The 144,179-nt window shown below is 37.2% G+C and overlaps 1 protein-coding gene and 1 pseudogene across 1 annotated transcript; one reads left to right on the forward strand and one right to left on the reverse strand.

Moving 5' to 3' along the window:
• Positions 1-2,239: 2,239 nt before the first annotated feature.
• Positions 2,240-78,478, reverse strand: TACR3 (tachykinin receptor 3). The gene is made up of 5 exons (XM_043438618.1): positions 77,365-78,478; positions 46,069-46,257; positions 43,958-44,108; positions 8,003-8,199; positions 2,240-6,384 (listed from the first exon to the last, which is right to left on the reverse strand). Exons 1-5 carry the CDS (start codon positions 77,907-77,909, stop codon positions 6,072-6,074), a joined length of 1,395 nt encoding a protein of 464 aa, XP_043294553.1. The 5' UTR covers positions 77,910-78,478; the 3' UTR covers positions 2,240-6,071.
• Positions 47,319-52,774, forward strand: LOC122422259 (annotated as a pseudogene).
• Positions 78,479-144,179: the final 65,701 nt, after the last annotated feature.

Consider the following 144,179-nt stretch of genomic DNA (forward strand, 5'->3'; position numbering starts at 1 on the left):
GTGGAAAACATACTGGACAAAAGAATATTCTGAGTAGAAAGCAGGAGCAGATCAACTGGAACATAGACTCAAAAGCCAGTTCCAGAGTCCTGTGGTTGTAGCATGCTTGACATATTCTAGGAAAGAAGTTGATGTAGCTGGCTCTGTGGATCCCATGGAATATGGGAGGGTAAAGCAGAAAAACTAAGAAGGGTCATATCATGAAGGGCCTTCTAGGCTATTGTAAGGATTTTGGCTTTTATTATGAGTGGAATGGGAAGACATGAGAGGATTTTAAGCAGAGATGTGAGATGATGTGATGCAGTTTTAAAAGAATCACTCTGGTCGCTTTCTTGAGAATAAACTTTAAGGAGAGCATGGGATGGAGACTTGCGATAATCCTGACAGGAGGTAATGGCGACATGGATCAGGTTTGTAGTGGTTGATGTAGTGTGAATCTGTAGAACACTGGATATCTTTTAAGAGCTTAGAAGATTTCCTGATGCTTTGGATATGTGGTGGCTGGTGAAGATATCTTGCTTTTTTCTCTCCTTCCCTCTTCATGATAAGTTGTTGGGAGAGGTAGCAATTGCTTGTATCTAAGTGAGGTTGAGAGACTGGATCAAATAAGATGTCCTTGCAGCTGGTGGAAATGGAGAGTCAGTGTGGGTCATTGCTGCCCCCTGAGCTGAAATTGTCCCAAAGCACTTTTCCTTGGAGCAGTCAGTAATGCTGCCAAGGAAACTGGAAAAGAAAAATTTCTGCTTTTCCTCCCTCATCTCTTACCTTCTGAAGTTTAACATTTTTATTATTCAACCTAAAAGGGTTGCGCCATTGCTAAGAAGTGAGTTTAGTTCCATGTGTCCAAAGCTACTCCTACTAATTGGCCATTTCTAACCCTTCACCTGTATAGCTTTCCATACTCAGGGCCCACAGTCAGATGGCTAATTTCCAGAACACTCAGGTAATCTCTGAATTTTGTGCAGACTCTGGAAACAGCCCAGAGCTAAGAGATAGGAAGCTATAGGCTACTTACCCCCCTCCAAGGATCTTTGGATAAGGGCAGAATGATACAGGCAACAAGGGTTTCTTTAATCCCCCCTTAAACACAATGACACCAATGATGTTTTTGAACATTTATTTAATGTTTGACTCTGCCTTATTCATGCACTAGCTCATTCAACCCTCACATTTGCACTTTGAAGAAATTACTATTTTCTTTTTTCACTGATGAGTTAAGTGAGGCTCAGAACAATCACTTGCCCCAGGTCCCCTCGCTAGCAGATGGTGGGGCTTAGGTATAAACTCGAGTCTGTCACTTGTTATGGCTCTGATGCCGTGGCTCTAAGACGCTGTGCTCCATACTCAGCTACATGCATTTGTTTTATTGGAGAATAATTGCTTTACAACGTTGGGTTAGCTTCTGCCGTACAACATCATGAATCACCCTTATGTATGCATATATCCCCTCCCTCCTGAGCTCTCCTACCCCCACCCTCGCATCGCACCCCAGAGGTCATCACAGAGCACCAGGCTGAGCCCCCTGTGCAGTGTAACAGCTTCCCACTAGCTATCTGCTTTACACACGGTGGTGTATTTATGTCAATGCTCTCTCTCAGGTCGTGCCCCCTCTCTTTCCCCACTGTGTCTACAAGTCCATTGTCTATCCCCGCCCTTTAGCTATATGCGCTTTTGAGTCTATGTTCCAGTTAATCTGCTCCTGCTTTCTACTCAGAATATTATTCTACAGTTTAATATCTTTGCTCCCCACAGACGCTTTTTCTGAACCAAAGTGATTTAGGAAAACTAGACCTTTATGGGGTTTCCTAACTGGCACTAGTGGTAAAGAACTTGCCTGCCAATGCAGGAGACACAGGAGACGTGGGTTCAGTCCCTGGGTTGGGAAGATCCCCTGAAGGAGGAAATGGCAACCCACTTCAGTATTCTTGCCTAAAAAATTCCATGGACAAAGGAACCTGGTGGCCTACAGTCCATGTGCTCACACAGAATCAGACATGAGTGAAGCAACTTAGCAATAGCACTAGACATTTTATGAGGAAAAATAAGGGAGGAAGCACAAGATAGTGTTGAGGGATGGTTAGGTATGTTTAGATAAGACAGAACTTTCTATAACATATGTTTTGCTAACCAGTAGGAAAATATTGACTGCTTTTATTTTTAATATTATTTTTAATGATTTTAAAGGAAAATAAAAATAAATTAAATCTGTTACATATACCACACATACAAAGGATAATGAATGTATTAAATCTATTAATGCTCAGTATAATTATCACAACTTGAAAATACTTTATTCACTAGCTACAAACCTTATATACATTTATTTCTTATGTACACAGAATTTTTGCCAAGCTATTTACAACACACAGTTACTATTGGACATTATTCTCCATTCATGCTTGGCCTGAAGTGTCAGCAATAAGTGGTATCTCAGATTGTTACTGGTAAAAGTGTGAGAAATCGCTATAATTCTCCTGCCTTTATATTTGATGGAATAATTTGCCAGACACTAATCAGAAGTTTTCTGATGGAATTCTGCATTGACAAAAATCAAATTCAAATTCTGAGCTAGCTAGCATTGATTTTTCACATGTATTTTGTGCTTCTGAGGTTTGATACAAGCTTCTTGGCATTCTTCTGTGTGCTTTGTAAGGATGGAGCTCACTTTGAAGTACCTAGGATCTCTGTTTAAAAGAGATTGGCCAGATCTGGAAAAGAATATGAATTTGGCTGCTGGGTCAGAAATGTCATCATCATGAATTTGGAAGACAGAATAATGCAGCGGCATACTGAGCCTGCTAAAAAAATGAAAGCTGTTAGCTTGTATTCTGTAGTAATTGCATTTGCTTTAATTTTTTTCCCATGCAGGTAATTTAAAAAACATTTTGTCCAGATGCAAAATAATGAAAATACAATGTTAGTTATTTTTTGTCTTTAAGAAGAATATTTTAATTGAATCTTTTTTTGATAAATTTTAGAGTGCTCTCAAAATAGTTTGTATTCTGCTGCTGCTGATCTAGGTACAAAAAAATCTGGACTGTTTTGACCATCTGCTGGTATTTCCAGTCAGTGTTTGCCTACAAACAATCAAAAAGATTCACAGTGAACTTGAACATCGGAGAGTAGCGTGAATGTTGGAGGCTAATTCTTCCAAACCCTGACAAATATGAAAATACTGGCACAGCTTTACTTAAAATGACACCTACTAAAGCGGGTTTCCATGTGTTATTCTACAGTTCTCAGCGTGAAGATTCAGACAAAAGGACTAAAATCTTATCTCTTTCATTCTTTCATATTGTACTCATTTATTTTGTTATTATTACTTTTTAAATTTTTGAACTTAAAATATTCTGCTTTATAAGGTCTCGGTTTAAGAGTCATGACCATTGAGTTAATGATGTCAGTTTTCTGTAAAAAGTATTAAGGATACGGTCTGGACCTCAGGTATTTCCACCATGCCAAAAGGATGATCCTTGGCAAGCAAAGCGAAGCAACAACAACAAGAAAACATACAGAACAGCTGATTGGAGCAATATTTTCCCTTAGATGTCCTACGAAATTACATTGAGTTTCTGTAATGCATGAAGGCAGGATTTATGTTTTTCAGATGTATTCATGTGCTTTGGTAATGGCTGATTACATTGAATTTAAGGGCCAAATTTCACATTCTAATCTATAGCTGAATATGGTCCCACGCATGTAGAACATTCATTAATGCTGGTCTCACAATCATTCATAAGTTTAAGAAGAAGAAATGTCTGCTTCAAAATGTTAGGCATTTTCTTGATATTTTCACGTTGTATGATAAGCATTTACATGTTTTGGAATGAACACTTAAACACTATATTCAATGACTAGGGACTAAATAATAATACATAATAATACATTTGCTTACAAGCTTACATGCACACAAGCTTCACATACTTTATTGAGCTGTTTGTGGCAACTCTGTAAGGGCCACTTACTATTTCAGCATTCAATTTTGAATTTAATTCTTTGAAGTTTTTGCATACATTAAACCTATTGTATGTGTCTGCACACTTGCATGTTTATGTATATATGTGTATCTGTTTGTTTATTAGTGTAATTAAAATAAATTTAGCTTAAACACTTATGATAGGAGTGTTTAGACATTTAACACTTTGTAACAATTAGATACTTCTTATGCTGGATCCAAAACAGGGGAGGAAGATTGGAAAATTTAATGTTTTGGCAGTAAACACCATGTATTCTCTTGAAATAATTGCTTTTTATCTTGTTCTTAAGAAAAATGGTCCTATATTGATGGAGGCATAACAATCCAGTCAAGTGTCACAGGTAATTATAGTTGGATAGCTTTAAAAATCTATCTGAATATTTGGAAGGAGAAGTTTGTACTACACAGCCACATTCTCAGAAGGTTACTGCTTTCTTGAGCTAGATTGATGGTATCTCTAATTCAAGAAAAGATGACTTTTGAGCACTGAGGTCTGGAAGATAAATTCCACACTTAATGGTGTACCTTGATTTGTTATAGCTCTCAGAAATGTGTCAGTATATTTTTTTCTTATAGTAAAACAGATTCTTCTTTAGGACCATTAGCTCATTTCTTTCTGGGGGAATTTCTGAGTTATCTAAGCAGATAAAGGAAGGCTCTTTCTGTAGAAATATGTACATTATACTCCTGTTGCCCGGTATTAGTTCATGTGTATCCACATTTTGTCCAGCTTTTTATTCTAACAGTTGATTCCGTTTTCTACATCTTACTTGATTTACCTATAGGTATACTAGTATATTCCATGGAGGAGGGCATGGCAACCCACTCCAATATTCTTGCCTGAAGGATCCCATGGACAGAGAGAGGGGCATGACAGGCTACAGTCCTTAGGATCGCAAAGGTTCGGACATGACTGAAACAACTTAGCATGCACTCAAACAAGCACATATAAGTAGTACATAAACTTTTGTCCTAAGGCTTTGCATTTAAATATATTTTCTGATACCTTCTCCTAGTCCTTACTCTTTTTTTTCTCCCCCCCCCCCGTGGGGGAAAGGGAGAGAATAAGGCACTATACAGTTGTTAATACTCACCTTAAGCTTTTTCCTTGGGTTATAGAGGAAAAATACATTTTCCTTTGGAGCTAATAGATGCTCTTGTCTGCTATAATAACTATGAATTAGTATCTTTAATTCTTGCCTAAAAATTGGTAGTCAGTTTCAGAGATAAATGAGATTCTTCCCTTCTTCATTAGAAAGCCTCTCTACTATTATGTAATCTATTTTTTTCTTAAACCTACAAATATTTTTGAAAAATAAAATAAGGAGGATCATAGGGATTTGCTTTGTCATTTTAAAGTTCTATCTTTGACTGTTTCTTAGTTTGGCTCTTTAAAATATATAATAGTCAAAAACTAAATGATTATGTTTTTCTTTTGAAGCCATTTTCCCAGAAAAATAAAGAGAAAAATGTGTGCAGCTGCCTAATAATTTGATCAGGTTTCTTTTTCAATTATATTTCATGGTGAATATCTTTAAATCTCAAAAAATTTTTATCCTACAAAGTTAATTCTCTTTAGCAAAGATTTTCATTAATTTTTACTCTTAGAGGTAAATTTCCCATAATTTTAGTCATAAAATAAGTCATATAACTTTTTTTCTTTAATAGCTATAGATGAAAATTTTCATTTTCTATAGATTTTATTTTTATTCACTCACATCATTATATTTTTATGGTTCTTTAATCTTTTGGGGAAATCATATGTTACTTTGGTGTCACAAATATATATTGCAATTTTTCAGTGAGAAAAATGAAACTCTCTATAAATACTTTTCAGAAATATTTTTCTGTTACATACAATTATTAAATTTTTCAAAGAATAAATTTAAAGCCTATTTTATTTTTGAGGGGGCAAATACCTTAATAGTGTCTTTGTTGAACTCAAATGCTACCTTTCTCAGTTGAAACACAGTTGCCTAAAAATTGCCCTTCTTTTTTACAGAGACTATGTAGGACAGGGCTGACAATCAGGAGAGTGTGGACGCTATGGTGTCCATGATGGCCTCACTCTACTCTTTCTGCTCAGGAAATGGATTTAAGAGTATTCATCCACAGAAGTATAGGGTGGGCTTATGAAACTTGAAGTGGTGGAGCCAGATTTGGAATTCTGGCGGGAGCAACCATTGAAGCTTGGGTCTCCTGGAGGCACTCTCTTCTTCCGGCTGGGTTTGGTGTTATCTGCATCACTAGGGTCAAACACCACCGTCATGGATTCCATCCTGGTCACGGTGTACAGGCTGCTTTGCCGAGTCGGGTGAAACCTGGTAGTCTTGAGCTCCAGCTCATCATAGCTAGAAACTTCAATGAAAGGACACCAGCGGAATGCTCTCTTGAAGCCTGCTCGAAATCTGAGGAGAAGCAGGCCACAAGAAGAAAAGGTCATATTTTCAAGTGGAAATTTCCTTCAACTTCTACAGAAAGCTCTGCTTAATGCAATTAAGCCAACTCATTTTTTGAATTTAATTTTCTAGTCTAACTTTTAGAATTTATGCCACAGTATTGGTACTAGTTTTCTAAGTCCTTTTTGTTTGAATTTAATCTTAATTTCCCATTGATCAAAAGCAAGTCGTCAAAGAGTAAAAGTGCAATATAAGTAATCAATATGTCAAAGAAGCAGTGTAGGTTTCTTCAATGATTTTATACATTTGCATAAGTGAATTAAGCTTTCTGGGTATGGCTCTGAAAAATGACATATTTTGAAATAGATTCTTACAGTAATAATTACACATTTATAAATTAATCTCATTTAATATTAAAATTAATTGCTCAGCTGGATGTTTTTATCTAATTGTATATGAAAGTATAAAATCCTTGGCTTTGTAAGCCATTAAATGAAGTTGATTAAAAACATATGTTCTGCTTTTGGGGTTATTTGAATTGATATATGGCTTGTGCAATTACTGAAAAAAAGTAAGAATTAAATAATACTTTTAAGAAACTTAAGGAATGATGTGGTAGATGTCTAACTGAAAATAGAGCTGAGAATTTAGGTTGAGTAGCTACCTACACGAAGTCCCGTTTCTATTTGGCTACCTTATTGGTTTATTAAGGAAATTATTCACCTTATGAAATTTAACGCTACCCCCTCCATGTGCTGACCTTACAACTAAGGTGTTTTTAATCTGGAAACCATGGTTTACCTTTTTTTCCCAGTCTTAAATTTAATTGTGAATATTTCTCCTTCTCTTTCCAACTTCACTTTAAAACTAGCTTCCCCTCTTCCAGAGGTGGCACCCTGTCTTACTCACTGACCTCATCATACTGGAGGGAGGTTTGGGATTCTTCTCCTTAGTGTTGCTTCTGTTACTCTTATGACACCTTCTATTTTGAAGTATATTTACAAAACATCCTTCTTAAAAGATCACATATGCCGTCATCTCTCCATCTGTGCATTTTTACAAAGTGTCTTCATTTCTTTGAGGACTTGAGCACACCACCTCACCTCCTTTAATAATAGGACATTTCTTTTTCTTTGACAAGTAAAATTCTGAAGGATTTGGAGAGAGAATTTGGCCTATATAGAAACCAGCTGTTTAGAACCCCCAAGAGCATTGTTTTGAGGGGGTAACTGTTAAGGTGAGATAATTTGTTAAATAGGAAGGAGTTGGGTTTCCTTGGTGTCTCCGCTGGTAAAGAATCCACCAGCAATGCAGGAGACCTGGGTTCGATCCCTGGGTTGGGAAGATCCCCTGGAGAAGGGAATGGCTACCCACTCCAGTATTCTGACCTGGAGAATTCCATGGACTGTATAGTCCATGGGGTCGCAAAGAGTCAGATACGATTGAGTGATTTCCACTTTCACTTTTTTACTAGAAAAATACCTAGCTCTGTGTTCCTCTCAGTGAATTTTTCAATTTTCCATTCCTTTTGAATTTTAACTGTGTACCAAGAAGCTTAAACAATATTATATGCTTTCAGTGAAGCCAGAAGTGACAAAGAACTTGCATTTGGTAATCTTATTTTTACCTCTTATTCAGACAGCAGTAGATGATGGGGTTGTACATGGTTGAGCTCATTGCCAGCCAAAAGCTAGCCAGATAGACCTGCTGAATATACTTCCACCTGTTTAGTTGTTGATAGATTGCAGTGAGGATGAAATAAATATGGTAAGGCAGCCAGCAGATGGCAAATGTCACCACAACAATAATCATCATTTTTACAACCTGGAAAGAAAGAAAGAGGTCACTTTTAGCAAATATGGAAGTCATTATATTAGTTCTAATAGCTTACCACAAATCATATTTTGCTGCCTATACAGTTAAATATATGGCTTGCCTAAGAAATAGTCAAAAAGTTAAAAAATGGCAAGGTAATATCAGGATAGTTACCTAAGTTTCAAGAAAGCATTCTTGTGTCACCTAGTGAATGGGTGGCACTCACTCAGATAGTAATGTATTTTAATTGACTTGAAGAAAATAAGTGTTTATAAAACAACAAAGAGCCTGGGAGCAGAAAGGAGAAAGAGCTAGGATTTGGCTGTGCTAGCCCGCACTCTAAGAGAGTGAAGACATCATGTCTAGAGAAACTGGCTGTTGAGGGACAGTGCGGGTATATCAGACTGTAGGGGTTGAGCAAGTTCCTCAGTATTTATTATTGCCTGAGTATAGCTCATGACTATTCAGATTTCTTTACTCTAATACCATGCTCAGTGGGAAACCTTCAGAATGTTAATTTGGTTTCTTTTGTAATCTGATATTGGGAAAGGTTTCTCTTGACAGTGATACAGGATATTCACATTAGTCTGAGAAAATATCACTAACTTTAAATTTGTAAGTAGGCAGTTGGCTTATACACCTGGTCTATATATCGACTTCTGTGATTTTTTCAAGCATGGATTATTTCCTCTCTTTCCACACTTAACGACAATAAGTTTGAAAGCTCCTGTCAAAGTAGAATGCAATCTCTCCTCCACTAGTCTTTAAATTCCTAAAAGGCATAGAGAATGTCTTAATTATCTTAATATCCCCAGCATCTAGCACGGTGTCTAGTATATGGCTAGAGATAGATAATTAGATATAAGATGAATGAATAAGGAATGACTGTACAATTTGTAATAGGAAGTTGAGTGAGAGGATGTTTTGTATGTCTCTAAATAGGATAAAATAGGATAAAATTTGCTAGACTCAAAGTAATCAACACAGTGATTACTGTGATCACAGTGATCAATACAGTGATTAAAGTGCATAGAAAGCCAAGTGGCTTGGCTTGGCTTTCTAAGTGAAAGGGAAAAATTAGTAACAACATTCTAGAATAACCTCATTTAATATTCCTCATTTACTCAACCAATTTGTTGAGTAAATTTGTTCATACTTCTTTTGGGAATTTGTAAAAAGTTTAAAATAATGCATATTAAACAAAATAATTTTGAGGTTTACCCATAGTCATATTAGAACACAAATCAGAGAAATTCCTGATGTAATGACCTGATGTAATGACCTATGTAGCATCTTGAAACTATGAAAATACATTATTTAAGTACTGGGTTCATCATTTGATTGCAAGTGGGGATTCAGATGAAAGTTGGCAAGGTTAAAAATCATGAGAGACATGATTCTAGAAATAGACAAAGCATGAAATGGATCAGTGTGGAAGGCAAAGCTTTCCCAAGAGTCTAATCATGGTAACATCCAGGTATCTGGTATTAGGTGATAAAAATTGGCCATCAGAGCTGAAAATCCAGATCAGTAGCTCATAAAATGTCATCATTGGCCACATCATGGAAAATGTTTTGATTTTTTCCCATGTTTTTTCAATTGCATTTTTTTTTCTGAATAACTGTGTTCAGAATTCTGCATTTTATTTCTCTTATTTTTATTTATATATTTGTAGAATACAAGTAAGGGGAATATTTAAACATAATTTATATTTATACAATGCTTCACACATCTAGCAACTTACTAATTGATTTTCAGTTGGACTTTAGGAAGTTAAGGCAAAGACCAAGAGACTTGACCACTGTGATTCATGAAATCTAAGTTAGATTTTTTGAAACCCAGACTCTTAAGTCTGTTTTTTTAAATGCTTACAGTTAATAACACTTACTGAATGCCTATTGGCTCTAAAAAAACATAATAGAGAAAGATAATGGGTAGAGAACCAATTCCTTATCCTGAAGAAGATTATGATATAATGAAAAATATTGAAATGTAAATTAAAGTACATAGAAATCTGAATATAAACACGTGTAAATAAAGTAAAAAATAATATTTATGAGACTTTGAAAGTGAAAGTCACTCAGTCGTGTCGGACTCTTTGCAACCCCATGAACTATACAGTCCATGGAATTCTTCAGACCAAAATACTGGAGTGGGTAGCCTTTCTCTTCTCCAGGTGATATTCAATCCAGGGATTGAACCCAGGTCTCCCATATTGCAGGCAGATTCTTTATCAGCTGAGCCACAAGGGAAGCCCAAGAATATTGCAGTGGGTAGCCTATCCCTTCTTCAGCAGATCTTCCTGACCCAGGAATTGAACTGGGGTCTCCTGCATTGCAAGCAGATTCTTTACGAACTGAGCTATCAGGAAAGCCCATTTACTAGTTTATTATAAGCAGGAATGACTCAATGCATGTTACCTGTAGATCAGGGAAGATTAGGCTGAATAACATGGGTTTGGTTGATTTTTTTTCATTCTTGAGTATGTGAACATCATACTGTTCCTCCAACATGGTACACAGAAGTTCGTGTCCAAGATTATTCTCCCTAGCTCCTCCCTTCCCTCTTGCCCAAGTTATTCTCACTGACTAACAACCTCTTCTCCCACAAACTTTTGCACAATTATCACTTTTTCTATGACCAGCCTATTCAAAATTGCAATCTGTCCTTCCAGCACTCTCTAAACCCCTTAGCCTGTTCTTTATTTTCAGTTTATGTGTCACGTGTATTCTTTACTTTGTGTCTCCTTATGCTACAATACTAAAACAAAAAAAAGCAAGAATTTTCTGCTTGTCTTATTTACTTACATATTTCAGTCATGTAGACTAGATTTCACACAAAATTGGTGTTCAGAGTTTTGAAAAATAAGTTAATTAAACTGAATAAAAAAAGAAAGAAACTAAAAGACAAGTAGTTGGTTAGGTGATGCTCATGATTTTACTCCATCATGAATTACTCGTATCATTTATCCTCCAACTTTAAGCATATATAATATACAATGAGTTATTTCCTTTTCTAGGCAAACAAATTCAAGTAATGTGTATGACTGCAAAGCAATATTATCAATATATTATTTTGGATGCATTGCATTTCATTCTGAATAAATGTTAAGAGCAATAAAAAACATTATTGACAGTGTGAACATGGTTCAAGCTACTATGTTGAATACAGTATCAGCAGATATACATAACATTGCTTTTATACAGTCTAACGGAAAACTCCCTTTGCATGAAATTGTTTTCCAACAATAGCGGAAGAGCTACAAAGGCTATCAGAATCTTTTAACGTAATTCCCAACCATCAATGTGGAAGAAGTACAGAAAGAAGGAAAATTAAAGTGCATGTGTAGAAACAGTATCAGATAAATTATAATTCACACACACATGGCCTTAAGGATTCTGTTGCAAGACATTCAGAAGCTTCTTCGAAGATTTTTCAGTTCAGTTCAGTTCAGTCACTCAAGTCGTGTCTGACTCTTTGCGACCCCATGAATCGCAGCATGCCAGGCCTCCCTGTCCATCACCAATTCCTGGAGTTTACTCAAACTCAAGTTCATCAAGTTGGTGATGCCATCCAACCATTTCATCCTCTGTCATCCCCTTCTTCTGCCCCCAGTCCCTCCCAGCGTCAGGGTCTTTTCCAACGAGTCAACTCTTCACATGAGGTGGCCAAAGTATTGGAGTTTCAGCTTCAGTATCAGCCCTTCCAATGAACACCCAGGACTGATCTCCTTCAGGATGGACTGGTTGATTTCCTTGCAGTCCAAGGGACTCTCAAGAGTCTTCTCCAACACCACAGTTCAAAAGCATCAATTCTTTGGCGCTCAGCTTTCTTCACAGTCCAACTCTCACATCCATACATGACCACTGGAAAAACCATAGCCCTGACCAGACGGACCTTTGTTGGCAAAATAATGTCTCTGCTTTTTAATATGCTATCTAGGTTGGTCATAACTTTCCTTTTAAGGAGTAAGCGTCTTTTAATTTCATGGCTGCAGTCACCATCTGCAGTGATTTTGGAGCCCAAAATAATAAAGTCTGACACTCTTTCCCCATCTATTCCCCATGAAGTGATGGGACCAAATGCCATGATCTTAGTTTTCTGAATGTTGAGCTTTAAGCCAACTTTTTCACTCTCCTCTTTTACTTTCATCAAGAGGCTCTTTAGTTCCTCTTCAATTTCTGCCATAAGGGTGGTGTCATCTGCATATCTGAGGTTATTGATATTTTCTCTGGCAATCTGATTCCAGCTTGTGCTTCATACCAGTCCTTCGTTTTCATGATTACTCTGCATAATGTTAAAGGCAGGTACAACATAACAGCCTTGACATGCTTCCCTTTTTCTGATTTGAACCAGTCTGTTGTTCCATGTCTAGTTCTAATCTTGCTTCCTGCACTGCAATATAGTTCTCAAAGGGCAGTCAGGTGGTCGGTATTTCCCATCTCTTTCAGATTTTTCACAGTTTTATTTGTGATACAATACAGTCAAAGGCTTTGGCATAGTCAATAAAGCAGAAATATAATGTTTTTCTGGAACTCTCTTGTTTTTGTAATGATCCAGCGGATGTTTGGCAATTTGATCTCTGGTTCCTCTGCTTCTAAACCAGCCTGACTGGCAAGTTCTGGTTCTGTTTGCTAAAGCCCTGCTGAGAATTGAGCATTATTTTACTAGCGTTGAGATGGTGCAATTGTGGGTGGTAGTTTGAGCATTCTTTGGCATTGCCTTTCTTTGGGATTGGAATGAAAACTGACCTTTTCCAGTCCTGTGGCCACTGCTGAGTTTCCCAAATTTGCTAGCATATTGAGTGCAACACTTTGACAGCATCATCTTTCAGAATTTGAAATAGCTCAACTGGAATTCCATCATCTCCACTAGGTTTGTTCGTAGTGATGATTTCTAAGGCCCACTTGACTTCACATTCCAGGATGTCTGGCTCTAGGTGAGTGATCACACCATGGTGATTATCTGGGTCCTGAAGATCTTTTTTGTACAGTTCTTCTGTGTATTCTTGCTACTTCCTAATATATTCTGCTTCTGTCAGGTCCATACCAGTTCTTTCCTTTATTGAACCCATCTTTGCATGAAATGTTCCCTTGGTATCTCTAATTTTCTTGAAGAGATCTCTAGTCTTTCCCACTCTGTTGTTTCCCTCTATTTCTTTGCATTGATCTCTGAGGAAGGCTTTCTTATCTCTCCTTGCTATTCTTTGGAACTCTGCATTTAAATAGGAATATATTTCCTTTTCTCCTTTGCTTTTCACTTCTCGTCTTTTCACAGCTATTTGTAAGCCCTCCTCAGACAACCAATTTGCCTTTTTGCATTTCTTTTCCATGGGGATGGTCTTGATCCCTGTCTCCTATACAGTGTCATGAACCTCCATCCATAGTTCATCAGGTTCTCTGTCTATCAGATCTAGTCCCTTAAATCTATTTCTCACTTTCACTGTATAATCATAAGGGATTTGATTTAGGTCATACCTGAACGGTCTAGTGGTTTTCCCTACTTTCTTCAATTTAAATCTGAATTTGGCAATAAAGAGTTCACAATCTGAACAACAATCAGCTCCTGGTCTTGTTTTTGCTGACTGTATAGAGCTTCTCCAATCTTTCGCTGCAAAGAATATAATCAATCTGATTTCGGTGTTGACCATCTGGTGATGTCCATGTGTAGAGTCTTCTCTTGTGTTGTTGGAAAAGGGTGTTTGCTATGAGCAGTGCGTTCTCTTGGCAAAACTCTATGTCTTTGTCCTGCTTCATTCTGTACTCCAAGGCCAAATTTCCCTGTTACTCCAGGTTTTTCTTGACTTTCTACTTTTACATTCCAGTCCCCTATAATGAAAAGGACATCTTTTTTGGGTGTTAGTTCTAAAAGGTCTTGTGGGTCTTCATAGAACCGTTCAACTTCAGCTTCTTCAGTGTTACTGGTTGGGGCATAGGCTTGGATTACCGTGATATTGAATGGTTTGCCTTGGAAACAAACGGAGATCATTCTGTCGTTTTTGAGATTGCATCTAAGTACTGCATTTTGGACTCTTTTGTTGACCATGATGGCTACTCCATTTCTTCTAAGGGATTCCTGCCCACAGTAGTAGATATAATGGTCATCTGAGTTAAATTCACCCATTCCAGTCCATTTTAGTTTGCTGATTCCTGGAATGTCAACATTCACTAATTTTTAGGAAAAATCTAAAAGAATCCAAGAGAATGGATCTTTTTCAGTGAAACAACTGCTGTATTTTATTTACTGCTATACAATGTTTTAATCATTACCATGGGTCTCTGCTCATAAAATTTTGTGAAATTATTTCAGATATCAAACTTTCAGGCTCCCAGGTTTGATATAAATGCAAAAGTAGTCTCTCTGGTGGACAGAATTATTTTGCTTTATGAAATACTGAAAATATGAAATTGTAACCATCCTCCTCATAAAAAGGTGAGGGAAAGAGCACTTTGAAGCACAAACCTTGAGCAATGATAGATGTGTAATTGCTCAGATCCCCCCATGTCTCATGGCTGGATAATGGCACTAGCTCAGATAGGCTCTAAATGCTATTCAGGAAAGTTGGTAGACTTGGTATGTTTTAGGCAAGATAAGAGACTGGGATGGAGATTATTCAAATCTCTCACCATGTCTTAACAAATTTTATTGTGACTTGAATCAAAGATGGATTGGTGTTGGATATTTCTTGAAGCTGAAAGACACATCCAGCTTCTGAGGCAATGCGATTTATTTTCCATGGCAACATGGACACTTGCGGCCACCCTGTCCTTGGTACAGGCACTTACTAGCAGAAGAAGAAGGGAGGTGGGACAAGTGAAGTAGCTCTTGTAACAACACTGCCCCTCTTTAATAGTTTAGAATCCACTTTACTCACATAGGCAGGATTGAATGCATATCAAAAGTTAGTGAGAATAAGCTTTGGGCACCTTTTATTCATGTATCTAAGGGAAAAATATTCTTTGATTTTCATATCTTTTGCAGGCTAGAGTGGAATGCCTGCAGCTGTTCTTATCTATCATATTAAATTAATGCAGGATGGTTGAGGTTTTTAGTTGTAAAAGAAAAATGGATCAGTCTAGGAGATTAAATGAAATATTGCCAACCTCAAAAAAATCTGGGAATTATACTCTTCAAGGAAGAATTTATTCTTTGTAAATGTCTGCATTGGAAATGGTCAACTTGTAGTGAGAAGAAACATCCTGTTTTGATTAAAGTCTCAGGGCATGTTTTAAAGAACCATCCCATGGACTATACCCTACTAGTTCTCTGTAACTTTTGTCTGCACAAATGTCCTTAAATGACAAATATATCTCTTTAGGTCAAAATTATACACTTGCTTATTCTAGCTTCATATTAGCAAATTAAAATAATATTCTCAAGAATAATATATGGAAAAAATTAATCATAAACATCAAAATATAAAGTACTGTGTCTTGGATTATTTAGGTGGGCTTTTTTGTTGCTTCAGTTTCAAAGAACACATTTAAAAATGTCAGTACCAAGTGAGAAAATAAAACTAAGTAGTAACACTTGTGAAAAAAGTTGAGGGTATTTTCAACTCAAAAAGTTGAGTTGAATTTTCCCAATAATTTCAGAATTAAATGAGAATATTGTGTTAGTGTCATCCAAGAAATTTGACACTGTTGCCAAATCCAGGTAATGTGACTATCCAGTTAACATTAGCTTAGAGCAATGCCTATATGGAATTATGTTGGGGCCAAACAAACAGAAAACCATATATATATATGCATGCAAATGTGTAGAATGCTTCTGTGTGTGTGTGTGTATGTTTGTGTGTATGTGTGGTATTGTGTTTAGATTCCACTTCTTTACATTTCATTGGTTGTTTCACTTTTAATGTAATTTTACTTTTCCAAGAGAAACAGCCTTTTACAGTATTATTAATTTCAGGTTTATGATGATCTGAAGCCAAAACAAAAGGGATGTCACATAAAGGAAGGCAAGAAGACATTGGAAAAGAAAGTACATTAAGGCAAGAGGAATAAAGACTGATGTTATGGGATCATGGCTAGAGATAAAAGTTATAGAGGCTACTATGGACTGAATTATGTTCCCACCCCCACATTTTTAAAGTTTACTTATCCTTTAATTTATTAAAATTTTTTCTAGATTTATTGAGATATAATTATGCTCATAATTAGGCTCATAACATTATGCAAGTTAAAGTGTACAGCATGATGCTTTGATACATGTACATATTGTGAGATGATTATTAAAACCATCATCACCTCACACAGTTACTTGTGTGTGTGTGTGTATATGCGTGCTTGTTGAGAACATTTAATATCTACTCTGGTATAACACCTATGAGGCATCCCCAGTGGCTTGTGAACTGGCTTCCTGATGGGATCCATGATGGGTTAGTAGGATCTGAATCCCTTTGACATGTTCAGTTTGGAGCCCTGCCTACTGCTCTCCCAGCTTTCTGCATCCCCTAGTTGTGCAGATCTCCACAGTCCTCTGGATAGAGGGAGACAGAGATGGGCTCTTTGGCAGGGCTCCCCACACATCTGAGGAAGCTGGGAACTCATCCCTTTTGTCACCACCACCCCATCCCTGAGGGAGAACTCACAGCTGAGAAGACCCTCTTGGTACCAAGTTGTACCACCATGGGGAGGACGTGATGTGTACGAAGTCAGTTTGTTCCTCTCACTCTTTCCAGGGCATCCAATCTCAGATTTTTTTTTTTTTTTTTGTACTGCAACTTCTCTATTGGAATCCTGGACTTCCACAAAGGTTCTCTGATCCATGGGTGACCATCTAAATCAGTTTTTTCAAGGGACTCCAGGTTCACAGCTAAGGGCCACTCCAGGGTTCAAGGTCTGTATGTTTATTATCTGACTCCAGCGGGCAAGACTCTTCCCAGGTATGGTGCTGGTGACACAACCAAAGCCAGATGGGGATGTGGCCAAGTCCTCTGAGGTGTGGACTTGTTTCTGCATCCATAGCTGAGACCATGGTAGGTAAGCCATCCTCCAGGGTGCAGGTCTATCTTAAAGTGATTCTCCTCATTTTTCCACTGCACTGTGGTTTGTCTCCTACCTGGATTCTCCAGATACCAGAAAGGCACTATTGTTTATGGATAGATTTCAAATTGTTGTTGTTGAGGTGGGTATGATGAGGGACATCTTATTTGGCCATCTTGCGGATGTCATTCCCCTGAATTCATTTGTTGAAGTCCTAATCCTCAGTACCTCAGCGTGTGACTGTAGGTGGAGACAGGTCTTTAAAGAGGTAATTAAGGTAAAATAAGGTCATGAGGGTGGGACCTAAACCAATATAACTCGTGTTCTAAAAGGAAAAGGCAATTAGAATACAGACACACAGAAGGAAGACCTCTGTGAAGACAGAAGGTTACAGCCATCTGCAAGCATGGCTGACACCTCTTAGAAAAACCACTCTTGATGATACTTGAACTTATACTTCTAGCCCCCTGAATTGTGAGAAAATGTTTCTGTTGTTTAAAATAGCAGTCTATGTTATTTTGTATGGCAACCTGAGCAGATGAATACCACGTTTGAAATGCCGAGGACAGTTTAATATGTATGGCTTCATTCCAGCAAAGTAGGAGGCAAAATACTATACATTTTCCCAGTGAAAATAGAGATTTCCAGAGAGATTCTGATTGCCTGAGAATTGCTTTCAGGGAAGTAAAGGACAGACTAGGATCTTCATTTCCATCAGCTGAGCCTCTCTTAGGTTATATATGGCCTTCCTCACAAGGGCTGTTTTCCATGATAAATCCTTTGCAACAGAAATGACAAGCACACAGAAGACTTACTTGCTGGGCAGGTGATAGATTCTTCGTGGTTGTTATATAAATCAAAAATCCAACTGAATCTATCACTTGAGCTTAGACTGAAGAGTGGTTCCTTTGTTTAAGGCAAAAGGCTTCTTTGTTATTATACTTAGATATTCTCTTCTGAAGGAGCAGATCTGGCTTGTTAGTATTTAGAGGAAAATAATTAAAATAGAAAATAGCCATAAAAAATTCTGTGGTTTATGAAACAATAGAAGTAGATCTATTTGCCAATATTTTAGCTATTCAATTAAACAAGACCAATTTCAACAGGGATTAACAAAAAACAAGTTGTCACATATTATGAATATTGTGGCCAAGTCATATTTTTGAGGTTTCTTTTATGGTAGAATAGGGAAGAATGTTAAAATATGGTTTAAAATGTGGTTTACTTTAAAGGCATACATCTAGAAAATAACACAAAAATGTAATGAAATTAAAAGTGTGTGCGTGCTCGGTCGTGTCCAACTCTTTGAGGTCCCATGGACTGTAGACTGCCGTGCTTTTTCTGTCCATAGAATTTCCCAGGCAAGAATACTGCAGAGGGTTGCCATTTCCAGTTCCAGTTAAGGTTTAGGATCTTTTGACATACAGAAGGGGAGAGAGTCAAGAAAATTTCTGCCTCAATTACCCTTCTATGGAAGAGGGTTTAAGAGAGGAAAGAGCTGAAATCAACTGCCAGGTCACCTCATCTTTCTGTGTTGTAGAAGTTGCAAGGAGAGATCTGTTTTCTTGAGAATGGGCCTGGCCAGAAAAAGGACTAGGCTGACATCATTTGCCAAAATAACAGATTTCATGTCTTATTATGTGTTGACATAGCTTGGGGGGGGTGTTAAAAAATATTATTAATATGTTATTATTAGTATATTGTGGTCCAAAATGTTGAGCCAGCCAGTGTCTTTTGCAGTTGGCTTTTTATCTTGAAGGTGTGCATACTTTGCTTTTTTTTGAAACAGTGTAAATCTGGAATATTTGAGATTACTCTTTTCTATATTTCTGTAGAAAATAAGATCAGTCATCGAAAATTAATGTTTTCTCTACAGTATGACCCACTAAAAAGCATGATTTGTAAACGATGCTGTCCTTGTTTGTAGTTACCTTGAAATAAATCTGCATGATTTGCATATGCTTACCCCTGGAAAGTCCCAATCCAGTTTCTTTCCCTGTAAAAATTTCTACCGAACCTTTGGGAGAGTACCTCAAGCTCACTCTTGGAGTAGCTCCCCTCATATTTCTTCATGCAGGTAGGGTTTAGATACTTCCTAATTAGACCTAGTGGGCTTCCGAGGTGGCACTAGTGGTACAAAACCCATCTGCCAATGCAGGAGGTGTAAGAGAGGCAGGTTCGATCCCTGGGTCAGGAAGATCCCTTGAGGAGGACGTGGCAACCCACTCCAATATTCTTATCTGGAGAATCCCATGGACAGAGGAGCCTGGTGGGCTACAGTCCATAGGGTTGCAAAGAGTTGGACATGACTGAAGTGACTTAGCACCCATACACGCAGTTAATCCTAGCATATTATATCTTATAACACAGATACATATTATAGTCAAGCCTGTTTCTACTTCCTTCTCTCTGGATATGGGCATGTGCATTATTAATCTTTGTGTCTCCAAAACTTAACATAGTTCTTGGCATTCAATAAATACCTATTGATTGAGGATATCTTAACTTTATTGTCCATGTTATGAAAATTTTGATTGCAAGAAATATCATTTATCTTTTTCTTACCAGTGTTTTGCCCTATCATGCACATAATAAGAATTCAAAAATAATATTTAAGTAAACAAAAGCAAAAATTATTCCAAATGTTTTAAACCTAATTAAAATCATTATTATTGCCCTTGGTCTTTATATTTAGCTGGATGTTTGGAAAGAACAGTTATATGAACCATGTAAAGGTATAACCTTAAGAAAGAAGTTCAGTTATCTTTGTTTACTTAATCAATTATATCCTCAAATTACAATTGTTCTACAATAATGCCACTTTTCTAGAGAAACCAAGGCCCTAGCTCTAGAGATACAGTGCTAAATTAAAAAGAAAATATATTTTATGTTTTCACAACACTTACATTACACTAAAGAGGTAGTCATTAAATAATAAATAGACAAATATGTATAAAACTACAAATTATGATGAATTCTATAGAGAAAAAGAATGTCTAGGTTATAGAATACAATGGAAACTCTATTTGAGGAAGTAATATGTCAGCTGGAATCCAGATGTACAGAGAGAAGAATCAAAGACACGTCAGTCTATGTCCTGATAACAGTGTGAATGGAGACTGAGATATGGAGGAAAGGGCAGCTGAAAGCAAGCATCGTTGGAACATAGTATGGGAATAGTTCAGTTGCATAGAATTAGGATGACAATAAATGTTCATCGTAGCACTGTTTATAATAGCCAGGACATGGAAGCAACCTAGATGCCCATCAGCAGATGAATGGATAAGGAAGCTGTGGTACATATACACCATGGAATATTACTCAGCCATTAAAAAGAATTCATTTGAATCAGTCCTAATGAGATGGATGAAACTGGAGCCCCTTATACAGAGTGAAGTAAGCCAGAAAGATAAAGAACATTACAGCATACTAACACATATATATGGAATTTAGAAAGATGGTAACGATAACCCTATATGCAAAACAGAAAAAGAGACACAGAAATACAGAACAGACTTTTGAACTCTGTGGGAGAAGGTGAGGGTGGGATGTTTCAAAAGAACAGCATGTACACTATCTATGGTGAAACAGATCACCAGCCCAGGTGGGATGCATGAGACAAGTGCTCGGGCCTGGTACACTGGGAAGACCCAGAGGAATCGGGTGGAGAGGGAGGTGGGAGGGGGGATCAGGATGGGGAATGCGTGTAACTCTGTGGCTGATTCATATCAATGTATGACAAAACCCACTGAAATGTTGTGAAGTAATTAGCCTCCAACTAATAAAAAAAAAAAATGGTAAGATTTGCAAAATTTTGCAGGACCCCTTAGAGTTCGCAATTTTGGAGTTTGCAATTTTTAAAATCTATTTTCTTAAATATATTGGAGAACCACTATAAAGCTAAGCAGATTGCAAGGGTTAATTTAGAATGAAAAAACATCATTTTTTTACAGCATGATGACTAGTGTTAATAATACTGTATTGTATATTTAAAAGTTGCTAGGAGAGCAGGATCTTTGAGGTTCCCATAATAAGAAAAAATTATATGTACCAATGGACTTATTGTGGTATCATATAGTAATATATACAAATATCAAATCTTTATGTTGTATGCCTGAAACTAATATAATGTTATATTATGAATTAGATCTCAATAAAAATTCTTGGATGCTGAATAGAGAATAAATCTGAAGAGAACAGGTGTAGATCTGGGGAAATGAGTTGGAGAGGCTGTTGTAGTGGACCTAGTGGCTTTGTAGTGATAGTATCTTGGAGAGTTATTTCAGTGGAAGTAGAGAGAAGCACAGAGATGGGAGATATTTTTAGGGAGGAGGATCAAGAGGATTTAGTGATGCATTAGGTGACAGTGAGAGGGAAAAGGAAGTTTCAGGAATGACTCTTTTCAGATTTAACATCTGGGTGAATGGAAGTAACAAGTACTAATACTTGGATTACTGCAGGAAGACTCTCCATTATGCCAGATATGAAGACAAACTCAAAGATCAGTTTTGTATATTATAATTTAAAAACACCTCAGAAATAACAAAAGCAAGGACATCAATTACACAGCTGATTATTGTATAAACTTAGAGCTAATGGAGGAAGAACTGACTTGGAATAGACACATCAGAGTCAGTGATCTACAGATGATATTTAGTGTCATGGAAATGAATGAGTATAGGAATGAATATAGAAATAGAGTAATGAATATATTCTATATAATTGGTTCTTTTTCTATGGAAAACTCTAATATAGCTTTAATATACTTCACAATTCCCTGTTATATATTCAATATTTTTGGCAGTTCTAGAAGTAGTCCAATTTCTGAGCACTTTCATTTTTATATAAAAATATATTTGATCTAGGGGAGAATACATTTTTTTCTGATCATCTATTCTATTCCGCATCAGTAGCTGATGCTGTTTAGTTACTGGCATTATGGCATTGCTTCATACTTTGTTAATCCATTGATTCTGTAAATGTTTATTGAGCATTATATATATATATATGTGTATATATATATATATATGTATATGGTATTGGCTCAAACAATTAGGAAGCCTGAGAAGTTCCACAACTTGCCATCTGCAAGGTGGAGACCCAAGAAGGCTGGTGGGGAATATTGATATAGCAACTCAAGTAGTCAGACAGAGAACAAATTCAACCTTCTTCTGCTTTTTAGTTGTATTCAGGCTCAACATGATGTCCACCTATCAGATGGGGAGGACCATCTGCTTTACTTAGTCTACCAATTCAAATGCTAATCTCTTCTGGAAATATCCTCATAGACACACCTAGAAATAATATTTAACCGACTCTCTGGGTACCCAGTGTCCCAGTCAAACTGACACATAAAATTAACCATTACAATAGCATAGGCTTTCTTATGCCATTGAATTGAATTTTAGTATATTACTAATCAGTTCAGTTCAGTTGCTCAGTCTTGTCTAACTCTTTGTGACCCCATGGACTGCAGCATGCCAGGCTTCCCTGTCCATCACCAATTCCCAGAGCTTACTCAAACTCATGTCCATCACATCGGTGATGCCATCCAACCATCTCATCTTCTGTCATCACCTTGTCCTCCCATCTTTGATCTTTCCCAGTATCAGGGTCTTTCCCAATTAGTCAGTTCTTCATATCAGGTGGCCAAAGTATTGGAGCTTCAGCTTCAGCATCAGTCCTTCCAATGAATATTCAGAACTGATTTCCTTTAGGATGGACTGGTTGGACCTCCTTGCAGTCCAAGGGACCCTCAAGAGTCTTCTTCAACACCACATTTCAAAAGCATCAATTCTTCGGTGCTCAGCTTTCGTTGTATTCCAACTCTCACATCCATACATGACTACTGGAAAAACCATAGCTTTGACTAGACGGACCTTTGTTGACAAAGTAATGTCTCTGCTTTTTAATATGCTGTCTAGGTTGGTCATAGCTTTTCTTCCAAGGAGCAAGCGTCTTTTAATTTCATGGCTGCAGCCACCATCTTCAGTGATTTTGGAGCCCCCCAAAAATAAAGTCTGCCACTGTTTTCACTGTTTCTGCATCTATTTGCCATGAAGTGATGGGACTGGATGTCATGATCTTAGTTTTCTGAATGTTGAGTTTTAAGCCAACTTTTTCACTCTCCTCTCTCACTTTTTATCAAGAAGCTCTTTAGTCCTTCTTCACTTTCTGCATAAGAGTGGTGTCATCTGCATAACTGAAGTTATTGATATTTCTCCTGGCAATCTTGATTCCACCTTGTGCTTCATTCAGCCTGGGATTTCACATGATGTACTCTGCATGTAAGTTAAAGAAGCAGGGTGACAGTATACAGCTTTGACGTACTCCTTTCCCGATTTGGAACCAGTCTGTTGTTCCATGTCCAGTTCTAACTGTTGCTCCTTGACCTGCATACAGATTTCTCAGGAGGCAGGTCAGGTTGTCTGGTATTCCCATCTTTTTAAGGATTTTCCATAGTTTGTTTTGATTCACACAGTCAAAGGCTTTGGCATAGTCAATAAAGCAGAAGTAGATGTTTTTCTGGAACTCTCTTGCTTTTTCAATGATCCAGTGGATGTTGGCAATTTGATCTCTGGTTCTTCTGCCTTTTCTAAATCCAGCTTGAATATCTGCAAGGTCACAGTTCATGTACTGTTGAAGCCTGGCTTGCAGAATTTTGAGCATTACTTTGCTAGTGTGTGAGATGAGTGCAATTGTGTGGTAGTTTGAACATTCTTTGGCACTGTCTTTCTTTGGGACTGGAATGAAAACTGACCTTTTCCAGTCCTGTGGCTGTAAGATAGATATTTGTCTGCATTGCTCATTGCATTCTATTTCAATGGTGGCTAGAGAAACTATTTCCATACAGAAACTTACTTTTATAACATGTGATTGTTGTCAGTGCAGATTTATTTATACCCTAAGGTAAATATAAGTCAAAAATACACATTCTAGAAGCTTGTACTTTCTTCCCTTAATAGAAGCAATGGTAAAAAAGAAAGAACTTGCTTTTATATTTTTAAAGTTTTGCAATGTTGTGTTGGTTTCTGATTGCAAATCAAAACTTCAATGAGGTATCAGCTCACAGCAGTCAGAATGGCCATCATCAAAAAATCTACAAACAATAGATGCTGGAGAGGATGTGGAGAAATGGGAACCCCGATGCACTGTTGGTGGGAATGTAAACTGATATAGCCCTTACAGAGAAGATTATGGAAATTCCTCAAAAAACTAGAACTTGCTTTTTATGGAAAGGAGTGACTCAGAAAAGAATAACAATATGTAGGTACATTTATTTTTATAAGACTGTTTAAGAAAGATGATGATAGATAGATAAATAAATAAATGATAAATAAAACCTCAAAAAGTAAAAGTAAGGGACAAACAGTTGCTTCCTGAAGTAGAAGGGAAACTAAAATTTGTTGAGGTCCCTTTATGTGCAAGGTACTCTGCTTGCATTGTATGCATTATATGCTCATTTTAATTAATGTTATTGGTATATAGCTAGCCGTGTTTTAATTAAAGTGAAATGTCTAGTAGGTACAAATTTATTTTCTAATAGGGAGTGTTGTCAAGGAGTTGCAGAGGCTGATTCTGGAGGTAAAGGTAAATAGAACATTTTTCTGTACATGAAATTCTATTCAAGTGAGTGACTCCACATTGCTAAGCTAGACCTCTCTTCTAACCTGTTATTTTTTGCCTTGTGATCCTTAGATGTTTTGGAAATCTGTTTGTGTTTTGATGTAGTTCTTCACTTTTCCATGGTAACATCTTTCAACAACTGGAGTTTTCAATTTAAAAATGATACATGTAATCTCCTTATTTTCATGCCATAATTAAGAGATCTTATCTTTTCTGTTTTAGTCCATGAAGTAAACTTAATCTAGGTACTCTGGTTCTTTGTCTTGTTTCTAGCAGGTAGATTCCTCAAGGTTTGTTTTGTTTCCTTTTTGTAAGTCCAGGCTCTATCACTCTTTGCCTGTAAAGACAAACTGAAAGTGTTCTTTTCAGGACAGTAAATCTGGACATCATAGAAGGAGCACAGGCTTCTCTCCTGTTGGACAGCTATGTGTCCTCAGAGGACGGAGCGATCTGCCCTCTGTGTCCCTAGTGGGTGCATTAGCCCTTTCACAGTCTCAGGAATAATGAGGGTGTTGTGTAAAACTCTCTACTCTTCTCCCCTTGATTGCAGCACCCACTTGGCTTAACACACTCCTCTGAGCTCGGCCCACTGTCCTATCACAGTTTCTATTTCACTCAGGAGATCTAGCAAGTGGCAGATGAGAAGGTAGAGTTCAGGCCACCATCTTCCCCAACAGATAATCTGTTGGAATATCTCAAAGACATCTCAAATTTTAAGTATTAAAAAAGCTCCCTTCATTCTCCACTCCCCCTCCACCCCACCTCCAAAGCCGTTTCTGTGAACTTCCCCATGTTAATAAGCGGCACCACACCCATCTAGACACTTAGAAGTCAAGCTTGTTCCTTTGCATCCGCTCATTTTCACTGCCCCTTTCAATATCTAGGCAAATCCTATAGGCCATGTCACCAAAATATCTCAGCCTTTTTGTTTTAGCTCTATTACTATAACCTCTGACAAAAATCATTATCTTTCTCCTGGACAAATGCAATAACCACCAAATTGGATTTTACTGAAAGCGTGAACTTTTGCTTCAATCTGAAGCAGACTTTGAAGTCTGCATTGCACAGTCGTGTACAGCAGGGTCAAGAGCACTGGACTCAAATACTTTGATTTAAATCTAGGCCCTGATTGTAAATAGCTATGTAAAATTGGGTAAATGACTTAAATCTTTCTGAACATCAATAATCTTGTTAGTAAAGAAGAGATAAGAACACTCATCACACAGGAGATTGTGAGGATTAAGTGGAAATGAGACTGCCAGCCTCATAAAATACTCAGGGCATGCTGAGGTATTCATTTTTACTTCATTCCCAAGAACTGACTAACTTATAAGCATATTTTAAAGTTATTGGTACTATGGCCTAAACGGATTATGAATTTTATAAAGGCAAAGGCGGTGGGCTGGGGGACAAGAGGTAAAGTGAAGATTGGGTACTGAAGAACCCAGGTTTTCGGTTTAACTTTGTGATAGAAGGTATACAGACAGTAGGAGTTTTAAAAAAGCTCTTTTTAACAATCATAACTCCTGCTCTCTGTGTTTATATGATTGTGACTAGAGTAGCGATATGTAGAGATGGCATCAAATCCATGTTTTTCATTATAGCTTAAGACATAACAAGCCCAGTCATTTTATAGTTACAATGGCCTTGTCACTTCTTCAATACAGCATATTTCTATAAAAGAGCAAGATAACTGATATTCCTTGAAAAGCTTTTCTATAAGAAAAATGATTAAGATTTTTGTAAGAGGGGGAAAAAAGAAAAATAAATATTCTCTTCTTGATATATATTTTAGTTTTATACTAGATAATTAGCAAATGGAAATTTATTTAATAAAATATTAATTTAACAATGAAAAAACCATAAATTTTTTTGCACTTTATTTTTTTTAAATTTTTTTAGAGTATTACTATGTTATTTATTTTTTTTCCCATTTATTTTTATTAGTTGGAGGCTAGTTACTTTACAATATTGTAGTGGTTTTTGTCATACAATGACATGAATCACCCATGGATTTACATGTCATAAATATTTTTAAAAGTTAAAAATACTTAGACTCACCTGGCCATTTATTTATTATCTATAATATTTATAGCATAAAATTAACCCAAGGCATATAATCTCAGTATCTTTTTATTGGTAGTTAAGATTTCAATTTGTTTGCAAAGTTTATCTGACAAAAATAAAAATTAATGTCTATATATTTATTCTTTTAGACACATGAATAATTTCCAGAAAAGATAAATGTCCTCTATTCTAACAATTCCAGAAATATATTTTAAAACATCAAATTTAAGTCCTCATTATATGACAGGAAAATTGGGGATGTTCCAGAAAATTAGCTTCTTATTCCTTGACTGCTCCTGCAATGTACAGGACAAAACTATGAACAGTTAATTAGGTGAAAAACAGTTGAAACCTTTTAAGAGTGGAGGGATTTTAGCAGCTATCCCTCATAAGGGAGACAGCATTTAGAGTTTGAGTCTCACCAGACTAGAGTCTCAGGAAACAACTTGGGTTTTCCCAGAAGTTCTAGGCCTTAAGAACAAATACTGTGCCAAGGAATAAGAGATTAACCTTAACACCAAGGGCAAAAGTAAAATTGATTCATCCTAAAAAAGTACCAAACCTCTGCAGATTTGAATGATGAACTGGCAATTTAATTGCCAGCTAAGAGAAAGCACTGCATTTTTCAGATGAACAGCAGCCTATGTCTTATCATGTCTCATAGTATTCAGTATACCACCTCAGATGGGCATACATGCAAAAGAATTAAAACTGTGACCATAATCAAGAAAAAACGAGTCCGTAGGTTTTGCAATTAATAGGTAAAACCTTTAAATAACTATGGCAAATATGTTAAGTGAAGTATTTACAGAAACAGATGGTTATAGTGAATTAAAAGGTGGAGAATTTCAGGAGATAAGTGAAAATTGTAAGACTAAAAAATTCATGTGGAAATCTTAGAACAATATCTGAAGTCATCTAATAAAGTCCTAGATGTTTTATTTCAATTCTATGTAAATATCAGATAATACATACTAGATAATGCTTGATTCATTTTGTCAGTATCTCTTATCACTTTCCAAGATTGTACTCCCAGAAAAAGACATTTCTTTTGTTTCCATTACTACTAGAAGAGAAAAATACTTTTTAAGGACCATTGAAGTGCTAAGTTCACATTAATTAATGCTCTTTCTGGCCAGAGTCTATTCTTGCTAGCAAGTCACAAAACTTGGTACATTAATCAAAAATGATTGCTTCTTCACAGGAAAGCTATGACAAACCTAGACGGGGTATTGAAAAGCAAAGACATCACTTTGCTAACAAAGGTCTGTATAGTGAAGGCTATGGTATTTCCAGTACCTACAGTTGGATTGCTCCCATTTGGAGAAGTGCAGAGTGACTGCCCAGTTGGGTGGGAACAAAACTCAGATGATCGTGGCTGCAGTAGAATCATGCCTGCAGGTGCATTTCATGGCCTTGGACACTAAGGTAGAGCACCAAAGAATTGATGCTTTTGAACTGTGGTGCTGGAGAAGACTCTTGAGAGTCCCTTGGACTGCAAGTAGATCAAACCAGTCAATCTTAAAGGAAATCAACCCTGAATACTCATTGGAAGGACTGATACTGAAGCTGAAGCTCCAATATTTTGACCACCTGATATAAAGAGCAGACTCATTGGAAAAGACCCTGATGCTGGGAAAGATTGAAGGCCAGGAGGAGAAGGGGATGACGGTTGGATAGCATCACTTATTTAATGGACATGAACTTGGGCAAACTCTGGGAGATGGTGAAGGACAGGAAAGCCTGGCGTGCCACAGTCCATGGGGTTGCAAAGAGTTGGACACGACTTGGCGACTGAACAACAACCACCACAAAAACGAAAACCAGATTTGGAGAGTCAAAATGAATCATGATCTTTTAATATTTTGAGTCATAGATGTTAGAAGATCGTGAATCATTTGAGTTGTGGTTTAAGACAAATAAGCAGACAAAGAAACATAGAAAACTTTCATTCATTTTGAAATAGTCCATCCTTCATAATAAGTGTGACCTTTCACATGCAATAATAATTCTTTTTAAAGTAATGATTCACTTGAGCCCTTACGCTTTGTAAAATTTGTTGGAAGAGCTGGTTAAGCAAATTGATGTTTCCTGTGTAATGTAAGTTGCATGTTAGAGTTTGCCATGTGATATAATAGGAGCACATGGACAAACACTGAATGCAGATTGGGGGTGGAAGTTTGAAAGAGGCTTTCTAAAGGAAGAAGTGCCTGTGATACAGTTTTAAAGACAAATAGGAAATAGCCAGGTGAGAGAAGCAGAAAAGGAGTGGGAGAGAGGGGAGAAGAGTGCCCTAGTCATCAAAATAAAATATGCCAAGCTCAGACCTCCCTATAGAACTACAAACAGTTTGACGGTGATTTAGTGTGTAATATTATTATGAGATATGCTGATGGAGAAAGTGAGAGAGATAGATGGAAGTCAGATTAGGGAGAGCTAGAGAAGCCACTATAGGGCTTTTAAGGAGAGTATTAATAAATTTGGGGCTTCCTGATAGCTTAGATGGTAAAGAATCCACCTGCAATGAAGGAGATCCCAGTTTGATCCCTGGGTTGAGAAGATCCCCTAGAGAAGGGAATGGCAACCCACTCCAGTATTCTTGCTTGGAGAATCCAAGGGACAGAGGAGCCTGGTATTCTACAGTCCATGGGGTCGCAAAGAGTGACACGACTGAGCAACTAAACACACACACACATTAATAAATTCAGATTTCAGAAAGATTACTTTGAAGGCAGTGTAGAATCAATTTTATTTCAATCAGATCTAATGGATGCGGGAAGATCTTTAGTTGGCAAGCATATTAATCTAGGGAAGAAACTGGGTGTGTGCACAGTTGTGTCTGACTCTTTGCAACTCTATGGACTGTAGCCCACCAGGCTCCTCTGTCTATGGAATTTTTCAGGTGAGAATACTGTCGTGGGTTATCATTTCCTACTCCAAGGGATCTTCCTGATCTAGGGATTGAACCCATATCTCTTGTGTCTCTTCCATTGACAGGCAGATTCTTTACCACTAGCACCACCTGGGAAGGCCACTTTACTAGGCAAGAAACTATGTAGGTCTAAACATAAGTGAAGCAGGAGCTTAGGAGAGAAAAATATATATTTGAGTGCTTTTAGAGTTAATTTAAAGGACTTTGTAATTAACTGGATTTCAGCTAGGAAAGAGAGATGTTTTAGATCATTTCCAGTTTCTTTTGTCTTTGGCTGGCATCTGTGAAATGTGAAGTTTCAAAGAATTGACGAAAATGATTATTTCATTTTGACAAGCTTATTTTGAAGTGTCTGTTACACATAGCTGTGGTGTGAGATGGTTAATAGGATTTAAATCTGGAGCTCAGAGCCTGAATCTTAGAAGTCTAGATATGAACAGAATGTTAACATCAATTTGGAAGTAATTTTCCAAAGGTGTTAATGTCCTGGGAGTGGATGAATTTATCCAAATAAGACTGTATTTGAAAGCTATAAAAATGTGAAGAATTGGCTTCTGTGGTAAAGAACAGCATTTATGTGGTAGAGGAAGGAAAGTGAGTAAAGGGTACTCAGGAGGAATGGCCTGAGGAGAGAAAGGAGGTAAATAATGTGGGAGGCGAGACTTCTGAAGTGGAGAGTGATCAAAAGGTTTCTATTGTGTCAGTCTGGTCAGGGACTGAATATATCCAATGAAGTTAGCAACAAAGAAGGCAAAGGTAACTTTGGCAAGACTGGTTTCAGCAGAATGGTAAGTTGTCACAAAGCATTAACCAGGGGAGTGAAAGACTGGTAAACAGGAGAGAGCAAATGTGAGCAAAACAGGGTGGAAGAGCTGTGCTTTGAAAGGGAAACAGTGAAATGAAAGAGGTCATGCTTCAGAAGAGAAATGGTGTAATTGGGGGATGACTGCTCTTGAGAAGGAGGTGCTAAGGATCTAGAACACAGGTAATGCATGGATGAAGAACATAAGAAGACAGTGACAGAGGAAGAAGGCAGCCACTTGACAAGGTGTGTAGATAGTGAGCCTCGTCAGCAGTCCATGGCCATTTGAACCCCCATCCCCACACTGAAAGGAATCCAAATATAATACTGCAGAAGAGCTATGTTGCTGTGAAGACATGGAGCTTAGTTGCAAGGAGCAATCAGACCCAGAAGAGACCAGTGTCAAGGTGACCAGGTAAGGGTATTTATTAGCTGTAAGGAATCACACTTGCAAAAATAAAATGAAGCACATGGTTTTAACCAAAATGAATTGTAAGGAAAAATGATCAATGGGAATGTTGTGAATTCATTTGCTATATCTGCTGCTGCTACTGCTAAGTTGCTTCAGTTGTGTCCGACTCTGTGTGACCCCATAGACGGCAGCCCACCAGGCTCCCCCGTCCCTGGGATTCTCCAGGCAAGAACACTGGAGTGGGTTGCCATTTCCTTCTCCAATGCATGAAAGTGAAAAGTGAAAGTGAAGTTGCTCAGTCGTGTCCGACTCCTAGTGACCCAATGGACTGCAGCCTACCAGGCCCCTCCATCCATGGGATTTTCCAGGCAAGAGTACTGGAGTCGGCTGCCATTGCCTTCTCTGGCTGGATGTCTACCTGCTCTCAAACAAATACCTACAACTCTCAGGATAAGGGATTCAAAATGAATAGATTAATTCTCTTTCCTAATACTTAAAGCTAATATAAATAAAGCTATTAATATAAGCTTTTTCTCACTTAACTAATATAACCTGGTACTTTAGTTTGGATGAAAAAAATGATTGTGTGTGAAGCAATCCATTTCAGAGAAGTGAGAATCTGATAATGCTGTTAAATCACCCAAAGACACAGACTCTGTGAGTTTCCTCTAAAACTTTAAAATGCCATTAACAAATTCATGTGTGGAAAATAGTTCCTTTTGTGTATGACAATTTTTTTTGCTTTACTGTCACATAACATAATAGAGCAGCCATTGCTATACCTTATATGTACTCAGAAATGAAATCATGTAGCAGAACTCTTCTAAACTATGCTTCTCATCTCAGGCTATGAGACTTGAAGAAGGTATAGGTAAACACCTTTCCCTTTGACTCATTTGCTCAAAGCTGCCTAAATTCTCAGATATAGGGAACAGATAAGAAAGCAAAAGAAATGGAATTGTAAGGTATAGGGTTTCTCATTCATTGTATTATAGGTGATCCTTAAGCAAATGTAAGTTCTCTTTTATATATTTATTAACTCAAAGCACCGGAGTTTGTGCTCATTGTACTCAATACTTCCTAGTGAAAATATGTGGTCTGGTAATGAGATGTTCCAGGAGATGCCTCATGAAATCTTATGTCTAGAAGATAGACTGTAATGTTCCAAGTATTGTAATGATGGAGATCTGGTTTGTATTCTCAATCAAGTAAAGGATCTTCTAGTTCTCCATAAAGCCTTGTCCAAAATAAAATACTCTCCCTTGTTCAAGCTGGATTAACTGTGGCATACAAACTTATGGTCACCGATCATTAGTTTTCAATTTCCAAATGATGCACTGTGTCTGTAGGGAATTATTATCACTTGATTTTCTGCTTTTTAATCAGCATGGGTGGCATTTGAAGGATGTTTATTCTAATGAATACTGGGGTTCCTCTTCCCTTTGATATGCAACTACTATTCTGTCCATTGTTTTCAGTTCTTTTAGATGCTGTTTTCCTTTACAAATTTAGTATGTGAAACATATTCCTTTAAGGTATCAGTGAAAATCCTTGTTTTCATCTGGGTTTGGATGGCTATGGCAAAAAGGCTTTAGAAATCCCTATTTCAGAGACTTATATAATTTGTATGATTTATATTCCAGATCAAGTTGGAGGATGATGAAATAATGAGGGTAATACTTGAGAATCCAAAGTTAAGAAGTATCCATAATACATTATTTCACCGGTTCTAAATATTTCCAAGTAGAAACAGATTAAAGAAAAGTTTGGGGGAAGTACAAATCTGAAAACCTGTAAGTTTGAAAACACACTGAATGAAGCATATAGAAGTACAGAGAATCATAGTCCTTTTGGGATCTACTGCTTAAGCACAGTAGTAGAAGAATGTCTCTATGAAATCTTTTCATAAGTGAAATGAAAATCAAAACAGTAGAAGAAAAACCTATGGAAAGACTTGGAGCAAGTAATTAGAATTACATCCATAAAGGGTTCTCAGTAACAACGACAGTGACGGCAGCATTAGTTTTCTATTTAAAGTCCTCTCCTGACTTGAAGGAGAGTGAAAGTGGGTCTATGGACATTATTTCGTTTGCTGAGAAGGGCAGTGGATGTAGATGGGGATTGTAAATTTGGAATCCTTTGAATCATAGGATCCGTGCTACAGTTTGAATTGTAGGAACTGTGCTGGATTTGTTTGGAAAAATTATGGGTGAATGGTCTTTCTGAGGCAGAGAAATAAAAATAGATCAAGGGGAGACTACAAGAAGGAGGCATAAAGAGGGAGAAGGAAAGTGGGAAGGAGAAGAAGGGGGAAAGAGACACATATACATATTAATACAGTCGCCCAGGAGCTGACTAGAGAAGAAATGCCAGAGGAGTTTTGTGTTCTGAGAGGCAAATTCTTTGGACTAACATACAAAATCCTCAGTAAAATTTACATTTCTCATTCAGGTTACATGAAAATGAAAAAAAAAAGTGATAGACATGAAGTTAGTTAAAATTTGGGTCGTATAAATAAGGGTAAATGAAAATAGGTTATTGGGAACTAGCTCTCATACAAAATCAGGGTAAGAATCACTTATAGAGCACTACGTGGAGGCAGACAGGTGTGATTCTAGGCTTTTCTAAAGACTGCACTGTCCCCTGATGCAAAAAATAAGTAAAGATGGAAAGGCAAAATAATTTCAAAAAGAACTGTCTTCTAAGGCAGGAATGAAGAAAGAGGGGTAGAGGAGAAAGGGGAAATAGAAGCACTCTCAAAAGTAAACTGCCCACTGGGAATGAGATAAAGGAGTAAAACATTCAAGTCAACACACAGGAAAGCAGTTTCGTCAGTTTTCTTTCTGCTTAAGAATATGCTGTTAGAATGAAGTGGAGAGGAGTGAATCACTGGTCTCTCGTTAAAGAGCACTTCCACAGGCCAAGGATCTTGAACCTTCATAGCAGAGAAGTCCTCCTCGGTGCCCAGAAACACTTGACTCTATCTACCCCTGTGTCCTCGCTGTCAACCAGGGGGACACTAAGAAAGAAATGTACTCATGTATTCCTTACATTTTAGAAAGGAGTTTGTTTTCACGAAAATTAATTATACCTGATGTTACCAGCTGAGGGGCTGGAGTGGAATGGGAGGCTCGTGGAAATATTTGCTAGGCTACTAAAACTGTTTTGGAGTTACTCACCACTTAAGCCCACGAGTATAACCCCTGAGATCCATCATTCTATTAACTGAACCTCTCAATTATTTTCTTGAGTAGGCAATTTATATTTGATGTTGATAAAGTTAGTCTTACAGAACATTGAAGTGTTTTTTCCCTCTAAGAAAGAAAGAGGCAATTTTTTTTTCCCAATGTAGTTTGATGATAAGGGAATTTGGAATTTTACAATGAGAAGTATATGCATGGTATAAATTCTTTTTACTAACTTAAATTTTCAGTTTACTGGAATACTATATCAAAAATCGTATACAATGGGAGAGATCCTATATATTGTTTTACTTGTGGCAGGCCTAAGAAATGTTTTTATTTAATGAAATATAGTAAACTTTCAAGAACAGTTTAATTTATTCAGCAGTAGATGAGTAAACCTCATTTTTAGTTCTGAGGATATTAATATAATCCTGAAGGCATGCATTTTGTCCTGAAGATTCAGAGCAAAATCTTTCCTCTGTGTGCTGGGTCTAGGGGTAGAGCATCAGGCTGGAACTCAGGAGAGTTAGTTCTCCTCCTAATAATTTTTGACCTTTTAGCAAATCACATCACATGCCTCCATTTTCTCGTGTATAAAATGAGAAAGTAGCTGACTCACAAAACTTCATTCTTTCAATCATTTATTAATTCTCCATCCATCCATCCATCCAGAAAGCATTATGCTAGGCACCGAGGAGACAGTGGTGAGTACAGCACATCTCTTGTTCAGTAGTCTACAACAGATCTGAGAATTTACCTGTGATAAAATGTCCCACATTTCTTAGGGGTATTACCAAGCATCATTTTAATTTAACCTAATTTTAAAGTACCTTGTTCTTTCCTCCTCTATTTTTTGTATACTGTAACAGTACTTGAACTTACTTGAAAATGAGGTTTAATTATAAACTGAAGAAGTGTCAATGGTTATTACATGATATATTATTGTTGACATAGTGAAATTTCAATCATTCACACATAATCTAGTTAAGACTATTTAAACTTACTTTAAGAACTACTCAAGCAAGGTAAAATAGGAGAATATAATTAACAGTTAGCAATGGGCATTAGTTTTAGGAGCAGGGAAAAGACAGCATGTTCGAAGAGATTTACCTTTATCAGATTAGAAGTGAAAACATTGAAATGCATTTTGTCAAGAAGAGACTCAGAAGACCTTCACACTGCTGGGTTTCAAGGAAGATTTTCAGATGGACTTTTTAAGGTCCTGGCAGCCATCCTACATCTGGGCAATGTACAGACTGCAGCAGTGGGCAGTGAGAGATTGGTGATCAGTGTAAGATATGTGACCTAAGTCAAGAATCTTGTCAACTGAAAACCTGCACTAAAAGCTGGATGAAAGGACATGAACAAAGAAAACCATACATTAAAGGACAAAGACCAATCTATTTCCGTATAAGAGGCGCCATTAGAAAGGTGGAAGAGCATTTTAGCCTTAAGTACAAAATCTAACAACCGGGCTTCCCAGGTGGTGCTAGTGGTCAGGAATCTGCCTCTTTCCACCTTGCTAGATTCCCCTCAAGTAAATTTATCTTCTTCATCCAAAACAGCTATATATTCTCACAGCCTTCATAATTCTTGTCAATAATGTCCTAATTTTAAATAGAATTTGTCAATTTCCTCTCCCTCAGTCTTCTGATCAAACTGATGATTATTTTAAAAGTTTTTTCACTTAGTTGTTCAGTTGCTAAGTTGTGTCCTACTCTGACACCCCATGGACTGCAGCACGCCAGGCTTCCCCGTCCATTATTTCCCAGAGTTTGCTCAGATTCATGTCCACTGAGCTGGTGATGCTATCCAACCATGTCATCCTCTGCCACCTCCTTCCCCTTTTGCTTTCAGTCTTTCCCAGCATCAGGGTCTTCCAATGAGTGGGCTCTTCACATCAGGTGGCCAAAGTATTGGAGATTCAGCTTCAGCATCAGTCCTTCCAATGAATATTCAGGGTTTTCCAGACTGATCCCTTCTATTTTGCCATTATGTTCTCTAGCTTCAACATTTCTGCTTATCTGTCTTTAAAATAAAGCATTTTCCATCTATTCCAGAGTATTATTATGAGGTAAAATTAAAAAAATGTGTATAGATTGCATTCTATAAAAATATAATTGGAAAAAAAAGGAAAAACAAATTGGAAAAATTTTTCCTCACAGATTCTGAGCTAGTTTTGGACTCCATGATTGCTCTCTTGCCTTGCCATCTAGGGTGCATATATTTATTATGTGTGTTTTACATGCATTCATATATACATATTTATAAAATAATGGATAGAGAACTACTATATGTAAACAAGATGACATTACACTATAAATTGATGCTCTATGTATTAATAATTCCTGTGATTTTCTTTCCTGTTTCTGTCCCACTACTGTGCCTGTGAAACACCTACCTAAGTGTAGGTCAAAGCATATATTTTTTTCTTTCCTCAAACTAGATAGGGCTAGAGGTAGGAGAAGAAGGATGTGGAGGGGTGGCTGAGACTGGAGAGAAAAAGTTTAGGAACCAAAGTCCTACAAAGTAAAAGAAGAGCAAATTTTATTTTTGAGTGGGGGATGCCTAATGCTGAACTGACCAACTTTAAGAGTTGGTCTTCCCATCCCAATCTCTGCACAGTATCCTTTCAAACAACAGTATAATATGAGTGACTGGTTACTTACGTTGAGTCAAAGGTGTGAAGGAAAATCTTGCCTCCAATTAAAATCAACTACACAGAACCCATTACAAAATTTTCTATAAACTTTTCTCACTAATATTTATGACCTGAAATATATCCTCTTTTATAGGATTTTACAAAGTTTAAATAAAATCACCGTGCACAATGCCTGGTCCTCATTAGATGTTAAATAAATATTTGATGATCTCAATCATGGATATATATAGCTGGAAGAGAACTTGGAAGTGATCTGCTTCAATCTTCTCATTTTACAAATATGACAATAAGCCCAGAAAAAAGTGATGACTCAAACAAAGTAAGTCTGAAATAAAATACCATGTCTGGAACTGTCTCAACTGTCTCATGTCTCATGTCTCAACTGTCCAGAGTCCCAGTTCTTCCACAATAGTATCTCTTGTATCTCTTTTGTTTTGTATCATATCTATCACTCTCTTTCCTATTATGTCTCTCTCTCTCTCTCAGGCACACACAAGACATTGTGCTCATTTGGCTTTAGAAATCAGAATTTTCTCCAGATATGAGAAACAATTACATTTATAACTGTCCATTGATATTTGGCAGTGGTGATTTAATTATTGTGGAATGTTTTTAGTTGCAACAAAACCATTAATATCATTATGTGTTAGGGTGTTATATTAACTGAGGAGAATTTGTTAAGGGAGGTTGTGTATTGTTTTTATTCAGTGTATGTTAGAGGAGCTTTAATGTGTTTAAAAAACTCATTTGAACTAAAAATGAAAAAAGTACTAAGTTGAGCTGATTTATAATTTTTAACGATCAAAACCAGATTTTAGTGTATATCTGTGCAGGTAAAATAGATGCCTCCTCACTTTGGTAATTGTATGCAGTTCCAGTGTACAGATAAACTGTTTTTTAAGATGTGATTTTTAAGTTGATTGCTGGTACTAGAAATAAGTGTTAAGTTGACTGGTGGTACTGGAAGATAATTTTTTCTTAAAAACAACATTATGTATTTTGGTCAGTTTAACCTACAAGAGCTTTTAGACTCAGAATGTATCAATAAATAATACAGTAATATATTCAATTGTACTTCTGGTAGTTAAACAAGCAGAAAGATAAGAAAATAATTACTGTATCTTATTTATCACCACCCCCAGCAAAGTACAGAAATGATCATTAAAATATAGAAATTATGATCACGTTCTCTAGACTTAGACTTTCTGGGTTTATATCCTGTCTCTGTCATTCAATAGACTAGGTAGTTACTTAACCCAGCTAATGACTGTTTCTTCATCTGTCAACTGAAAATAACAATAATGCCTCCCTTATGTGGTTGTCAGAATTCAATTGGCTAAACTATTTAAAGCACCTAAATCAAGTGTCTGGCACATAACAAGCACAGTAAATGCTTGTTGCTTATATAGAGCTATCACAAGCATTGTACTTTATATTAGTGATAATAATTAGGTTTATTTTTGTCTCATAAATAGATGAAGCTACATGCAGATTGGAATTGCATGTTTATGACATTAAGTACCAGACACATTAATACATGCATTATCTTGATTAGCCCTCATCAAAAACTTTCAAGAAAAGCAACAATACTTTCATATACTGTGAATGAGAAAATGGACAGGAGACTGGCTCAAGGTAGCTGCCAGCTCTTTGCTGTTCAGTGTAACGGAAAGAATGCATTCCACGGGATTGAAAGGGCTTATGTATACTCTTACCAGCTGTATGAATTTGGGTACCATTCACCTTCCCCTTCCTTCAATTTCCTGATTTATTAAAAATGGAGGAAAATAATTTCCACTATGCCTACCTCCTATTGATCTGTTGGATCATAGAAAAAGCAAGAGAGTTCCAGAAAAACATCTACTTCTGCTTTATTGACTATGCCAAAGCCTTTGACTGTGTGGATCACAACAAACTGTGGAAAATTCTTCAAGATATGGGAATATCAGACCACCTTCCCTGCCACCTGAGAAATCTGTATGCAGGTCAGGAAGCAATGGTTAGAACTGGACATGGAACAACAGACTGATTCCAAATTGGGAAAGGAGTATGTCAGGGCAATATATTGTCACCCTGCTTATTTAACTTATATGCAGAGTACATCATGCTAAATGCCAGGCTGGATGAAGCACAGGCTGGAATCAAGATTGCTAGGAGAAATATCAATAACCTCATGCAGATGACACTACCCTTATAGCAGAAAGTGAAGAGGAACTAAAGAGCCTCTTGATAAAAGTGAAAGAGGAGAGTGAAAAAGCTGGCTTAAAACTCAACATTCAAAAAATGAAGATCATGGCATTTGGTCCCATCACTTCATGGAAAATAGATGATGAAACAATGGAAACAGTGACAGACTTTATTTTCTTGGGCTCCAAAATCACTGCAGATGGTGACTGCAGCCATGAAATTAAAAGATGCTTGCTCCTTGGAAGAAAAGCTATGACCAACCTAGACAGCATATTAAAAAGCAGAGACATACTTTGCCGACATAGGTCCGTCTAGTCAAGGCTATGGGTTTTCCAGCAGTCATGAATGGATGTGAGAGTTGGACCATAAAGAAAGCTGAGTGCCGAAGAAGTGATGCTTTTGAACTGTGGTGCTGGAGAAGACTCTTGGGAGTCCCTTGGACTTTAAGGAGATCCAACCAGTCAATCCTAAAGGAAATCAGTCCTTAATATTCATTGGAAGGACTGATACTGAAGCTGAAGCTCCAATACTTTGGCCACCTGATGCGAAGAACTGACTCACTGGTAAAGGCCCTGATGCTGGGAAAGATTGAAGGCGGGAAGAGAAGGGGGTGACAGAGGATGAGATGGTTGGATGGCATCACCAACTTAATGGACTTAATGAGTTTGAGCAAGCCTCAGGATTTGGTGATGGACAGGGAAGCCTGGTGTGCTGCAGTCCATGGGGTCACAAAGAGTCGGACATGACTGAGTGACTGAACTTACTTACTTACTTACTTAGGCCTACCTCTTGGGACTACTGTGATGATTAGTACAGTCTACGTATGAGAATGTGCTTCATATAATATAAGTAATACTCGGACATAAAGTATCATTCTGAAACCTATTCCTTTGAGAGAGCTCTCTAAAAGAACTCAACTCTAAAGATTTTGTTTAGGATTCAAGTCCAAGTTTTGCCACTTACAAATTTTGTGAATTTGGGGCTCAATTTCATTTTTCTGTAAAACAAGAAAAATTCACATAGATAATGTGGGAATTAAATAATATTCATGTGAAAGTTATTTACAAACTGACTTATGGTAAAATGTAGGTCAGTATTATGTTTAAATAGATAAATGAACAATTTTATACCTCTTCACTTTTCTACCACATGATGCTTTCGATCTTCGTAATAAAGTGCTTTATATATTCAAAGTTAAGTGCCTATATAATAAAGTGCATATATATACAAAGTGCCTTAAGTAACAGGTACCATTTACTGAGAACAGTTCTATGTGCCAGGAAATTTTTGAAGTGCCACTGGTATTATTTTCAAAGTATGCATATTGTTAGGCAGGACAAATGTAAAGGTTGAGTGGGGGTGGTTAATCCTCAATTTTCTGACAACTTCATGTTAGTTTAACTTTTAGACGTGTTAGGTTCTATATAGCTTAGACATGGAATTTATTTCCACTGGCTGTTCTTCATAGCATTTAATCTACAGGACTCAAAACTGAATACAGTGCCTGAAGACCTTAAGAAAAAGAGAAATGGAAGCAATGTTTCTTAGTAGTTGCAAAGATCTTTTCAGTGTTTTGACTAAAATTTCTTAAACTTTTCTTTATTCTTATTCATGTGTCTGGGGGAGCTCAATCAGTAACTGCTGTTCTTTTATTAATAGTACATTGACTCAAGAGTTGTTTATGTAGTTGTTTTTTCCCAGCAGTCATGATGAATTTGCTCTCTTGTAACCAATACTCTCTTATTTTTCAAGTCCAACCTGTAATATCAAAGATGTAATCGCTAGGAGACAACATATGATTAAATGGCCCATCCAGGGTAAAATTCACATCTTTCACCTAAACAGTCATACTGATAAAACAGCATAATTACTAGAAATAACTGTATTCCAAACTATACTAGACAGTATTTAAATTTAAATTAAAAAAATTAAGAGAAGAGCTATTTTTATTTTGAAATTTTAAATTTTTGGGCAAAATGAGGGTTACTTTCACAATACCAATGGTCATATCAGTAAGTGACTGTGAAAGAAACCTAAGGACAAGGTGATTTATTATGTGAAGCCCATGTCATAGATGTCATTTTATACTATTTCAGCCAAGATCACAACCTGAGAAATAGAAATATGGATTAGAACTTTTATATATCTTAATTTCTGAAGTATTCTAGAAGAGTCAATCTCTCAGTTTGAATTGATATTTATACTTTGAAATTGCAGAGTAATGCAGTAAAAATGAAATGTGTATGCCGTATTCTCATCTGCTATAGAGGGGCAAATGCAAAAATATTCCCTCTTTCTTTTGTTCCCTCTGGGATTCAACTCAAAAATAAGAAGGAACACTCAGATTAAATTTTTATGTCTTCCTAGAAAAATATTACGTCAATACTAAGGAAAAGGAACTATAATCTGTCATTACTGAACTTATTTTAAGTTGTGTAGAATTGAACAGGGGAAAAGTGTTTTAAAAATGCTTAAACTAGTAGGAAATAAATAAAAGACAAGAGGGTAAGCAGGGAGTACAAAGACAAGTGATTCTGAAATATAGTATGTAGAATATTGGGCTTCCCTGGTGGCTCAGTGGTAAAGAATTCTCCTGCCAATGCAGTAGATGCAGGAGCCATGGGTTCGATCCCTGGGTCGGGAAGATCCCTTGGAGAAGGAAATGGCAGCCCACCCCAGTATTCTTGCCTGGGAAACCCCATGGATAGAGGAGCCTGGTGGGCTACAGTCCCTGGGGTCGAAAAGAGTCAGACATGACTTTGCAACTGAATAACAACAACAATGTAGACGATCACATCAGTTATTTAATGTGATTATGCCTAAAACATAGCTGTTAGAAAATATGCCCCCTGCAAAGAGCATCTTGCAGCATGATCAAGATGTTAGAAAGTGAGGATCAAAATAAAGGAGAAGGAGAAACTGTTCACTTAAGATGATTGTTACTGAGGTTCTGCTAGTTCTACGATTCTTTTTTTTTTTTTTTTAAATGTGGTAAAGACATAGTTTGGTTGTTTGTGCACTTTATTTTTAAATTTTATTGAAGTATAGTTGATTTACAAGTTGTGTTAATTTCTACTGTACAACAAAGTGATTCAATTATACATATAGACATTCTTTTCCATTAGGTTTTATCACAGGCTATTGAATACAGTTCCCTGCGCTATACAGTAGGACCTTGTTGTTTATCCATTCTAAATGGAAAAGTTTGCATCTACTAACCCCAAACCTCCAGGCAATCCTCTCTCCCTCCCCTACTTTTCCTTGGGAACCACAATCTGTTCTCTATGCCTGTGAGTCCGTTTCTGTTTTGTGTGTGGTTGCGAGCATTCTAGGTCACTTCAGTTGTGTCCCACTCTTTGCAACCCTGTGGACTGTAGCCCACCAGGCTCCTCTGTCCATAAGATTCTCCAGGCAGGAATACTGGGGAGGGTTGCCATGCCCTCCTGAGATAAGTTCATTTGTGTCATATTTTAGAGTCTACCTACAAATGGTGTCATATGGTATTTGTCTTTCTCTCTCTGACTTACTTCACTTAGTATGATCATTTCTAGGTCCATCCATATTACTGCAAATGGCATTATTACTTTCTCTTTATGACAGTAGTATTCCATTATATATGTACCCCATCCTCTTTATCCATTTGTCTGTATGTGGAAAATTAAGTTGTCTCTGTGTCTTGGCTACTGTAAACAGTGTTGCAGGGAACACTAGGGTGCAGGTTTCTTTTTGAATTGTAGTTTTCTCTGTATATATGCCCAGCAGTGGGATCATGTACTTCATTTTTAAGGTTTTTTTTTTCCCCAAAGAGAAATAAAATGAAATTACATATATTATAGCTGAAATAACTAAATTGATGTGAAAAAAATATTTGCTTTCAAGTACTCAACCTAATGATAAAATGTTAACCAAACATAAAGTCTTGTCTGTTTGTCAACAGAGAAAAAATCTATTAATGTTAAAATAGAATCTATTTTCTATACTAGGTTTTTAAAACCTGATGATTGTTGTTAAATGAGTGTCAGTAAATAATAGTTCTACATAAATAAATGAATCATAAATGGAATAATAATAATTGACATACTCAGTGTGTCTCACTTATCCTTGGAAAAACCTCTGTGATTTGTACTAGGTACTTACCACTTGGAGAGAGGAAGATGGAATGGATGATTCTAAGATTCCTTTTACTATGCAAATTTATTATTAAAAAATCTCACTCACTGAGTCACATAATAGTAGTCAGAAAAGGAAACAATGAAAAAATAATCCTACTAAAATGTCACTATGATAATTTTTATAGGTTTTCTTGCTTAATGTGAATTGTTCAGAAATAATTTTTATCATGTCACCCAGTAAGTTGTACAACAGTATTAATGTAACTTCATCTGTTAATCAGATGGCTGTGTAGAAACCAGAATAAAGATAGCGGTGGAATGTGGGGAGGTGTGGGAAAGGAAGGAAGAATGGGATACATAAATGGATATTACAGAATTATAGCATATACTAGGAGAGATGCCTTTCCTGGGATAAATAAAACTTCTGAAAGATTATATAGTACATCAGAGGCATTTTGTTTAATAAAAGACTAAGACAACTAGAGCTGCAGAAATACAACCAACTGTGATTCCTACAGTGAAATTTCAGAAGTTTCTTGTGGTATAATTAAGAATATTGTGCAAAAGGTAATAGTCTTTCTGTAAGGAAATGCCTACTCTTATCATAAACTGCTATTGTACATGACTAGTGGCTTATAGAAGGTAAAAAGAAAACAAAATTTAAAAAAAAGAAGGGGGGAAAATAAAAGTAGGAGTAAAGCATAAAATTATCTATTTATCCATAACTAGATTTTTTTTCCTTCTCTGATGCACCACAATTTACGCAAATGCTGGGAAAGTTATATGGAACAGTACCTTTCTTTTAGCCTTTAGCTGCTCATGATACTTGTCACAGGTGTCCCCTGGGATCTCTCCTCCCCAGAGGGTGATTCCAACGATGGTGTATGTGATACCCATGACAAGCAATGGGAAACAGTACACCAGTATAATAACAATAATATGGTAACTGCAAGAAATAAGAAAAATACATGCTGAAGAGCATATTGGAGTAAAATAATAAGACTTTGAATTCATTCCACTTTAAGTCATAATTGAAAACGCCAATGATTACCCCACATTTTCTCTTAAGTCCTCATTTCGCAGTTTCACCAAAATACCTAGCTATTGGCACCTGTACTGTGTGCTGTGCTTCAGTCATGTCTGACTCTTTGCGACCCCGTGGACTGCAGCCCGCCAGGCTCCTCTGTCCATGGGATTCTCCAGGCAAGAACACTGGAGTGGGTTGCCATGCCCTCCTCCAGGGATCTTCCCGACCCAGGGATTGAACTCACGGCTTCTGCATCTCCCACACTGCAGGTGGATTCTTTACCACTGAGCCAGCAGGGAAGTCCCAGCTATTGTCATCTACAATCATCCACATACTACCAGTTTAACTTTGTCAATTTTTACTTCACGTATGAAAAGCAAAGCATTCATACAGAGCTCATTTAAACTGCAAATTTCCCCTTGCCTAGAGGCTTCAGGGTGAGTATTTTGCTTTGCTTGGTAATCATTAAGCTAACCTAATTAAACAGATAATCAGAGGAAAAGAGATGGCATAGAGTAAACTGATCTACCGATACATTTTCTTCTGTGTAAAGCTATTACATAGGTTTTGCAACATCAGTCATATTTGAAATAAATCATTTTTCATCCAAAGGAAAAAAATGTAACTAGATGTTCTGAGTCATATTAGAGTTTTTTCAAAGTCATGGCACATTTGATTGCATCATTAAATTTGGTAAATAACATATGGAGGTATTAGTCATGTCAAAGCCATAATACTATAAATTATCAAACTAAATTTTGGGATTTCATAGCTTTCCATAAAAATTATAAAAGTATTACTACGGCAGACTAAGATGGCAGCCAATAATATAATAGCCAGATTAGAATTTGTACAAACTTTTGAGTGACTTCCACTGTCTTAGGAGGGCTTTAAAGTAATTAAAGATTTTGGTATACTAATCTCAATATCTGTGTTTATTTGGTAAAGCTGTCTTCCTGATAGCTTATTAAGTGTTAAAGTCAGTGGTGAATTGATTCAGTCAACAAATAATTTAATTTTATTATTATGAATAATTTTGTTTGGCTATCATACAAATAAGATATATTAGTATTACATAATGGAAAGAATGCAGTCCTCAGTTTAATAACAGCTGCCTGCTTTTCCTTTAATAAATACTCCTCAATCTTTTTCTTTAAAAAATCTGGACTCTGAGTAGAGCAGAGTTTGATAAAATATCTACTTTAAAAGATGATCATTGTATTTGCATAATTTTTTAGTTTTTAAAGGAAAAAATAGATCACTAAGAATTTCATTTGAAATAAAATTTAAATGGTCAGAATAAAAAACAAAGTGCAAACAATTGGACAATTGTTTTGCTAATTTGCTTTTTTTAAGGTGTGTCCAAAATATGAAATACTAAATTCTAACATATAGCATTCCTGTTTCCCTTCTGACCTAAGTGTTTTAAGTTTTTGATGCTAAAACAAAGGAACACAACCAGGAACATGCCAAGACTGCCTTTCCTTTCAGCCAGGCTTCTTACAAGAGCAACCCACACCTTTGGGTTTCAGTTCCCTCCCTCTCACTCATTCCTTAATCCATAACAACCTGGTTTTCCTTTGTGCTTCCATCTCCCGTTATCTTATCATCTTCTTGGGAAACTCTCCAGAGCTACCCCATATAGAGATCATCACGTTTTTCCAAATAGAAATCATTGTAACTTTATACAAACTGATTGATCATATCATACTGTACTATATACAAATAGTATAGTATTTTATGTGTCTTTTTTCCCAAGTAATGTTTGAGCCCTTGAGGGAAATGTCTATGTCTTATCTGCTTACCTGTTGCTCCCAACCTATAGTTCCTTCAGCATTCAACGCATTTAGTTGAAGACTATAATAGATAATTAACTTACATGAAGTGTTGTTTGGGGCCTTCTGGCCACTGCACGTAGCAAAGAGTACGGCCTGGCATGACTTTGGTTTTGGAATAAAGACACTGAGGGAATGCAAGTAGAAATGCTAGAATCCAAATGCCTCCAATGACGATCTTGGTTGCGGTGGCAGACAGTCTGGGCTTCAGGGGGTCAATAATGGCCATATACCTGTATAAAAACAAACAAAACCATTTTGTTGGGTCTCTTGTTACCGGAGTTTAAAGTGAGTTTCAGAGGAGTTTCAAGGGCCATGGTTACTTCTTTTCTGGTAAACGAATTGATAAAAATTTCGCTTGCATAGAGATAGCATAGAGTAATTATGGCATAGTCTTATAATCAGGCAGATCAAGGTTCAAATCCTATCTGTCACTTATTTAACGTTTTGAACGTCAACTTTATTATTTTTAAAATAGAAATAAGAACACCCTGTTTTAGTGGTGAAGTCTAGATCAACAGAAATAATATAAGTGAAAGGTATCAATTATTTGGTGCTGTGCCTAGCATATTATCAGAACTCTGCTGAACGGAATTGGAAAGGTGTTCATTAAGTGCTTAAAAATATGAGTTCTATATCCCAAGACCTCCATTTTTCTTGTGTATGTTTAACTTTATAAAAAGAAAATTCTAGAGAACTAATATGGATAATGTCTACATGATTGACAAAGATGAGGAATCACTAGGAAAGATATTGTCAACATATCCATTGAAAAGCATCCAGAGACAAAGGTCAGGATTTAGATAAGGATGAATACTCCAATTAAAATAAATAAAAAAGAAAAAAAAGATAAGGATGAATAAATCAAGTTTGACTGAGGCTATGCTGTTGCCTCCAAAACTGAGTTCATACTACATGATTTAAATCTTCATAGTGTCTATGTAACTATATATAACATTATTGTTATAGGAAAATATATTTAAGGCTCTAAGAAACATAAGCACATATTATTTTTAGAGTGCAACTTTTTGGGAAATTAGAAACTCTTTGAATATGGTAACAAAAGTCAAGCTTTATTCACTTGGTAAAATAGTAAGACTATGTCTGGGAGAATCAAATTCTAGTTTTAAATTGGATAATATGGCTCATTGCCAACATATGGCCAATAATCAGAGTAGAAAATAATGTATGTTAAATTAATTGTATCTTGGCATTCCTCTCAATAAAGCATATTATTTAATCATACTACTTTTACTATTGGTCGTTTTGTGTTTCTCAAAGGTAACAGTTTTACCAAGGAATGAGTATTACTTAAACCAAAAACATTTAATCTTATGAATAAGTATTTCAAAATAAGAGTAATTCATTAATTTGCTTATTGCTCTTTGCTTTTGCAACTATTAGGTAGAACTAGATCTTCAGTAGATATATTAGTACTTATATATTAGCTTTAGTTGTAATTTAGCTTTAGTTATAATATTAGCTTTAGTTGTAGTTTACTTAAAGGAAATATTCTTAATTTATTATATATGACAGCTAATGTGTCTGACTCTTTGTGACCCTATGGACTGTAGCTTGCCAGGCTCCTGTCTCCATGGGATTCTCCAGGCAAGAATACTGGAGTGGGTTGCCATTTCCTTCTCCAATGACAGCTAATAGGCAAAAGTGAATGTTAGATATGACAAAAGTAACCATAAAAGAGTACCTTGGTTTAGGCAAATACACTGCCTAAAGAAAGAAAATAAAATGCATACGTTTGAATCTGAAAACTGTTTAAAATTCACCTCTCATGCTTATGTTGGTAAAAATTAATTCTAGCAATGTATATTGATTGCTAAGCATAACCAGGCAGCTTATTACACATACATACACACACACATTATATATATATGTATAAATGTATATACATATATATATTTAACATCCAGAAAAGTTCAATAAATCAAATAATACTATCTCTATTTTACAGAAAAGAAAATCTGAGGCTTAAAGTTTAAGTACATTGTTTCAAAATGTCCCAGATGGTAAGAATTGGAATTCTAAGCCAGCTCTGCCAATCCTTGAAGTCTATATAGGTGCAGATTATGGCTTTGAATATAACTATTCATTTAAGGAATTATGGAAAAGAAAGAGAAATATATAAGGTAGATGTCTTCCAAAGAATCAAAAGTCACATTTTGTCTGTAAATTCATACATTTATGTGTAACATTAAAGACAGAAGTCAGATATATAAAGGCAATAATTTTGGTTGGTTATTTCTGTTCCCCTTGCCATGGACCGTAGCTCACCATGCCATTTTTCTCATTATATTGAAGTGTTGCTTCATGGTGTTTACAGAGTCAGACACAGAACTTATCAATAAATGTTGTACTGAACCGAATATTCCTCAATCCTATCATAATCTTTGCTTTTTTGCTTGTCCTGGAAATGTATGAATCCGATTTGAATGTTTAGACAGTTGCTATTTTGAGACTAAAACGGGAAGTTGAGTGACATGAGTATGTTTAAAGTCCTGTCCAGCCACTTCAGCAAGGACAGTTCAAAACAAACTGCAAAGTTCTCATCTTTTTCTTTTGTCTATTAGTTTAGTGTTAGAGAAATTATTTCCTACAGGTAGAATACTGTTTCACTTAAACTGTATGGAAGCAATCAACTTATGTTCTCACCAACACTTCAGTGAAAGTAGAAATTTTGAAACTTCAAGCTGACATTTTTGTCATTTTTAACTTGATCTATTATTCATCCATTCAACCAAATATTTATTGGATGCCTGCTGTAACATTCCAGACACTGTAGTAATACAACAGTGAGAAAAAATGACCTTTGCAGAACTCACAGTCGAGTGAAGTAGGTAGATACTAATCAAATAATCTCACCATTAAGTTTAAAATTACAAATATAATAAGTGTTACAAAGGCAATGCTTGTGGCTGTTTTAGTGCATTTACTGGAGAAAACATTTAGATGATCAATCAGTTCGCCCTAAGAAAAGAGTTCTGGGTTGAAACCTGAAAAGGTGACTATGCAAGGTAGCAGAAGGGTGAGGGTTAAAAAAGATTTCTGGGGAAACAAGCAACACATGGAAAATTCCTGTGCACATGGTGGGTTTTTAAGTTCAGCTCAGTTGCTCAGTCATGTCCAACTCTGCAACCCCATATACCGCAGCACGCCAGGCCTCCCTATCCATCACCAACTCCCAGAGTTTACCCAAACTCATGTCCATCGAGTCAGTGATGCCATCCAACCATCCATGCTCTGTCGTCCCCTTCTCCTCCTGCCCTCTATCTTTCCCAGCATCAGGGTCTTTTCAAATGAGTCAGCTCTTCGCATCAGGTGGCCAAAGTATTGGAGTTTCAGCTTCAGCATCAGTCCTTCCAATGAACACCCAGGACTGAACTCCTTTAGGATGGACTGGTTGGATCTCTTTGCAGTCCAAGGGACTCTCAAGAGTCTTCTCCAACACCACAGTTCATCAGTTCTTCGGTGCTCAGCTTTCTTTCTTTTCTTTCTCAACTCTCACATCCATACATGACCACTGGAAAAACCATAGCCATGACTAGATGGACATTTGTTGGCAAAGTAATGTCTCTGCTTTTTAATATGCTATCTAGGTTGGTCACAACTTTCCTTCCAAGGAGTAAGCGTCTTTTAATTTCATGGCTGCAGTCACCATCTGCAGTGATTTTATGGGTTGAATTATGTCCCCCTAATTAAAGATACATTCAAGTCCTAATACCCAGTATCATAGGAGGTGACCTTGTGAGGAAATAGTTTTATATAGGTAATCAAATTAAAATAAGGTCATCAGGATGGACCCTAATTCAATATAAGGTATAAAGGAGAATTCTGGAAACAGAAACACAGAAAGAATGCCACATGAATATGGAGGATTGAGTGATGTGTCTAAAAGCCAACGAATGCCAAAGACACCAGCAACCCACCATAATCCAGGAAGGGCAGGCAGAATTTCCTCATAGGCTTCAGAGGAGCATGACCCTTGCCAACACCTTGATTTCAGACTTCTAGCTTCGAGAAATGTGAGAAATTTCTGTTAAGTCACCCAGTTTGTTCTGGTTTGTTACAATTTGATAGGTAAGGGTGGGAGAACCATGTGCAGTTGAGGAACTGAAGGCTAAAGTAATTGAAATGCTGAAAGTGAAGGGGGAAAGTGGTTTGAAATGAAGTTGTAGTGTAGGTCATGGAATTTTGTCCTCTGGAAAGTAATTGAAGTGATTCAATCAGGAAGGGAAAGTAATAAGATTTTATCCTGGAGAATGGATTGAAAGAGGGAAAGAATGGGAGCAGGGAAGTAAGTTACCTCATTACTGTTTTTGTTTGGGTGAGAGATGATTGCTGCTTGGGATAGAGTATTACCACTGGAAACTGAATTACATTAATGACTGAGGAAGATAAAGAAAGGTTGAAATATTGTAGAAAGGGAGAGCCAGTTGGCTAAAGAAATAGGTGGAACTGCCAGGTACTGCTGAAGAAATTGGTGGTCAGGAATTCACTGTGGCATCAATATTTCCTATTCTGCAACTCTCTCTAGGAATAATAATTTGTTCAACAGTAACATGAAGAAAATGGATCCTCAGGGTCTGCAGATAAAGACCCTTTGGACCTTGAGGAGAAATGATCAAACCCAGGATATAATTTTACTCAAATGATTGTCAGTACTTTATCATTCCTTTAAATAAATAGATATCTTTGATATGATCACATTCAACTTTTCTAGGTGCTTGTTTGAGCTCACTACCATTCTCCCCTCACCAAACAGATTATCAAATACATTAGAGACCCCTTAGTATGACTTGTTTCCCAAAAAATAGTTATGGTTGGATTCTTCACCCTTCTGCTTAGCATATCACCTAAGGAAGTTTTAAAGTCACTTTTTTAAAAGATTTTTTTTTTGATGTGAATGACTTTTAAAGTATTTATTGAATTTGTTACAATATTGCTTCTGTTTTATGCTTTGGGTTTTTTTGGCTGCAAGTCATGTGGGAATTTAACTCCCTGACCAGGGATTAAACCCGCACCCCCTGTGTTGGAAGGCAAAGTCTTAATCATTGGACCACTAGGGAAGTCCCTATATCCATCAGAAGCTCATATTTAATGCCATCTTTTATTAGTTTTCCTTTTCACTGCAATACTAGATCACTTTCCTTTATCATTGACTTCATTTTCTGATATGATTCAAGGGGTCTTTTTCATCAGAAAGATGTCTTTTGCAAAATAGAATTCTTTGACATAACTGCTTACTCTCAGTAAGTAAGCTTTTCCGTTTTGTAATTGTTCTTGGTATATGGGGTAATTCTTCCTTTCGTTAGCCTTTTTATAAGCTCTGTTTCTGGATCTTTATATGCTTATACACACTTAAAATTTTGGTTATAAAGACAGTGCAGCCTTCAAATGTTTGCTTGCTTATATTAAGTATTATTTACCTGAAATAATACAGATTTTACTATTTTCCACTTTGCTTCTGGCCAGAGTAGACACTGTTTTAGTATGTAAATTCAGGACCCTCTAATCTGAAGTGAAGAGATGAAGCCTTAGGAAGAAGTACTTGGTAAGAAATATGTGTACAGCTGGAGACTTAGCCAATTTGTAGCAAAACTGAAAGGCAAGAGTGGTACATATATCTCAGAAGTTATCTTCTTCCTGCCATGCCCTCCAGGGGTCTACATTAGGTAAAGCCAAGAAGAGGCCAGAGAACAAGGAATGGTATTGATATAGTCAGTCCATAGAAGTAATCAGCCTGGTAGGCAGGGTCAGAAAAAAGAGTGGAATAGATAGTGAGTAGATCTGAATTGAAAAATGGAAATTATCCAGCTCAGATAGTAATTTCAGGTTTTTTCACATGCTGGTTTCCTTGCTGAAGTGATTTTCTCTTGCTCATACATTATTCTAAAGTTCAATGGTTGGAAAACTTCTATCCATCCTTTAATTTCCACTCACATTATAGAACGACACTGTAGATTCTTTTCCTTTCTCTATCTAGAGTTTGTTTTTATGTCTTCATTGCTGCAACAGAATTATGCTCGTACTTTGATTTTAGTTTATTGGAGATATGATTTATTCTTCAGTGTTCTCTAGCACCTAACAAATTATCCATAGTAGTCAGCTTGATTGTTGAATAGTGACTGCAAACAGTTGTTGAATATTTGGACAGATAGATAAGTGAATAATTGTTTATAAATGAAAACTTCAGAGTGTACACAATTTTAAAAAGGAAGAAAGAAGAAAAAAAGGGAGGAGAAGACAAACTAAAAATGATTCGGGAATATCAGCAAATGGTTGAGACTGAGCTAAAGTTAATCTGTTGTGACATTCTGGATGTACTGGACAAACACCTCATTCCAGCAGCTAACACTGCTAAGTCCAAGGTTTTCTATTATAAAATGAAAGGGGGCTACCACAGGTGTCTGGCTGAATTTGCCACAGGAAATGACAGGAAGGAGGCTGCAGAGAGCAGCCTAGTGGCTTATAAAGCTGCTAGTGATATTGCAATGACAGAACTTCCACCAAAACATCCCATTTGCTTAGGTCTTGCTCTCAATTTTTCTGTATTCTACTATGCAATTCTTAATTCCCCTGACTGTGCCTGTAAGTTGGCAAAAGCAGCTTTTGATGATGCAATTGCAGAACTGGACATGCTGATGTGAAGAAAGCTATAAGGACTTTACACTTATCATGCAGTTATTACGTGATAATCTGACACTGTGGACTTCAGAATAAGGAAGTGCTGCAGGATGTGGAAGATGAAAATCAGTGAGACATAAAAGTCAACAAGAGAAACCATCTCTGACCACCCTAGACCTTTCCATCCCACCCCTCTTGGAAATTCCCCCATTGTCACTGAGAACCACCAAATCTGACCTGGTCTCAGAATTTAGGTTCCTGCCCTGTTGTTGTTGTTGTTTTTAACAGTTTTCAAAAGTTCTTAAAGGCAAGCGTGAATCTCTGTGGATTTTACTGGTCCCAGCTTTTAGGTTCTTTAAGAACACTAACGGGGCTGCATAGAGGCTTTTTCAGCATTACTGTATTGTCTCCTGCCAGATGTGGCAAGATCACTATTAGAATGGAAATTACATTCATTCAAAAGTCATTAGAATTTTCCGTGATGCAAGCATCTAGGAGAAAGGTTAATCACACTATAGAGATGAATGTGGTATCATTTCCCCTTTTTCTAATTGTTTAAATTGACTTTTATACCAGTGTTTAAAATTAATTGGATGTTAGCTTGAGGTGGTAAATGGTTGTTTGGGGAGTTTGTTGTCATGGTTTGCTGTAAATGTTTCAAACTCTGCTGAAATGCTGAAAAGCATAGTCCTGGTAACGTTCAACAATCCATGGGTGCTCATTCTTGCCTACTTTTACTCTCCCTCTGAAGCAGGTTAGCACTGAAGGTGGTATGGAAAAGCCTGCATGCATTTCAATTCTTTGTTTCTTTTCCCTCCCTCTCCCTCTGGGCCCCGCCCCTCCCCTCCTCCTTCGCGCAACTCTTTTGTTCAGTGTGTGTAACTTGAAGCTAATTTGTACTGCTGGATATCTGACGAGTCACAGATACAGAATCGGTATTGTTCTTACTGAAACACAGCATGGATCAACATTAAACAAAGAAAACAAACCTAAATTAAAAAGGAATAGCTTTCTTTGTTGTTGTTCAGTCATTACATTGCTTAGGTTTCTTAACTTTGCTAAATGGAAATAATAACATAATGTAGAGTATAATTATGTGGTAAAAATGACATTAAATAGCGTAGTGTATACAAGGAGACTTAGATAATATTAGGCACAGTAGACCCTCAAATCACTCTAAAAGTATGCTGAATACAACTAAATTAACATTTGAAACTGAAAAACCAAGCTGCTGTGGTAAGCTTGAGGCAAAACCAAGCAAAGATAACTCATCTAATGTGGTTCTTAGCTAGCTGTGAATAGAGTAGAAAGAACAATAAGTTCATGCCAAAATTCTGACCTAAGGATTAAAAAAATTTCTTTTGATATTATTCCAGCTCTTCAACAAAACTATTTCATCAGGGTGGTGCATTATAGGTTATTTCTCTTTCAAATCTCTCCTTTTAGACAGTTTCCTGTACAGAGATTAGTAAGGTCTTTGCACCCTTAGCGCAACTGGTGCTCAGTGGTTCAGTGATTAAATAGAAATGTTCAGTGTTATAGTTGGAGACTCTGTAAGATCTTTGGGTGCAATGGGAATTAATTTCCCTCAATTTTGTTTAATATGGATCTATACCATCTTAAACTCCTTTTTGAAGTGGCCTGTGGCAATTCTACTCTGTTATCTTTAAAATCAGACAGATGGTGTTGTCAATCAAGCATAAGGAATTCTACATCTTCAGATATTTAAGTTGTGATGATGTAAATGCTTACTTACCTGTGCAAATGGAAGAAAAGAGGTATGGATAACATCTAAACTGGAATAATAATATAGTCTTGGCTATCATGCTCATGCTCAGTCGCTTCAGTCACATCTGACTCCTTGCAACCCTATGGACTATAGCCCACCAGGCTCCTCTGTCCATAGGATGCTCCAGGCAGGATTACTGGAGTGGGTTCCCACTTCCTCCTCCAGGGGATCTTCCTTACCCAGAGGTCAAACCCAAGTCTCCTGTGTTGACTGCATTGCAGGCAGATTCTTTACCTCTGAGCCACTGGAGAAGCCCATTCTTGGATATATACTTAGATAATAAATATATTAATAACATCTGGGATAATACTGCATATATTTGGCACCCATAACATATTTATTGGGGCTTCACTGGTGGCTCAGTGGTCAAGCACTCACCTGACAATGCAGAATATGTATATTCGATACCTGGATTGGGAAGATCCCTGGAGCAGGAAATGGAAACCCACTCCAGTATTCTTGCCTTGGAAATTCCATGGTCAGAAGAAGCCTAGTGGGCCACAGTCCTTTGGGTCACAAGAGTCCAACACAACTTCGTGATTAAACAACCTATTTATTGTATGACTAAATTAATGCATGAGTGGAGGCAATTTAAAAAATTGTTTTTCTATCATTTCCTATCATTGAAAAATTTGTACTCAAATTAACTTAATAAGATATCATGGATATATACTTAAAAAGAAAAATCAGCAATGAAAATAATAGCAAACAATAGCAACAAAAACAGCTACAGAGAAAGAAATGAAAGAAAGAAAGAAAAGGCATCCAGATTCAACAGGAATACTGTCTTTATTACTGACGGGAGTAATAATGGCAGAAGTAATACTGATTTTCTTAGCAGATGAAATGGTCTTCCATATTTCCACTGCCTACTCTAACTGAAAATCCTAAGGAATCTGCAAAACTCAAAACCCCTTAGAATTAGTAAATAAATTCAGCATGATCACAGGATACAGGTTCAATCAACTGTATTTCTATATGCTAGTTATGTCTTGCCCACACAAGTAGTAGATATGGGCAAGACATTACTAGTACGACTAGTAAGACGTAACATCTATTACTGTGGGCAAGAATCCCATAGAAGAAATGGAGTAGCCCTCACAGTCAGCAAGAGTCCTAAATGCAATATTTGGGTGTAATCTCAAAAATGACAGAATGATCTGTGTTTATTTCCAAGGCAAGCCATTCAGTATCACAGTAACCCAAGTCTGTGCCCCAACCACTATGCTGAAGAAACTGAAGTTGAATGGTTCTATGATGACCTACAAACCTCCTAGAACTAACACCAAACAAAGATGTCCTTTCCATCATAGGGGACTGGAATGCAAAAGTAGGAAGTCAGGAGATACCTGGAGTAAGAGGCAAGTTTGGCCTTGGAGTACAAAATGAAATGGGGCAAAGACTAATAGAGTTTTGCAAAAGAATGCACTGGTCATAGCAAACACCCGCTTCCAACAACACAAGAGACGACTCTACAAATGGATATTACCAGACGGTCAATACTGAAATCAGATTGATTCTCTTCTTTACAGCGAAAGATGGAGAAGCTCTATACAGTTAGCAAAAACAAGACCAGGAGCTGACTGTGGCTCAGATCATGAACTCCTTATTGCCAAATGCAGACTTAAATTGAAGAGTGAACTGAAAGCCACAGGCCCATTCAGGTATGACTTAAATCAAATCCCTTACAATTATACAGTGGAAGTGAGAAATAGATTCAAGGGATTAGATCTGATAGACCAGGTGCCTGAAGAACTTAGGAGAGAGGTTCATGACACTGTACAGGAGGCAGTGATCAAGACCATCCCAAGAAAAAGAAATGCAAAAAGGCAAAATGATTGTCTGAGGAGCCTTACAAATAGTTGAGAAAAGAAGAGAAGCTAAAAAGAGACAAAGGAGAAAAGGAAAGACATACTCATCTGAATGCAGAGTTCCAAAGAGGAGCAAGGAGAGGTAAGAAAGCCTTCCTCAGTAATCAATGCAAAGAAATAGAGGAAAACAATAGAATGGGAAAGACTAAAGATCTCTTTAAGAAAATTAGGGATACCAAGGAAATATTTCATGCAAAGATGGGCACAATAAAGGACAGAAATGGTATGGACCTAACAGAAGCAGAAGATATTAAGAAAAGGTAGCAAGAATACACAGAAGAACTATACAAAAAAAAAAAACCCAACAACTTAATGATCCAGATAACCATGATGGTTGTGATCACTCCCTAGAGCCAGACATTCTGGCATGTGAAGTCAAGTGGGCCTTAGAAAGCATCACTACAAGCAAAGCTAGTGGAGGTGATGGAATTCCAGTTGAGCTATTTCAAATCCTAAAAGATGATGCAGTGAAACCGCTGCTCTCAATATGTCAGCAAATTTGGAAAACTCAGCAGTGGCCACAGGACTGGAAAAGGTCAGTTTTCATTCCAGTTCCAAAGAAAGACAATGCCAAAGAATGCTCAAACTACCACACAATTGCAGTCATCTCACACGCTAGGAAAGTAATGCTCAGAATTCTCCAAGCCAGGCTTCAACAGTACGTGAACTGAGAACTTCCAGATGTTCAGGCTGGATTTAGAAAAGGCAGCAAAACAAGAGATCAAATCGCCAACATCCGTTGGATCATCAAAAAAGGGAATACGTGTAACTCTATGGCTGATTCATATCAATGTATGACAAAACCCACTGAAATGTTGTGAAGTAATTAACCTCCAACTAATAAAAAAATAAATAAAAAAAAAAAGAATATGTGTGTAAAAAAAAAAAAAAGCAAGAAAGTTCCAGAAAAACATCTATTTCTGCTTTATTGACTATGCCAAAGCCTTTGACTATGTAGACCACAACAAACTGGAAAATTCTTCAAGAGATGGGAATACCAAACCACCTTCCTTGCCTCCTGATAAATCTGTATGCAGGTCAAGAAGCAATGGTTAGAACCGGATATGGAACAACGGACTGGTTCCAAATTGGGAAAGGAGTACGTCAGGGCTATATATTGTCACCCTGCTTATTTAACTTCTATGCAGAGTACATCATGTGAAATGATGGGCTGGATGAAGCACAGGCTGGAATCAAGATTGCTGGGAGAAATATCAGTAACCTCAGATATGCAGATGACACCATCCTTATCGCAGAAACTGAAGAGGAACTAAAGAGCCTTTTGATAAAAGTGAAAGAGGAGAGTGAAAAAGCTGGCTTAAAACTCAACATGCAAAAAAATGAAGATCATGGCATCTGGTCCCATCTCTTCATGGTATAAGATGGGGAAACAATGGAAACAGTGACAGTCTTTATCTTTTTGGGCTTCAAAATCACTGCAGATGGTGACTTCAGCCATGAAATGAAAAGATGCTTGCTGCTTGGAAGAAAAGCTATGACCAACCTAGACAGCATATTAAAAAGCAGAGACATTACTTTGTCTAATCAAAGCCATGATATTTCCAGTGGTCATTAATGGATGTGAGAGTTGGACTATAAAGAAAGCTGAATGCTGAAGAATTGATGTTTTTGAAGTGTGGTGTTGGAGAAGACTCTTGAGAGTCCCTTGGACTGCAAGGAGATCTAACCAGTCAATCCTAAAGGAAATCAGTCCTGAATATTCACTGGAAATACTGGTGCTGAAGCTGAAGCTCCAATACTTTGGCCACCTGATAGCGAAGAACTGACTCTTTGGAAAAGACCCTGATGCTGGGAAAGACTGAAGGCGGGAGGAGAAGGGGATGACAGAAGATGAGATGGTTGGATGGCATCACTGACTTGATTGACATGTGTTAGAGCAAGCTCCAGGAGCTGGTGATGGAAAGGGAAGCCTGGTGTGGTACAGCCCATCGGGTCACAAAGAGTCAGACATGATTGGGCGACTGAACTGAACTGACTAGTTATGAACAGTCTGAAAATGAACCTCAAAAAATTTTATTCAATAGCACAAGAAGTAACATTTAGTAAAAATTTAAGAAATACAGAAAGAATTGTAAAAAATAATTGATACTTGTACATTGAAAACTATAAATCATTGTTGAAAGAAATTAAAGAAGACCTCAATAAATGGAAGTCACTGTCCATGGATTGGAAAACTCAATATTGTTGAACTGGCAATGCTTTCCAAATTAATTGAAAAGCTTAAGACAATCCTTATAAAAATTCTTATGCTAATTCCAGAATTTTAAAAACTTACCCTAAAAGTAATTTGGAAGTGCAGTTCTTTTAGAATAGTAAAAAATTTTTGAAAAATAAAAAGCTGAAGTACTTATACTTTCTGTACTTCAAAAGTTACTACAGGGCTACAGTAATCAAAATAGTGTAGTACTGGCATAAAAATAATCATGTAGATCAATAAATCAAAAATATCAACAGTCTAGAAATAAACACATTTGTGTTCAATTGACTTTTGGCACATATACATCCAAGGCAATTTAATGGGGTAAATAGTATTTTTTTCAATAAATAGTGGGAGGACACTAGCTATCAAGAACATTTACAAGGCATGCCAAAAGACATAAAGAAAAATTGAAGAGATCAAGCAATCTTTAGAACCAGTCATAGAAGGGATGTTGGAATTATCATACTGGGAATTTAAAACAACTGGATTAATATCCTAAGGGCTCTAATAATAAAGTAGATAACATGTAAGAATTGCTGGGCAATGCAAGTGGAGAGACAGAAATCCTAAGAAAGAAAAAAACAAAATTAGTAGGTTGAGCATGGCTGAAGAAAGAATCTCTGCGCTAACTTATATATAAGGTTTCGAACACCTTAACAGACACCTCACCAAAGAAGATATGCAGATGGCAAATAAGCATACAAAAATATGCTCTGCATCATACATCATCAGGTAATACAAGTTAGAACAACAATGAGATACCAATACACATCGGTTAAAATGGCGAAAACCCACACCACCAGATGCTGGAAAGGACGTGAAGCAACAGAAACTCTCATACATTGCTAGTGGGAATGCAAAATGGTACAGCCATCTTAGAAGATAGTTTGGCTGCTTCTTAAAAAACCAAACATACTCTTACCATAAAATCCAGCAATTGTGCTCCTTGATATTTACCAAATGGAGTTGAAGACTTATGCCCCCCTACAGCCTCCCCACAGCAATCCCTGCCCCCACAAAAAACCCTGCACATGGATGTTTAACACAGTTTCATTCATAATTGCCAAAAACTTAGAAGCACCAAAGACGTCCTTCATTAGATGAAAGAATAAATAAACTATGGTGCATCAGATAATGAAATATTGTTCACTGCTAAAAAGAATTTGATATCAAGCCATGAAAAAACATTAACAACATTAAATCCATAATTAATAAGTGAAAGATGCAATCTGAAAGAGGCTACGCACTGATTCCAACTATAGGATTATGCAAAAGATGAAACTATGGACACAGTAAGAAGATCAGTATTTGCTAGGGATTCAGGGGAATAGGATTGAATAGGCAAAGCACAGAGAATCTTCAGGGCCATGAAAATACTCTGGAGGAGACCATAATGGTAGATACATGTCGTTATACATTTGCCTAAATACATTGAATGTATAATACCAAAAGTGAAGCCTAATGTAAATGATGGACTTTGGGTGATTATGATGAATCAATATAGGTTCATCAGTGGTAACAAATGTACCAGTCTAGTGGGAGATGTTGATAACAGGGAGGCTGTGCATAAGGGGGATGGGCAGAGGATATATAGGAAATCTCTGTACCTCCTCTTCAATGTTGCTGTTAACTAAAACTTTCTCTAAAATAAACTCTTAGGGAAAAAAAAAGGTCCTGAATTTGAGTATTTACTTTATTCTTTCATACAACATATACAGAGCCAGCATATTTTTTTATACCTTTGTGAGTTTGAATTGACTTCAACATTTTATTCTTGAACTTGGAAAGTGTTGAAATATCTCTGAGAGGTTTTGTTTTGTTTTTTAATATAACGATTTTTGCCAGTGTCTCTTCCTCTCAGAAATCTTCCTCATTTGTCAGTATCATTTTCCTCATTTATGTTGATAAATTCACCTTTACTAATTTCCCCTGGCTGCATACTTTGAGTCTCTTGTTAAGTGACTGTCAACATTCACATATGCAGCTGTTCTTTACCTTCACCTATATTGGACCTGAATTTCACTTTCGGTGTTAATACTTTTTATTTCTTCCCTACCCCTTCTTCTTTGTTGGCAAGTCTTTCTTTTGATTAGCCATTTTTCTAAGATGTCATTTGAGTTTATCACTGAAAGACAATGAGGCAATGCAACTATGTGCTTTGCTGTGTGTGCATGAACCAACTAACAGATAATCAGTGACCAGTCAGTAACCGATTTTGAAAAATAGGAATATGATTGACCACTGGTTATGAAGTGCATATGTTATCTGTGGAGTAATTCATGGACTGAACAGGTAACGGCTTTACATTATGCAAATGCTCACAGTTAATATGACATGGTAACAAAAACTTGAGCTTGCTCTTCAGGGAACTGGTATTATTTTATATATATATATATATATATATATATATATATATATATATACACATATATAACTATTATGTATGTTATATTACTATATTACAAATAAATGTATAAATATATAACTAATCTTGATTAATTGAAATTTGTGTGCAAAGCAAAGAGTTCACATATAAAATTGTGCATGCATAGAATTTGTTGTGTATGTGTGTGTTCTTTGGCATATGTGTTCTATTTTTGAGCTGCTAGATCTTTAAAATGGTATCCTTTTATATGTTTCTAAGGAGACCTGTTTCATTCATTTTCATTATAGTCTCCACAATGGTTTTGTGACTAGTCAATGGGGATTGTCAGTAATTTCTTATATAGAAAAACTTTGTAATCTATTTTTAAAATATTATTATATAGTTTTATTTCTGAAATATCAGAGCCCTCAATATGAAATTTATATTATGTTAATTTTTGTTGAAGAGATATTGAAAATATTTTTATTTTTGGAGTAAAACATTTTAAGGTAATGAAATAAGAAGGAAGTTTAAGAGTTTTGAATTTATTTTATACCATGTAGTTAACTTAATGGAGAAAATAGCCCTTATATATCCATTTAGTTTGAAGGTACTGTGGTACACTATGGTACTGTGACATCTTTTAAATTCAGTTTAGTTTATTCATCTAAGAATTCTGAATTGTGATTAAGAGTACTTATGCAACACAAACACGCCATTTGTATTTTAATTTCTTCGGAATTGTTCCCTTTGCTCATTTGAAAATCTAATCTTTTTCTTTATAGATAATTCAGTTTAATATGATAGTTACATATTAAGCTGTAGAGTTATTTAAATGTTTCATTTTTATTTAAATAGTAACTACTCATAACAAATTTACTAGGAGAAATTTTCTATACTTTTGTAAAATAACTTTAAAAATGTTTCTAGATATATTCCCAGTAGTGGGATTTCTGGGCCATATGATAGTTCTATTTTTTATTTTTTTAAGGAACCTCCAGACTGTTCTCCATAGTGACAGTATCAATTTACATTCCCACCAACAGTGCAAGAGGGTTTCATTTTCTCCACATCCTCTCCAGCATTTATTGTTTGTAGACTTTTTGATGATGGCCAGGATGGGGTTGGGGTGGAAGGGAGGAACAAGAAGTAGCTGATGTATGTATACATATAGCTAATTCACTGTGTTGTACAACATTGTAAAGCAACTATACCCCAATTAAAAAAAATACCAGTGTTTCACAAATAAAGGTGATCACCATGTGAAAAAAAAAATGCTTCTACATTTCTGTATTCTTCTGCTCTAACACTATAAAAATGCTTTCCCCTGCTATGTGTTCTCATAGTTACCATAGACTCTCTCTATTATTCATTTACTCCATACAGATGAGCTGATTATATAGTATTTTAGAAGGTGATACAGATACATGTGGCAAAGAAAAATTTAAAGCAATGAAAACAACACAGTGCCCAAGGTCCAGAGTAGTACAGGTAATGAACAATGTGGTTGTCTGGAGGAAGAGTGTTTCACACAGAGTGTAAGATCCTGAGGCAGAAACATGCTTAGTATATTGATGTAACAGAGGACTCTAGAGATGGTGGAGCAGAGCTGTGACATGGTGAGTAGTTGGAGATGAGATCAGAGAGTAACAAAGGACCGGTTATTATAAAATCTTACAGACCGTTGTAAGAACTTTGATTTCTACCCTGAGAGAACCGAGGAGCCACTGGAGGACTTGCAGAGGGGATAAATGATATGGCTCATTACAGGGTCACTTTGATAGTTGCACTGAGAAAGGGAAACAAGAGCAGAGATAGAGAAAACTGTCCAGTTCAGCTCAGTCGCTCAGTTGTGTCCAACTCTTTGCAACCCCATGGACTACAGCACGCCAGGCTTCCCTGTTCATCACCAATTCCCAGAGCTTGCTCAAACTCATGTCCATCAAGTTAGCGATGCCATCCAACCATCATCCTCTGAGAAAACTCTTAGGTGAAACCATATTGACTTGGACTAGGGAGGCAACTGCAGACATCTTAAGGAGTGATTAGATTCCATGTATATTTTGTTTTTTTTTTTTTCTTTTCTTTTTTTTTTTTTACTCACCTATGATTTATTTATTTATTTATTTATTTTTTATTTTTTAATTTTTTTATTAGTTGGAGGCTAATTACTTCACAACATTTCAGTGGGTTTTGTCATACATTGATATGAATCAGCCATAGATTTACACGTATTCCCCATCCCGATCCCCCCTCCCACCTCCCTCTCCACCCGATTCCTCTGGGTCTTCCCAGTGCACCAGGCCCGAGCACCTGTCTCATGCATCCCACCTGGGCTGGTGATCTGTTTCACCATAGATAGTATACATGCTGTTCTTTTGAAATATCCCACCCTCACATTCTCCCACAGAGTTCAAAAGTCTGTTCTGTATTTCTGTGTCTCTTTTTCTGTTTTGCATATAGGGTTATCGTATTTTGAAAGTAAAAGTGAATAGATTTCCTAATTGATTAGACACAGAATATGAAAGAAGAGATGAGCTGAGAATACTTCCAAGAGTTCTGACCTGAGGTTTAGATTGTGACCTCAAAAGATTGTAGGACGAGTAAGTTTTGGAGGAATATGGGGAACTCAGTTTGGAGCATGTAAATTCTGAGATGATTATTAAACATTCAAATGATGAAGGCCAATAGATTGCTGGATTTAGGACTATGGAATACAGCCAAGGAGTTCAGTGGAGATATTAATTATAGTTTCATTAGAATAGGGGACATGTCCATCTTGTTTATTCCAGTGTGCCTTCTTTCTATACAGTGTTAATACTTACAAGGTACTTAAGAAATAACTTCTGAGTGAGTGACTACAAGTTTAGTGATTTGTGTGCTGGTAAATGTTTAACCACAGGCTCTCTAAAGAAAAAATAAACAGAGCAAAACAAAATTCATGATTTCTAGCATTTGCAGATTTCTTTGGTGCAAGTATTCCTACTATGATTTCAGGCTACCAAAGTAACATCACTGACAGCAGAGTTGAGAAGAAATATGCACAGTTGATTCCCTCGAACAAGTAATAAAGCAGCTCCAGAACAAAACTGAGCCCTTTGTTGCTTAGTGATATAATCAGATACATATTTTCCTTACTTACAGGTATGGAAAAATATACATAATCTTGACACTTGGGCAGATTTGAAGGTAAAGAAATTTGTAGATGATAATACATATGAGCTCAAAATCAAGGACTTGAGCAAATATTTAAAAACCTTTGTCATATACCAGACTGAATAATAGAAATACTGAGCTAATTTATCCCTGTACCTTTAGGCAGTCTTCTAAATTACTCCACACAAATGTGATATCTTTGCATAATTCCTGAGAAAAAAAATTCAATTTACAAATTAATCCATTGTAATATTAACAGTACTCTCTTGCCAGAGTGTCTTCATGATTTCTAAGTTAGCCAAAAAGTATGTTAAAAATGTTGCCATAAAACTTTTATCAATAAAATATCTATACAAAGTTTAATCAAGTCATTTTCTTCTTGAGTCCAAACTCTTTGGCTTGACTCTTTCAGAGTCAGTATTAGGTTTTTAAACATTATTTACTTATTTAATATTTAAAAAATTTTATTGTGATCAAATATACCAAACATAAAATTTACTAGATAACTAAATCTAGGTGTACAGTTCAATAACACATTCACATTGTTGTGCAACCATCAGCAACATACATCTTCAGGACTTTAATTAACACTGTATTTTGTTTCATGTAAAAGGAGCACATTTTGTTGTAGATAATTAGAAAAGGAAAAGTAGGAAAGAAAATAAAATTACCCAAAGTCTCACCATTCAGAGCAAATCAAATCTACATCTACCTTATTGTACTATAGAATTAAATTAGACTGTTAAATCCATTGTCTAACAATTCCTCAGATCCTGCTAAGTCTAAAATGGCTTTCAGATTCTGACTGTATGATGAAGTTGTGGGGCTGCAAATCCCAGATGTATGTTTTACAGCATCTATTTAATGTACCAGTGAGCAAGCCTTAATTAGAATGGTTTATTCCCAGAGCAATGAAGCATAGGGAAGTAGGACAATCCCTCGTCCTGGACACATAGTTTAGAGCTGAGCCCCAGGAAGAGACAGTTGCAGGTAGAAGATGAAGGAACACTGGTCATTAAGAAATTGTTAATGGAGCGAAGCTTAGGGAAAAGATAATTTCTCTGAATTCTATATGGAACACAAATAGACATCACAAAAATATCAGGCAGAGGGCAGTTTGTAACTTAAGACTTTTGCAGGTTTGGCTGCAATATGTCGAAAACAGCCACTGGGAAAGGGCATGGCTTATTCCAGACACGCTATTATGCTCTGTACCAAAGTGTTGACATTGCTTTTTCTTTGTTGTTTCTCTCTCTCTCTCTCTCTCTCTGGCCAGGGCAGAGTAGGGAGGATGGAAATGTTAAAGACTACTGATAAACTGTTATCAGACCTTTCTAGGGATTCTTTGAAATAACTGGAGACTAGTTGTCCTTGAAATAACTAGCAAAAAATGGTTTATAAGTAAAGGTTATGGGCTAAAAAGTGTTGGATATGTTAATGTTAGCACATCTTTATATATGTGCCTAGAGACTTGATAGAATTGATGTTATATTCAAATGTAATTTCTAATTTTCTAGGTAAAATTTGATTTTTAAATCCTTCAACATTTATTTGCTCACTTCTTTTTGTTGGGGGGTTTAGCTGTTTTCAGTTCTTTGAATTTTGATTTGAAAAATATTTTTGAACCTGTTGGAAAATTGCACCCCTGAGAGACTGTTGACAATACATATCTAACTACTAGATTAAATCATATAAAATAATGACATTTTAAGAAATAATAATTGGCAGTTACATATGGTTCAATCTAAAAGCATGTGTAAAAATGTCATATTTACTACAAGATAGCAATACCTGTAAATTTTAATGGAAAAAGGTTGTATCTCATCACTTTATTTTTATTTGATTACTTTTATGATTATTTTATTCAGTAGTCTGGATTGTGAGCTTACCATGTGCCAGCTATTATGATATACATAAGGATACAATAGGGCTAGTTCAGTTCAATGTTCAGTCATTTCCAACTTTTTGCGACACCATGAATCACAGCAGGCCAGGCCTCCCTGTCCATCACCAACTTCCGGAGATTACCCAAACTCATGTCCATTGAGTCAGTGATGCCATCCAGCCATCTCATCCTCTGTCGTCCCCTTCTCCTCCTGCCACCAATCCCTCCCAGCATCAGGGTCTTTTCCAATGAGTCAACTTTTCCCATGGGGTGGCCAAAGTATTGGAGTTTCAGCTTCAGCATCAGTCCTTCCAATGAACACCCAGGACTGATCTCCTTCAGGATAGACTAGTTGGATCTCCTTGCAGTCCAAGGGACTCTCAAGAGTCTTCTCCAACACCACAGTTCAAAAGCATCAATTTTTCGGTGCTCAGCTTTCTTCACAGTCCAACTCTCACATCCATACATGACCACTGGAAAAACCATAGCCTTGACCAGATGGACCTTTGTTGGCAAAGTAATGTCTCTGCTTTTTAATATGCTATCTAGGTTGGTCATAACTTTCTTTCCAAGGAGTAAGCATCTTTTAATTTCATGGCTGCAATCACCATCTGCAGTGATTTTGGAGCCCCCAAAATAAAGTCTGGCTCTGTTTCCACTGTTTCCCCATCTATTTCACATAAAGTGATGGGACTAGACACCATGATCTTAGTTTTCTGATTGTTGAGCTTTAAGACAACTTTTTCACTCTCCTCTTTTACTTTCATCAAGAGGCTTTTTAGTTCCTCTTCACTTTCTGCCAAAAGGGTGGTGTCATCTGCATATCTGAGGTTATTTATATTTCTCCTGGTCATATTGATTCCAGCTTGTGCTTCTTCTAGCCCAGTGTTTCTCACAATGTACTCTGGATATAAGTTAAATAAGCAGGGTGACAATATACAGCCTTGATGTACTCCTTTTCCTATTTGGAACCAGTCTGTTGTTCCATGTCCAGTTCTAACTGTTGCTTCCTGACCTGCATATAGGTTTCTCAAGAGGCAGGTCAGGTGGTCTGGTATTCCCATCTCTTTCAGAATTTTCCACAGTTTATTGTGATCCACATAGTCAAAGGCTTTGGCATAGTCAATAAAGCAGAAATAGATGTTTTTCTGGAACTCTCTTGCTTTTTCGATGATCTGGTGGATGCTGGCAATTTGATCTCTGGTTCCTCTGCCTTTTCTAAAACCAGCTTGAACATCTGGAAGTTCACGGTTTATGTGTTGCTGAAGCCTGGCTTGGAGAATTTTGAGCATTACTTTACTAGCATGTGAGATGACTGCAATTGTGCGGTAGTTTGAACATTCTTTGGCATTGCCTTTCTTTGGGATTGGAATGAAAACTGACCTTTTCCAGTCCTGTGGCCACTGCTGAGTTTTCCAAATTTGCTGGCATATTGAGTGGAGCACTTTCACAGCATCATCTTTCAGGATTTGAAATAGCTCAACTGGAATTCCATCACCTCCACTAGCTTTGTTCACAGTGATGCTTTCTAAGGCCCACTTGACTTTACATTCCAGGATGTCTGGCTCTAGGTGAGTGATCACACCATCGTGATTATCTGGGTCATGAAGATCTTTTTGTACAGTTCTTCTGTGTATTCTTGCCACCTTTTCTTAATATCTTCTGCTTCTGTTAGGTCCATACCATTTTTGTCCTTTATCAAACCCATCTTTGCATGAAATGTTCCCTTGGTATCTCTAATTTTCTTGAAGAGATCGCTAGTCTTTCCCATTCTGTTGTTTTCCTCTATTTCTTTGCATTGATCGCTGAGGAAGGCTTTCTTATTTCTCCTTGCTATTCTTTGGAACTCTGCATTCAAATGGGAATATCTTTCCTTTTCTCCTTTGCTTTTCACTTCTCTTCTTCTCACAGCTCTTTGTAAGGCCTCCTCAGATAGCCATTTTGCCTTTTGCATTTCTTTTCCATGGGGATGGTCTTGATCCCTGTCTCCTGTACAAAGTTACGAACCTCCGTCCATAGTTCATCAGGTACTGTGTCTATCAGATCTAGTCCCTTAAATCTATTTCTCACTTCCACTGTATAATCATAAGGGATTTGATTTAGGTTATACCTGAATGGTCTATTTTCTTCAATTTAAGTCTGAATTTGGCAATAAGGAGTTCATGATCTGAGCCACAGTCAGCTCAGCACAGAATAAATAAATGTATTAACCCTGTATGGGCTTGTTAAGGCTTTTGGACTATTAAATAAAACATATTAAATTACTTCCTTAAGGTTTCCAGGTAAAAAACAATGACTGTCACTTAAAAAACCTTTAAATATATATTTTTTTGTTATGTAGTGTTATTGTTTTTTTTCCCCATTTATTTTTATTAGTTGGAGGCTTTTTACTTTACAATATTATAGTGGTTTTTGCCATACATTGACATGAATCAGCCATGGATTTGCATTATTTCCCTTCCTGATCCCCCCTCCCACCTCCCTCTCCATCTGATCCCTCTGGGTCTTCATAGTGCACCAGCCCCGAGCACTTGTCTCATGCATCCAACCTGGACTGGTGATCTGTTTCACCCTTGATAACATACATGTTTCGATGCTGTTCTCTCAGAACATCCCACCTTCGCCTTCTCCCACAGAGTCCAAAAGTCTGTTCTGTACATCTGTGTCTCTTTTTCTGTGTCTCGTTTTGCATATAGGGTTATCATTACCATCTTTCTAAATTCCATATATATGCGTTAGTGTACTGTATTGGTCTTTATCTCTCTGGCTTACTTCACTTTGTATAAGGGGCTCCAGTTTCATCCATCTCATTAGAACTGATTCAAATGAATTCTTTTTAATGGCTGAGTAATATTCCATTGTGTATATGTACCACAGCTTCCTTATCCATTCGTCTGCTGATGGGCATCTAGGTTGCTTCCAAGTCCTGGCTATTATAAACAGTGCTGCGATGAACATTGGGGTGCACGTGTCTCTTTCAGATCTGGTTTCCTCAGTGTGTATGCCCAGAAGTGGGATTGCTGGGTCATATGGCAGTTCTAATTCCAGTTTTTTAAGAAATCTCCACACTGTTTTCCATAGTGGCTGTACTAGTTTGCACTCCCACCAACAGTGTAAGAGGGTTCCCTTTTCTCCACACCCTCTCCAGATTTATTGCTTGTAGACTTTTGGATAGCAGCCATCCTGACTGGCGTGTAATGGTACCTCATTGTGGTTTTGATTTGCATTTCTCTAATAATGAGTGATGTTGAGCATCTTTTCATGTGTTTGTTAGCCATCTGTATGTCTTCTTTGGAGAAATGTCTGTTTAGTTCTTTGGCCCATTTTTTGATTGGGTCATTTATTTTTCTGGAATTGAGCTGCAGGAGTTGCTTGTATATTTTTGAGATTAATCCTTTGTCTGTTGCTTCATTTGCTATTATTTTCTCCCAATCTGAGGGCTGTCTTTTCACCTTGCTTATAGTTTCCTTTGTTGTGCAAAAGTTTTTAAGTTTCATTAGGTCCCATTTGTTTAGTTTTGCTTTTATTTCCAATATTCTGGGAGGTGGGTCATAGAGGATCCTGCTGTGATTTATGTCGGAGAGTGTTTTGCCTATGTTCTCCTCTAGGAGTTTTATAGTTTCTGGCCTTACAGGCCAGAAGGGAATGGCAGGACATACTTAAGTATACTTAAGTAATGAAAGAGAATAACCTACAACCTAGATTACTGTACCCAGCAAGGATCTCACTCAGATATGAAGGAGAATTCAAAAGCTTCACAGACAAGCAAAAGCTGAGGGAATTCACTACCACCAAACCAGCTCTTCAACAAATGCTAAAGGATCTTCTCTAGACAGGAAACACAGAAAGGTTGTATAAATGCGAACCCAAAACAACAAAGTAAATGTCAACGGGACCATACCTATCAATAATTACCTTAAATGTAAATGGGTTGAATGTCCCAACCAAAAGACAAAGACTGGCTGAATGGATAGAAAAGCAAGACCCCTATATATGCTGTCTACAAGTGACCCACCTCAAAACAAGAGACACATACAGACTGAAAGTGAAGGGCTGGAAAAAATATTTCACGCAAACAGAGAGCAAAAGAAAGCAGGAGTCGCAATATTCACATCAGATAAAATAGACTTTAAAATAAAGGATGTGAAAAAAGACAAGAAGGACACTACATAATGATCAACAGATCAATCCAAGACGAAGATATAACAATTATAAACATATATGCACCCAACATAGGAGCACCGCAATATGTAAGGCAAACGCTAACGAGTATGAAAGAGGAAATTAATAGTAACACAATAATAGTGGGAGACTTTAATACCCCACTCACAACTATGGATAGATCAACTAAACAGAAAATTAACAAGGAAACACAAACCTTAAATGACACAATGGACCAGCTAGACCTAATTGATATCTATAGGACATTTCACCCCAAAACAATCAACTTCACCTTTTTCTCAAGTGCACACGGAACCTTCTCCAGAATAGATCACATCCTGGGCCATAAATCTGGGTCTTGGAAAATTCAAAAAAATTGAAATCATTCCAGTCATCTTTTCTGACCACAGTGCAGTAAGATTAGATCTCAATTACAGGAAAAAAATTGTTAAAAATTCAAACATATGGAAGCTAAATAACACGCTTCTGAATAACCAACAAATCATAGAAGAAATCAAAAAAGAAATCAAAATATGCATAGAAATGAATGAAAATGAAAACACAACAACCCAAAACCTATGGGACACTGTAAAAGCAGTGCTAAGGGGAAGGTTCATAGCATTACAGGCTTACCTCAAGAAACAAGAAAAAAGCCAAATAAATAACCTAACTCTACACCTAAAGCAATTAGAGAAGGAAGAAATGAAGAACCCCAGGGTTAGTAGAAGGAAAGAAATCTTAAAAATTAGGGCAGAAATAAATGCAAAAGAAACTAAAGAGACCATAGCAAAAATCAACAAAGCTAAAAGCTGGTTTTTTGAAAAATAAACAAAATTGACAAACCATTAGCAAGACTCATTAAGAAACAAAGGAGAAGAACCAAATTAACAAAATTAGAAATGAAAATGGAGAGATCAGAACAGACAACACTTAAATACAAAGGATCATAAGAGACTACTACCAGCAGCTCTATGCCAATAAAATGGACAACTTGGAAGAAATGGACAAATTCTTAGAAAAGTATAACTTTCCAAAACTGAACCAGGAAAGAAATAGAAGATCTTAACAGACCCCAGCACAAGCAAGGAAATCGAAACTGTTAATCATAAATCTTCCAGCAAACAAAAGCCCAGGACCAGATGGCTTCACAGCTGAATTCTACCAAAAATTTAGAGAGAGCTAACACCTATCTTACTCAAACTCTTCCAGAAAATTGCAGAAGAAGGTAAACTTCCAAACTCATTCTATGAGGCCACCATCACCCTAATTCCAAAACCAGACAAAGATGCCACAAAAAAAGAAAACTACAGGCCAATATCACTGATGAACATAGATGCAAAAATCCTTAACAAAATTCTAGCAAACAGACTCCAACAACATATTAAAAAAATCATACATCATGACCAAGTGGGCTTTATCCTAGGAATGCAAGGATTCTTTAATATCCGCAAATCAATCAATGTAATACACCACATTAACAAATTGAAAGATAAAAATCATATGATTATCTCAATAGATGCAGAGAAAGCCTTTGACAAAATTCAATACTCATTTATGATTAAAACTCTCCAGAAAGCAGGAATAGAAGGAACATATCTCAACATGATAAAAGCTTATATGACAAACCCACAGCAAGCATTACCCTCAATGGTGAAAAATTGAAAGCATTTCCCCTGAAATCAGGAACAAGACAAGGGTGCCCACTCTCACCACTACTATTTAACATAGTTTTGGAAGTTGTGACCACAGCAATCAGAGCAGAAAAAGAAGTAAAAGGAATCCAGATAGGAAAAGAAGAAGTGAAACTCTCACTGTTTGCAGATGACATGATCCTCTACATAGAAAACCCTAAAGACTCTTCCAGAAAATTACTAGAGCTAATCAATGAATATAGTAAAGTTGCAGGATATAAAATTAACCACAGAAATCCCTTGTATTCCTATACACTAACAATGAGAAAACAGAAAGAAAAATTAAGGAAACAATACCATTCACCATTGCAACAAAAAGAATAAAATACTTAGGAGTATATCTACCTAAAGAAAAAAATCTTTAAATATTTTAATTAATACTGGACTCTATGCTCTGAAATTTTCCTTTACTGTATATTAATAAGGGCTTCCCTCACAGCTCAGTTGGTAAAGAATCTGCCCGCAAAGCAGGAGACCCAGGTTCAATCCCTGGGTCAGGAAGATCCCCTGGAGAAGGAAATGGCAACCCACTTCAGTATTCTTGCCTGGAGAATCCCATGGACAGAGGAGCCTAGCAGGCTAAAGTCCATGGGGTCATAAGAGTCGGACATGACTTAGCGACTAAACCACGTATATTAATAAGCCTCCCTAGAGTTTCTAATTTAACTTAAAAATGTGCTTAGAAAATGGAAGAAAATATTTTCTAATGTCCCTATATATCAAGTGGTATATACCATATACTTAGATAATATTTCTATTATATTAACTGTTCTATTAATAATTCTCTAACATCTGCATTCTCAATTAAAACATAGGTAAATATATGTGAGATGTTTTATATATACATGTAACATATATAGCATGCTGCTGCTGCTGCTAAGTCACGTCAGTCGTGTCCGACTCTGTACGACCCCATAGACGGCAGCCCACCAGGCTCCCGTCCCTGGGATTCTCCAGGCAAGGACACTGGAGTGGGTTGCCATGTCCTTCTCCCGTGCATGAAAGTGCAAAGCGGAAGTGAAGTCGCTCAGTCGTGTCCAACTCCCAGCGACCCCATGGACTGCAGCCTACCAGGCTCCTCAGTCCATGGGATTTTCCAGGCAAGAGTACTGGAGTGGGTTGCCGCTGCCTTCCCTGATATATAGCATAGAGAAGTGCTAAGTTTTAATATTAACCTGCAGTTATCACAACTACTTAGGAGTCATAAGAAAGTGTAGAGGTTAAGAACAGTAGGGGTCCTGGAGTGGACTGCAGTGGTTTGAAGTGCTACTGCGTGATCCTGTGAGAGCTGAACATCTTTCAGATAAATGTTGTGTTCAAATGTTACATTTCAAAATGGCAAACTTGGGAAGGATAGTGGAGAGAAACAGTGACTCTTCGTTGGCACTAATTCCACTGTGTGTGTGTGTGTGTGTGTGTGTGTGTAAAGATGGTGAAGTAGCCTTATAGACAAGAAGGAACTGTGTAGAACTTAAAGATGATGTTTTGGTATATAGAACATATATAAGATTTGCAAGAATTTCTAACAAAGCAAATGAATAGGATGTTTCAGGATAAGATCAGAACCTGTGAGCTCACATTCAAATCTTTAGTAGAATTATTAATTACATTAAAAATGTGAAGTTAGAAATCAAGCAATTCTTCCAGTGCAGAATGAGTGCAAAACACATAAAGGAAAACACAGTGTTTTTATTCAAAATATGTGACTGTTGGTTTGAGGTTTTCCATGTGTAAAATACAAATGTTCATTAGGGAGGATCTGCAATCCTTTTCAGGTCTAAGATTTCTGAGGTCAGAGGAGGTTCTAAGCATTTTGCTACAGCTGAAGCAAAGCCATAAATGCCTGGGTCAAAGCTGAAGTAGTTTTAAACCTCAGAAGATCTTTTTGATTTTAGGCCGAGGGACACAAGGGCTTCCAGGTGACACTAGTGGTAAAGAATCCATCTGCCAATGCAGAGACACAGAGATGCAGGTTGGATCCCCGGATTGGGAAGATCCCCTGGAGTAGGAAACGGAAGCCCACTCCAGTATTCTTGACTGGAAAATCCCATGGACAGAGGAGCATTCAGGCTACAGTCCATGGGGTCACAAAGAGTCAGACACGACTGAGCACACACACATGGAGAGGGACACAGTGAGTTCAATACACTTTTCATTTAGGCTGGGAGGGCACAATTCAGTTTATATTAAATGGGAATAGAGGGGCTTCCCAGGTAACAGTAGTGGTAAAGAACACACCTGCCCATGCAGGAGACATAAGAGACATGGGTTCGATCCCCGGGTTGGAAAGATCCCCTGGAGGAGAGCATGGCAACCCACTCCAGTTTTCTTGCCTGGAGAATCCCATGGACTGAGGAGCCTGGTGGGCTATAGTCCATAGGGTCACAAAGAGTCAGACAGGACTGAAGCAAATTAGCACAACACAGCACATGGGAAATTATACTCAATATCTTGTAATAACCTATAATGGAATGTAACCTAAGATAAAAATGGGAATAGAAAACACTCACAATTCAATAAGCCAAGTGTTGCTATCACAATCTAAATGATGTAATCCTTTATCAATTAAGACCTAATTAGGGCTTTTGTAATTTTATGGTTATTTCAATAAAGCATTAATTATATTGGGAACTAAAATTTCTTCAAGCATATACTGTTCACTTTTCTATATGGGACAGGGAGTCCATACAGCCATAACCAGAGACACATGACTCGCCTGAACTTTCTAGGAGGGGTTGAGCTTGCCAACTTCAATCAATAAAATGCAAATGCCACAGGACTAGTATACTCAGTTCATGTTTGGTAAGACACCAATGCAGATAGATTCTGTTGACTGGTAAACTATTGAGAATTCTAATAACTGTTATATTTGTATACCCTCAGGTTTGTAAAAATTATGTCTGTAATTTTTTTTATCCAACTATGTGCTCAAATGAAAGCAATTTTTAACTTAACGATTCTGAAAAGATTTTCAATATCTGAACTGAATATGCCTCAGATTTTGTTGCAAATTGTATGATCCTAAATTTTGAGTAGTTTTGGTAATTGAATAATGTTTTCTAGTAAGGAAAGAGTAAAGTATAAGTAGTAAAGCATTCATTGATTTCAAACCAGTGAATGTGATGAAATAGCATTACATTATCAATTAGAATAACTCCAATGTTATTTCAGATTTTGCATAAATATTGGTAGAAAGTAACTGGGAAAATGACCTTTTTTTCCCCTCATGTACTTGAAACACTAAATTTTTTTCCCCTCACAGACTTCACACACTAAATTTTCATCAAATTTCATAACGCATCATTAACATTTTAAGAACATTGTGAGAATCTTATAACCTGATATGCTAATGCCTCTCCTCCAGATTAGAGCAAAGAATAAATCAAACCATACAAAACTAAAGACAGATGCCCAAACCAAAGAAACATTCCTTTCTATCTCAATGGAGCAAGATTAGAGGTGGTTCCACTTGTTTTCCAACTTGGAACTGACTTTGTTTCTTCTTTGTACTCACTTTTGTGCCTACAAAAATGAAGGAGTGAGATATTCGAAAACTAGAGATAGAGGGGAAGAGAAGACTGGCAGTTCCAGAGGCTTTAAAAAGTGTGGTTTTGTGCTCACATATCCTAGTCAGTGGTAACTAACCACTGCTCCTTCAATTTAACCCCAGGGGCCTGGCATTTGAAAACTGTTTCTAAAGCTTTATGCCTTCAGTACCTTCAATTTCAAAACAATAAACCCAGATGATGGACTGATGGAAAAAAGCAATTCTTTTTTCTTATTTTTTCTCATAATGGTGACTTAATGTAGTAAGAATTAATATTAAGCTCCATGTTATTTTCTTTTTTTTTTTTTTTTTTTAAGCTCCATGTTATTTTCAAACACGTTTGTTAATATAGAAAAAAGTATTCTTTCCTTTTCATGGATGAGAACATTGATACTTGAAATTAAAGTCACTTCACCTCCCCCATCCCCATCAACCCCATGGAAACTGCCAATCACAAAATGGAGACTAAAACTGACTGTTGTGGTTCATTTTTAGCATAATATTGAATTAAAGTGTAACCATCAATAATGGGGCTTCCCTGATAGCTCGGTTGGTAGAGAATCTGCCTGCAATGCAGGAGACCCTGGTTCAATTCCTGGGTGGGGAAGATCTGCTGGAGAAGGGATACGCTACCCACACCAGTATTCTTGGGCTTCCCTTGTGGCTCAGCTGGTAAAGAATCTGCTTGCAATGCGGAAGACCTGGGTTCAATCCCTGGGTTGGGAAGACCCCTAGAGAAGGGAAAGGCTACCCACTCCAGTGTTCTGGCCTGGAGAATTCCATAGACTGTGTAGCCCATGGGGTCTTTAAGAGTTGGACCTGATTAAGTGACTTTCACTTTTGCTTTCATTAGTAACAGGTAGATATTTACCATTGTCTTAACACAGTCTGCGTTGTCCATAATATTCCATATGGGGAAGCAAACACACACTGAAATTTCATAAAATGGATTATAAGAACAAATATTGGATGTCTCTCCAGCTTCTTATAATTGCTTAAGAATCCCGGGATTCCCAGAGTAGATGGGGGAACATTCTAAAAGATTATCTTTAAACAGTTATCAAGTGGCATGCCTTATTGCCAAACAACTTAGTCTTTGGGCTTTTTCTTGCCTATCATCTGAATGAATCAGGTACCATCTTCCAGGCATAGAGTTTACCTAGCTCATGGTCTCCACAGATTATTGGAAGTGAAAGATAACCTGAAGAACTGGAGAAACTGCTGGCTGATAGCAATCATTTTGAGGGAGCTTGTTGCCACTGATGGATCCTCCATAACTGGGAGACCAAAGCAGTGTTGGCCCTGGGGCAAGGATCGGGTACAGGATGGATGGCATGAGAATCAGCAAACCAGAGAGAGGAGGTGGGTAGCATTCATTTTTCTGACGGAATAGTGACTGACAGAGAGGACGAAGCCCCAAAAGTACAATTTAAAGGTAACAATTTTTGTGGCAATTGTTTGCAGCCATTTGAGAAAATGCACTAGCATTAAGTGTTTTTAGTTGAGTTTGTCCTACTTGGAATGACAGGTTTTCCCATCTCTTTCATTCACCTTCTTCATTCCCTCTAGATGACCTCAAAGGGGATTAGGGGTTTAGGGTGGGAGTGGGGAGGCCCTAAGAACAGAACAAGTTCAGCCACTGATGGACCCATTTGTAAATGGGTTCATCATCATCAGTGTTAGTCACTCAATCGTGTCCGACTCTGTGACCCCATGGACTGTAGCCCTCCAGGCTCCTCTGTCAATGGAATTTTCCAGGCAAGAATATGGGAATGGGTTGCCATTTCCTTCTCCTGGGGATCTTCCCAACCCCGGAATCGAACCTGGGTCTCCTGCATTGCAGGCAGATTATTTATTTTCTGAGCCACCCAGGTTAGTGACCTCCTTTAAGAACTTTCACCTAATCTCTTTCGTTTCATCAGATCCCTTTTGTCACCATTTCCTTTTAACCTTATCCCACTGCCCGGCTTCTCTGTTTGCCTCCTCCTCCTCCTTCCTCCCGGTATTCTCCTCACCTGTCCACCGAAATGGCTGTCATAGAGTAGATGCTGGCGAACACCGCTGTGATAGGAAAGAAGTTCTGGAAGCGACAGTAGTTGGCGCCGAAGTACCACTCGCTGTGCAGCGCATAGATGAAGTTGACCAAGGTGTTGAAGGCGGCCATGGAGGCGTCGGAGAAAGCCAGGTTCACGAGGAAGCAGTTGGTGACGGTCCTCATGCGCTTGTGGGCCAGGATGATCCAGATGACGATGAGATTCCCGAAGACGGCCACGGCCACCACCACGCCGTAGGCGAGGGACCAGAGCGCGATGCGCCAGGACGGCTGCACGAACTGGTTGGTGATGTTAGACCGGGACTGCGAAGGCGCGGGGGAGGCCGCCGCCAGACCCAGCGGGGAGAAGGACGCGGAAAGATTGCCGGCTCGGACGAGCAGTTGCAGCCACTCAGTCTCAGCCTCTCCCGCGGCTGCCCCAGTCTCGAGCGCGGCGCTCAGGTTCCCGGTGTCCGCGCCGGCCATTCCCCGGTCGGTCCAGTTCGCGGCTACGGGGAGCGAGGCCATAGCGATGGGTGTGCCACCTGAGTCCCCTCGCTCACCCACCGTCAGCCCGGCCCGTCTCCCGCGAAGTTCTTCTCTGCCTCCCTGTCGCTTCGCTGCTGAGCGGACTTCAGCCCCGCCCCGAATCGAGATGGAGAAGGTACCACAGCCCTTGCTGGTTAAGGGATGCTTTGACCCTGCAAATGATAGGGAGAAAGCAGGCGCTTTCTCCAGAAGCGACTTTGAGCATCTATTGAGCAGGAAGGATGAGACAGTCTGAAAAAAGTGATGTTAGGGACTGGCGCCAGCGGAGACCCTCCGGGAATCACTCCTGCGGGAGTTTCCCGGGCACCAGCTGAAGCGCTGAGGCTCAGAAGCCGCTGCGAGCTTTATAGTCTCTTACAGGGCTCTGCTTCGGTGACGTTGTGGGGGCCGCGGAGCTGACAACCCCTTCCTTCTAGGAAGACGACTGCGCTCCTTTCCTCCACCCCCGCCCTCTGGGTTTCATTCATTCGCTACTCGCTGGAGCTTGGCGGGTTGACAGGCTCAAGGAAGGGCTGCACTTTCTCATCTGTAATTAAAATCTCCACAAGATTGTCTTTCGTCTTTTAACTTCAAGATATTTTGCTGAGGTCCCTGCTTTCAGTTGTATTGTGGACTCTTATTTTCTAAACCAATTAAACCATTCACCCCTAAGGCATAGTCAAGGTCCCAGAAGATTTTCTGGCAAGATCGCCTGTGGGTGCAGTTAGCTGAGGAATGTGAGCCCCAAGAACCGGTCGCTTTGTTCCACTGGTTTTTGGAATTTCACTCGAATTTCTGCTTGTGTGTTTCTGTTCTCCCTTCTCAGATCCCGTTGCTTTTCCGCCTTCCCAAATCTACCCATTCCCTCTCTCCCTGTAATCTCTATCACCAGAAATTTGTCCCCTCCTCTCTCCTAACCCCCAGGCAGAAGGAGACTTTGGTCTTTCCCAGAGGGTTCTTCTCAGGTTGGAATGCCGTAACATGCTGAAGTTAAATCAGAAATATCGAGATGTAGGTTTTCTTGAAACACAAGGGCAAGACTTAACTTTCGTCATTTCTCTGGGATGAATGTATCCCATGAACAGTCTACGTAAGTACACAGGGCTATAGAGTTTTGAACATTTGGAGCCTTGGCTTTCAGGGCCTGATCATGTGGACATGCTAATGAAAATAAGACAGTAACCTTAATTTCACGGGCAGGCCTGACTCCTGAGCTTTGGTTGAGAGCAGGTGAGCTGGAGTCTGTGCTTAGGTGGATCTCACCAGCCATTTATCAGGATGTTCCAGAGCCTTTTATTAGTCTCTTTTATTAGTCTCTTGTGGTAGAAGGGATTTAGGGCTACACGTATTTTAGCAATCTCCCCAAAACACTTGAAATCTTCCCTCCCCCCGCACTTAAGCTCTTTCCCCTCCCCCCACTTGAGCTCTTTGTGTCTTGATTTCCTCACTTGAAAGTGAAGATTTTTTTTAAAATCTAAATTTCAGGGTGAACATGGGGATGATAACAGCCTTTCAACAACACCAAGCAGGAGAGAGACCTAAATAAATGGTAGTGCCCGTCTCTCTTGTTACAATATGCATTACATCCAAACATTTTCAGGTAAGATGTATTGGAGAGCAAGTTTGATTTGCTTCAAGAGAACATAGCTTGTAATTTGTGAACACTATTCTTTAGTGTAAGTACCTATTCCTTAAAAACCCTAATTATTGCATATGTGGACTTAGGGTGATGCATAATATTTTCTTTCTTACAGTTTTTATGACAAAAAGTTAGTGCGTAGAAATAAATGTGAGGCACCCTGTTAATAATTCTATGGACACAACCCTGCTTCAAAATAAATGCATGCTGAAAAAGATAATTATCAAAGGTTATTATTTTCTGTTTCTTCCCAGAAAGACCTGAAAAACATGTGATAAATCATAAGTTAACAGATACCACACTTCCTGCTAATTAATTCTAAATTAAATTGTTTTGTTTTGAAAGGCAAATTACTTCTTTCTGTCAATTTGCCATCTTGGAATTACTTAAGTTAAAATGAAAGTCTTCCTTCTCTAATGAAATTAAGGAAGAATTTTTTTTTAAGTTCTTTTGTATGACACACACCATTTATCAAGATTATGAAATGGGCCACGTTGTGGTTTGGTAATTATAACTTTAAATATTTGATCAAAATATGCATAAAAATTTACTTATTTGTGTAAAAATCTATTCAGTTTGCACTACTGTTTTACTTATCTATAAGTGTTAGTTGCTTCAGTCATGTCCAAATCTTTGCGACCCCATGGACTGTAGCCTGCCAGGCATCTCTGTCCATGGGCTTTCCCAGGCAAGAATACTGGATTGGGTTACCATTTCCTTCTCCAGTTACTTATCCATACAGATCATAAATCTGTAATTTTGTCCTCATTGTACTTACACATTAGTAGAAGTGATATAACAGAAAATGATTGGCAGTGGAATTAGGAGAACATACAATAAAAGGCATTTTAAAAGTTGTTTTCTTTCAGAAGAAGAGAGGGATCCAGGTCATAGCTTTCCTTTTAGATCTGCCTTACATAGAAAGACTTTGTGTCCCAGTAGAGTAGTTATTGTTCATGCATTGCTTCAATCATTCCTTCAATGTGTATTGAGTGTACTTCTTTCCAGAAGCTATACCAAATACTAGGGATATAGAAGTAAACAACTAGATACGAACCCTGTCTTCCCAGAACCTGCAGTCTAGTAGTATTTTTGACACTGCAGTGAGAATTATGAGTAATAGAATAGGAAGGCACAGAGAAAAATGGAACTATGTCACTAAGTAGGTGGATGTTGTACCCATCGGGTTCTTTTAACTTTGCTTAAAACTTTTCTTTGTGAGGATAAAGTGAAGTGCTAAAATAAAGATAGACTTAGCGTAAGCTTATGCCTTGAAAAATTAAGGAGGAGGTTTTCCGACTAAGAGAATTTGTTGAATAATCTGGCCATCATAGCTCCAGAATCTGAATCCTGCTCTTATCTGAGCCCACTCTGCTGATTTCCTAATTCTTCCTCATCCTCTTCCTCTTACCTTAAGAACTCCTAAAGTCTTAGCCTTGAACTACCAAGGAAAGAGGCAAAGAGGCCAAGATACACCTTCTAACACCCTAGAAGGTGACTTAGAGAGGTATTCAGTACTCCCACGGCTAGAACCTGGAAGTACGTTTGAGTATGCGCTTATGCAAATATCTGAGGATCCTGGCAAGTAAGCCAAGCCTGGTACCCTAGGAGACATTAATAGGTTTTAGATTTAGTGTGTAAATCTTGGTTTGATGGAATAAATGTAATACAAATTATGATCATTTATGTGAGTGCTTATAATTTGTTCCTAATAACCAAGAAATGTTTGCCTATTTTACTGTGCATAATAGATTACATTTTTCCAAATTTTATTTACTCTCCATATTTTTACTTATAATACATACTGGTGATGTGCCCCATTAATTTGCTAACAATTTATATTAATAGAATGGATCCTGGCCATGTATTATTTTTTTCCTCTCTTACAACTCAAGGAAAAAATATGGCATATTTCATGCTTATATTTTTATTTTCAACAGGCCTCCCTAAAATAAACTTTTCAGGATAGAATTTCAGGTACTGTTGCTTGCTAACAAGGAGTTATTTTCAGAAAGGAAAGGTTGTCAAATTTCCAGATTTCTGTCTCTGACAATAATCTGTTTGACAGTTCTCCAGAACTTTTAGCTTCAATATGTTCATTATTTCCCATTATGTTGAGATATTCTTTTTCATTAGCATCATTTCCTGATAAGCCTACTCTTTGACTCCCACTTTATTGGTTTCCCATTATTATTTCATTGTACCTGCTTTGCAGTTACACTTGGTCATTTCCACCCTCTGAGTTTTGGGCTGCTAAAATCAGACTGCTCAGTATTGCTGGCAACCCACCAGTTAATCAAAAATAGATCATCTCCAGTTAATTGTGTAGACAGCTACTCAGCAATATTTGCTGTCTACCAGTCACCCTTTCCATGTAGGTCTATGATCAGTTCCCAGCCACTCTTCAATTCTCTTTCTTCTCCATCTTCCTCTTTTTGTTTAACAAATTATGTTGTTTCCAAAGTATCTGACAAAAGAATTTCACATTTCTGTGTGTTCCATCCATCTTTTAGGAATTTCTTCTTGTCTCTGTGAAAGTGGTTTATCTTCTTTCATCTGTGCTATGTGTTCTTTCAACAATTCCTATCCTCTTTCTCTCGAACACTTACTTTTCTCTAAGATTGAGGCATGTCTAAGAATCTGTATTAAACAGCCCTTTTCCTGACTACATTCCATTTTGGTTACCACTGTTCTCTCTCTTCTTTTGTTTCTAGATGAAATTTTTAAACAAAATATCTAAATTTAATATTTCCACTTCCCCACTCACAGTATCTTTAGGTATGAAAATACTTAATACTGTTGTGTCGGTGTTTAGTCCTATCAGTTACCTGCACATTAAACAAGTTTTCACTTTCCATCCTTAACTTTCTTGATCTCTCTGTAGCATGAGCATTTGACATTTGCATTAGTCTCTTGGGGCTGTCATAACACATTACCACAAACAGAATGGCCTATGACAGCACTTATTTTCTCACAGTTGGGGAGGTTAGAAATCTGCAATCAGGATGTGAACAAGGTCTTTTTTTTCTTCTGGAAGCTCTGAGGGAGAATATGTTCCATGTCTCTCTCCTAGTATCTGTTGGTTGCTGTCAATCTTCAGTGTTTCTGGCTTTGTAGATATATTACTCCAATATCTCCCTGTCATCACATGATAAACTTGTGTGTCTTTACATCACATCCCTATATGTTGTTCTGTATCCAAATTATTCTTTTCTCATAAAGACATTATTCATTGGCTTAAGGGCAACCCTAAGCCAGCATACCTCATCTTAACTTGCTTACATCTGCAAAGACCCTATTTCTAAACAATGTCTTCACCTGTATAACTATATTCATTTTAACCCAACATGCCCCAAAGTTTTACCTATTCCAATGTCAAGTCCAAAATCTTATTAAATATTAACTCAAAAAGCTCCAAATCTTATTATTATCAGAAATGCATAAGATTCTGTGTATAGTCTGTCATGCAGCAAAATTCCTCTCCATTTATGGATCTTTGAAACTAGAAAGTAAGTTATCTGTTCTTAAGATATAGTGGTGGGGCTTCCATAGTGGCTCAGTGGTCAAGAGTCTGCCTGCCAATGAGATGGGTTTGATCTCTGGTCTGGGAAGAATCCACAAGCTACGAATCAGTTGCCACTGTGCCACAACTACTGAGTCTGTGCTGTCGAGCCCAAGAGTCGCAACTACTGAGCCCACACGCCACAACTACTGAAGCCCATGTGCCTAGAGCCTGTGCCCTGCAACAAGAGAGAAGCCACTGCAACGAGAAGCCTGTGCACCACCATTACAGAATAGTCCTGGTTACCACAACTAGAAAAGACTCATGCGGCAATGAAGACCAGTACGGCCCCAAATAAATAATTATTCAAAAAATACAATGGCAGGCATGCAATAGGCATTCCCCTCTGAAAAGGGAGATAATGGAGGAAATTGAGGAATCACAGTTTTAAAGAAAACTGACAATCAAGCAAGGCAAAATCCATTAGATATAAGGCATGAAGATTACTTTCTGTTGCTTGATTCTCTGTCCTCTGGGTCTGCAGATTCCATCAGTCCTTGCTTCTGGGTCAACCAAGGCCCTATTTGTTCCTGCCTTGGGCTCTTAGTGGTAGTCCTGCCATTTTAGCTTGAGGTTGTCCCATCCTGCTGGCCCAAGGAGGGGGTAGCCCTATCCTCTAGAAATGAGGAGGTGTGATTCTGCTGACCACTCAACCAGCAGGATGGTTGAGTTGATGTTTCTTTCCTTTTCTGGAAAGACAACACACATTTACAGTCTAGTATCTCTACTAGTTTATTTCTTGTTTCCTACCAACAGAATTCCAAAAGTCCAAATGCCCTTCTTCATTTCATTCTGTCTGTCTCTGCTTCAGTCCAAGATGGCAGTGTTTCTGCTAAGATGATTGTTTGGATCCGTCACATGCCTAATCTTTCCAAAAGTTTGTCCAGCGCGCTCTTGGTGTTTTCTCCAGAGCATGGCATTCTCATCTTTTACCACATGGACAGGCTGGGGATTTCATAAACTTTCTCGTTTTCTAGCTCCTTGTTGATTAGCAGTGCCTTCTCCAAGCTCACACTTGCATTTTATTACAGGTAGCAAGTAGAAACCAAGCCTGAACTTCCATGCTTTGCTTGGAAATCTCCTCAGATAAATATCCAAGTTTGTCACAGTTACAAGTTCTACTCTCCACTCAAAAGCAAATCTCCATTCAGCCAAGCTTGTAACAAACATAACAAACCGGAAACTTTCTTCCAGTTTCCAGGAACCTATTCCTTATTTTCTTCTGAGATCTCATCAGAATCACCTTGTGCAATCATATTTCTTTTCTTCTTCTTCTTCTTCTTTTTTTTTTTTTTTTTTTTACCATTTTTAAAGTCTTTACTGAATTTGTTACAATATTGTTTCTATTTTTGTGTTTATGTTTTTTGGCCAAGAGGCATGTGGGATCTTAGCTTCCAGACCAGGGATTGAAATGCCCCCTATATTGGAGGATGGAGTAGTAACTACTGGACCATCAAGGAAGTCTCTCCAACCATATTTCTAGCAGTCTCTTCAAAGCAATGTAGGTTTTTACTACCATATACCTCAATATTTCCTGAAGAAGGGAATGGCAGCCCACTCCAGTATTCTTGCCTAGAGAATTCCATGGACAGAGGAGCCTGGCGGGCTATAGTTCATAGAGTTGCAGACACGACTGAATGACTAACACACACACACACACACACACACACACACACACGTCCCTCAAAATTCTTCCAGCCTCTATCTATCACCCAATTTCAAAGCCCCAGTCCAGGTTGGATGCATGAGATAAGTGCTCGGGGCTGGTGCATTGGGATGACCCAGAGGGATGGGATGGGGAGGGAGGTTGGAGGGGGCTTCAGGATGGGGAACACATGTAAATCCATGGCTGATTCATGTCAGTGTATGGCAAAAACCACTACAATATTGTAAAGTAATTAGCCTCCAACTAATAAAAGTAATTGGGAAAAAAATAAAATATTTTAAAAATATTTTAAATTTCACATTGTAAAAAATATTTTTTACAGCTGCACCCCACCTTCTCACAATGTAACCTAAAGCATTATTATTAATTTCTTCATTCTTAACTTCCTCTCCCTCTATGAGGCTGTGGAACAGCTATCTGCTGCTTTCTCCTTCCTCCCTACATCCAAACAATATTTAAAGGCTTTACTTCCTCTGACTACCATTTATTTTTGGTGTTTTCAAAGATTACTGGTTTTATTCTTTGTTTGTATTTCTCTGTATACTCTCCCTGAGATATCTAACTTATGCAAATACAAGTCTTTGCTGCCATTAGTCAGGGTGTCTACCAAATCTACTTTTCCATGCTCGTATACTCAGCTACCTACTGGACATTTCCTTTCAGATGTTCTACAATCACTTCAGACTCTTCAGTACCCAAATTGAACTCACCTTTAAGGCCTTAAACCTGTTCTTTCCATTTTTCCCATGTTGATAAGGAAATGAATCTGGCTGAATTTAATTTTTCAAAGTACAAACTAGGAAATTATTCTAGATTTCTTTGCATTTGTCTTTCTCCCCTTATTCCACAAATCCAATCACTTACTGACTCCAGTATAATAGATTCAGCATTCTTAGGAGTTCTTACATCCATGGAATAATAGAGATTGAAAGACTGAATGTATCCACTGGTGGATTCCTACTTTCAATCTTATTATTTCTTCTGTGGATTCTGTGACAGACTCATAATGGATAACTCTAGTGAATGGATCACTGCTGATTTTAGTTAACACTCTTCCTGTCAACTATTTTTTACAATGGTTTAGAGAGATCTTTCTAAACATAAAGTAGATCAATCATTTCCCTGCCAAAAATCTTTCAGTGGCAAGCAACAAGACTCTTTATTATTGGGATCCTGTTTGCTTCTTCACCTTCACCTTTTACTTCTCCCTTGCACGGTTCTTCTCTTTATCTAAAAGTACTGGCAATTCTTCCAACGTATCTTATTCTTTTACACATCATGTTTTCCCAGTCCTGGTCTCTCCCCTTGGAATATTTCCTCCATTTCTGTACTTTGTCACCTATTCTTTAGATTTCATTTTGATTATTTTGAAGAGGCTTCCTTCAAAATAAGACTGCCTATGGTGGAGGCAGTCTACCATATTATCCTTGTTTATGTCATTAGCTTGCCTTTTTTCACTGCTGCTGCTAAGTCACTTCAGTCGTGTCCGACTCTGTGCGACCCCATAGACAGCAGTCCACCAGGTTCCCCCGTCCCTGGGATTCTCCAGGCAAGAATACTGGAGTGGGTTGCCATTTCCTTCTCCATATTACCATATTATCCTTGTTTATATCATTAGCTTGCCTTTTTTCACAGTATCCTGTAATTACTGATTTACCTGGATGTCTTCCCAACTAAACTATGAGACATTCAAGAGCCAAGTATGAACTTTATTCAGCAGGCTAGCTTAGAACCTATAACAAGTATATGTGAATGGAATACCAATGCTGAACAGGCCAGTTCTTTCTATAAATAATATGAAAGTAACAACCCTAAATTGGACATTGAATTATTTAAGAGCACATTTGACTTCTAAAAATGTGACCTTTCAGAAATAAAGTTTTATTTTATTGGGTTTGTTAAGGTGAAATTTATTTTGTATTGAAAATGGTAATTTTAGAAGTTAATTTGGGTAGTAAATGATGTTAGGAAGAAATAATTGTTTATTCAGGAAGATACACTGTGACATTTTACATAAGAAATGATACACTGGCCTTTTCCCCTTATCCGAGACCTTGAGGTTAATACTGTCTGCCATTATTAGTATATTTATAGAAGATCTTATTAGATTTTATTTTTATAGTAAGTTCATAATTGTCTCAAGATATATATTCATGTGTGCTTAATCAAATGGCATAGTTTTATGAATTCATTCAGTTTACATGCACACACACAGGGTATTCAAATACCACATTCATTCCTTGTAACAAAATATCATATCCGCAAAATTGTAGTTTTTGTCCCCTTTTCATATAAAATATATTGAAAATGAGAATTTTCTTCTGAGTAAGTTCACTAGAAACATTGAAATATTTGATTATATATAAAATACTGAAATATTGTCTGCCGCTGCTGCTGCTAAGTCGCTTCAGTCGTGTCTGACCCTGTGCAACCCCATAGACGGCAGCCCACCAGGCTTTGCCATCCCTGGGATTCTCCAGGCAAGAACACTGGAGTGGGTTGCCATTTCCTTCTCCAATGCATGAAAGTGAAAAGTGAAAGTGAAGTCACTCAGTCGTGTCCAACTCTTAGTGACCCCATTGACGGTAGCCCACCAGGCTCCTCCACCCATGGGATTTTCCAGGCAAGAGTACTGGAGTGGGGTGCCATTGCCTTCTCCGGAAATATCCTCTAATAGCATATTAATAAAAATAAATAATGTGTGACTAAAATTACTGATTCAATTTATCATTGTTACTGGTAACATCACCAATTCTTATGTATATTTACCCTGTCAAATTTCAGGCAAAGAAATGCAATACAGATATGTATAGTTTACATTTCAAGGAATAAATTTGAGAAGACTTTGGCTTTGCATATTGAGACAACTGAGAAAGTTCTGTAAAATCTCAATAAGGAAAAAGTATACGGTTCCACTATACTGATTGGGAATGTAAGAAATTAAGTTACTTGGAAGTCCAGTTGGTTTCCCAGAATCTACAAATGAATCACTTATGGAAAAGAGACAGTAATAGTTCATGATACATGAATCAGAGAACTATGTTAATTTTACATTATAGTTAACTTTCTTTGAAAATGTACTATTTTCATAAAAGAGAAACTTAATCTTTCTTATTTTGCTTATTTTTGTCATTTTGTATTATGATTCAGTTCTATGTTCATATTATGTGGAGTGAATTTCCACATTATATGAACATAATGAATGAATCATGCATAGAGTTACTTCTTTTTCTGCTACTTTTATATAAAAAACAATGACCCATATAGCTTAGGTAAAAAGAATAGTGAGATTTTGCAACATTGGAAAGTACTTTGGAAGCATAGCTCTCATTTTTGGAGTAGCTATGGTTTAAAGACTGGGGCCATGGACAAGAGCATATGGATATGAGCCATAGTGATGACTCAGAAGTGATTGATATCCTCATTACCAATGTTTTTAAGCATCCACATGCACAACATAATCACAGATTACATGAGGATTAGCTCTCACAGTTTGAAAAGAAAGTCATATTGTTGAAGTCACCCTTGAGAATCTTCTATATCACCTATATAGTATAATATGTACACACACCATATTTCCTAAGGGTTAATATACATGGTCTTCAGGCTGAAATATATTGCTGCTTCTTCAGTTTAGCACATGATAAAGTGTTAGATTGTATTTAGAGTCCAGATGGTATAAAATACACATTTAAACACTAGAATCATTTGTACAAAACCTTTATACAGAGAGTTGAGAATGACTGAATAGAAGATTCATGTCTCCTGTCCCTCTTCTCCCTGGGATTATGCTAAATGAAAGAAATGAGAAGTGTATTATATGAATAATGCAAATTATTTCTTTCCTTCCTTTCTTTTCTCCTTACCTCTCATTCCCATTTTTATATTCTTTATTTTCCAAGTATATCTATTACAGTTTTAGAAAATTAAATGCATATATAATATAATTCCATAGAATTATATAGTGATGATAATTTTGCCACCTGCATTTTTACTCTCAAGTAATTTGGAGACAATTTCCCAAAGAAATAAAGAACATTTTCATACAAGTGAATTACAAAACAATTGTAGTAACATTGGAATTTGTTTATTTTTGTGTAAGGAGAGAAAGTGTTCTATCAAGTAAGTATAGGGTGATAAGTTAGACATCTGCTGATTATCTGCAGATGCTGAAATTTCCCATATTGATTCAAGAGATACAGGTGACATAATTAAGAAAAAAATTAATCTTTCAAAACCATTAAAGTACATATTTTTCTAAATTTAAGAACTGCTGAATTTGAGGGGGAGTAGTTAGTTGAGCTTCCCTGATAGCTCAGTTAGTAAAGAATCCACCTGCAATGCAGGAGACCCTGGTTCAATTCCTGGGTCAGGGAGATCCCCACTCCAGTATTCTTGGACTTCTCTTGAGCTCAGCTGGTAAAGAATCCACCTGCAATGTGGGAGACCTGGGTTGGGAAGATCCCCTGAAGAAGGGAAAGGCTACTCACTCTAGTACTCTGGCCTGGAGAATTCCAAGGACTGTATAGTCCGTGGGGTCGCAAAGAGTGGGACGTGACTGAGTGACTTTCACTTTCACTTTCAGTTGAACAAGTCAGCTTCTTTTTAATCCTCAAAATGAGAGCTCCTTGGAGAGCTCCTTCCTATCTGGTAATTGAATCAGAGTTAATCAGTACAATTATAGGATTGTGTGATTGGTATATAATTTCTGTGCCACGCATTCATTTACTATCGTTCAAAGGAAGAATCACAAATCATTAGGTACAGGAGGTGATGATATCTTTATTCACATAAGGTTGGCATAATTTTTCATTTGAATTATGATCACTGCATAAGCTCCACAAAATGGAAGTATATTAAAGAGAAAATGGGTCAAATTTACTCATAGTAGTGCATGAAATTTTCTGGATACACATTTATTCTGAAATGTTCTTAGTGGTCTAAGAAGATTTCTAAGAACGTAATCTACAAAGAAATCAACATTTGACATGGTTTAATCTAAACATGGTTTAGATGGTTTAGATTAAAAATTCATATATAACATTCTCTCAGATATAAATTATATTCTTTAAAAAAAAATTATTTATTTCTGGTTGTGCTGGGTCTTCGTTGCTACGTGGACTTTCTCTAGTTCCGGAAGAGCGGGGGCTACTTTCCAGTTGTGGTGTGTGGGCTTCTCATTGCAGGGGCTTCTACTGTTGTGGAGTGTAGGGTCTCGGGCTCCTGGGCTGCGATAGTTGATGTACATGGGTTCAGAGGTTTTGGTTCCCAGGCTCTAGAGCACAGGCTCAATAGCCGTGGCACACAGGCTTAGCTGCTCTGCATGTGGTACCTTCCCAGATGACGGGATGAACCTGTATCTCCTGCATTGGCAGGCAGATTCTTTACCTGTGCAACACCTGGAAAGCCCCACCTAATTGGTTTGGGAATATAAATTAAATGCAAGTTAATTGTAAATAATTTTAAAATATGTTCCCCTTTATTTTCTTTTTCATTCTGTTAGCTTTTAAGAGATATCGGTGCATTTTTTTTTGGTCTCACCTTATTTTCCACCTTTTGTATGATGTAAAACTAGATTAGCCTCTTCCAGTGACTTCCCAATTAAACTGAGGCCAGAGAGTAGGTGATTAAGAGTATAGATTTTCCTGTTGAAACATCTGGATTTCAATTTTGGTCTTGCTAGTTCAGGTTCAAATTACCTCTCTCTTTTCCCACTCACAGAGATGTTAGTAACAATTATGGCATTCTTAAAAGTTACATTTTAAAAAACAATGGCAGGGGGAAATACTATGGACACCTCTTCACTTCAGTTTGGAGGTTTGAACCCTGGGTGGGAAATGGCAACCCACTCCAGTATTCTTGCCTGGAAAATCCCACTGACAGAGGAGCCTGGTGGGCTACAGTCCATGGGGTCACAAAGAGTCAGACACGACTGAGAGACTGAGCATGTAGACACATATAGGCACATACCAATTAGATACTTTTAATGGAAATACGTTCTTATCAATTTCCCACAAAAACAAAACACCCATGAGGATATTTTACTTGAGAGTTTCATTATTAATCTGAAAAATCAAATTCCTGATATAATCAAGTTGCTTAACAGAAAAAGATCAGGGATTTCTAGGAAACAGGCCAAATATCTAATGGTGGTAGAATCCAGGAATTATAAAGTTCTGTGGTCAAGGGCATAAAATATTTTTTCTCTCTCTCTTTCTTCTTAACAGGAATACCAATCTTAATTTTATAGGTAGATTTTAAGAAAAACACGTGTCCTCATCTGTGAAGTAAATTGATTTTATTTTGATGCTTAAATATGGGAGAATTACATTAATTTTGAAACAACTCTCACGGTCTCATTATTTTTGTGTTTTCTATGGCAAAGCAAAATTCTCAGAGTGGCTGAATCTCTAGATTCAAAATTCTCATAGGGTTTTGAAAAATGTACTAAGTTTATATGAAATAAGCCAGTATGAAAATCTGAAAATGCTGGGAAGATTAACATTTAAAAATCTCTAGGAATAACAATATTCATAAAGTGATGAAATGGGAGGCATTATTCCATCTAAATGAATATGAATGGTTCTAACTCTAGAATCTCTCTCATTTATCATTGGTCTAAAAGGGAGATACATATATACTACCTGCAGTGCTAGAGATGGTTCATTAGGAAATGAGAAGACCTATTTGAACTTTTATTATTTTATAATTTATCTTGACCTTTAAAGATTTTATGTCATTAGTATGTTTTAAAATTTACATATTAGTAAAGTAGAACAAAGATATAAATTTTTTTTTTAATTAGTTGGAGGCTAATTACTTCACAACATTTCAGTGGGTTTTGTCATACATTGATATGAATCAGCCATAGAGTTACACGTATTCCCCATCCCGATCCCCCCTCCCACCTCCCTCTCCACCCGATTCCTCTGGGTCTTCCCAGTGCACCAGGCCCGAGCACTTGTCTCATGCATCCCACCTGGGCTGGTGATCTGTTTCACCATAGATAATATACATGCAGAACAAAGATATAAATTGTACATTGACGACTGTGTGTGTGTGTGTGTGTGTGCATTCATTGCATGCATTAATGTTTCAATTGGTGGAGATCTGTTATAAAAGATCTCTATGCTGTCCTTCCTTTCCCTATTCAATTTCTCCCACTGACACCTCATTCCCCAGCCAGAGAGAAGGTGCCTTGCTTTCTGCCCCTGACAAATATCTCTGTTGGTTTAGTAGCAGCACTGTGAGGATGCTGGAGTAACAGAAGACCACATCTACCCTCTTGTTTGTGCCATCATCCTGAGTCTCAGTGGTGGTGTGACAATTCAGTTCAGTTCAGTCGCTCAGTTGTGTCCGACTCTTTGTGACCCAATGGACTGCAGCACGCCAGGCCTCCCTGTCCACCACCTACGCCTGGAGTTTGCTCAAATTCATGTCCATTGACTTGGTAATGTCATCCAACCATCTCATCCTCTGTCGTCCCCTTCTCCTCCCACCTTCAATCTTTCCCAGCATCAGGGTCTTTTCAAATGAGTCAGTTCTTCCCATCAGGTGGCCAAAGTATTGGAGTTTCAGCTTCAGCATCAGTCCTAAAATGAATATTCAGGACTCATTTCCTTTAGGATGGACTGGTTTGATCTCCTTGCAGTCCAAGGGACTCTCAAAAGTCTTCTCCAACACCACAGCTCAAAAGCATCAATTCTTCAGCACTCAGCTTTCTTTTCTTTCTCAACTCTCACATCCATACAAGACTACTGTAAAAACCATGGCTTGACTAGACAGACCTTTGTCAGAAAAGTAATGTCTCTGCTTTTTAATAGGCTGTCTAGGTTGGTCATAACTTTCCTTCCAAGGAGCAAGCATTTTTAAATTTCATGGCTGCAGTCACCATCTGCTGTGATTTTGGAGTCTAAGAAAATAACATCTATCACTGTTTCAACTCTTTCTCCATCTATTTGCCATGAAGTGATTGGACGAGATGCCATGATCTTAGTTTTCTGAATGTTGAGCTTTAAGCCAACTATTTCACTCTCCTGTTTCACTTTCAACAAGAGGCTCTTTAGTTCTTTTTCACTTTCTGCCATAAGGGTGGTGTCATCTGCCTATCTGAGGTTATTGATATTTCTCCCGGCAATCTTGATTCCAGCTTGTGCTTCTTCCAGCCCAGCGTTTCTCACAGTGTACTCTGGATATAAGTTAAATAAGCAGGGTGACAATATACAGCCTTGACATGCTTCTTTCCCTATGTGGAACCAGTCTGTTGTTCCATGTCCAGTTTTAACTGTTGCTTCCTGACCTGCATACAGATTTATCAAGTGGCAGATCAGGTGGTCTGGTATTCCTATCTCCTTAAGACTTTTCCATAGTTTGTTGTGATCCACACAGTCAAAGGCTTTGGCATAGTCAATGAAGCAGAAATAGATGTTTATCTGGAACTCTCTTGCTTTATCAATGACCCAACAGATGTTGGCAATTTGATCTCTGGTTCTTCTGCCTTTTCTAAATCCAGTTTGAACATCTGGAAGTTCACGGGTCATGTACTGTTGAAGCCTGGCTTGGAGAATTTTGAGCATTACTTTACTAGCATGTGAGATGAGTGCAATTGTGCAGTAGTTTGAGCATTCTTTGGCATTGCCTTTCTTAGGGATTGGAATGAAACTGACCTTTTCCAGTCCTGTGGCCACTGCTGAGTTTTCCAAATTTGCTGGCATATTGAGTGCAGCACTTTCACAGCATCATCTTTCAGGATTTGAAATAGCTCAACTGGAATTCCATCACGTCCACTAGCTTTGCTTGTAGTGATGCTTCCTAACGCCCACCTGACTTCAGACTGCAGGATATCTGGCTCCAGGTGAGTGATCACACCATCATGATTATCTGGGTCATGAAGATCTTTTTTGTATAATTCTGTTTATTCTTGCCACCTTTTCTTAATATCTTCTGCTTCTGTTAGGTCCATACCATTTCTGTTCTTTATTGAGCCCATCTTTGCATGAAATGTTCCCTTGATATCTCTAATTTTCTTGAAACGATCTCTAGTCTTTCCCATTCTATTGTTTCCCTCTATTTCTTTGCATTGATCACTGAGGAAGGCTTTCTTATCTCTCCTGGCTATTCTTTGGAACTCTGCATTCAGATGGGTATATCTTTCCTTTTCTCCTTTGTCTCTTTTTAGCTTCTCTTTTTTTTTTCTCAGCTATTTGTAAGGTCTCCTCAGACAACCATTTTGCCTTTTTACACTTCTTTTTCTTAGGAATGGTCGATCCCTGCCTCCTGTACAATGTCATGAACCTCTGTGCATAGTTCTTCAGGCACTCTGTCTATCAGATGTAATCCCTTAAATCTATTTCTCACTTCCACTGTATAATCATATGTCGTTTGATTTAGGTCATACCTGACTGCCTAGTGGTTTTCCCTACTTTCTTCAATTTATGAAAATTTGGATTATATAGCAGCTTTTTTTTTTACCTTTAGGAGCTTATACTCATAATTGCTCTTCTGCCTGACAGAAGTTTAATCCAACCCTGATGTTTTGCATTCTATTCAAGTGTTAATCCTTTATCCAGATAGTTTAAATTGTTTTTCCAAGAATATTAGACTAATAGACTTATTGAGACTGTTCCTAGTTTATTGTTATGTTAGGGTAGGGGTTTTCCCGATGGCTCAGCAGGTAAAGAGTCCGCTTGCAACACAGGAAATATGGCTTTGATCCCTGGGCCAGGAAGAGCCACTGGAGGAGGACATGACAATCCATTTCAGTATTCTTGCCTTGAGAATACCGTGGGCAAAGGAGCCTGGCAGGCTATAGTCCATGGGGTCACAATGAGTCAGACCTGACTCAAGTGACTGAGCACACACACGTGTTAGGATAGATCAAGTGTAGTGAGAGGGAAAGGTCTTAGTAAACTATTCTTAAAATGGGAAAATTGTGATCTTAGCCTTTTGCTATTATTACCACTTTATTTTTTTGGTTGCTACAATTTGTTATTTGACAATAAAAAATATCCACTGAGCTATAAATAAGACTGTGTCTTTGAAACCTTAGAGAGTGAACTTATTAAAAGATGCAGCTATTTATAGAAGTGTCTCTTCAGACAGGCATTTATAACTCTTCAGACAATTGTTCTCTCTGGGCTTAAAAGAAACGGATTGGTTATCTCCATAAATAATTTCCTTGGATGGCTGAAGAAATAAAATCAAGGGAGAGAAAGATTAACTCAAAAGTATTCAGAAGTCTCTTATTTTAGAGGGACTGTTGTAATCACTTAATCCAAATCTCTTAGACAAGAAGCAATTGAGTCACCAGGAGTTGACAAGTCATTTGTGTCTGTACAGATAAAATGAGTTAGTGGTGGTGCAGAGACTTCACTAGGATTGCTGGACACTGGTGCTCAGTGTACTGTCATACCTAGTTAGCAATTGTTGGAATCAAAATTTCTGGGAGAAACATCAATAACCTCAGATATGCAGATGACACCACCCTTATGGCAGAAAGCAAAGAGGAACTAAAGAACCTCTTGATGAAAGTGAAAGAGAAGAGTGAAAAAACTGGCTTAAAATTCAACATTCAAAAAATGAAGATGATGGCATACGGTCCTTTCACTTCATGGCGAATAGATGGGGATACAATGGAAACAGTGACAGACTTTATTTTCTTGGACTCCAAAATCACTGCAGATGGTGATTGCAGCCATGAAATTAAAAGACACTTGCTCCTTGGAAGAAAAACTATGACCAACTCAGACAGCCTATTAAAAAGCAGAGACATTACTTTTCCGACAAAGGTCCGTCTAGTCAAAGCTATGGTTTTTCCAGTAGTTATGTATGGATGTGAGAGTTGGGCTATAAAGAAAGCTGAGCACCGAAGAATTGATGCTTTTGAACTGTGGTGTTGGAGAAGACTCTTGAGAGTCCCTTGGACTGCAAGGAGATCCAACCAGTCCATCCTAAAGGAAACCTGTCCTGAATTGGAAGGACTGATGCTGAAGCTGAAACTCCAATACTTTGGCCACCTGATGTGAAGAGCTGACTCATTTGAAAAACTCCTGATGCTGGGAAAGATTGAAGGCAGGAGGAGAAGGGGATGACAGAGGGTGAGACGGTTGGATGGCAATACTGACTCGATGGACATGAGTTTGAGCAAGGTCCGGGTGTTGGTGATGGACAGGGAAGCTTGGGGTGCTGCAGTCCAGGGGGTCGCAGAGAGTCATGCAGGACTGAGAAACTGAACTGAATTGAACTAATTCTTCGGGTTTAATTAGAACTTCTATTGAATAATGCAGTTATTATGAGACCCGCAGTACCTATTGCAGCTTGTGTTGTAGCAGATCATCATCCCAACAGAGTGGGAAGTGCAGGGAGTCTTTCCCCAGAAAGTGGAAATGGTATCTGCAAGAACATGCAACAGGGGCAAGCACCGTGGGTACCAACCAACCAAATCAATGAACATGCATGCTAAGTCACTTCAGTCCTGTCTGACTTTGCAACCTCATGGACTATAGCCTGCCAGGTTCCTCTGTCTGTGGGATTCTCTAGGCAAGAATACTGGAGTGGTTTGCCATTTCCTTCTCCAGGGGATCTTCCCCACCAGGAATCGAACAAGCATCTCTTACATCTCCGGTATTAGCAGGTAGGTTCTTTACCACTCGTGCCACCTGGGAACACGTGACTGTTATTCTTTGGGTCTCTCATTAAATTTTCCTGAGGAAGTATCTAACATTCTGGCTAAATGGGAATTTCTCAATAATCAGTTTCCTGAAGACGCTAAGAATGCAACACAGTTTACGGAAGTCTCAAGAGAGGAGAAAGTGAAACTGAAAGTCTCTCAGTCATGTCTGACTCTTTGCGACCCCATGGACTATACAGTCCATGGAATTCTCCAGGCCAGAATACTGGAGTCGGTAGCCTTTCCCTTCTCCAGGGGATCTTCCCAACCCAGGGATCAAACCCAGGTCTCCTGCATTGCAGGCGGATTCTTTACCAGCTGAGCCACAAAAGAGGAGGGTTGACCCTTAATCTGGAAAGCATCTATACCATGACTGGTCAATAATAAGATATTAATAGAATAGATATTTAACATTTATAGGACAATAGTCAATGAATCAGCAATATATTTATTAAAAATGAGCCTTAGATAAAAAGACTGTCAGTAGTGCTGTTATAGAAAATATTATGAATGTTGAAGGGGAAAACCTGCTTATTCATGCGTCTCCTATCATTTGTCCATCATCTAGGAAGCTATGGGACAGCTGGCAGGCTGTCAAACAAGGTTGATAGATGTTGCAATCTCTTTGTCATCACTTTCTTCTATTCTCATCCCTCTTCAGCATTGCTCCAATTTCTTTGTTTGATAGGTAGTTTCGTAATTTTGATCTTTAATTTTATTTTAATATCCCTTGAAGTATGTGTGTGCATGTGCTCAGCTGCTCAGTCATGTCTGACGCTTAGTGACCCCATAAAGTGTGGCCCGACAGCCTCCTTTGTCCATGAGATTTCCCAAGCAAGAATATTGGAGTGGGTTGTCATTTCCTCCTCCAGGGGATCTTCCTGACCTAGGGATCGAACCTTCATCTCTTGCATTCCCCTGCTTGTCAGGTGGATTCTTTACCACTCTGCCACTAGAGAAGCCCAAATGTGATTTTGTGCAGTTGAACTAATTGATAATTAAACTAATTCTCAATTTTAATACACATTATTTGTCTTTTGGTGAATATTTTTAAATCTCATTTTATATATATTGTAAAATTTATTTTTTGCAATATTTTCTTTGTTTTCTCCATCTTCAAGAAGTTTCATGGATTGCATTCCACTTTCATAGTAATTTATAGATACTATTCTATTTTTTAGGTACCAGTATAGGTTTCCTCAGTGGCTCAGTAGGGGAGAATCTGCCTGCCAATGCAGTAGACATGAATTTGAACCCTGGGCCTGGAAGATCTCCTAGAGAAGGAAATGGCAACCCACACCAATGTTCTTGCCTGGGAAATCCCATGGCCGGAGGAGCCTGATAGGCTACAGTCCTTGGGATTGCAACAGTTGGACATGACTAAGTGACTAAACAACAACAAATTATAAATAAAGAATTCCAATATAAATTTTAATTTTATTTCTGTAGATAAGCATTTGACTTCCATTTGTAAACTTGTGTGGTTATTTTTTTATTCCTAAAGTTCAGATTTTTTTTAAATTCAAAAATGATATGACCAGCTGTGAATTTTTGTCAGTCTTCCAGCTTTGTTTCTCTTCATCTTGAGGACTTTTTTGTCTATTCATAGCTGAATTTTTATTTCTCTGCATCTATGCCTTCATTTAAAACAATTAGCTACTATTATTTATGCTTCATGTGCATTAATATATCCTCCAGTCTCCTCATCTTTCTTTTCATTACATCCATTCCAGTTTTGCTCTGTGATTTAGATATTTCTTCAACTTGGTATTTCAAGCCATTATCTTATGTTACAACTATTTCTGTATCATTCAATTAATCTATTGACTTTTTAAGCTGGTAAATCATGTTTTTTTCTGTTTGTTTTTTGTTTTAGACTTAAAAAGACTTTTTTCATGCCACAGCATAGTTTTCTTAATTTGCATCATCATCATCGTCATCATCATCATTTTTCAGTTCAAGTTTCTCTTGAGTTCAAGAGCCTCTTCCATCAACTCTGTTTTGCTGGATATCCTTCTGTTTAACTCATCTTTCTCTCCTTAGGCAACTCGATCTTTCTGAGGTACTAGAAGAAAGCCTGTTTCCTTCTTCTTTTCCATCTTAGGAAGCAGAAACAAGAGAATAACTCCTTCAGACTTTTGATTGCCTTCCTGGGCCAGAGAGACTAGGCATAGTCAAGCTGCCAATACTATTCTATTCCCAATGGCACCTGCAGGTCTCTTAGAATAAATTTATTTCCAGATAGTGAATTTGTAGCTTTGCAATGTAGTATCTCTTTTAAACTGGTCTCCAAACATATCCCCTTCCATAGAAAAGCAGTATGTCAAGAACTATACTACAAAAGGCAAGATAGCAAGAAGAAAGAAACTGTGATAATGCTGTGTGAACTTTATTTCTACAAATAATCAGGGTTTTTAGCATCAATTTATGTGGAAGCATAACCTAATGAAACATAAAAATAGCTCTACAGATTATACTTACATTTAATCAACTACGATCTGACTTTGGATAGCGTAGGTAGTTACAACGGCTATTACAGGATGTGGAGTAAGATAAAGATTTTCTCTTTGTGTGTGTGAATTTCTAAGGTTGAAGAGGTAGGAGAGAAAATAATTCAGAATTTGAGTGTGACTATATTCTTAATTATATTAATTCTTATTATTCTTAATTGCTCTAAACTGTTTTATAACTGAGTTTTTTACCATCATAGGGATGCCATAGAGAGTTTCTCTAAAGCCTCAGAGGGGAAAAAAATGACAAAGTGGTTGAGGTACTGTTTTCTCTCTTCAGTAAAATTAGATTTTATATTTAAAGATTTTATTTAAAGGAAAAAAAAATCCATCATTAAAAAGTTTAAAAACACTGCTCAGAAGGGCCTGGTTATCTCGAATGAGAGAGGTCATGGTGACCAATTCCAGTAAGAGACTGTTCAGATTGAGTTGAGTAAGTATAAAACCTACTGGTCATAAGTACACATTAATTGCTTTGAATATATTAGAAAGCTAAATTATTAATTTGCATTTTGAAGAGTTAAATGAGCTCAAATTCGATCAAATTTATTCTTCCTGGGAAGTGATTCCAAAATAAAACCAATTAACTCTTTCTTGCAGGAGGATGTTTGAAAGTGTTATTTAGAAGTGTTTCATAGGATTATTACAAGATTGGTCATTAGTTTTTCCACTAAAAATTAAGTCATTCATTTCCAAATTATGTAGTAAAAAAAAACAAAGTACAGAGAATGCCACATCCACTAATGAGTAGCACAAATATAAGATGTAACTCTCAGATATAGAAAGGCAGAGGGCTTTCAACAAACAAGAATGATTTCATTAACTGCAAAGCAGTTAACTATCTTGAATTGGAGAGTTTCTTAGTCTAAAGCAAAACTTCAGTAGATATCAGTGGCAGAACAAGGAAACAAACAACAATACTTAAAGGCTTTATTTTGAGCAAGAACATAAGCAGATAGACACTTAAGTCTATGCTATCAAACATAGTGGCCACTAGTCACACGTGGCTAGTGAGCCCTGGAAATGTGGTCTGTCTAAGTGGAGGTGTGTATGAAGTATAAAATGCACATCAGACTGACTTCAAACACTTACTATGAGAGAATAAAGTAAAATATCTCATTAATAACTGTATATTGATTACACACAGAAGCAATAAGGACATATTGGTAAAGGATTATTATTTGTGTCTTTGCAAGGTTAGAAAAAGAGTACAGAAGAACATATTGATGATTATTTTATATGGCACATAAGAAACTACATGTAACTCAAGTGCTAGAATTTGGTTCAGTCACTCTCAATAAATATTTTGTTATTTTTAATCCTCTCTGTAAAATGAGTCTTTTAGATATTGAGTTGGGTGAAACTTACCTGGTTATTAGAATAAAAATTTTTAGGCCCACAATGAAGTAAATGATGTGAGCAATTTACTGCCAGATTTTGGTCAAATGAGACTGTTTCCTGTTTACAAGGGGTCAAAGTTTTAGTACTAACACCAGAGCAGTGTATAACACTTTTGTGTTTCTCATTAAATAAATTAAATTGAAGAAATTTTATTGAATATGATTAGGCATATTGCATATGTCCTTAGAGGAAGTGAAATTAGGTAACATCTCAATAAATGCACAATTAATTCATTTCTGCAAAAAATATATTTTTGGAGCACCTATAGTATTTGTGGCATTGCTTTTGGAAATATAATATTAAAAGGCCAAATGTATTGCAGACCAAAAGAGGTCACAATAGAAATTAGAGGAGTGGAAAGTCACATTTCTATTACTTAAAATATACTTTGTGGCATTCATGAAGTATTTATTTCACATGTGTCAGGTATTACTATGTGTTGGGTATTAGTCTAAAGTTTTATATTTACTTGTTATTATCATTATGCAGTTTTATGAATTAGATACTTTTATTATCATCATTTCATAGATGAGAAAATTCAGGCTAAAAGATTAAGGGACAATTCATAGCTATTTAGATGGATGAGGAAGAATTCAAATTCAGCAGCCTGGCTAAAGCAGCCAAATGTTTAACTCTCTGTATATTAGGAGAAAGAAATTTATGAGGGAGGGGACAGCATGAGTGAGTAGGAAAACAAAAAAGTGCATGTGTATCACGAGAATATGAACTCGGATTCCTTGGTTGCAACAAAATCAATTCTTGCTAGCTTAAGCAATGATGTTGTTTTGTTTTGCTCTTTGGAATGATATTGGTTTGTTCACAACATTAATAGAAATGCTTGAGAAAGAAAGTCAGAAATGAACAATATCAGAGCTGCTCTAGATGTTCCAGATTTTGCTGCAATTATTAATGTACTCTTGATTTTTTCCTTGCATAACTCCAATAACTTGGAAACAATATCAATAAAGATTCAAAGTATTTGTCTCTAACTATGAACCCTTAGTGAGATAAACTATAAGGACAAAAATAACTGCAAAGAAAATTTGAATTTTGTATAGTAGATTTGGTTGTAGTAGTGGTGTTAGTGTATTAGTGTATAATTATGCACAGATGCACACATGGAACTGTACTTTAAAATAACTGTCAGATGTGGAAAAACAAGTGTTAAATATATTTGGAGTGAGGGTTATTATAATTTAAGAAAGTGAAGTCGCTCAGTCATGTCCGACTCTTTGTGACCCCGTGGACTGTAGCCTACTAGGCTCCTCCGTCCGTGGGATTCTCCAGGTAAGAATACTGGAGTGGGTTGCCATTTCCTTCTCCAATAATTTAAGAAGGGTGGTACAGATATTGAATGCTAGAGAGTTAGGGAAGACTCAGAATGTTGGATTTGCATTGGTGGTATCTGTGTAAACTCATGACTTAAATTCTTAGCTCTGTTCACTGAGGGAGCCTAGAAACCATTATATCCCGCTATCAATACATGCAACTAGAGGTTAGAGCTTGGTTCTAAATACTGTTCTCCACTAAAAGAAGCCAAGCATTGTTAGAGGATTAACAGCTTTCAGAACTGGGGCAGGGAAAGTATAAGAGAAAATTGATCTGTTGTATTTTGGTGAAAACAAGGAGGTATTTAAAGATTGATAGAATCAGATCAAAATGACAGAGAGCCAGATTAAGTGGGCATCCATTGGTCAAACTGGGTCAAATCAGCGTCAGAAAATAATAATGATAGTATAATAATACATAGTATATTGAATACAAGGAAATCATGTGTCCTGTGTAATACTAAAAAAACAATGAAAGAGATGAGACTTTACAGAAAAATGCCACTAACCCACATATGAGGAATCATACAATTAGAAAAAAATCATCATTTTGTAATCATAGTGTAATATTTACTTCAGGCAGCCATTGTCACTTGATGCGCAAATGCTCACAGAAAAGTAAATTTATACAATGTTTAATGTTTTTATTAACATGTACAGATTCTTTTAGTATTTCTTATATTCAGACTATTTTCAGTTTACTGTATCATAAAATTAATTCCTTGGGAGCTACATGAATTGAGGGAGGTATAGTCAATGACCATTCTGTACTTTTTGGAGACTTGATAAACCATGACAATAACTATATTCAACAAAAGTAAAAAAAAAAAACCCACAGAGAATGATTACTGCCAGATTGCCTAATGAAATATGACAATGATATTATCTCCTACTGCACTTATTTCTTTCAAAAAGAAGAAGCCTCAGACAGAGCTGTAATTCATAAGACAGAAAAAAGATAGAGATTTTAATAGAACAAATGTTCATGTAAGTAATGTAATCATTAGTCAACTAGCTTGGGGTCCATTTTGCACCATATGAACTCACTAGATTTTTGAATACGTGAGCTAGTGACCAAGCTATCTGAACATTAAGTTTTTAAAAAATTGAAAGTTATAATTTATTCTTTAAATAATTACTGTTCTAATGAAATAAATTTTGATGTACATTACATTTGATAGATCAAAAATAAAAATTTTTATACAAGCATTTTTGTCATATTTATAAATGTGAATATTTAGTTTAAGGAGACTATAGTGAGTGAGGAAGGGCATGACAGGCTGTTGTAAATCTGGATGAAAGTGATGGCCCCTGGACTCAGGAAATATCAGTAGATAGAGAATGTTGGAGACAGTGTGTAGGGACAGATTAAAAAGTTATTGAGAAGATAGAAACGCAGAAGCAATTTTTCCACAGTAGTTTAGATGTGCAATGTCTGATATAATCTTCCTCAGTTATATTTTGATATTCTTATTTACTTGTTGTGTCGTGCTCAGTATTCTTGCCTAGAGAACTCCATGGACAGAAGAGCCTAGTGGGCTACAACCCATGGGATCACAAAGAGTCGGGCATGACTAAAGCGACTGAGCACGTTCTGACTTAACATAGGGTTAAGAGATGAGAAAGTGTCAAAAGGAAAAAAAAAAAAAGAACAATCTGTTCTAGATTGAATCTTAGGTTTGGGCACATTTTCTCTTTCAACGACTTTTTGCTATCTACACAGCTGTTCCGTTTCTCTCTCATGGATTTCTGTGGCTTTTCTTTCACTTTCCTGTTATAGTGTAGAATTAGCTCAAAAGACATGGAAGAGAGATAGCAAGATCCAGAGGATTCCATTCTCTTAATGCCAATACTGCTGTCTGTTTAGATGGAATCTAAATTGTAAAGATTACTGATATACTTTTTATATGTCAGAAACTTGTTATCCAACCAAATTAATACTAGTTTATGTAATTTTAATTTTATGTAAATTATTTAGCTTATGTAATTTTAAGTAATGTCATGTGCTTGATAGCAGGTGTCTTAGCCTTAAATATAGATAGCCTGAATAGGGTATGGATATACTACCATTCATTCATGAAGAGAAGTAGGAGTACTCAACTAATAATGGGATCAATGGGCTGAATTATTCCATCAAAGATGGAGTTTTAGCACTTAAGTTCATCTGCGTCTATTTATAAGCACAGGAAATATAAGGAATGTACATTTTAATAAACATATTTGGTCTCTAACATTGATGATAAAGTGTAAACACTGGTTATTCTTAAGAAAGTCTTTAGGAAAAAATCTCTTTAAAACTCAATAATAATTTACCTCCATTCTTTCCCCTAAGAATATAATCAATTCATGATTGTAATCATATTTTTAGAAAATTGGGGGATAGTTGCTTTACAATGTTGTGTTAGTTTTTGCTACTAGTACTACATGGATCTTTCTAGCCTTCTCTTTGATTGTTTATAATGTTCCATTCCATCTGTAATAAACCTAGACTTCACCATCAGACATTAATTTACTTAACTATTCAATTTCATCATACTTATATAGAAATTTCAGAATTGTTAATTTGCTGTGATAAAATAATTTCACCATTTAGAGTACAGGTGTTTATGTGTTCTTTTTTTTACCTTTAAACATACAATTTCCAGTTATTTCCAAAGTTGCTTAGCTCAGAACTTTCTCTCCCACCCTTACAAATGAGGTTATTTAATATATTTTTGAAACAGTTAGATTCTTTTGTCACAGACTACATTCCACTGTGGGAGTCTCCCAACCTTGTAAACAATTTTTAAATTTGCATATATTAAAGTTTATTCTATACTTATATATTATCATGGGTTTAGACAAATGCAGAGTCATGCTATTCAGTATTACAGTATTATATGTCATAGCTTAACCACTCTAAAAACATCCTTCTTCCTAGAAACCCTGACAACCATTTCAACCACTGATCTGTTTATCAGATTTGTAATTTGCCTTTTCCAGAATGCCATAAAAGTGAAATCCTGTGGCACTTTCAGACTGACTTTTTTATAAAGACTTTTTGATGTGGGCCATTTGTAAAGTCTTTACTGAATTTGAATTTACTTCTGTTTTATGTTTTGGTTCTCTGGCCCTAAGGCATATAGGATCTTAGCTCCCTGACCAGGAGTGAACCTATACCCCCGGCACTGAAAAGCAAAGTGTCAACCACTGGACCACTAGGAAAGTCCCTAGACTGACTTCTTTCACTTAGCAACATATTCATTTAAATTCATCCATGTTTTCGTAGGGCATGATAGCTTATTCCTTTTTTATCACTGAATATTATCGCATTGTGTGAATATCTAACAGTTTGTTTATCTACTTTCCTGTGGAAGGACATTTTGATTTCTTCCAGTATTTGGTGATTATGAATAAAGCTGCCATAAACCTTTATGTGCTGGCTTTCATGTGGATATGAGTTTTCAAATCAGTTGTGTAAGTTTCTGGGAGTGCCATTGCTAGATCTCAGTAAGAGTATATTTAGTTTTGTAAGAAACTCCCAAACTGTCTCTCAAATTGGCTGTACCATTTCACATTCCTACCCACAAGGAATAGAAGTTCTTGTTGCTCTGTATCCTTGCCAGCAATTGTATTGTTATCTTTTTGTATTGTATCTATTCTAACATTTGTGTATTGCTTTATTTTTGGAGAAAGGATCTGGACTCTTGAGTAGCTAAGTCATGTGGCTTCATGCCTGTGTGACTGATTTCCAGTAAGAACTCAAAACATCAAGGCTTGAGTGAGATGCTCTTGTTGGCAACACTCCTCATGTGTTTTCACATATTTCAGGGAGAATTAAGGGCAGCTCTGCATGAATCCTGGGTGAGGACACCTGGAAGCAAGTGCCTGTTTTCTCCGGAACTTTGCTCCATGTTATCTTTGTATTTGCTGACTTTTATCTGTAGTCTTTCACTGTAATAAATCTTAATTGTGAGTATAACAGATTTTTCTGAGTCCTGCAAGTCCTTCTAGGGAATCACTGAGCCTGAGGGAGGTCATGAGGACTCCATCACAAGTCCTTAACATTAATCATAAATATTTTGATTTCTTTCTGGTAACACCAACATGTGTGTAATATCTGAGTCTAGTTCAGTTGATTGTGTTGTCCTTTCTGACTGTGCATTTTTGCCTTTTTGCATACCTAATGACTTTTTGTTGTTGTATTGAGTGTGTGTGTGTGTGTTAGACACTCAGTCATGTCTGACTCTTTGCTACCCCATGGACTGTGGCCTGCCAGGCTTCCCTGTCCACGGGATATTCCAGGCAAGAATATTGGAGTGGACTGCCATTTCCTCCTCCAGGGGATCTTCCCAATCCAGAAATCGAATCTGGGTCTCCTGCATTGCAGGCAGATTCTTTACCATCTAAGCCACCAGGGAATCCCTGATGTATTGAGTAATAAGACATAAAATGAATAGGCTTCTGGTGGGAGGATTTATGTTCATCTGTCTTGCAGTTGAGCTGTTTAGTGTTTGTTGTAGCTATATGTACCACAGCTTCAAAATCCTCTAATGTCCTTATTTTAGTCTTTTCTCCTGGCCTAGAGGCTTCTCTGTGTATTATTTTTCCTTTTCTGTTCTTTTTAAAAAAATTATTTATTTTTTAATTGAAAGATAATTGCTTTACAGAACTTTGTTGCTTTCTGTCAAACCTTAATTGTTCCTCAGAGGAAGTCAGCTTTGCAGGTCTTTCAGTTGCTGCTATTATTACACAGGAGCCTTTTGCTGGCATGGTAAGGTATAGGAGAGGGAACTTTCTATAATCTTTTGATTAAAACTCAGTCTTTTCATGAGACTTTTCCTAGGGCTGTGGCCTTCACAAATGTTCTCGATCCTCTTCCAGGTTACATTAAAAAAAAAAAAAAAAACTTTGTCCCTTATTCTCTCCCTGATTAAATAATTCCTAATTTATATCCTTAAGTCCCCACTTCCTGTTGATTTTAGGTTTTCCCCTAGGTGAAAATAGGTAAGATAGGGAGATGGGAAAAGCTGGAAAGAAAGTAGAAAGTGAAAGTCGAATCTGATTTTGTGTTACACCATGGACTACACAGTCCATGGACTTCTCCAGGCCAGAATACTGGAGTGGGTAGCTGTTCCCTTCTCCAGGGGATATTCCCAACCCAGGGATCAAACCCAGGTCTCCCGCATTGCAGGTGGATTCTTTACCAGCTGAACCACAAGGGAAGCCCAAGAATACTGGAGTGGGTAGCCTATCCCTTCTCCAGTTCTCCAGAGGATCTTGCTGACCCAGGAATCGAATCAGGATCTCCTGCATTGCAGGTAGATTCTTTACCAGCTTAGCTATCAGGGAAAAGCTGGAGCAGGCAAGAATTCCCTACAGCCTGCTGAAAGAAGATTTCAGAATTGTGCTTCAGAGTTCTTACCCCTGGAGAGACAGCTTCTGTCTGGAGAAGGTTTGGGGAGTGTTTCCCAGTGGATACTCTTCTTCTCACCCTGACAGAGCCACAGGGAGATCTTTCCTGGAGCTTCACAACAAATACTGGGTATTCATTCTTGGGGGCTTCCCTTGTGGCTCAGAGGTAAAGAATCGGCCTGCCAATGCAGAAGATGTGGGTTCGATCCCTGGGTCAGGAAAATCCCCTGGAGAAGGAAATGGCAACCCACTCCAATTTTCTTGCCTGAAGAATTCCATGAACAGAGGAGCCTGGAGAGCTCCAGTCCATGAGGTTGCAAAGAGTAGAGCACTACTGAACAAGTAAACAGCAACATTCATTCTTGGAGGGGAAGCCCACAAATGTGTGAGTTCCTCTGAGACTGTAGCCCTACTCTCATGCTAGTCCATCCTCAGTCTCCAACAATTATTACCATGTGTTTCTTCAGCTTTAGAGCTCTGTCTGCTTCTGTTCCAGGAAAGCAAATATTGGTTGCTGTATCTCTCTGGATACACAGCTCTCTCCACATTTGGGAGACCTCTACCTTTGCCCCACCTCAGTTCTCTGATAGGTCCAAATCTTATTGTCAGTATTTAGTTTATCCAACTATTCTTCATTGTAAGGATAGGAGTGAAGACTTCCAAGATATTTGCATGTCACACCTGAAACTTGAAGTCTATTAGTGAACTTTTAGGACATCTATTTCATATATTTCTGCCATGCTTTTGTGTACTATCAAAGTAATGATTCTTGTTATGTACTGTTTTTTTAAAATGCTTATATTACAACACTGAAGTACTTTATAGTGGGTTTAGTAAACATTGTCGTGTTTTAAAATGATTAAGTAAAATTAGAATAGACTATATTTTATATAGGATTATTAAATGTCTTCTAAGATGGTACTGATGAACCTATTTGCTGGACAGCAATGGAGACACTCAGTCATGTCCGACTCTGTGACCCCATGGACTGTAGCCCACCACGCTCCTCTGTCCACAGGGTTTTCCAGGCAAGAATACTGGAGTGGGTTGTAGCTGATAAAGAATCCACCTGCAGTGCAGGAGACCCCCGTTTGATTCCTGGATTGGGAAGATCCCCTGGAGAAGGGAAAGTCTACCCACTCCAGTGTTCACGGGCTTTCCTGGTGGCTCAGATGGTAAAGAAGCCATTAGCTATGCAGGAGACCTGGGTTCAATCCCTGGGTTGGGAAGATCCCCTGGAGGAGAGCATGGCAGCCCACTACAGCAGTGGAAATGTAGAGATAGAGAACAGGCTTGTGGACACAGTAGGGGAAGGAGCGGGGCGGGTGGGGATAAAATGAAAGAGTAACTTTGAGACATATACACTACCACGTATAAAGTAGAGAGGCAATGGAAATTTGTTGTATGACACAGGGAGCTCAAACCTGGTGCTCTGTGACGACCTAGAGGGATGGGATGAGGTGGGAGGTGGGAGGGAGGGTCCAGGGGGAGGGGATGTATAGATACCTAGGGCTGATTCATGTTGATGTATGGAAGAAACTAATACAATAGTGTAAGCAATTGTCCTCTAATTCAAAAAAGTGTCTCCTAGAAAGTTTATGTCAGATTGTGTAAACTTGAAATAGAAATAGAAGAGGTGCTGTGTGTCTTAATAATTTGTTTTCCTTAGCATGGAAGTAAAGGAACGGACAGGGTTGTTTAGTGAGAAACACAATTAGAGTTTGCAAATGCCCATAGTCCAGAGGAAGCAAATGAGGTTCTTTGATTTGAATCACATTTTGGCAATACCATGCCAGATGGGAGAGTGCAAGATGTAATTGCACAAAGTAGCAAGAAGGTTAAGAGGAAAACAGGACTTACCATATAAACAAAAATTGTAATGGGCAAGGGAAAATGATATCAAATCTTGGTGGATAAAGCTAGCCTGCTGAGGATCTATTGTTTCAAAAATAGCCTGTTGGCTGAGTCATCTTATCTGTGGCTCAGTGTGCTTTGTAATCCTTAGATGTGTATCATAAGCAGACATAACTGTTCAATACAGAAACATCATTTTATTATGTAAGGAATTTTGATTTTTAAAATTTTGATATAATTTCAGTTGTTTCATTTTTATATTTGAAACTTTACTACTAATCTACTAGTTAATAATACACTTAGCTAGTATGTTCAGAATTTTTCAGACAACAGTTTTCTGTTATAAAAATTAATTTTTATATTTATATTCTCTATTATAAATTGATTTTTTGAGAGTTAATTCATCTTTTCTAGCTTTTCAGAGAAAGAATGCTATTTCTGGCAACTGATGTTCAGAAAATATCTTTTCTAAAGTGAGTTTTGAATCAGACTGGCTGGCAAGATTTTTTTTCTCTTACTTTCCAAGTTAAAGATACTCAGAAAGTATTGTCCAAAAGGTATTTAACATGAAATGGAACAATTCATTCATTGATGTTCTTTCAGTGAGAAGTCTTTGTATTTTTTAATCTTTATTTCTTTAACCTTGGATTTTTGTGAACCTGAGAATTTTATTCCTTCCCATAATTAAACAGAATTTTGTATTAGCTATATTAAGAAAATTGTTATTAAATTAATAGCAATGTTTTCGTCTGTTTTGGGCTTCCCAGGTGGCTTAGACAGTAAAGAATCCACCTGCAGTGCAGGAGACCTGGGTTCAGTCCCTGGGTTGGGAAGATCCCCTGGAGGAGGACGTGGCACACCCACTCCAGTATTCTTGCCTGGAGAATCCCTATGGACAGAGGAGCCTGGCGGGCCGCAGTTCATGGGGTGACAAAGAGTCGGACACGACTCAGCAACTACGCACAACACAGCACACAGTCTTCAACGTTCTTACCCTCATGTTGGTCATTGTCGATAATACCGAAGTTTCCTTCCTCTTTTAAATACTAACTCTAATAAAAAAAAAATTGGCAAAGTATAATTTGTTCTAAAGGGAAAATGGAGACCAGCTGGGCATTGATTTTTTTTTTCCCTGAAGTTGATAGGAATTGTTAAAGGATACCACATCTTCCAAGACCCAGTTTAGAGCCAGTCTCCTCTATAAGGTTAATTGTTCCTAGAGTAGCTTTCACTGATACCTACAATTCCTAAGATTCATTCAGACTCGTTCAATCGATAAGTCGTGTTCAATTCTTTGTAACCCCATGGACTGCAGCATCCCAGGCTTCCCTGTCCTTCACCATTTTCCGGAGTTGACTCAAACTCATGTCCATTGAGTTGGTGATGCAATCCAACCATCTCATCCTCTGTCATCCCCTTCTGCCTTCAATCTTTCCCAGCATCGGGGTCTTTTCAAATGAGTTGACTCTTCACATCAGGTGGCCAAAGTATTGCAGCTTTAGCTACAGCATCAGTCTTCCAATGAATATTCAAGGATTTAGTCAATCCTTTATGATGGACTGGTTTGATTTCCTTGCAGTCCAAGGGACTCTCAAGAGTCTTCTCCAGCACCACAGTTTGAAAACATCAATTCTTTGCTGCTCAGTCTTCTTTATGGTCCAAATCTCACATCTGTATGTGACTACTGGAAAAACTACAGCTTTGAATATATGCACCTTTGTTGGCAAAGTGATGTCTCTGCTTTTTGATATGCTATCTAGGTTTGTCATAGCTTTCCTTCCAAGGAGCAAATGTCTTTTAATTTCATGGCTGCAGTCACTGTCTGCAGTGATTCTGGAGCCCAAGAAAATAAAATTTGTCACTGTTTCCATTTATTCCCTATCTATTTGCCATGAAGTGATGGGACCAGATGCCATGATCTTAGTTTTCTGAATGTTGAGTTTTAAGCCAGCTTTTTCACTCTCCTCTTTCACCTTCATTAAGAGACTCTTTAGTTCCTCTTCACTTTCTGCCATAAGGGTAGTGGTTATCTGCATATCTGAGGTTATTGGTTTTGATCCCAGCTTGTGCTTCATCCATTCCAGCATTTTGCATGATGTCCTCTGCATATAAATTAAATAAGCAGGGTGACAATATATAGCCTTGATGTACTCTTTTCCAAATTTGGAACCAATCCATTGTTCCATGTCCGGTTCTGGCTGTTGCTTTTTTGTCCTGCATACAGGTTTCTCAAGAGGAAGGTAAAGTGGTCTGATAGTCCCATCTCTTTAAGAATCCAAAATTTGACAATAAATTTGTTCACATTTTAATATGATCTATATTATTCATGTATTGTACTGCTATATCTTTGTGGCAGATGATATTTTCCAAAGATGTTTGAACTGATATTTCCCATCCTAAACATTCTTTGACAATTTGATCTTGACATCCTTCTCTTTCTCCCTCCTTGAATTCTGAGTGGGCTTGTGAGTCAATTATAACCAATAGAATGCAGTGGAAGTAATATTGCATGACCACCAAGGCTATTTCAGGAGAAATGATTAACTTGTCACTGGGGTATTTGCTTTTGGCGCCCTGAAATGTTATTTAAGAAGTCTGATAACTCTGAAGCAGCCATGTTATGAGGAAATTAAAGTTTCATGAAAGGCGATTTGGAAGTTTCAGTTGAGCTCTCCCCAGACATCCAGAATCAATTGCATGATGTATGAGTAAATAAACTTTTAGTTGATTCCAGTCTCAGGCTGTTGAGTCAATGTCAATCATCTAGTCTTCCTGGAAAAAGTGAGCCATAATTGCTTCCTTCATCCACAGAATCCATAAGAAAAAAAAAAATAGCTTTAAGCAACTAAAATTTGAGGTATTTTGCTATGCAGCAATAGTAATTTGAACAATCTTAAATTATATGGTAAGCTTAGAGGTAAAGAGATATATATTACAGTTATTTTATTCCTCTGTATTCTTCTGTAGCAAGTGAGGGGGGAAAACTTGCTCTACCTATTTTATTAGTCCTTCAACCAACTAGATGAGTCACTACAGATGGTCAGATTTGAAGTCTCTGATTGAGCTGTGATTGTAAATTGGTGGAGCTGCTGAACTAAAAAGCCATGCATAAAGGCATGGAACTCTTCTTCTACCTTTTGTGATAAAGAACCCAGGCTGCTCCTGCATAGGATAACACCCAGCCATCTTACTTTTTACTCTCTTCAAAGTTACTCAAAAGATTCTGGTAAATTTCAAAGATGTGGGCCAAAGCCTAGAAGAGAGAGAAGTTCCTTAAAACCCTTAGTTAAGCCAATACTCTAGCTCATCTCTACATTATTCCCAAGATTAGAGTTTGATGATCAAATCCAAGTGGACTAGACTGTGCTTTATTTTCTCCTATCATTCATTGTCCTATGTTTTCAACTCTTCTGAAGCCTTCCCTCTCTTGAGGCAAAGAATATGAGCACCAACATTTAAGTGCCATTTGTGGATCTATTAGTTCAGTGCTACTTACTAATTCTAATTTGCACAAGTAGGCAGAGATGACCTATTAACTTCTAGTTGGAGAACTCAAAATGCTGGTTAATTAGTTGAGCATCAGGAACCAAAGTATATTACTTGGAAGACAACTGGTAATACTAAGAAGAATGACGAAAATAATAACATCTGTAATTTATTGAGAAGTTTATATGTGCTGACCCCTTTCCTTTGCACATGTTCCCTTTTTTAATGGTTCTATCAGACTTCTAAAGTAGATATTAGATGATATTTTAGAGGGCATTCTTCTATTTTGGACATGAGAAGGCTGAGGAGCAATTGTTTATTCTAGGTCAACAGCTAGTGAGCAATGGCTCCAGAATAAACTCAGGTATCTGACTGGAAGAAATTACTTCCTCAATCTACATTTTGCTGAAACTGAAAGTAGATTGCTTGGGAGATTGTATTTTTGTTGTTGTTCAAGGACTTTTCATATATTCAAGAACATTCATGGTTACTAGAGGCTTATCCTACTGGAAGACTAAATTTAGAGTAAGAAAGTACTTTCAGTTCTGAAATATTTTTACTATTGAAAGTTCAGATTTAAAAATTTTTAGTGTAAAGCATATGAACATTTTTATTGCGTAAAAGAGCTTACTCAGACTAAACAACTAAACATAAAACCAGTTTGTTTTAGTTTAAGTTCAATCTTTTGATCCTTTTGTTTATTATATCTTGTGACCTATGACTTCACTGGTTTAGTACCTTTGATTGACCTAGAAAAAGGAATTTTATTAACCCAACCTCAGTGTGAAGATAATATTTATTCATATAAAATACATTCCAACTATAGAGTTCAGTGAATTTAGACACAACATAGAATGAAATGAGTTATTAATACTTGGAGGCAAGCGATATTAATAACTATATCAAACACATATTCACCTACCACAATAATGAGGTAAGCCCTGATAAAATATCTTATAGATTAAGCAGAGATGCCAAAGACAAAGATATCATAAGATTACATCTTGTGGTTCTTTTTTCAAGTGTAAATATTACTTTATGCCTCAATATATTGACCACTGCCAATGCAGGAGATGTGGGTTCATAAAGGCTGCTTTTTCATTTATTGCACAAACTAATTTAAAATTTTAATATCATGTGAGAGACTTGGAGTGACTTTAGTGTTTTTTTCTCTACTACATGGAAATATTTATAAGTTTTTTTCTGTATTTTTTGACTATTTTTATTCCTAGTAGACTTATTACTGTAGAACATGGTTTTGAGAAAAATTTGAGAAATGATTGTTGTATACACAATTAAAAAGAGAACTGTTATTAGTGGAATGCTTTAATTATAAATAACATTAATTCAAGGATTTAATAAACAGCTAAAGGAATAAAAATTTGAAATTACATATAACAATGTTCAAAGGCAAACTTTCAAAATAATGATATTGATACCACATTTTCATAATAAAGACAAGCATGCACAATTATATATTTTTGACAGACTGATAAATTGGCTTACATTTACTACATTTTAAAGGCTCTACATAAAAAAAAAATAAAGGCTCTACATATGTAAGAGATTTTTTTAAATTCGTAAATTGAAAGTTATTGCTAATTTAAATACCCATCAGAGATGTAATAAATGAAGATAACTGATTATAAACAGTTGTGAAGTTTCAGCAAGAACATTTGCCTAAATAACCAATTTTAAATTGGCCTCTCTGCTCCCATTTTCTTTAGAACTCATAATAGGGCTACTATTTGGGCTTTAAATTCAGTGTAAGGGGTGAGACAGAAATAAATGCACCCCTTAGAGTATGTGAAAATTGTCTTACTTTTATTTATTTATTTTCTTTTAATTGTCTTACTTTTAAAGTGAGAAGCTTTATTCTACCTCTGTTTGTGAAGTTAGGACAGACAAATGTTTCCCATAAGTTCTTCCCCAGTCTTTCCCACTCCAGTGCAGCTTCACTGTATTTCCTGAATGCTCTCTTAATTCTCATTTTCTCTGCACTTAAATTATTCTTGTACCTTTTCCTCTTCTCTGTTTATTCACTCCACTTGTTCTCATTTTGTACATCTTTATGGTTAAAAATAATTCATTATAATAAAACAATTCAAGTATTACTTTATATACACTATAAAATGAGAAAAGAAATTGCTCTTTACTGAATATAGAGTAATAGCATAAACACAAAACACTATTATTAATCATTAGAGATAGCTAGTGGGAAAAAAAAGGTCAGGGAAGTGAAAGGATTTTGAATTGTAAATTGAATTTGGTTCTCTAGTGTAATATAATGTTGGTCTATTGATAATTGTGAGCAAGCAAAATAATAATTTTGTATAATGATTATAATAAATCATAATTTAAAGAACTTAAAATTTTAATGAACTCCAGTTAATGCTTTATTTGGTGCTGCTAAATTAGGAATTTTTTTCCTGATCTCCAATTAATATGAAGTTATTGGCATAATTACTCTTTTCTTACAGATGTTGAATACAATTTAAATAGCTACAATATTCTGACACTGGTATAGTTCTACAGATATTTTCCATCTGTCTTTCTGCTTGTTGACAAAGACAGCAAGTTTTTATTGTTTCCAGAATAGCCAGGATTTTCTAATGATAGTGATGAGGAAATCAGTTTTGTTCAATTGTATTAGTCTAGTGTGAGTCTCACAATGCATTCGTTTATTGAAACATTGCATCCATTCAGCTAGTATTGATTAAATGTCTCCTGTGTGGCAGAAATACAGTCCATAGCATAGCAATGTCTATCCTCTTGAAATAAGAACCGTGAGCTTCCTGCAGGCAGTCACAGTTGGGAGGATTATCACAGGAGTACATGTAAGGTTGAGTGGGGGAATAGTCTATGACTTCTTTTTTTGTTGTTCAGTCTCCAAGCCATGTCCAACTCTTCTCCATCCCATGGACTGCAGCATGCCAGGCGTCCCTGTCCTTCACCATCTCCTGGAGTTTGCTCAAACTCCTGTCCATCGAGTCAGTGATGCCATCCAACCATCTCATCTTTTGTCCCCCACCTTCTCCTCCTGCGCTTAATCTTTCCCAGCATCAGGGTCTTTTCCAATGAGTCAGCTCTTCACATCAGGTGGTCAACAATATTCAGTTACATGTATGTGTATTGCATATATACATCACATGTATCACATATAATTGTAGTTGCTATGATGACATATGTAGTAGTGTATATATATGTATATAGATACAGTGCATATTACTTATACATATATTAATATATTATCTTATTATTGCTACAAAAATTATAAAAGTATGTAACAGTGTATATATTACATATGTAATATATAATCCAACTTCGGTTGCATTTCAAACTTATCTGTGTCACCTCAAGTCAGGCCTACCGTATCAACATTTCCTGGATTAAGCTCAGGGATGTATATTTTTATAAAGAGCCACCAAAGATTCAAGTCTATAAAGAGGAATGAATTCATCCAGTGTGGTGCCAAAGGGCATACACTTCAGAATGACATAGCTCTGGGTTCTGCACTGGACCGGGCCTCTGCACTTCACCAAGTAAAAGCTTCTCTGGCCTTAGTGCCCTTAATTATAAAGTCAGTATGATACCTTTATAATCATGATCTAGTGAGGTTAAAATTCGTGCATTGATTTAACTAATATAATTCTTATTATGTGTAGAGCACTATTCTATATGCTTTGGATACAGTATCTTAAAACAGGCAAACAAAAGTGGATAAATCTCTGCTCCAGTGGGAGAAAAAAACTAAAAATTAAAAAAATTAAAGTCAAGTTATAAGATACTCAGTAAAGAAAAGGAATGCATGGTAAGGTGATAGAGGTTTCTCTTTCTGAGAAGATGACGTTTAGCAAAAACCAAAGGAAGAAGGTTAGCAAATCATGGAAATATTTGGAGCAAAAGCATTCTAGGTTGAAGAAACTGACACAGGCCCTTAGGGAAATGTTTAAAGCATCTCAAGGTGGCCAATCTGATTGAAGTGGAGTAAAATGTTAAAACTGAAGTGATAAGTTGATTTTGGAGATATAGTAAGATGCCAGGTAAAAAAGACTGTGTAGGTCTTCTTTTTCTTTTGTTTTAAGACAAGTTTAACTTAGTGGAGAAATTTCAGCATTAAGTGATATGATCTGAACTTAATGTGACTTGCATTTTATCAGAATTACAGTTTGCACAGTGAAATAAAGACCATATCTGGGAAGGTAGCCTAGGCAAGGATTGTTGGTGACTGGAACTTGGTAGTCAGGGTAGAGATCCTGACAGTTCATCAGATTTCAGATATATTTTAAAAAGCAGTGTCAGCAAGACAAAATAGATGTGAAAGTTCCTTGTAATATTCTGACATAGTTTCTTGTATTATTTCCTTTACTCTGTTCTTGTAACATTTTTATGTACTTCATAAAAAAAATTATAGCATTCTCTACCAACCCTAACCTCAATTTAAGAACTAAAAAACTTATTCAGTATTTAACAGACTGTTCATACTTCAAGTTAAATTAAATAACAGAGCTTTAATAAAACATTTTAAAATTCAGAACAGTAAAAATCATATGACAGAAGCATCAATGTATTTGACAATAAATATACTACATGCTTTTTGTCATTATATAAGCTAAACACAGCAATTTTCAAGCACTAGACCATGAAATCTTAGTAATTCTGTTTATTTTCTTTATTCACTGTGATGAAATCATCACTCCTACTGAGTTGTTAGTACAAACAGAAAACTTTAAGACTATTAACTTTATGATGGAGGAAAAGAGGGAAACAAAGCAACATCAGTAGTTTCAGTGGAAGCAAAACAAATTATAATACATTATATACATATAGCTGTCATGTTTTGTTGCAAAGAGGTTCCTAGAAGCTTTGTTCTTTGTTCTCATATAATTTTCCTCTGAGGATTTATTTTGGTTGTTTTATTTCTAAAATTTGTTAACATTACAAATTATAACAATGTTTTCTTACATGTCCATATACATATAAGTGTACTCATATACGTATCCACGTAAGTTTGTGTGCATCTCCTTTAGCTTTGCCCCTTGCCTGTTTCACTTTCTCTTAATTTATTTAGCTAAAATTGATTAATCATCTTGCAACTATTTAATACTTATTTTCAGCCATTATAGATTATATTAAGATGAACACAGTTATACATAAATCTTAATATTTTTTTTCTGTTTTCAGTTCAGTTCAGTCGCTCAGTTGTGTCCGATTCTTTGCGACCCCATGAATCGCAGCACGCCAGGCCTCCCTGTCCATCACCAACTCCCAGAGTTTACTCAAACTCATGTCCATCAAGTCGGTGATGCCATCCAGCCATCTCATCCTCTGTCATCCCCTTCTCCTCGTGCCCCCAACCCCTCCCAGCATCAGGGTCTTTTCCACTGTTGAACTCTTTGCATGAGGTGGCCAAAGTACTGGAGTTTTTCTGTCTTACCTTAGTTTTAATTATTTTCCACAGAATTGTGAGTCAAAGTTTTGAGCATCTTTAAGGGGACGACAGAGGATGAGATGGTTGGGTGGCATCACTGACTCAATGGACATGAGTTTGAGTAAGCTCCAGGAGTTGGTGTTGGACAGGGAAGCCTGGCGTGCTGCAGTCCATGGGGTCACAAAGAGTCGGGCACGACTGAGCGACTGAACTGAACAGAAAGATCCTGATATATATTATTAAATTGCTGCCCAGAAAACTGACATGAATCATGAATTTATGTATCTACCAGCCATTTGTGAAAGTGTTTGCCTCACTTCATTTTCTGTTATAAAAGAAAGTGAAAGAAAGTGAAGTCACTCTGTCGTGTCCAACTCTATGCGACCCCGTGGACTGTAGCCCACCAGGCTCCTCCGTCCATGGGATTTCCCAGGCAAGAATACTGGAGTGGGTTGCCATTTCCTTCTCGAGGGGATCTTCCTGACCCAGGGATCGAACCCAGGTCTCCCGCATTGCAGGCAGACAAAGGCAGATGCAGGCAGACGCTTTAACCTCTGAGCCACCAGGGAAGTCCCATCATTTTGTTATAGAAGTCATTAAATGTAAGTCATTATTCTACCTCTGGGACCTCGTGAGACTAATAGCTGTTTACATAAAGCATAAAGTATTTTTATCAGCTCTAGTACAATACGCCGTGGACATGGGAGGAGGGAGTACAGATTCACGTAGGCTGAATATTGACAATCTTACTCTCCTATACTTAATAAATTTGGAGTCAGTGTCAATGTGACTGGATTAATCAAATTAATAATGCTTCTAACCTATAACAAATTAAGTTGGTATTAGTGTTTTCTGAGTCTGTTCAGTCATTATGTCTTGTCCAACTCTTTTGCAACTGCATGGACTGTAGCCTGCCAGGCTCCTCTGTTCATGGGATTTCTCAGGCAAGAATACTGAAGTAGGTTGCCATTTCCTACTACAGGGGACTTTCTCGACTTAGGGATTGAACCCACATCTCCTGGGTCTCCTACATTGGCAGGTGGATTCTTTACCACTGAGCCATCTCAGAAGATATTTAATGTTTAGGATGATTCACTTGAGAACTAATACTCCATGGCTGATTCATGTCAATGTATGACAAAACCCACTACAATATTATAAAGTAATTAGCCTCCAACTAATAAAAATAAATGAAAAAAAAAAGAATTAATATTTAGGGGAGATCAAGATGGTGAGTAGGATGACACTGGGCTTACCTCCCTTCATCAAGATATCAAAACTACAACTAAATATAGGGTAACCCTCAATAAAATTGATTGTGCAACTAGCAGAATAGAGTTTCTACAACCAAGGCTATAAATAAAGGGCCACATGGACTCTGGTAGGAACGAAGAAGTGATCTAATTGGGACTTACATCCTGAGTGGGGGCCACAGAAGAGGATGGGATATCAAAAGCTAGAGGATCTTCCCTGGGGAGCAAGGGATTTGAGTCACATGTTAGGCACCCCACGCCTGGGGCCTGACACTGGGGAGATGGGCTCTCTTAGTTGGTTTGAAAACCAGTCAGGCTTACTGGAGAGCTATAAGAAACCAAGACTCTGCTCTTGAAGAGTGCACACATAGACTTGCTTTCTCCCTTACCCAGAGCAGAGTCAGCATAGTGAAAACTGCCTGGGACTCTGGCCAGCTTGCAAGGACTACCCCAGTATACCCCCACCCCAACCTGCACTGGGCTCTGGCTTGAGCCCCTCTTGCTTGGTGCTAATCCCCACCAAGATGGAGTCTGTCATTGCCAATGAGCATGTGCGTACTTGGAAGGAATGGAGCCAGCTTGGACACCAGCCTTACCTCTGACCAGTGTGGAGGTAGCCATTGCCAGCTCACATGCCCCTGCACGCACTCTAGAGGAGTGAGGCTAGATCCAGTGTGGAGACTGCCATCACCAGAACCAGCAACCCCATGCACTCCTGGGAGGGAGTGGGGTCAGCTCAGTGTGTGGAGCCAACCCCTGTGGTCTGAACCAGCCTGTCACTAAATAATGCACAACAGGGTAAAAGTGAAACAAGGACAAGAATGCAATCGCAAGCCCTCAGGCCTCACCACACCCCAAACCAAGGCCAATAGTGCCTGTTTGAAAGGCACCTAGGAGAAACAAGTACTTCAGGCCGGACTCCCCGCTCCAGCCCTTCACGCACCAGCCCATCCCCTGATAGGACAATGATGTCTCGAGCAGAGGAGAAACCCCAGCTTGCCCCTGGCTCTGGCTCTAGGCCCTTAAACTTTAGCCCTGCCATCCACCAAGGTGGTGGCTTCCAGCACACCCTGGGAGAAGGCACAGTCCATACTCACGTCAGGTCCAGCCCCCTCCTCACAGCTAATGGGCACACACAGACTATGTAAGGATGCTCCCATGCAAGAACATAACTTCAAGACTGGGACAGGTAATTTTTCACTTACTTTCATACAAATGGAGAACATTAAACCAAATGATAAAGGCAGATAAATGTTTCAAACAGAAGAACTAAGAAAAAAAAACACTGAGGAAAAACGCTAATGAAACAGAGATAATTTGTTTGAAGCAATAGCAATAGGAACACTAACTGAACTGAAGAATAGATGAACACAGTGAAAACTTTTACAAAATTTTTACAAAGGAACTAGAAAATATAAAAAGGAACTGGTCAGAGCTGAAGAAAACAATAACTGAAAGGAAAACACTGCAAGAAATTAACAGCAGATTAGGCGATACAGAATAATGCATGTGTGGTGTGAAAGATAGAATAATGGAAATTCCCCTGTCAGAAGAGGGAAATGAAAAATGAATTTTTAAAAATGAGGATAATATAAGGGGCCTCAGAGACAACATTAAACATTCTAAAATTTGCTTTACATGGGCCCTAGGAGGAAGTAAGAGAGAAAAAAGGGTAGACAATATATTTGATGAAATTATGGCTGAAAAATTCCTAAACTTGAAGAAAGCAGATATCCAGGTATAGGAAGGAAAGAGAATTTCAACCAAGAAGAACCCAAAGAGACCCACAGCAAGTCATATCATAACTAAATAAATTGAACAACCAGTAAGAAATAAATTCCTAGAAACATAGTTTTCAAGATTGAATCAGGAAGAAATGAATAATCTGAACAGACCAATCACTTGTATGGAAATTGAATCAGTAATCAAAAACTGTCAACAAACAAAATTCCAGAACTAGACTCTCACAGTGGAATTCTACTACATATATAAAGGAAAATTAACAACTATCCTTCTCAAACTATTCCAAAAAAGTGAAGAGAAGGAAACACCATTATTCTATTTACAAAACCATATAAAAAACACTACAAAAGGAAAACTACAGGTCAATATCTCTGATGAATATAGATGCAAAAATCCTCAACAGAATATTGGCCAACCAAATTTTACAATATATAAAAAGGATCATACACCATAATCAAGTTGGATCTACTCCAGGTATGCAAGCATGGCTAAATATCCAGAAATTAATCAATGTGATACACTGCATTGACACAATTGCATTGTGTCATTGACACGATGACTAAATGCATTGACACATTGAATAAAATCACATGATCTTCTCAATGGATGCAGAAAAAGCATTTGACAAAATTCAACACCCATTCATGATAAAAACTCTCAACAAAGTTGGCACCAGGGAAAATATCTCAAAAAAATAAACTCCATTTATAACAAAGTCATAGAACATCATACTCAGTGGTTACAAGTTGAAAGCCTTTCCTCTGAAATCAGGAGCAAGACAATGATACCCACTCTTGCTACTTCTATTTAACATAGTACTGGAAGGCCAGTCACGGTAATCAGACAAGAAATAGGAATAAGAGAGTCTAGTGGGTGAATAATATTATATCCTTCTTTTTAATTTGTATCTTCCTTCTAAGCAGTAAAGTTGAAATTCTTATTTTTGTTAGCCAGTTGTATTTCTTTGACTGTTAATAACCTGGACCATAAACTTTATATATTTATCTTTTGATCTTTTTTCATTTATCTATTGACACATTTATCTTTTAGTTATTCTTTGTAGGAGATTTTCACACATTATGGATATTCATTTATGTTGCAAATATTTTTGCATGTGCTCATTTGTCCATTAATTTTGTGCTATCTTTGTTATAAAGTTTTAATGCTTTGGTAGTCAAATTTGGCAATCTTACCTCTGATGCTGTTGAAATCGTTTGTAGGAAGTCTTCTGACTTACAGTATTTTCCTTGAATGTTTTTGTAGTTGTTTGCATGTGTGTGTGTGGATATTAAAGGTGAATCTTTAGTTTGTCTAGAGTGTGACAAATGCTTTGAGACAGAAATCTAATATTATTTTTCCAAATGGACCGCTATTTGTCCCACAACCATTTGTAAAATACTGTCATTTTTCATCTACAAAAAAAAATGCCCTATTTCTCCATTAAATTGTCACATTAACTGAAATGACTACGTGTTCACCATTTTTGATCCATTGATCCCATATGTATTTGTATACCAAAACCACATGTTTAATTTTTAATAACCTGCTAGTTACTTTACTGCCCTATTATTTTTATTTTCTAAATTAGCTCTTGAACTTTTTTTCAAATTAACTTCAGAATTCATTTTCAAGTTCCCTGAGGAGTTTTGTTTGGAATTGTTTTGATATCCTAGACTGTGTTTAGCAGAAATAATTTATTTGAAATATCAAATCTTTCCATAGGGAAAGATGAGACATCTCTACATTTATTTGTGATATCTTTTATATCTTTAAATAAAGCTTCATGATTTTTTTAGGGGGAATGTTATTTTATCTTAACACATTTCAGTTCCATTCAGTTCACTCACTCAGTCGTGTCCGACTCTTTGTGACCCCATGAACCTCAGCACGCCAGGCCTATCTGTCCATCAACAACTCCCGAAGTCCACCCAAACCCATGTCCATTGAGTCTGTGATGCCATCCAACCTCTGTCTTCCCCTTTTCCTCCTGTTCTCAATCTTTCCCAGCATCAGGGTCTTTTCCAATGAGTCAGCTCTTTGCATCAGGTGGCCAAAGTGTTGAAGTTTCAGCTTCAACATCAGTCTTTCCAATGAACACCCAGGACTCATCTCCTTTAGGATGGACTGGTTGGATCTCCTTGCAGTCTAAGGGACTCTCAAGAATCTTCTCCAACACCACAGTTCAAAAGCATCAATTCTTCGGCACTCAGCTTTCTTTATCGTTCAACTCTCACATCCATACGTGACCACTGGAAAAACCACAGCCTTGACTAGATGGACCTTTGTTGGCAAAGTAATGTCTCTACTTTTTAATCTGCTGTCTAGGTTGGTCATAATTTTCCTTCCAAGGAGTAAGCGTCTTTTAATTTCATGGCTGCAATCACCATCTGCAGTGATTTTGGAGCCCAGAAAAATACAGTCAGCCACTGTTTCCACTGTTTCCCCATCTATTTGCCATGAAGTGATGGGACCGGATGCCATGAAAGTTAGTCTTCTGAATGTTGCACTTTAAGCCAACTTTTTCACTCTCCTCTTTCACTTTCATCAAGAGGCTCTTTAGTTCTTCTTCACTTTCTGCCATAAGGGTGGTGTCATCTGCATATCTGAGGTTATTGATATTTCTCCCGGCAATCTTGATTCCAGCTTGTGCTTCTTCCAGCCCAGTGTTTCTCATGATACACTCTGCATGTAAGTTAAATAAGCAGGGTGACAATATACATCCTTGACGTACTCCTTTTCCTATTTGGAACCAGACTGTTGTTCCATGTCCAGTTCTAACTGTTGCTTCTTGACCTGATTACAGGTTTCTCAAGAGGTGGGTTAGGTGGTCTGGTACTCCCATCTCTTTCAGAATTTTCCACAGTTTATTGTGATCCACACAGTCAAAGGCTTTGGCATAGTCAATAAAGCAGAAATAGATGTTTTTCTGGAACTCTCTTGCTTTTTCGATGATCCAGCAGATGTTGGCAATTTGATCTCTGGTTCCTCTGCCTTTTCTAAAACCAGCTTGAACATCTGGAAGTTCATGGTTCATGTATTGCTGAAGCCTGGCTTGGAGAATTTTGAGCATCACTTTACTAGCGTGTGAGATGAGTGCAATTGTGCAGTAGTTTGAGCATTCTTTGGCATTGCCTTTCTTTGGGATTGGAATGAAAACTGACCTTTTCCAGTCCTGTGGCCACTGCTGAGTTTTCCAAATTTGCTGGCATATTGAGTGCAGCACTTTCACAGCATCATCTTTCAGGATTTGAAATAGCTCAACTGGAATTCCATCACCTCCACTAGCTTTGTTCATAGTGATGCTTCCTAAGGCCCACTTGACTTTACATTCCAGGATGTCTGGCTGTAGGTGAGTGATCACATCATTGAGTTCATTACTTGCATTTTGTAATTTTTTTTATGAATTCAGAAAGATAAAAGGAAAACTTTCTGTTTTAGTTAAGTAGCTTGAATCAGAAAGACTATTACATGTCTTCATTGATTAGAAGTAGTATAAAATATTCACCTTCACAGGATTTTTAAATGATTGAGATGATATATGAAAACACTTTATCTACCTGAAGGATTGAATAAGTATAAGGTGACTTTACTATGAGTGTTTGAAGGACCAGGACTAGACTTTTGGTGTATGTAAATGTTATTCACTTGGTAGTGTATATATTAATATATACAATATATAGTTATAATTTATATGATATATACAGTTTAATTTTGATTGTCCAAACTTCTCAGAAATTTGGTTCTATCTGGCTATTAATTGTTTCTCTTTTCATTTCCCATATTCAGATAATAATGAGTCCAAAAGTTCTAAATATAATGTTAAAATAAATAATATATGAATTTATGCTATCTGCTTGTCAGGAAAGTAAAATTTATCAGTTGGATATATGGCCTGACCTAAGAGAAAGACACAAACAATAATCCCTGTTATGTTTTTCTCACATGAAAGATATTTAGATTTTACTACTTGGTAATGTTGGTATCTTTGCTAGATAATTCCATAAGAAGACCTAGATCATCTCCATCTTTATGCTGTGTCATTCTTATATGATGATCTATATTCTTGATTGATAGATCTATAGACTGGTATTCTCACTCAAGGCAAAAAAGTGCAACCTTCTTCCAAAAACAAATCAAGCAAGAAATAAAGTAGCATCTATATATGTCTATCAGGGAAGTAACAGCCTTCTCTCTGGAATTGTTCCTTGTGCAAGGCTGTGTCATATAGATAACCCTAGGTTTGAAAGGAGACTAAGAAATGCTACTTGTCTCTGCTAGCTGCATGGTAGAGACAGGCAATGATAAAGAAGTTTAAAGTGTTTCATAATGTGTTTTGGGTCAACCACTTTATGTTTCCAGCCAAATAAATCTGAGAGGAAATGAGCTATGAAAATAAAATGTTCATTGACTTATGATTTATTATTCCAAATGATATTTACTTTCATTATATTAAATGTACCCTTATTCTTAGTAGGTCAAATGACTACACACAGAAAGCTGTATGACATTTCTCAAATAATCACAGATAAATAATTTTTTTTTAGTGTAGAGGTAACATGGGCCATCATGAATCACATATTAGTACACAATTTCCATAATTTGTTCTTCTCTCACGTATGACTCATCTCTGAAGCTGGGAAACATTTTTGTCTATTAAGAGTAAACTGAATTATATGAAGGATGAAATAAAAAGCACACACATAAATAGATTTAGATTTTAATGGATAGTCACAAGAGTATTCTAATAGTGTCTACTATTTGACAGGCAGTGTCCTAGGCACAGTGGATAAACTCTGTAACAGTATAGATATGATCCCTGCATTCCTACAGCTTATTATTCAATAAAGCAAATAGGTGAATAACTCTGTTTTAGGAATTTACACACATGATAAATAATCAAGGCCAAACTATAATGTAGGCATTGTTAATCTCTCTCTTTGTGTAAGAGGAAAAATTGATGTTTAGGATTAAAAGTGACTTAGACAATGTCATAGAATTTGGAAAGGATCAAATAATAGTCAAATTAATGTAAACACAAATTACTATATTCCTGTATACTACCAACTAGTACTAAGTTTATATTACACTAAAGTTTGTTTATTTATATTTTACCTCATTAAAGTGTTTTTAGTATTCACTCCACTGAAACAGTAGAAACATATTCTTTTCAAATGTATAAGACTCTTTTTTAAAACAGACTATATTTGAAGCCATAGACAAGTTTCAATAACTTCAAAAGAATTCAAGTTATATAGAGTTGTTCTCTGTTTCAAGTGGGATTAACATAGAAGTCAATAACTGAAAGATATCTAAAAAATCCTAAAATAATTATAAATACCTCTAAATAATTCATGGTTTTATGAAGGAGACAAACAAGAAATTAGAAAATATTTTAAACTAGATAGAAATGAAGATACAATATATAAAATTATTTGGGATGCTGCTAAAAGAATATCTGTATTAGAAAATATCTTTACTAGAAAATAAGTTCCCAAATACATGTACTTAACTTCTACCACAGGAAAAATTTGAAAAGAATGACAGCAAAAACCCCAAACTAAGTATATGAATTGTTAGACTAAAAAGCCACTGAAATAAAAAGAAAAATCTAATAGAGAAAATTAAAATAACCAAAAGCTGGCTCTTTGAGAATATCAATAAATTTGTAAACCTCCAGCCTGAGTGATTTGGGGAAAAGTGATAAGACAGAAGTTATCCATGTGAGGAATTAGAGAGATAGCAGCACTGCAATATCTACAGTTATTGAATAAGAAAATAAGTGACTATTATAGACAACCTTATACCCAAAGTGTACAGCAGATATGGTAGACAAATTCTTGAAAAGCACAAACTTCTAAAGCTCACTCAATATGAGACACTCAGAATAGAATATGTTAAATTAGTTGGATTTCCACAAAGAAAACTCCAGGTCCAATGGCTTTACTGGTGACTTCTACTAAACATTTAAGGGATAAATATTACCAATTTTGAGCAAGCTATTCCAAAACATTGAAGGGAAATGAATACACTGTTTATTTTATGAGGCCTGTGTTACTCTCATACCAAAACCATATAATAACATTACAAGAAAATAAACTCAGACCAACAACCCTCAAGAAAGTAAGTGAAGTATTTTGTAGCAAAATTTGAGCAAATGGAATTCTAACAATATATCAAAAGGCTAATTAATTGCTAAGTGGGAGTTATCACTGAAGTTCATGTTTGGTTCAATGTTCATTAATCAATAAATATAATTAATCATACTAACCAGTGACTGAAGTGACTTAACATATATTAACCAACTAAAGAAGAAAAACCATAAGACCATCTTGAAAATGAAAAGTGAATGTGTTAGTCACTAAGTTGTGTCTGGCTCTTTGCGACCCCATAGACTGTAGCCCACCAGGCTCCTCTGTCCTTGGAATTCTCTAGTCAAGAATACTGGAGTGGAGTACCATTCCCTTCTCAGGGGATCTTCCCGACCCAGGGATCAAACCTGGGTCCCCTGCATTTCAGGTAAATTCTTTACCACTGAGCCACCAGTGAAGCCCTATGATCATCTTAATAGATATATAAAAAGCATTTGATAACATGCTACATCCATTTCTCATGCAAGTATCTTTGTCACCTCCCCAATTTGACAAATAGCATCTCCAAAAATATACAGATTATATCATACTTAATGGTGAAAACCTGATCAGAATCAAGGCACATATATCCACTCCTATTGCTTCTATTTGATGTTATGCTGGAGGTTCTGGCCTCCACATAGGAGAAGAAATAAAAGAAGAAGAAATATCCACAAGGAGAAGAAATAAAAAGCACTGAAATTGGAAAGCAAAAAGGTATGATGGCCTATACAAGAAATTTTTTGAAATGAATTTTTATGAAAAGCTACTAGAATTAAGCCGGTGCAGGAAACATAAGAGATGCAGTTTCAATCCCTAGGTCAGGAAGATCCCCTGGAGTAGGAAATGGCAACCTATGCCAGTATTCTTGCCTGGAAAATCCCAAGTGACTTAGCATGCACGCATGCAGAATTAAGCAAGTTTTCCAAGGAAACTCTATGCAAGATAAATATATAAAATAATTCCATGTCTATATGTTGTGTGTGTGCTCACTCAGTCATGTTCAATTCTTTGTGACTCCATTGACTGTAGCCCACCAAGCTCCTATGTCCATGGAATTTTCCAGGCAAGAATACTGCAGTGGGTTGCCATTTGCTTACTCCAGGGATCCCCTTGACCCAGAGATCAAACCCACATTTTTGCGTCTGTTGCTTTGGCAGACAGATTCTTTATCACTGTGCCACCTGGGTAATCAAAACCCAGAAATAAAGGTTAAAATATTAAAGTAAAATCAAATATAGAAACACTTCTAGAATATCAAAGTAAGGACTTCTGAAAATCTGCTCTTCAAAAAAAAGCAATGATAAGTGGAAAATTTGTGAAAATTAACTTTTTTAGAGCTCTGGAAATTAATCAAAGGCTTACAAAAATACAAGGACCACTTATTCAAGAAAAATAACTAAATTTCATTAACAGCCTTCCTATCTTTTCTGAGAATGACAGGAATGGGGAAGGGAATGCCAGGACATTTTGTTGTGTTGCTAAGGATTCTGGGATAACAGAATACATAATAGCAGCATTGATAAATGTATGGAACAGTGCCTTTCAATAAGACGTTAAATTATATGTAGTAGAATGCCTTCCTAAAAGATAATTTTAGATTTTAGTTGCTAAGTAATCTCCAACTCTTTGAGACCTCATGGATTGCATCATGCCAGGCTTCCCTGTCCTTCACTATCTGCCAGAGTTTGCTCAAACTCATGCCCTTTGAATCAATGATGCCATCCAACCATTTCATCCTCTGTTGCCCCCTTCTTCTCCTGCTCTCAATCTTTCCCAAAAGCAGGGTCTTTTTCAATGAGCCAGCTCATTGAAAGAAGGGGTAAATTAAGAGTTTGTAATTAACAGATACATATTACTGTAAATAATATTATAATATTATTACTATTAAATAGATAAACAACAAGAACTTACTTCATAGCACAGGAAACTATATTCAATATTTTGTAATAACCTATAATAGAAAAGAATCTGAAAAAGAAATTATATATATATATATATATATATATATATACATATATTCACTTAGTCACTTCAGTCATCCAACTCTTTTCAGCCCTGTGGATTGTAGCCCAGCAGGCTTATCTGTCTGTGGGATTCTCCAGGCAAGAATACTGGAGTGGGTTGCCATGCCCTCCTCCAGGGGATTGTCCTGACCCAGAGATCGAACCCACGTCCCCTACATTGTAGGCAGATTCTTTACCACTGAACCACTGGGGAAGACTATATGCCGAAACTAACACATTTTAAAGCAACTACAATTTTTTAAAAAATATCCAGAGCATGGCAAATGCCAAACAAATGTTAGTTATTAAAAACAAAACAAAACAACAAAACCCTGATTTGAAGACTCTAAACCTAGCAATTGTTTTTATTTTTACTTTAAAATAGCATCCTATAGGTTTGTAATTCAGATCAGTTATTGAACTTCTGAATTACATAAGCAAAATAGAGATAATTTTATGGTTTTTCTCTGAAGTTCTTATTGCTAAAATCTAAAAAGCTGCAGAAAGATGGTCTCAATATATTGAATTTGTAACACATTACATTCTAGGAGCTATGCACTTGGAATTAAACTCAACTTGACATTTGTAAACTTTATTAAATTTACTATCAGTCAGAACATTCTTAGAACAGAACATTTCCATTGAGTCTATAGCAAACTATTTTAGTTTGGCATTTAGGACTCAATTACTTTGGAAGGCCATTTGCCCATAGAAGTTGACTGATTCATTCATATTCTGTAGCCAAAGATATCAAAGCTTTAAAAAAAAATGAACTCTATTATCACTCATATTGTTTATTGAACATTCTTTATCATTAAACATATTTCTAAAACAATAACTTCCTTTGAGATTACTTTTACTCTAGAAAATACAGCAAATACTAATGCACTTAATTCAATTAGTGACACCATGAGAACTCTATTTTAGTGCCCACTATGAGATAGGCAGTATTCAAGCATCCTTAGTGGAATAATTAGCTGCTTGGTTCTATGTGCTCTATCAATAATTAGATTAGTTATATTGTTATTTCCATGGCAAGAATTTGGGCTAATAAAAGGAAGGATTGGAAAGGATAAAACACTGAATTCCTAGAGAATGTTTTTTTTTTCCATCTATTTTTATTAGTTGGAGGCTAATTACTTTACAATATTGTAGTGGTTTTTGCCATACATTGACATGAATCAGCCATGGATTTACATGTATTCCCCATCCCTATCCCCCCTCCCACCTCCCTCCCCATCGCATCCCTCTGGGTCTTCCCAGTGCACCAGCCCCGAGCGCTTGTTTCATGCATCCAACCTGGACTGGTGATCTGTTTCACCCTTGATAATATACATGTTTAGATGCTGTTCTCTCAAAACATTCCACCTTCACCTTCTCCCACAGAGTCCAAAAGTCTGTTCTGTACATCTGTGTCTCTTTTTCTGTTTTGCATATAGGGTTATCATTACCATCTTTCTAAATTCCATATATATGCGTTAGTATACTGTATTGGTCTTTATCTTTCTGGCTTACTTCACTCTGTATAATGGGCTCCAGTTTCATCCATCTCATTAGAACTGATTCAAATGAATTATTTTTAATGGCTGAGTAGTATTCCATGGTGTATATGTACCACAGCTTCCTTATCCATTCTTTTAAACAATTTACTGCCCTTCTGAGCATTATAATACTTTAATTTTCTTTGAAAGCAGTCCAAAGTTTTTATGATGAATCTTCTTCAAAAATAAGTGACACCATCACATAAACTAAACTTTATGGAGAAACATAACTGATGTATAAACTGAAAATTAAAGCAGAATAAAGAGTTTCTCTTTCCTATGATATGTAGCCAACCTTATTTTTCACAAAACTCTCTTAGGTTACTTTATCTTCCTTCTAACCTATCACCTATTAAAATAATCTCTTATGCTTTTCATTGCCATACAAAAGTCTCTGCACTGGTTCCCTACAATCAGATTTGCCTGTTTTCTTTAGGTTTCTGCCTCCTTCAAGCTCAGTCATGTCCGACTCTTTGCAACTCCATGGACTGTAGCCTGTCAGGCTCCACTGTCCGTGAGATAATCAGGGCAAGAATACTGGAGTGATTGCCATTTCTTCCCCCAGAGGATTTTCCCAACCCAGGAACTGAACCTGAGTCTCTTGTGGCTCCTACTTTTGCAGGTGGATTCTTTACCACTGAGCCACTGGGAAGCCCCCTTCTGCCTCCTTGGTAACACCTTATTTTCACCACTCTTTACATTGTTGCTTATGAAAGGAAAAACTTTTGTGTCTTAGCAAGGACATAATCTTTTCTCACATTTACATATTCTGTATCAGATTTTTTAATGTTTCTTGTGCTATTGACCTCTTTGAAAGCCTAGAAAACCTATATCCTTCTTGAAAAAATATATTTTTGAATTAATTTATTTTTAAAGAGCAGTTTTAGGTAAGCAGCAAAATTGAGGGGAAACTATAGAGTTTTCCCATATGTCCCCTACCCCTACACTTGTAAAGCCTCCCCAATATCTGCCACCAGAGTGATACATTTGTTAGACTTGATGAACCTACCATGACCCATCCTAGTTACCAAGGTGTGTAATTGACATTAGGGTTCATTCTTGGTGTTGTACATTCTATGGGTTTGGACGTATGTATCCATCATTATGGTATCATACAGAGTAATTTCACTGCCCTAAAAATCCCTTGTGCTCTACCCATTTCTCCCTTTCATACCCTCCACCCCCCAGGCAGATTTTTTTTTAACTCTCTCCATTGCTTTGCCTTTTCCAAAATATCATATAGTTGAAATCAGACAGTATGTAGCTTTTTCAGATTGGCTTCTTTCACTTTGTAATATGCATTGAAGATTAGTCCATATCTTTTCATGACTTTATAGCTCATTTGCTTTTAGAACGGAATAATATTCCATTGTCTTGATGGACCACAGTTTATCCATTCACCTACCGAAAGGCATCTTGGTTGCTTCCAGATTTTGGGCAGTTATGAATAAAGCTGCTATACACATCTGCATTCAGTGTAGACATAAGTGTTCAACTCTTTTGGGGAAATACTAAGAAGTACGATTTCTAGAGCATCCTATAGGAGTATGTTTGGTATTGCTTGAAATGGTCAAACTGTTTCCCAAGGTGGCTGCATCATTTTGCATTTCCACTAGCAATGCATGAGATTTTCTGTTGCTCCACATCCTCACCAGCATTTGATGTGTCAGTGTTCCAGATTTTGACCATCCTTATAGTTGAGAGGAGGAGAAGAACTCAAAAGAGGATGAGGTGGTTGGATGAAATCACCATTTCAATAGTCATGAACTTGGGCAAACACTGGGAGGTGGTGAAGGGACAGGGAAGCCTGGCGTGCTGCAGTCTATGGGATCACAAAGAGTGGGACACAGCTTGGTGACTGAACAACCATAATAGTTATGTGGTATCTCACTGCTGTTTTTATATGCATTTCCTCATGACATATGATGTGGAGCATCTTTTAATATGCTAATTTACTATTTGTATATCTTCTTTGGTGAGGTGTCTGTTAATGTCTTGGCCCATTTTCTAACTGTTCTAATTGCTTCTTATCTTTTGTTTCAATTTTCTTTGTATATTTTGGATAACAGTTCTTTATCAGATGTAACTTTTGCAAATATTCCTCAAAGTCTGTGGTTTGTCTTCTAATTCTCTTGATATTGTCTCCATGTATTCTGCTATTGCTGGATAAAGTAGTTTATAGGTTCAGTTTAATGATGATGCTATTGAGTTCAACTATGTCTTTACTGATTTTGTGCCTGCTGGATTTGTCCATTTCAGAAAGAGAGGGTTGTTGAATTCTGCAGTTATAATAGTGGACATATCTATTTCCTTTTGTACTTTTTAAAAATTTTGCCTCCCATAGTTTGATACTCTTTTGTTAGGTGCATGGATATTAAGATTGTTCTGTCTTTTGGAGAATCCACCCATTAATCAATTTTTCATTATGTAATTCTTTTCTTGATCCCTGATACATTTCTCTGTGTTGGAAGTCTGCTCTATTTGAAATTAATATTACTCCATCTATTTTGTTTTGAATAGTGTCAGGTATGTTTTCATACATTTATTTGTATGAAAATTCATACATTTATTTGAGATCTGTGTGTGTCTATATATTTAAAGTGAGTTTCTTGCAGTTGTTTCTTTCTTTCTTTTTTTTTAGCTTACTCTGGCAGTCTGTCTTTTAATTGGTATACTTAGATCATTGGTGTTCAATGTGGTTATTGACATAGTTGGATTAATATCTACTGTATTTGTTTTCTATTTGTTGTCCTTGTTCTTTGGTTCTATTTTTGTCTCCCACTTCTCTGCCTTTTGTAGCTTTTAATTAAGCATTTTATGATTTCATTTTCTCTCCTTGTTTAGCATAAAAGTTATATTTCTTTTTTTTTTTTGACCTTGTTTTGGTGGTTGCCTTTGAATTTGCAGGGACTTGCCTGGTGGCTCAGACAGTAAAGAATCTGCCTGCAATGTGGGAGACCCAGGTTTGATTTCTGGGTCAGGATGATTCCCTGGAGAAGGGAACGGCAATCCACTCTGGTATTCTTGCCTCAAGAATTCCATGAACAGAGGAGCCTGGTCGGTAAAGAGTCAGACATAACCAAGAAAATTCTGAGGAAGAAGTCAAATTTGCAATATATATTTCAGCTAATCCATGTCCACTTTTGAATAACATTATACCACTTCCTGGGTAGTTTGAGTACCTCTATAATAGCGAAGTAGTTCTAATTCCTTCCTCTTATACCTTGTACCCTGCTGTCATCCATTTCCTTTACACACACACAGACATGATGTGTACACACACACACACACACACATACACACACACACACACATATATATGCATATGTGCATACAAATGGAATACATTGCTGGAATCATTATTTTGAACAAACTGTTGTCTTTTAGATCAGTTACAAATAAGAAAAAAGTTTTCATTTTACTTTTACTTAATCCTTATTCAGTGTTTTTCCAAGTTTCTCAACTATATTATTTCTCTACTCTTTAAAGAACTTCTAACATTTCTTGCACACAAGTCTATTGGCAACAGACTCCCTCAATTTTTGTTTGTCTGAGAAAGTCTTTATTTCTTCTTCAATTTTGAAGGATAACTTTTCAGGGTACAAACTTCTAAATTGGTGGGGTTTTTCCCTCAACACTGATAGTTTTTCATTCTATTCTCTTCCTACTTGCATAGTTTCTGAGGAGAAGTGGGATGTAATTCTTATCTTTGTTCCTTTGTAGATAAGGCATTTCCCCCCTCTGGCTTCTTTTGGGATTGTTTCTTTGTGTTTAATTTTCTATAGTTTGAAAATTATAAGCCTAGGTGTAGTTTCTGTGTTTATCTGCTTGGCGTTCTCTAGCTTTCTGGCTCTGTGGTTTGGTGTGAAGTGGGAAGTGTTAGTCGCTCAGTCGTGTCCAACTCTTCACAACCCCACAGACTGTAGCCCGCCAGGCTCCTCTGTCCATGGGATTTTCCAGGCAAGAATACTGGAGTGGGTTGCCATTCCCTTCTCCAGGGGATCTTTCTGACCCAGGGATCAAACCCAGGTCTCCCACATTGCAAGCAGATTCTTTACTGTCTGAGCCACTGTGGTTTGGTATCTGACACTAATTTTGGGGAAATTCTCAGTCATTATTATTTTAAATAATTCTTTTACTACCTTCTCTCTTTCTTCTCTTTCTGGTATTCCCATATGTGTATATAGCTCATTTTGTAGTTGTTTAACAGTACTTAAATAGTTCACTATTTATTTAAATGTTTGTTCTCTTTGCTCTTCAGCTTTTGAGGATTCTGTTAATATATCCTGTAGCTCAGAGATTCTTTCCTTAGCTGCATGCAGTTTATTAATAAGTCCATAAAAATCATTCTTCATTTCTGTTACAGTAGTTTGGATTTCTAGCATTTATTTTTGGTTTTCTTTTAAGGATTTCCACCTTTATGCTTACATTGCCTGTCTGTTCTTGCATTCTCTCTACTTATTTGTTAGAGTCTTTAGAGTATTAATAGTATTAATAGTAGTTAAATTCCCAAGCTTTTGTTTTCAACATCCCTGCCTCATCTGATTATTATGCCTCTTTTATCCCTTCAAATTGTCAAAGTTTTGCCTTTTGGTATGTGTTAGAATTTTCTCGATAACCAGACATAATGTACTGGGTAAACCAAACTGCTGTAATTAGTAATGTGGTAGTGAAGCTGGGGAAGGAAACCTTTCTCTATTTCTATGATTAGGTCTTAGTCCTTTATTGAGCCTATGCCTCTTGACCATGAACTTCATAAGAATTTTTCAAGTTTTTCCCTCTCCCTTAGGAAGGACAGAATGGTAAAACTAGCTGGAGCTGAGTGTTTTGTTTTTGCCATGTAGAAGGTTAGAGGTTACAGAATTTAGGTATTTTTCCGCTTCTGGCTTAGTTAGGTTACTTAGATTCCACTCTTTTTTGCATCATTTGGGCCAGAGATACAATGGTATTTTAATTTGCTTATAGAATCAGATCAAGGCTTTTTAAAGCCTCCTCTTCACAAATTTAATTCTACATCTACTTCCCACATTCTTATCCTGAGATTAATCCCTTGCTTTACCTGAGAAGACTGACTTTGCCTTACTTGAAATCTTTTTATTTGAGAAGACAGTTGTCTTCTCAGAAAGATGGAGCACAGTTGTAGTGTTAAGTATATGGGGACAGGATATCAGTGACCTGGGTTTGGATACTTTAGATAAATTGCTAACCCTCTGAATTTCAATTTCTTTTTCTATAAAATGAGATTAAAAATGTATTTTACTTTATACCATTGATGTTAGTATTGAGATAGGCTTGCAAAAGGCTTGACACAAACTGGGCACAGAGTATAGTTCTTACCAAATGTTAACAGAATGTTATGTTAACTGTAATCATAATGATGCAAGTAGTATGATAATCTCCTTCCAATTCATTCAACACACTGCTTGTAGATTAATTTTCCTAAGGTACATGTTTTATCACCCACTCAGTGATTCACAAATGTTTTAGCTCACAGGCACTTCATGAGTCACTGCTCAAGATGTTGGATAAGAATGAATATCTTTTCTTTATTTAGAAATGAATAGAGTTCTTCTATTGAGTGGATTACAAGCTATGCCTCATTTTAAACTTTCACTAGCTCCTAATTCCCTTTGAAATGGATTGTAAAGGCCTCACATTTAAGGTTATCCACCGTATGCTTATTAACCAGCAATTTGACCTCATCTCTTACCACTACTCCTCTGAGACAATAAAAATGAGTTACTTCTACCTCAAATGATTTTAAAGCTTTCCATCTTTAAAGTATGGCCTTTTCATGTCCTCTTTCTTTTCTGCCTTAAGATCTATAACCATTCTTCAAGTACTATTTTATCCTTTTATGAATTCTATAACTAAATACAAACTTTCATTTCTCTGAAACTAGCATCATTGCATATTTCTGATGGCACTTGCCTTATTTAGTTTTCTGACTTAATTATGTAAATGCTCATGTTTGTTTTATGCCTTTCAACCCACATCGGCCATTATTATAAACTCCTTGAGAGCTATAATTATACTTTTTATATCTTTGTGAGCTTTTTAGTACCTAGCAAAATGAATGTACATATAATAAGAATACTTTATCATTTGAATAAAAACCAATATATTCAGTTACTGCATTAATATCATATTAAATGGAAGATTTTGTCTTTTTTAATATGAGCCTATGAAGAAAAGGGGCAATTTTCTTCTCATGTAGTTAAAGTATCCTACTCTTGATGGATGGTAAAGACCACTACTCACCCACTAATATCCATTCTTCTTTTTTTCCTCAATAACATAATTTCTAACTGAGTACATGACTGCCCAACTAAAGGCTAGATTTCTCAGTCTCCTTTGCCGCTAGGTATGCTGATGTAACTGCATTCAGGCCAAAGAAGTGTGAACAGAAGTGATGTGTGTGACTTCCAGGCTGTGTTTTTAAAGAGAAGGTAGGCACTGTCCCGTGTCCCTGCTCCGTTTTCACTGGCTGAAGTGTGGTTGTGGTGAAGCATTCTGGGAGCAGGTAGATGGAAGTGATGAAATAAAATTCATATCTTAAGTCAAGATAAGAAAAATTTAAACATAAAATTTTCCTCTGTCCATTTAGGCCTCCTCTCTGCCCTCTACTGTGTCTTGTGCATCGGCATTACACATTAACCAGACCTCCCGCATGGCAGAATACCTGGTCAACCATAGAGATCAGTTTTTCGTCTGACACCAGCCATGTAGCTCCTTAGAAGATAACAATCCTTTCTCAATCCAGTAAGGGGTCACAGTGACCCACCACTTGCCTTGTACATGCAGATACCTTTGATGAACTTTGTGCACAATGCCAGTATATCATTTCCTTTAAAGGTAGTGACTGGTACAGAACAGACTGGGCCAGACGACCTGGGGATAGAGCCACACCTAATCAAAGTCCTTAGCTTAAATATTCACTTATGACCTGATTAATGTTGCTAGCTGTATTAATTGTATTTTGTCTGTTTTATAAGATTATCATTTCTTTCATTACCAAATATATGACTGAGCATCTATTAAAATAATGATGACTAGGCAACTTGAAATGATTGATCAAATATATAGTTTTATAATATCAGTGATTTTAATAATGTAACTCTAGGTATGGGAAAGAGCAAGAGGGAACCAGTTTCTGGATTATAACAGACCAGTAAAACAGGCAGCCCAGAGGCTTTGGCTACTGTTAACAGGGCCTGGTGCAGTAACAGCACACGGAGTGATCTATCAGTGAAATCCCCCCGATCTGGGAGTGAGAATTCCTAGTACTGTGGGACAAACTGGTCACAAAATGCCTCCCAAACTTGGTTGAAATTAATACCAGAAGGGAGGGGGTTTTGAGTGTTGCCCACCATCTGGTTCTGCAAGAATCAAGTAGCCACTGCAGTCACTGACCTGTATTTAATACATCCTAAAAAGAATTCAAGGGGAAAATCAGCATGAGACACTTTGTGCTTTGGGAAAACTGGCAGAATTGGCCTGTTAGATAATTGCGGGGGAAATTTTTATGAACTCACTTCTTCCATCTTTCCACCCTTATAAAAGCAATAAAACCATTAAGTTCAGTTCAGTTCAGTCACTCAGTCATGTCCGACAGCACGCCAGGCCTCCCTGTCCATCACCAGCTCCTGGAGTCCACCCAAACCCATGTCCATTGAGTCAGTGATGCCATCAGCCATCTCATCCTCTGTCGTCCCCTTCTCCTGCCCTCAATCTTTCCCAGAAACAGGGTCTTTTCCAATGAGTCAGCTATTCGCATCAGGTGGCCAAAATATTGGAGTTTCAGCTTCAACATCAGCCCTTCCAATGAACACCCAGGACTCATCTCCTTTAGGATGGACTGGTTGGACCTCCTTGCAGTCCAAGGGACTCTTGAGTCTTCTCCAACACCACAGTTCAAAAGCATGAATTCTTCTGTGCTCAGCTTTCAACAGTATGAAAATAAAACCATTAAGTAAGATATTTGTCCCTTGGGAATAGCAAAAACCTTTTACTGAGGTGTGTGTTTGATTGCATGTATCCCTTTGCCAAAATCACATACATACTATCCTCCCCTCTCCCACCTGGACAGGGGAGCCTGGTGGACTATAGTCCATGGGGTCGCAAAGAGTTGGGCACGGCTGAGTCCAACAGCACAGCACAGTTGCTGTATATAATTTTGAAGAGTAGAGGTAAAGTTAGATGAATATGCCAGAATCCTAAAGCAGAAATTTGAGATTAAATGAGCAGGGCATTTTCACTTATGTATTAAAAAAAAGAAAGAAAATCTTTTTGATAGAGTGAAAGTCGCTCAGTCCTGTCCGACTCTTTTGTGACCCCATGGACTAAACAGTCCATGGAATTCTCCTGGCCAGAATACTGGAGTGGGTAGCCATTTCCTTCTCCAGAGGATCTTTCCAACCCAGGAATCGAACCCAGGTCTCCCGCATTGCAGGAGGATTCTTTAAAGAAGTCAAAACAAAAGTATAAAATATTGTGGGGAAAAGTTTTCTTCAACCTTAAGTGAAACTATGTTAACATGTCCAAGATATCTGAGATAGATGTTGTCACTTTTATTAAGTTATATTTACTTAAAGTAGAATAATAGAAATTAGTCTTAATAGCTAGGAAATTAAGGTCATTGCTGGTGAAAATGCCTAGATTTTAAATCAAGTCAAATGATGTCACTTTATACATAACAAACATTAATGTATTATTATATTGATACTTAATATGAAAATGACAAGACAGGGTTGAGAAGGAGGAATTTCCCCCTCTATATCTTTTGTGTTCTTGTGACTGGGCTAGTAATAAAATTGACATAAAACAGAATAACAGGAGAAAAAGAAACAAATTTGTTTACACAGAGGTCTCATAGAAATAGGACCCAAGAATTGGCCAAAGCAGTTAGCTTTTATACTTTTTAGACAAAAAGCCAATTAACTTATGAGGAATGACAGGATAAAAAAACTTAGGTTTGGGATGCTCAGTTAGTGATGAGTCTGATAAAAGTTTGGGCTTGAGGTAGCAAATTAGAGAAGTGACAAAGTTTGTTTATAGAGGCTTTTTGTCCTAGTTTCCTGTCTCTGGCAGTGAGTGTCTTTCTATCTCTAGATACAGGGAGAGCACCTTTCACCTGAGATTTATTTCCTGCTTTCAGGGAGTCAGAGTGTCCCGCTTTCATTAGTTCTTTCTTAAGTAACTTTCAGTTCAGTTCAGTTCAGTCGCTCAGTCGTGTCCGACTCTTTGTGATCCCAGGAACCGCAGCACGCCAGGCTTCCCTGTCCATCACCAACTCCTGGAGTCCACCCAAACCCATGTCCATTGAGTCGGCGATGCCATCCAGCCATCTCATCCTCTGTCGTCCCCTTCTCCTCCTGCCCTCAATCCCTCCCAGCATCAGGGCCTTTTAAAATGAGTCAACTCTTCGCATGAGGTGGCTAAAGTATTGGAGTTTCAGCTTCAGTATCAGTCCTTCCAATGAACACCCAGGACTGATCTCCTTTAGGATGGACTGGTTGGATCTCCTTGCAGTCCAAGGGACTCTCAAGAGTCTTCTCCAATACCACAGTTCAAAAACATCAATTCTTCGGCCCTCAGCTTTCTTTATAGTCCAACTCTCACATTCATATATGACCACTGGAAAAACCATAGCCTTGACTAGACGGACCTTTGTTGGCAAAGTAATGTCTCTGCTTTTTAATATGCTGTTTAGGTTGGTCATAACTTTCCTTCCAAGGAGTAAGCGTCTTTTAATTTCCTGGCTGCAGTCACCATCTGCAGTAACTTTAATCCAAAATAATCAATGTGCTGCTGAGGCATATTTGGGGTCTGGCTGTCTGCCCTGGGCCCCAACAGCAGCACAGCTTGTGGCCATACACCATGTTCTATGTGCTGTAAACCAGTTCTATGGCTGGCCATCAGATTTCTCTGTGGAACTTCTGTGGCCTCTTCCCTGCAGACTGATTTATTCAAAATCTCTAAGGGTGTCTGTGGGATCCTGAATCTCACTTGTATTTTCACAATTCCCCAGAGGGGTGGGGGGAGGGGGGTAGTAGATGATCAGTGATTTGAACTCTATTGCTGTGAAGCAGAGTTCTAGTGCTGCAGAATAAGAACTGAAATAAAAGACAATCTTAAGGGAGTTGTGATTTAATGTGAAGAGATAAGACAAATAATAAGAAGCAATTGAAAATGATAAACCATTCTCAATATTTACAATATTGTTCTATACAGAAATTTCAATGCTAAAACCATTCTCTACCTGTGCAGTTATATAGAGTTCTTTGGAATTGTTCTTGTTTGATTTTTTGGTGCATCATTTTTGTTTGCTTTGAGCTTCAATACTAACCTCTTTAAGCAAAATCTTGTCTCAAGTTTCAGATTAAAAAAAAAATGTAACAGATGTATACAAGTAACTTTCAGGATAAGGAAGCTGTGGTATATATACATTATGGAATATTACTCAGCCATTAAAAAGAATTCATTTAAATCAGTTCTAATGAGATGGATGAAACTGGAGCCCATTATACAGAGTGAAGTAAGCCAGAAATATAAAGACCAATACAGTATACTAATGCATATATATGGAATTTAAAAAGATGGTAACGATAACTCTATATGCAAAACAGAAAAAGGGACACAGATGTACAGAACAGACTTTTGGACTCTGGGAGAAGGCGAGGGTGGGATGTTCAGAGAGAACAGCACTGAAACAAGTATACTATCAAGGGTGATACAGATCACCGGCCCAGGCTGGATGCATGAGACAAGTGCTCAGGGCTGGTGCACTGGGAAGACCCAGGGGGATGGGATGGAGAGGGAGGCGGGAGGGGGGATCGGGATTGGGAACACATGTAAATCCATGGCTGATTCATGTCAATGTATGGCAAAAACCACTACAATATTGTAAAGTAATTAGCCTCCAACTAATAAAAATTAATGGAAAAAAATTTAAAAAAAACAAGTAACTTTCAATACAAAATAATAGAAGTATTAATTAACCTATAGTTTTTCTCAACAATCAAGTATAACCCATTTAAAATACTTAACTGAAAAAATTTCAGCATATGTACCACAGCTTCCTTATCCATTCTTCTGCTGATGGGCATCTAGGTTGCTTCCATGTCCTGGCTATTATAAACAGTGCTGTGATGAAAATTGGGGTGCACGTGTCTCTTTCAGATCTGGTTTCCTCGGTGTGTATGCCCAGAAGTGGGATTGCTGGGTCATATGGCAGTTCTATTTCCATTTTTTTAAGAAATCTCCACACTGTTCTCCATAGTGGCTGTACTAGTTTGCATTCCCACCAACAGTGTAAGAGAGTTCCCTTTTCTCCATACCCTCTCCAGCATTTATTGCTTGTAGACTTTTGTTTCAAGAGAACAGCATCGAAACATGTATATTATCTAGGGTGAAACAGATCACCAGCCCAGGTTGGGTGCATGAGACAAGTGCTCGGGCCTGGTGCACTGGGAAGACCCAGAGGGATCGGGTGGAGAGGGAGGTGGGAGGGGGGATCGGGATGGGGAATACATGTAAATCCATGACTGATTTATGTCAATGTATGACAAAAACCACTATAATATTGTAAAGTAATTAGCCTCCAACTAATAAAAATAAATGAAAAAAAATATCAGCATAGGCATCACTTAAGTATGCAATTTCGTAAGAACTATGAATGAAACAAAGAAAAGCACTTCCTAAACATGGTGCTGCAGGAATGTTTGTGCCCTAAACCTACCAGTTTAATGGCATGATTTGCTAACTACTTAAGGTATATTTGTGGGGAAAACCCAGTTACCAATATCCTTTTGATTAAATAAGTGATGGATTTAATCAATCAGCTTACTGCCGGAAATCGTTTTTCTTTGTCTTTGGGCTCATACTCAGTCTCTCATCCGACTCTTTGCCACCCCATGGGCTGTAGCCCACTGGGCTTTTCTGTCCATAGAGTTTTCCAGGCAAGAGTACTGGAGTGGGTTGTCATTTCCCACTCCAGGGGATCTTCCCGACCCAGGGATCAAATTCACATTTCTTGCGTCTCCTGCATTGGCAGGCAGATTCTTTACCATTGAGCCATAGGACAAGTCCTAAATCCTTTTTAGGACCTGGGAAATTACAAATTAAAAAAAATGAAAGATATCAGTTATTTTCTTGGAGTAGAGCACATAGTGGTTGTTCAGCATGTGTTTCAAATATATTCTAACTGAATAGAATCAGAGCAAATATTAAACTACTGGAGGAAAATTATTAAACTACCGAAAGTGTTTGTCCCATTAGACTTGTACGTTCGCTAAAAAAAGGGACAATAATTGTCCAGATTCTTACCACAACCCATGTAGTGATGTGACTGATCCAAGAACACACTGTAGGGAGCAAAGTTTGTGAGCCCAGAATGTGTCTCTTTGACATGAGGATTAATTTAGGTTGATTGTTTTTAAGAAACAGAAGACTCAGGAAGATTTTCTTGTTTAGGGCTCTCTCCAGAGAAATATGGGCTGGGTGTGGTGGGGGCAACCCAGTGAGGCATAGAGATCAGAATCCACTCTGTGTTGAACTAAATTGTCCCTGCAGGACCCAGCAAATATTTGTGTTCCAAACACTTGCTTTTCCTTCTCCATGTGAATTCCTCCTCTCTAAAGTCCCAAACCACTACCCCCAATGTCCTATTTTGTCTGAAGATGACATTTGAGGTGAGGCTTCTATTCATTTTGGACTTAGCTTTCCCGAGTCTCATCTGTGTATGTGTTATTAAATTTTTGTCTGATTTTCTCCTGTTAATCTGTCTCATGTCAATATAATTAAACCATTCAGAAGAACTAGAAGAGTAGAGGAAAATTTCTTTCTTCCAAACAATCCATAAATAGGGTTGCTTGCCATTTTATAACACATAATTATAGCTGCAGAAAAATTCATACGCAAGGCTAAAGATGAAGACTTTGACCACTCATTCCAGCTGCTTAAATTCATTAACAAATTATACTTCAATATGCATTGAAGTAGTAATTAAAGAAAAGCAGCTGGGCTACCAGGTCAATTGTATTTCATTTGGATCATTTCATTGCATTCCCTGATGAAATGGAGGTTTTGGAATTTAGGACTCCCAGAAAATATTTGCTGTTTTTCTCAAACTCAGATGATTCCTATGTAGTAGAAATGAGATTGAACTCAACAACAAAAGCCACAGGGATTTTATTAGCTAACACCCAGGGACTCATTTGCTCCTCCTAGGGCCACTGTTAGACCAATATTAGCACAACAAAACTAAACACAGTCTTCTTTGTTAGCAAATTTGAGTAAAAGTTCCTTGTATTCTAGTCAAATTTTGAACTCAGTATCAAGGACTTTACAACTTTAGCACACTGTCTCACAAAGCTTGCAATTTTCCTCTGTTTTGGTGTAATTTGAATCACAAATATGGCTGGGAAGAAACTCCCAAAGTATTGGAACTTGTGGCTTACTTCGTGATTTTCCATGCACAAGCAAATATATATATGACTTTAGCACACACTATGGCCAATCAACTACCTGGCAGTATCAATTTTAACAAATTATTTTGTACCAAAAACACATTGTTAAACCAGAATTGTGCTGGGACATGCTAACATTTTTTTTTTTTTTCATCTTATGGGGGAGTAACACTAATTTTTACTTTATCTTC

Source organism: Cervus canadensis, chromosome 19 (assembly GCF_019320065.1).
Source record: "Cervus canadensis isolate Bull #8, Minnesota chromosome 19, ASM1932006v1, whole genome shotgun sequence".
Classification (NCBI taxonomy): Eukaryota; Metazoa; Chordata; class Mammalia; order Artiodactyla; family Cervidae; genus Cervus; species Cervus canadensis.

Bases quoted from the DNA above. Each gene is read 5' to 3' on its own strand.
- TACR3 (XM_043438618.1), bottom strand. From the start codon at position 77,909: ATGGCCTCGCTCCCCGTAGCCGCGAACTGGACCGACCGGGGAATGGCC. The intron at 46,258-77,364 runs GTGAGGAGAATA...GTTTTTATACAG, and splicing joins ACAGCCATTTCGGTGGACAG to GTATATGGCCATTATTGACC. The intron at 8,200-43,957 runs GTACTGTTCCAT...CTTTCTTTCCAG, and splicing joins AGCTAAAGGCTAAAAGAAAG to GTTGTAAAAATGATGATTAT.